At 38.8% G+C, this 144,179-nt stretch overlaps 5 protein-coding genes across 6 annotated transcripts; 2 read left to right on the forward strand and 3 right to left on the reverse strand.

The window, feature by feature from the left end:
- The first annotated feature begins 1,908 nt into the window (after positions 1–1,908).
- LOC310637924 (transmembrane protein 14C-like) lies at positions 1,909–6,409 on the forward strand. The gene is made up of 5 exons (XM_083358546.1): positions 1,909–2,060; positions 3,078–3,154; positions 3,886–3,987; positions 5,426–5,513; positions 5,885–6,409. The coding sequence occupies exons 1-5, from the start codon at positions 1,957–1,959 to the stop codon at positions 5,934–5,936; spliced, it is 423 nt and encodes a 140-aa protein (XP_083214672.1). The 5' UTR covers positions 1,909–1,956; the 3' UTR covers positions 5,937–6,409.
- Positions 6,410–9,297: 2,888 nt separating this feature from the next.
- MAK (male germ cell associated kinase) lies at positions 9,298–46,474 on the reverse strand. Of its 2 annotated transcripts, XM_083357680.1 has the most exons (14): positions 46,345–46,474; positions 40,627–40,915; positions 39,326–39,380; positions 38,074–38,195; positions 37,133–37,212; positions 35,574–35,706; positions 35,318–35,489; positions 33,717–33,884; positions 32,035–32,355; positions 31,157–31,347; positions 28,066–28,193; positions 23,424–23,552; positions 14,394–14,525; positions 9,298–9,876 (listed from the first exon to the last, which is right to left on the reverse strand). In XM_083357680.1, exons 2-14 carry the CDS (start codon positions 40,725–40,727, stop codon positions 9,722–9,724), a joined length of 1,887 nt encoding a protein of 628 aa, XP_083213806.1. In that variant the 5' UTR covers positions 40,728–40,915; positions 46,345–46,474; the 3' UTR covers positions 9,298–9,721. The 2 variants fall into 2 exon arrangements, with proteins under 2 accessions (XP_083213806.1, XP_083213807.1); XM_083357681.1 differs by lacking the exon at positions 23,424–23,552.
- A 7,459-nt stretch (positions 46,475–53,933) lies between these two features.
- GCM2 (glial cells missing transcription factor 2) lies at positions 53,934–60,110 on the reverse strand (the record flags this gene model as incomplete). The annotated part of the gene is made up of 5 exons (XM_083360305.1): positions 53,934–54,800; positions 56,022–56,144; positions 57,091–57,203; positions 57,773–58,025; positions 60,012–60,110. 5 exons carry the CDS (start codon positions 60,108–60,110, stop codon positions 53,934–53,936), a joined length of 1,455 nt encoding a protein of 484 aa, XP_083216431.1.
- A 9,915-nt stretch (positions 60,111–70,025) lies between these two features.
- SYCP2L (synaptonemal complex protein 2 like) lies at positions 70,026–105,907 on the forward strand (the record flags this gene model as incomplete). Its single annotated transcript, XM_083360306.1, has 24 exons — positions 70,026–70,034; positions 70,243–70,380; positions 70,462–70,585; positions 71,876–71,976; positions 72,967–72,991; positions 73,617–73,702; positions 73,867–73,955; positions 74,516–74,550; positions 75,393–75,535; positions 76,199–76,251; positions 77,670–77,715; positions 78,644–78,736; positions 89,461–89,522; positions 93,218–93,266; positions 95,722–95,863; positions 96,196–96,245; positions 101,446–101,515; positions 101,823–101,951; positions 103,070–103,194; positions 103,443–103,537; positions 104,442–104,541; positions 104,627–104,697; positions 105,475–105,541; positions 105,851–105,907. 24 exons carry the CDS (start codon positions 70,026–70,028, stop codon positions 105,905–105,907), a joined length of 1,959 nt encoding a protein of 652 aa, XP_083216432.1.
- A 4,293-nt stretch (positions 105,908–110,200) lies between these two features.
- ELOVL2 (ELOVL fatty acid elongase 2) lies at positions 110,201–124,215 on the reverse strand (the record flags this gene model as incomplete). Its single annotated transcript, XM_083360392.1, has 7 exons — positions 124,158–124,215; positions 121,364–121,551; positions 116,514–116,591; positions 113,307–113,478; positions 112,647–112,771; positions 111,837–111,971; positions 110,201–110,326 (listed from the first exon to the last, which is right to left on the reverse strand). The coding sequence occupies exons 1-7, from the start codon at positions 124,171–124,173 to the stop codon at positions 110,201–110,203; spliced, it is 840 nt and encodes a 279-aa protein (XP_083216518.1). The 5' UTR covers positions 124,174–124,215.
- Between the last annotated feature and the right edge of the window lie 19,964 nt (positions 124,216–144,179).

The following is a 144,179-nucleotide window of genomic DNA, read 5'->3' on the forward strand; positions in this document are numbered from 1 at the left end:
AATTCTGACCAAGAACAGGATGCTATAGAGAAGAGTATATACTTCACATATACTTCACATACTTCACATGCCTAAAGCAGGGGTCCCAGCCCCCAGTCCATGGACCGGTACTGGGCCACGGCATGCCAGCAACCGGTCTGCACAGACAAGCAAAGCCCCATCCGTGGGATGCAGGCAACATACAAAACCATGCACCCTCTGGTCCACGGAAAAACCTCTTTACACGGAAGCAGTCCGTGATGCCCAAAAGGTTGGGGACCTCTGGCCTAGAGCAATGTTTCTCAACCTTGGCAACTTTAAGATGGATGGACATGACTGGGGAATTCTGGGAGTTGAAGTCCAACTATCTTAAATTTGCCAAGACTGAAAGACACCAAACTGGAGACTTCAAGAGGCTGCATTTTCAGCTACAATTAGTTTTGAGAAAACAAATGCAAGGGGAATACTATGCTGTAATGTCCACCGTATGACATTATATAAGCTAGCTACCAGTAGTTGTGAATAAAAGCATGAAGTCAGAAACCAGAAGACCCTGAGTTCTAAGGCCCTGCCTTAGGAATGAATGGAAGCCAGCTAGATGACTCTGGGCCAGTCACTCTGTTGTATCAATCCAAAGAAAAATGGAAGGACAAACGCTTCTGAAAAAAAATCGTTGCCAAGAAAACCATAGGAGCACGCCAAGAGTGACTCAAAGGCACAAAGGATTTTCATCTCCCTAGATTTTGTCTATGGAGTCTCAGTCATCCAAGCCATGGTTGCCTCAAAGGTGCTTTTTCAAAAGGCAACTGGGCTTTGTTTTTCCTTGAAGATGTTTTGCTCCTCATCCAAGAAGCTTCTTCAAGAATTGAAGAATTCAAGAACTGAGGAAGCTTCTTGGATGAGAAGTGAAACGCCTTCAAGGGGAAAAAAACAACCAGGAAAGTCCAATTGCCTTTCGAAAAAAGCACCTTTGGGACACAAAGGAATTTGAGCAGGTGAGATATAACCATATAGTCCTCTTAGCAACAATCCAGCAGAAGTGATTTCTCACTGCCTTCCTTGGCGAGGTTTTCCCCACTTCCCAAATCTAATCGACAACCCCAGGATTTTCTAGCACAGGGGTCCTCAACCTTGGCAACTTTTAAGACTTGTGGACTTCAACTCCCAGAATTCCTCAGCCAGCTTTGCTGTGTAATTATAGGTAAAGGTTCCCCCGCACATGCGTGCTAGTCGTTTCTGACTCTAGGGGCCGGTGCTCCTCTCCGTTTCAAAGCCGAAGAGCCAGCGCTTGTACAGGACGTCTCCGTGGTCATGTGGCCGGCATGACTAGACGCCAAAGGCGCACGGAACGCTGTTACCTTCCCACCGTAGTGGTCCCTATTTTTCTACTTGCATTTTTACGTGCTTTCAAACTACTAGGTTGGCAGAAGCTGGGACGAGTAACAGACGCTCACTGTTACGCGGCACTTGGGATTCAACCCGCCAAACTGCCGACCTTCTGATCGACAAGCTCAGCGTCCTAACCCACTGAGCCACTGCGTCCCTTGTGTAATTATAGTACAATGTAATTCTGGGAGTTGAAGTCCACAAGTCTTCAAAGTTGTCAAGGCTGAGGACCCCTGTTCTAGCGCTCTGCCCACTACTCCAGGGCGCTTCTACTGTCTTTTAAGTCTTTCCGATCAGCCAAGGACGGTCAAGTGCTGCCACCTAGGGTGGCTCAATTCCTATTACACACATATCGCCTGCGCGATTATCGCGCAAGCCTTTTCGCCAGATTCGCATTCAGATGTAGCTGTAACGTAACCTGTCCCTTTTCCAAACAAACAAGGTTGGGCTGAGGGGCGGGTAGACTCCCGGCGGTAGCAGAGATCACACCTCGTTGCATTCCAGACCAAAAGCTCCGAGCTCCGCTCCCTTTGCCTTTTTCACTCGGGGTTGGGGAAGGGCGGGGGCGTTGCTGCTCGCCCTGCTCTGAGCATGCCTCGACGCGACTTACCGCGAGAGGAGCCTGTGGGCGGGCACCGCAACGTTGCATTCTTCCGTCCCGGTATCGTTCCTTGCACGCGCGACCTTTGCGGAAGGTTAGTCCGGACGGCCCCTCGCATCTAACGAGTTTGGAGTAGCCCCATCGAGCCCAGATTTGGTTTTAGGAGAAGCGGAGGAGAATTTCAGGAGGAAAATCGGAGTAGTAGCGATTTTTCCGATTTGCAGACTTTAAACCTGCATGGGGCAAGTTGTACAATTGGTCCGACGCAGGCACAGAAAAGTGATAGGTTTGGGGCAGGGGTAGGCAACCTCGGCTCTTTTATGACTCATGGACTTCAACTCCCAGAATTCCTGAGTCAGCAGAGCTGACTCAGGAATTCTGGGAGTTGAAGTCCATGAGTCATAAAAGAGCCGAGGTTGCCTACCCCTGGTTTGGGGGGTTGTTTTTTTTTTGTTGTTGTTGTCTCTCTTTCTCCAACTTGGAATACGCCCCCTACCGTATCTGTGGACTTCTGCCTTTACCTGGCTGAGCCTGATGGGAGGTGGCGACGAATAGGCGAAGCCGCGGAGTTACGCCAACCCCGTTCTTGCGCCTTGTGATGGTGCCTTTTTCTGTGTCTGAAATTGGGAGTTCGAGCGTCGCGAGGAAGTATATAAACCGGTATCAAAGATGGGTTTGTACAACCCATTCGGCTAAAATGTTATGTGTCCGATGCTCCGCGACCCAAGCCATTATTAATTCGCAAGGTAGTTCTCAAGATGTGCAAACCAGATTGGCACGTCGCTTGTCCAGACGACTAAAGCAACGGAGAAAGAATTCTCGAGTCCAACACATCTGGACCTGGGTCAGCTGCTTTTGAAGAACTACGTGTCTTCCCCTGGCTTGCTAAATTTTGTGGGACTTTGTCCCGAGATTCGGTATTTTATTTATTTATTTAACGGAAAGCGAACACCCTTTTTTCAGCATATAGGTAAACATTGTTCCGTCTTTTTTTTTAAAAGTCGGTGGTATGAAATTTTTATAATCGGTTCACCGGAAAAGAAAATTTAAATACTTTTTTTAAAAAAAATCTGGATCTGGATTTTGGTATTTATTTATATTTACGTTACAGCATGAGTGTGGATTGGATTGGCTATGGTTATGCTGCGTTGGTTGCCTCCGGTGGAATAGCTGGCTATGTAAAAGCAGGTATAGTATCTATCCCCTTGTGTTTTCTCCAGCTTTCCTCTACTGTCAGTTTGTTGGCTCAATAAAAATGTATTTTGGAATGACCTACTTTACTACAGCTTAAGGTAACAAAACCAATTACTAGATTTTTCATTTTGCCAAAAGCTTGGGGTGGATTTTAAAAGTAGAAACAGTGTATACTCCATTTTACCACAACACAAAGCCATCAAGTTCTGGAAGTTATCTTTTTGTTTTGTTTTGTTTCTAAGAACATGCAGCCCATAACTCCAATTTAAAATACCTTAATTCCCAACCTTTAATATAAACTGCCAGAATGCTAGGAACCAGGACAAAATTCTTGGGCCTGAACGCAAGATTTACTTTTCAAAGCTTGCCATCATAGAGAATTACACTTGTTGCAGATTTCTTCTTGCAACAAGTTTTGTAAATGAAGTTTTGCAAACCCTATGTAGCATTTTCCCTTATTCCTCCTGTGTCCCTCCCCCAAAGTTCTCTTTTTTCCCCCCAAAAGGATGGCTAACTTGTAGCTTTGATAAGGGAATTCCTTCCTGCCAGAGCTTATTGCAAGGCTTGCTATAATTATGTGGTGGACAAAATGGAAAGCAGCTCTCTGCAGTAAGCCCTTTTATGACCTCTTCTACTAGGGTAGAGCTGGGAGAAATACAGCTGCAGTTCATTGGGTTGACACATTTCATCATCTAACCAAGTTTTCTGTTATCTGCTTAAACTAGGTAGTGTCCCTTCTTTAGCTGCTGGTCTCCTCTGTGGTGGGTTAGCAGGATTGGGTGCTTATCAGCAGTCAACGGATCCAAAGAATATTTGGCTTTCTCTGTGTAAGTATTTTTCTTGCATCACTATTCCACACACAGGGTCATGTTTATATCTTGCACCCACACTTTGAGATTACTTTCAATGCATGTATTCCTTTTCCTTTTAGCCTGTCGAGATTCAGAGTACTTGGAGTGTACTTAATCCAAGATTAAATTAATGGCAAAAACATAGCATTATGAAGTATTCAACTATCTCACTATGTATTCAAGTTTTCACCTGTGATTTGTCATCTTTTTTGTTCACCTTGTAATTTATGTGCATTTTAAGCTATGGCATTATAAAGGCATGCACTATTTCTACATTTATGCATACAGGTAATCCCTGAGTTATGAGCGTTCACTTAACGCTCGAAGTTACGTGACAAGTGCCCCCTAGTGTTTACGAGCAAGTCCCCAAATCATGAATATTGCAGCACCCTTACGAACAACATTCACCCTATTCCCCCCCACTCCCCACAACTGTTTCCCCCTCCCCCTTCCTGCCACGCCGGATACTCACCTTGCAAAACCGGTCTCCTCTCTGCCACGGTTTCCCTTTGAGAGAGAGGAGAGTTGGTTTGGAAATACTTTTCACGCCGAGAATGGAAGCTCCTAGGTGCCGTAATATTGCACGAGTTCAAACACAAATCCTCTGCAAAAGACAGCATGGCCCCCAGAAGCTTCCATTCTCGGGGGGGGGGAGAAGGGGGATTGTTTGCTTTGGTTGCATGCCTATGGGGCAAAGCGTGGAGTCGACCAGGCACAGGAACCAATGCCGTCCGTTGCCCAGGTGTGCTGCTCACTCGTGTGCGCCGGCCATAAGAGGGCAGAAACAAAGCCTTCAACTGAGTGGGGAAGCATCGTGGTGCCAGGCCCCTTGCACCTGCATCCAAGCCATTGTTGATGGCGGCTGCAGCCACCTGAGTGACCATGATCCCCCTCCCCAGCCAGCCACCCCCCCCCACCTACTCATTGCCTAACCGGCTGGCTGGCACAAATCCTGATCGATTTTCTCCTTGTCGTCCTCCCCACTCAAGTAGCAGCAACGGCTTGAAACTCTTGGCTCCATCTGAAACGAAGAAAGCAGACGTAGCAGCAGCAAGACTGCTCTCAAGACCTGGGGCGCTGCTCGCTCGCGTGCACCGGCCTTACTGAGAGCAGTCCCGCTGCTTTTTCCCACTTGTGTAATTTGCAGTCCAAATTAGTTTTATCGGAGCAGCACAATGAAGGCTAAGCAATTGAAGAACTAAGAGATTAAGTAAGAATTCCAGATTTGTGATTCTGAAAACAGTCGATGAAGGCAGGAAGTAGCAAATTTCAGTGTGATTCATACCCACATAACAGGTGGTTTCTTATAGCATCAACCCTTTCCTGACACCATGGTTGTCTTTGGTTGCACATAGTCTCCATTAAATGCCATAATTAAAACACCTGATTTGGGTCATTATATTTTTTTTTCTAGCTGCATCTGGAACCCTGACTGTCCTGATGGGAATGAGATACTATAACTCTAGAAAATTTATACCTGCGGGGTTAATTGCTGGTGCCAGGTACAATTCCTATTTTCCCATTGTTCTGGAATTATTATTTTTTATTATTATTTATTTTAATTCCATTTATATCCCGCCCTTCTCCGAAGACTCAGGGCGGCTTACAAGCTTAGCAGTAGCCTTCATTCTATGTATATGCCTGCTTATTAGGGCTTTCACACACACACCCCAAGTGGCATTATTACAAAGTCAGCTTAATTGCCCCCAACAATCTTGGAGACAGCAGAAAATGAGAGAATGGGGGTTTTCTATGGATAAACAGACATTGCCAAGAACGTATTTAACATGTAAGCATTTAGCAGCAAAATTTACTGACACGTTAATTTATTAAGTGGTATATTAATAGTGGATTTCTGTTTTTATTTAAACAGTCTATTAATGGTAGGCAAACTTGGACTACAGATGTTGGAAAAACCTCTTTAGCCATAATTGTGCAACAAGAAGCAGAAAGGCCTACAGAGACTGCCCTCGCAATGCCTATGCAGAACAAAAGTGAAGACAAAATGCTTTTTAAAATTGTACAATTTGCAAAGTTTTTAAACTTCAAAATCTGCTCAGTTTTGTAAAGAGTCAGTCATTACATGTATTCATTTCTTGTCACAACCCCAAACGTTTTATGATGATGAACATGAGAAACAGTGCTGCTAATACCTTGTAGGAAATACACTTAATTTGGTGTTAACATATTTCCAAGTTGAAGTTCATCTCTGTGTATATCTGCATGTAAGTTGTTCCAGCTCAAAACAAAAAGTTTAAAAGTTCCCTTTAAAATCCACTAAAAATTATTAAATGTCTAAAAACCTTTTGAATTGTGAGTCTTATTTTCTAATTTTAAACAAATGTGAATTCCATAATTTTAAGTTGCAATCTTTTAGGGTTCAAGGCTAATTTTATGGGTACATGAAAACACAGACTGGTATTTTTATCAACATTTTTCAATGAGTAGCTGTCTTCAAATATATTACTGAATTAATTGAGAACATACTGATGCATGTACAACAGTGGTATCTGTATCCACAGATCTGATCATTCTTCACATTTTATACAATTGAAAATAGACACAAACAAGCTTAGAGTAGTCCCATTGAAATAAAAAGACCAAGTTAATTATGTTTAGTGGTTTTACTTTAGATATAATTAAACCAAGAGTCCAAGCTACTGCTTCTACAAAGCTTGAGAACATTTCACATGATAGTCTTCATATGGCCAGATGAGTCTCTATGAGAAATGGGCATCTCATTTGAAATTACTAACTGCTGTATATGTTTAATGTAGGATTAGGCTTCCCACACCCAGCAGTTCACTCAAATGTCATCTGATTTGTTCATATTAATAATGTATATGAAATATAAACCATTATCAACAGGTCACTTCTAAAGAAATCTCCTTTCCCCAATATTTAGAAAATAATGGTTTGAGTTTGAAAATGTAGACTTCTACTTTTCTCATGTACCCAGAAATAAAACCATTCTTGTACAAAAGGAACTTTCTTAGTTTCAACCGTAAACACTGAGGTAATAATACAAGATTCATCGCTGTATGTCTGATGACATGATAACGTCCTTCTGTGAGGTGTTTAAAAGCATTTTTAAACCAGAATTCAGTATTGCAAAGGCATCAGGACTAATTTACATGTCTACCTGTTAGTGCAAAAGGCAGAAGGTTAACCTGCTGATCATGATACCAGGATTACTCTTGGGTGTACTGAAAAAATGCACTGATTAATTATTTTCCAGGTGCCATTCTAAGGGCATTTTTAACTTAATATGTTTTAGGCTTGATAATCTGAGAGATTACCTCTCTCTGGGCCTTAAAAATCAACAGAGAAGACCTCACAAAATGTCCGACTTCCAAAATCCATTTATCAAGCACATAGGAGATGCTATTCCATCAGTTCCAGGCTGTGGAACATTACTGCAGATTTTACATTTGACTTTTTTTCTGCTTATAAGAAAGGAATCAAGTTTTTCCTCTTCAGTCAGCCTTTTAAGCTGGCTAGAAATTACTTTAGTTTCTATTTGTATAAACATATTTTATATGAATAAATTGTTGGTTGTATTTTTTTATTTATTTAGTCTACCAATCAGCTTCAAAATACCAGGATAGAAAATCAGGCTGTACAAACAAATATTAAGGTATAAATAAATACATCGTATTTTCTGATGGAAGACTTCTATAATATACGGTGTTCCTGAGAAGTTCACTTTAAATAAAACAAATTGTTTCCAGTTGAAAACCAGCCCAGTTGTGGATTTTTTATATGAAAGTTTTAGGTAGATTCCTTTAAGACAGCATTTGTAACAGTGAATTATGTAATTTTTGAGAGACTGAAATAAATCAGTTTAATATTCCTGCTATTCTGCATTGGGATAAAATATTGTACACGTAACTATCTTTCAAAATTATTCAAAATTAATTGGCCTTTATATTATTAATTCGAGGATTCATTGTGTAAATACACTTGGCAGTAAATCCTACTGAAATTGAGACATCATATTTATGTGCATTCTACTTTAAGTCTTAATTCAAATCAAACATGTCCTCCACAACAAAAATAATGTACAATTTTTAAAAATAAAACACATACAAAATAAGTTTCTGTATGCAAATATTTTACAATTGAATAATAATATATAAGTGCTATTTTAACAAGTATAGATTGTCAATTTCAATATAACAAATGTATTTAGCAGTTTGAAAAGCATTGTTTTAAAGTGACTTCTGTTAGATAAAGCAAGAGTTCTTGTATATTAGAGAAATCACTAAAAATATGAACTTGAAATACCACAAAAAAATTGGGCCATTGTGTACTTGTATTCAAAATATTTCTTTAGGCCAGATAATGCTATCAATGCTATACTACAGAATTAGGTTTGAAGAATAAATTCTGGCAGATATTACCAGATTTTAAGCAATTCCTTTAGGAATTAAGAGAGAATTCTGGAGTTATTCAGCTCTAGTTATCAAGTGAAGGCACTAAGTTGACTAATTCTGTGATCAAATTCAACTAAAAAAATTAAGGGAAAAAGCAAAGTTACTCAGACTTCCTGGAAATTATTTCAGAAATACTACCAGAATGCCTTCTTAGTGAGCCACAAGTAATAATTATTTAAATGCTTATTTTCTGATTAAATAATGCTATCTAGCCTTCCCAGGAAACGATCCTTCCTAAATATCATTCACTCATATTTCCCAATTGTAAGGCCAAATCTGCATATAATGCCCTAGAAAACTATAACCTCAAGTAAATGACTCCACAGATACATTAACTTTCTGTTTTCCAAACACTTCTGCAAAGAAAAGTTTCTCTCATTTCAGAATCAATTGTAACAGCTAATATATGTATATAACTATGTCTATGCAATACATGATAGCCTGTAAGCCAATGCATAGCATATGATATCTTTCTTTCCCACCTATAAGTCCCGTAGTCATAACCAGAGACAAGTTGTTCACTGATCAAAGGAAAACAGTTTAACACCTTCACATATACGTTCACAAGGATAAACCTATTCCTGCAAAATCTAAGAGAACTGAACCTTAGGGGTGCACCACTTTTGTAAATACTAGTAATAGTTGGCTCAGTGACTATGTCTTCATTCTCTGCAATCAAAAGAAATAAAGGTATAAGTCAAGCAACTAAGGTATATGTCAACCCAAACCAAAGACAAATTAGTTCAGCTTTAGTTTCTCTGATTATAGTTGGGCAATACAGTGGGAAATTATTACTAATTTTTTGCTTTTATTGCTTAACTCGGAGTTATATAGAAGTATCATATGTTGAAAGTCACTCTTTATAATTTACTGCCTATTCAAATTAGCCATGATTGTCCAATGGCTAATATCTTTACATGCCTTCATATTTTTGACATTTTTCCAGAAGAAATGATCGAAGGGATTGCAAACCATTTGCTGTTCATTTAAGTAAGAATATACAAATTTTTAGCTTTGGCAAGGTAACTTTATAGAGAATACTTCATAATGTAAGCAAAACAAAACCTGCCTTAGAGGCACTAATTTGAAGAATATTTTCTAAATAAATGTATTTATTTTCTATATTTTCCCCTTAGAGATAATAAACTACAGGCTCTCGTGTGTTTCCAGAATTGTTATTCTATTAGTTGAAATATGACTTAAAGTGTCCCAGAGGCAAAGAAATAAAGGATGTAAATAGTCATAGTATGCATACGTGATGCAGGAAAGTACTTCTACCGATGCGCTCCATACTTGGCTATCCAGTCAGTTCTTCCATGCACAGGTTGTGCTGCTGGTGGGTGAGTTAAAATGTTCATGCCTTTTGTGGCGGGGCTGTAAGTAGGCCCTGGCAACTGGGCACGAGAAGCTTTGGTTTTCCAAGCATATTCTGAAAACAAAATTGCAAAACCAATATAAGCAAATCCACTAATTGTAGATCCCGCTAATACTTCTTTCACTATTAAACAGAATCCTGCTAAAATTGATAGCATATTCTTCCAAGTAAGTTTCTTTATGCAACGGATAAAACTATATTCCAAAAAGGTTAGATCATCATCATCATAATAAGGGAAAGAAATACATTTATTGTTGAAGAATATTATTGTCTCTGCAGTCATAGTAAGCTTTCATTATTATAGCTATAGTAGATTATGAAGCTCAGAAAGTCAGCCAAACAGAAACAGACTGACAAGGGACAAAAAAAGTGCCCAAAGCATCTGTGATCCTACACACTAAGCACTGGCAAAAACTTCAGAAATGGCAGCATGATCAGGAACTAAAGATATGCTTTCGAATATAGATGTGTGACGGAAAAAGTGGTAAAACTGTCATCTATTAATCATCCAAATGACAGAGTCCAGAGAACTACTATATGTTTGAAAAAGAGTTTGAACTGTGTTCTGATTTACAACTCCCACCAAAATAATCTTAGAAATGATTTTCAAACTACGGTCAGATATGGTCAGAGTGAACACGGCCCATTCTTACTGGTAGTTACATCTGTTCTTTTGCAGTCCATTCAGAACTGGGTGAGTGCATGTGAGTTGCCTGTGTGTGTGCCTGCTGCTCACACAAATGGTGCTGCACAAGCACTTGTTCACTGATCAAAGGAAAACAGTTTAACACCTTCACATATGCATTCACAGGAATCACCTACAAGGATAAACCTATTCCTGAAAAATCTAGAACAGAACTGAACCTTAGGGGTGCACCACTTTTGTAAATACTAGTAATAGTTGGCTCAGTGACTATGTCTTCATTCTCTGCAATCAAAAGACATAAAGGTATAAGTCAAGCAACTAAGGTATAAGTCAACCCAAACCCTTTTCCTCCCCACCAGTCTGCAAAGGCATAAAGATTGGGAACTACTGTTTTAGATGATTCCTAGACATGACTAGGGCATTGTCTGTGTAAGGAGCTATGTCATGTTTCCTACATTACACACACATGCTGATCATACAATGGCTATTTATCAAGACAGTGTTCTGCAGACACTGCTTCCCACTGTTGATCAACATTTTAATGAGTTATCAATTTCTACTTTAGCTTCATAACTGCACTGTTGTCTCACAAATGGCAGAAAGCTTTGACAAGTAAATAAGAAAAGTTGAAAACAAAAATAAGCTAGCTCTGAAAAGCTAAAGAAATGACACAATGAACTAGAAGGTGGCACAAGGGAAGACCTATTTTCCAGTGAAAAAGATGACCTTTCTAAAAAAGGTTTTGAGACAATTGAACTGGGGGTGAGCACAAATGTGGTGAATGAAGCTCTTCTATACCAGAGACATGCAATGATGGGCAAGCTGTCCCTGTTCACTGGGTAACTTATAAAGTAACTATTTTTTTTCTTTCCTTCAAAAAAGTTAACCATCCCATCTACAAGGCAAGACATCCCACTGTTAACTGCATTTCTGAAGATCAGACTTAAGAATTCAAATTCATTTTGTATTTCAAAATGATGATCGTTAGTACACTATGGAGACTATTGCAGTGCTGAGCCACTAATGTGTTTATTTATGAATTGAACAGTACAGAAATGGGCCTTCTTTGCACATAACTAATTCACTTGGAATGGGGAAATTCAGTTCTATTAAATTTCCCTCAATATGCATAGTAATCTTAATGTGTTTTTCCCATTGACTCTTAAAAAAAAAGACCAAGCACAGTAAAATAGTCAGGTCTTGTCACTTCATATTGCTGTTCCGAGGTTCCCTACCTCAAGACTGCTCTGCCTACACCCTGGGTCCATGATCTCTTGCTAAAAATCCACTTCCACAGCCCTTATATCCAGGTGGAGATAACGAACCACCTGCAACAGCGAGTCAGTAAAAGACACATTTTCCAACAAAATTGTCACTTCCTCCTTCCATTATGTATTCAAGATGGACAGTGATTAATATTTATGTGTTACTTATATATAAGGGTGTAGGTCTATACATATGTTGTATGTAGTATGTTTAAATGTGTGTTATGTATGTGTACACTTTGAGAGCAAGCAACTAAATTTCATTTTGAATGTGTGCCATTGTGCCCACAGTAAAAATGACAATAAAGGTCTGTCTGTCTGTCTATCTGTCTATCTATCTATCTATCATGGGACTTCAGCTTAGTTGTTGTTGTTGTTAGCTGCGAAGTCGTGTCCGACTCATCGCGACCCTATGGACAACGTTCCTCCAGGCCTTCCTGTCTTCCACCATCTTCTGGAGTCCATTTAAGCTCACGCCTACTGCTTCAGTGACTCCATCCAGCCACCTCATTCTCTGTCGTCCCCTTCTTCTATTGCCCTCGATCTTTCCCAGCATTAGGCTCTTCTCCAGTGAGTCCTTCCTTCTCATTAGGTGGCCAAAGTATTTGAGTTTTAGCTTCAGGATCTGGCCTTCTAAAGAGCAGTCAGGATTGATCTCCTCTAGGACTGACCGGTTTGATCGCCTTGCAGTCCAAGGGACTCGCAGGAGTCTTCTCCAGTACCACAGTTCAAAGGCCTCAATTCTTTGGCGCTCAGCCTTTCTTATGGTCCAACTTTCACTGCCATACATTGCAACTGGGAAGACCATAGCCTTGACTATACGCACTTTTGTTGACAGGGTGATGTCTCTGCTTTTTAGTGTGCTGTCTAGATTTGCCATGGCTTTCCTCCCCAGGAGCAAGCGTCTTTTAATTTCTTGGCTACAGTCCCCATCTGCAGTGATCTTGGAGCCTAGGAAAACAAAATCTGTCACTACCTCCATTTCTTCCCCATCTATTTGCCAGGAATTGAGAGGGCCAGATGCCATGATCTTGGTTTTCTTAATGTTAAGTTTCAACCCAAGTTTTGCACTCTCCTTCTTCACCCGCAACAAGAGGCTCTTTAGTTCTTCTTCACTTTCTGCCATTAGAGTGGTATCATCTACGTATCTTAGGTTGTTTATATTTCTTCCAGCAATCTTAATTCCAACTTTTGATTCATCTAGCCCTGCCTTTCTCATGATGTGCTCTGCATACGTATAAGTTAAATAGGCAGGGCGACAGTATACAGCCTTGCCGGACTCCTTTCCCAATTTTGAACCAATCAGTGGTTCCGTGTCCAGTTCTCACTGTTGCTTCTTGACCCGCATATAGGTTTCTCAAGAGACAAATAAGATGGTCTGGTACTCCCATCTCTTTAAGAACTTGCCACAGTTTGTTATGATCCACACAATCAAAGGCTTTAGCATAGTCAATGAAGCAGAAGTAGATGTTTTTCTGGAACTCCCTAGCTTTCTCCATGATCCAGCGTATGTTGGCAATTTGATCTCTAGTTCCTCTGCCTCTTCGAAATCCTGCCTGTACTTCTGGTAGTTCTCGATCCACATACTGCTGAAGTCTAGCTTGTAGGATTTTAATATCTGTCTATCTATCTATCTATCATGGGACTTCAGCTTAGGCTTTGCCACAAATCCTTTGCCCTTTGACATGTAAATGTTTTTCAAGATAAAAAAAATCCAACTAAATTTATACCATCTTGAACAGAAGAACATAAAATAGTCTAGGAATGAAATGGCGGAGGCACTACAACAAATAGGCAAGACTATAGTGAGAATGCCAGTCTTGTTTGTGGACTCTGACTGCACTGCTATGTCTACCCATCTAATAAGGGTCAATTAACCGTCCTGCAATTCTAAACCAAATATTGTATTACTCATGAATCATAGAATAACAACTTAATACACTGCAATGTATATATCTGCTGTATTAACATTTGGGATATATTTAACAGGAAGCATTGGAAGTATTTTGGAATTTTGGAACTTGCCAATAGCAAAACAAATGAGTATATTTATCCAAAAGTAAAATGAGGCCTCCCAATGAAGAGCAGTCAGGAAAAAAAACCTTAGAATACAGACAAAAGTTGTACAATGTCCACTTTCCACATCTCGTTAATCCTAGCTAAAATCCATCCTTAATATTTTCCTTCCAGAATAAATGCATGCATGTGACACACTACTGTATGTGTGTATTGCTAAATGTGCGCATTTTTATTTTCTAAGGGGCCATATTAAAAAGGAAAATAAAACTGACCTCCAAACTTAACAAAATAGTTCCCAGCCAGCGGACGTTTGTTCACAGATGTATTTTAAATGAATGCTAAAGACAGGTCAAAATGAAGTTTTTTCTATGGATTTGGAAAGAAACAAATTTTGTTCTGGAAAGGGAAGGTTAATTAACTTTTGGATGATGATGATGATGATGATTAATGATAGGATAGTAGCCTCCAATTAAATCTTGCTTAACATAAATTTAATTTAATACATTATATTCTGAGTACAACTCAGCAAATCTACCTATCTAAGTACCAACCCAAATCATTTTTAAAAAGCACAACAGATGAAGAAATTAAATTACTATGTAACTTTTTTTCAGCACAATGTAAGTAAGATCATTTTGTACCTGTAACTGATGGACCAAGAGGTGCTAATTGTATCCTTTGACCTGCTGAACCAACCTCTTTTTTGTGAAATGAAGGGATGTATCCTCCAGGAGCATTGAAAGCAGCACCAATAAAGCCAGCATTTCCTACAGCTAGATAAAACAAAATTAAAATTCAGGAGAGGGCTAGACAGAAAAAAACATTCTTAACAAATATCTTGAATAATGAGTCAATCAAACAGTCAATCAATATTATAATGGTCATCATAAAGAAGAATCCCTAATTGTACTCATTATTCATATATAATTTTACTGTGTAATATATACACCATTTTATTAATTGTGTAGTATATAATTTTCTCAAGAAAGCTTCCCAACAAGAAAGTATGTGCAGATTGTCATTTTTTGCATGGAGATAGTCTCCTGCTTTCTAGACTGGTGCTTTAACCGCTAGACCAAACTGGCCATCAAAAACTTGTGCTATTGTACAAAAAGGGCGGAATATCAATTAATCAATGAAACAAGGAAGAGTCCTTGTCATAAAACGTAAGGTTCAAAATTCCTCCCCCTGAGTTAAATTTTCCTCCTACCAAAGGTGGAACATTGATAGGGTAGAACCAATTATAGCATAGTTTTAAAAAAATTCTCCCTCCATTGTGTTGGCTCTCATTACTACATCTTACCATACATTGTTAGCCTATTAAGATAGGCTTTTGCCAGATTCCTGCAAAGAGGATTGTTTGTGTGTGTGTGCTAATCCACTCAAACTGATTTAATAATATACAGGTAGTTCTCAACTTGCATCATTTGTTTAGTGACCGTTCAAATTATGACAGAGCTGGGAAAAAGTCCAGTCCTCACATTTATGATGGTCTTCACGCTTATGACCTCTGCACCACCCCTATGGTCACATGATCACAATTCAGATGCTTAGCAACCAGCTTGTACTTACAACCAATTATAGTGCCTTGCAGTCATGCAGTCACAATTTGCAACCTTCCCAGCTGGCTTCCAACAAGTAAAGTCAATGGGGAAAGCAACATTTGCTTAATGACTGTGTGATCCACTTAAAAACCATGGTGATTTTTTTTAACGTAACCAAAAAAAATGATCGTCAAATTGGGCACGACTCATTTAATGACCACCTCACTTAGGTGTGGAATTTCTGATCCCAAATGTGGTCGTAAGTCGAGCACTACGTGTATTCTCAGAATGCATTCCATAAACAACAGTAATAGAATAAGATGATAGAATTTGGGTTAGCAGTGACAACAGAAAAAAATATAAAGTGAAAATAAGCAGTTTTTGTATTTTAGAGTAGGGGTCCCCAACCCCTGGTCCGTGGACCGGTACTGGGCTGCAACATGCCAGCAACCGTTTGGCACAAACAAACGAAGCCCCATCCGTGGGATGCAGGCAGCACACAAAACCATGCACTCTTTGGTCCGCAGAAAAACTTTTTTCCACAGAACCGATCCCTGATGCCCAAAACTTCGGGGACCTCTGTTTTAGAGGCATTCCTCAAGGGTACAAGACAGCTACTTTTTCATAAATTATACAGAACAATGGTGAAATAGATAAAAGTAAAAAAAAAACTTTATTGCTGTATATATAATACACAAATCAACAAAGCAGTTATTTTGTTGTTGTTTTTGTTTGTTTCAGTAGAGAAGTGGCAAATTTTTCTGCGTAAGGAAACTAAAGATCAAACAGTTCAAAATGAATGTTAAGAGATGTAGATTAAAACAAATATGTCATTTATATACTGATGGGATTTAAGCAGAAGTTGAACAAATAGAAGAAAGATAATAAGGTTGAGACTGCTCAGACAAAAAAAATGTCACGGATCATCTAAAAAGAACTGAATGTTCTTACAGCCAGTACTGTGATTATTTTATACAAGAACAATATATGATATAGGCATTTGGAAAACTGGATGCTTCTTTGGTTATCCCACTGCAAAAAAATTGCCACATAGCTGAATAGGTAAGCATAAAACAGTAGGTAAAATGATAGGGAGATTTGTGAGCTTGCCACAGAAGGATACTCGAAAGCCAAAAGAATTTGATGTGATAGCATTTACAAATTAATACTGAACAAAAATGGACAGATCAAAGATTTCCTATTGTATACTAGAACCTGGGGCATCCCAATGTAATTAATAGCAGTAAATCCAGGACAAACGAAACGAAACATTTCCTTCACACAACTGATATGTGACAGTTTCGCTATCAAGTATAACTGCTGACAGAAATATGCTGAACAAAATAGATTTTTGATTTGATGCAGCAGGGTGAAATCATTCACCAATATATTAAATGAATCTGAGACAGTTTAAAAAAACAGATTGTGGAACTTTGCTTATTATGGTTTACAAAAATGGAATGGAAACAGCAGAAATATATTTCACAGGAGTCAGCTTCAGAAACCTTAAAGACAGTAACCTTAATGTTTCATTCAAATTGTCCACAAGTGTAAAGTGTAACCAGGTAATTATAGAATAGCATATCTGTAAAGGTATGCATTTAATAAAGCACCCATTCATTACATATCTCTAACTGGTTATGCGTTTATTTATATGCTGCTTCAATCATGAAGTAATTCTAGGCAGTAAGTAGGCAACCTTACTTACTAGGATTAAGAAAACATAAAAGCAACGTATAATGTATTCTATATTCATTAGAATAGATTATCAGGGAATAAATTATTATTATTATCTTGCCTGCTACAAGAGCTAGGTTTTTACAGCTATACAACAGCGCCAGGGCCGTTCAAGGAGGGAGTGGAGATGCTTCCCGGGATAGATGAACCTACAGAGAAAGTATGCCACAAGGTGACAATATTTTACAGCCTGGGCCCTGAACTCTTTCTTCCAATCCCTAGACTCTAATTTCAAAACCAAACCTTCCTGAATTATTGTTGTCTATATCGTTATCACCAGGACAGAATACCTTTTCTCCCGTACCAAACACAGTACATTCTTGGGGTAAATAGGAATAAATAGTTGGACAGCATCTCCCTCAGATCTCAGTGAAAAAGGGAGGCAGGCAAGCAAACAAACAATTTACTGGAACCAAGCCTTAAGCTAGCTCTTTTTAAGAATATTTTAAAAGAGCAATATCAAATTAATTGAACCCCACCCAATATTCATCTCAGATCCTAATGACCTCTCCCGAATTCTTAGTGTAAAAGGCAAATCGTGGAGACCCAAGGAAAACAACCGAATCTCTACAAGAAATATACAGTAGTGGCCAAAATTGTGGAAGCCTTTTGGGGAAAGTGTATTTTTGAGGTTTGATGGCTAATAGCACCACTTTTTTTCAGAGTAGTACCATAAAATTATGTACCAATGGAAAGATAATTTAATCAAGAATGTAATGCAACAAAATTTGTTCAATTATCTGTACTGTATTCTATGAAAAGTTATAGCCAAATAACCAGAAAAAAGTAAGCACAACTTGCTTAGGTTGATATCAGGAAGCTTTCCTTCATCTGATTGTAGCCAATGAGCATGAGTGTTTAGAGAGCCAATCAGGTGTCATCTTGTTTTGGCAATGAGCCAATCAGATCACAGTAGGATTCAGTTATTGATGTCATGTATTGAAGCTGAGAGGAGGACATCTGTCAGTGTGTTATGTGATCGTTATCAAGTTGGTTGGTTTTTTTTTCTTTCATTTTTTTTAAATTCCATTTATATCCCGCCCTTCTCCGAAGACTCAGGGCGGCTTACAAGCTTAGCAGTAGCCTTCATTCTATGTATATGCCTGCTTATTAGGGCTTTCACCCCCCCCAAGCGGCATTATTACAAAGTCAGCTTAATGGCCCCCAACAATCTGGGTCCTCATTTTACCTACCTCGGAAGGATGGAAGGCTGAGTCAACCTTGAGCCTGGTGGGATGCGAACCTGCACTAATTGCAGGCAGCTGGTGTTACTTAAGGAGGCATTAGCCCACTGCTCCACCAAGGCTCAATATTTGGTGAGCTTGAAAAACGTAATAAAATTAAAGTAATGGTGCAAAGAGTTGACTGGTTGCCCAGAAAGCGATGTAAAATAATATTATTAAGTGAACAAGGCTACAGTTATAAAGAAATTAGAAGAAAAATTGGTGGAAACTTAACCAAAGAAGGCATTTCTAGTGTACACTTTTCCCAAAAGGTTTCCACAATTTTGGCCACTACTATAGAAGACTATTCCATTGAGAAACAAAGGTTGCTTCTGCTTCTGAATTCCAAACAAGCACAGTAAAGTAACAATGTGTCAATCCAGGTAGATTGGGGGAGGGGAGGGGAGCTAAAGAAATTAGAATCTATGTATGACTTATACTCCAATTCACATTTAATTATTTAATGACTACACAGTGTCATCCAAGGAAACCCTTTTTTTAAATACTGATATGATGTCCAGGCAGAAGAACTGCTTATTCTTTGCAAGGATGTCAATAAAAGTTAAAAATGCTGCCTTTCCCAAGAAAATCAAATTAAGACCTAAAAGGATGAAATGGAACAGTAAATAATCAGCAACCACACACAGTATTGCCAGCACAGGTTTCTTTACAAATAACAGCATGTCAAGTACTCTTACGGACACAATACATAAAAAAATACACACGCGTTATGTATGTAACATTCGACAGCAATTGTTTTGGCAAACAGAATGGTGAGTATATTATTTTGCATTTAGTAAGTGGTATAGGGAAATTTGTATAAACATACAAATCTCTTCCATCCTTGTGTGTTTTCTATTTTGTACATTTAGAGAAGGAAGATCATAAGAATATGGATACATTCGAACCATAATCTAGAAAGTATCAGGCATTGTAAAGAAATAAATGATTACTATATCAAATGATGTGAAATCATATATCCATAGTTGTTGGGTAGCACAAAGCATGTTACCATTTGTGACATTGGAAGAATCCCCAAGATTACCTCATTTAAATTTGGTGGCAAAATTTTAACAAAATGTCAATGATGCGAGTTAGGCTTAAGAAGAGTAAAATAAATGTGAGAGGTATGCAAATCTACTGGAAAATGCAAATCCCTTTGCCTTACATTCTGAAAACTGGAACAAAACAAGTAACCAGAAGGCTTCTTATGACTTGCCAACCAATTAAGTCTATCGACTACATCCCCTTTGGTCAAAAAATATTTCAAATACAGGTAGGCCTTGACTTACGACCCCAACTGAGCCCAAAATATCTGTGGTTAAGTGAGATATTTGTTAAGTGAGTTTTGCCCCATTTTACGACCATTCTTGCCACAGCTGTCAAGTGAATCACTGCAGTTGATAAGTTCCCCACTGACTTTGTCAGAAGGTAGTAAAAAGTGATCACATGACCCTGGCACACAGCAATGGTCATAAATATGAACCAGTTGACAAGTATCTGAATTTTAATTACATGATCATGGGGATGGTGCCAAGGTCGTTTAACTGTGAAAAACAGTCATTAGGTCACATTTTTCAGTGCCGCTGTAACTTTGAACGGTCATTAAATGAACTGCTGTAAGTTGAGGTCTACCTGTATCTTCTTCTCTGCATAACACATGAAAGCAAACCAGCCAGAAACAAATGTCTTCATTAAAAGCTTACATATTTAAGAAGTCTTTCTTTACAATTAAATCCAAATGTCCTGTACATTACTCATAGCGATATGATCTACTGTACCATTCACAAGTTCAACGCAATTCATCTTTCAAAGTCGCAAATGTTACCAGAATGTAGCAGCCCAGATGGAAGAACTAAAATTCTCCATAATTAAAACATGTTGCAGATATGCAGGAAATGGACACTTGAGTTTTCATCAAATCACAATAACAACTCTACCTGATATATTGTAATTGATGCAAAACAGTACAATTTAATTTTTATTTTATTTTAATCCCATTTATATCCCACCCTTCTCCGAAGACTCAGGGCGGCTTACAATTTAAGCACAAACCAATGTATCATAATGCTTATGTAAAAGAAACCTTTTTCACAAGGAAGATTTTCCATACACATAAAACTGCTAAAATATTATAGATTTTATAGCCTACTGAAAAGTTAATTGTAATTATGTTTAGTTAAAAACAACAAATCTAAAAGGGAATAAATCATGTTATATGTAATTGCCATTTGTTACCTTTGGGATCCTCTAATTTTTCATTCACACTTTCTTTGCATGAGAGTTTTTCAATTGGTTTAATTAAGTTTTCTTCTTCAGAGAAGGCAATAAAACAGATGAAAGAAAAGGATGAAAATAAACGCTTTAGAAAAACAGAAAAACTAGATGAAATGAATGGAAGAAACAATAAGAATAAGAAATAATAAAAAAGGAACAAATCTGAAAATAAAGTGTAAGCAAGCTTTGCAAATTAGTTTCCTAATTACAGACAAGATCAATTTTAAAAACAGCAACGCTAGACCCATGTTTTATTATAATTCCAAATAAGATAAATGCATTTTAGATTAGTAGAAATGGAAATATAGTATGAGCAGGTATTACTTTCAATGATTCACAAAAAGACTATTTTAGAATTTTGAAATAGGTGCTTCAGATTTTGGAAGAATGTGAACACAGAACCCATCCATGCCTGTGTAATCCAAGAAGCTTCTGCTATAATTGCGTGATCCTAGAAACGACTTGTTTAAATGATTAACAGGCAGGTGCTCTGTTCACATTATTTGCTGCTACCCGAAAGGTGACAATTTCTGACTCCCAAATTCTTGAAATAACCAAATTTTAATTTTATGCAAAGACTATGAATTCAATTTTTGCACTGTACAGTAGTGGCCAAAATTGTAGAAACCTTTTGGGAAAAGTGGATTTTTGAGGTTTGATGGCTAATAGCACCACTTTCTTTCAGAGTAGTACCATAAAATTAGATACCAATGGAAAGGTAATTTAATCAAGAATGTAATGCAACAAAATTTGTTCAATTATCTGTACTGTATTCTATGAAAAGTTATAGCCAAATAACCAGGAAAAGGAAGCACAACTTGCTTAGGTTGATATCAGGAAGCTTTCCTTCATCTGATTGTAGTCAATGAGCATGAGTGTTTAGAGAGCCAATCAGGTGTCATCTTGTTTTGGCAATGAGCCAATCAGATCACAGTAGGATTCAGTTATTGATGTCATGTATTGAAGCTGAGAGGAGGACATTAGTCAGTGTTATGTGATCGCTATCAAGTTGATTTTTTTTCCATTTGGTGAGCTTGTAAAACGTAATAAAATTAAAGTAATGATGCAAAGAATTGACTGGTTGCCCAGAAAGCGATGTAAAATAGTATTATTAAGTGAACAAGGCAAGTGTTATAAAGAAATTAGAAGAAAAATTGGTGGAAACTTAACCAAAGGTTGCATTTCTACCGTACACTTTCCCCAAAAGGTTTCCACAATTTTGGCTACTACTGTACAATTTTTGAATGCAGAATTCCTCCAGCCTTTGCCTTTCATTTTAAGTCATCCAGATATGGATGGGCATCAGCTTAGCCTCTATGAGCATTCATAAAAATTATAAATATTAGGTGGTATTATCCAATACCTCATTTTGAAGCATTCCCAGCATTTCGGGAATGAAGAGAAAGAAAACAACAACAAAAAAAAAACAGGCAAACTAGGAGATGAGATGGCGTATCAAGAAGACAGCGAGAAATGGAAGGAAACCTGGGTGAGAATGTTGTCTGAGCTCTTTACACATGTTGTTGTTCTATGGGTGTGACGATGATATGTAGGAGATTTGTTTTAATGAGATATTGATAGTCTCTGGTCAATTTTAAGCAGCAACTAGAGGGGTCTAATAAACTAATTAAGGCCACAAAGCCTTGCCCTTAGCATCTTTTAGGTAAGTACTCTGCTGGGGAGAAGAACAGTTCAGGAAGAGGATGGCTTCTTTAAGCCATCTCTCTGCCTTACCAGGGGGAACAAACATGGGCCAAGCACAAGAAACGATACCGCAGGACTTTATCTGAATGCAACAGCAGCAACCAGTGAACTTCACAGCATCTCCCTCTTTCTGTCTTGCTTAAAGGCTATGTCACTTAGTGAGCATTTCACCAGAACCAATTGCATTTAGTCACAAGGACTGCCTGTATATGTGTGGCGTGTTTTAATTTGGAAATGTCTACTTTTTTCTCCGACCTGGTTTCAAACCACTGAAAGAATGATGGAAATGAATTTGTTACATGAACACGGTATAGCGGTAGTTTTCATTGGCTACAAAAGAAAAGCCCTTCCAGACGATGTTCAACATTACATTTAATATATACTCCTCTTGCATGCAATAAAATGAAATCGGTAACGTGGGGGGATAACAATGTCACAACTGTGACTTAAATTCAATTAATCTATTTATGCCATCTAGCAAGAACATTACACATCCTAAGGGTGCCACCGTTCGGAGAATGCCGTTTGGTGGCTCCCAGGGGGAGAGCGTTCTCTGTAGGCGCGCCTGACCTATGGAACCATTTACCGGTTGAGCTCCGGATGGCTCCCGACCTTCACTCCTTCCGACGCGATCTAAAAACATATCTATTTAAGCAATCTGGTCTGGTCTGACGGGTTTAATTTTAATTGTGGTTTTAACTTATCTTCTACATTTGGGCAGTAGGGCTTAATTTATTTTCAATTTTCTGTATTTGTGCATTTTGACATTTATGTCACTGTTCACCGCCCTGAGTCCTTAGGGAGAAGGGCGGTATACAAATCAAATAAATAAGTAAATAATAAATAATTATCTAAACATATAAGCACACACACACACACACACTCTTACTTTATCCATCTGGACACATCACTTATACACATTCAAGCAAGAGGAATCATCTCTTGCGAACCTCAGTATATATTTTTCATGACCGAAAAAAGGAAATGTCATCAAGTATAGAAACAACGTCTGGTTGCATGTATGTTGTGATCATCTCTATGTGAATCCAAACCACTATTCAAAACTATGCATATTAAGCTGGGAAAGGGCAATGTGCTTGAAAATAATTGTGGGGGAAATAATAACATTTTATAAAATATATTAAAAACAAGATAGGACATGTTAATACTGTATTACATTAATTACCTGCATTGACTTGATTGAAAGACAGACCTCCAATTGGTGCTATTGATTTTGAGAACAAAGGATTGTTGCAAGTACCATGGATTCTTTCTTTAGCGATTGCTCCTGAGGAAACATTCTTAGGATTTACACCTTTAAGAAATTATCACATTAAAGGTTAATGTCTATCAATGGCTCAGGCAGTCACAGTATATTCTTTGCTAGGTGGCCACTTCATGAATAGAGGAAGTATTACAAAGAGCCATTACTTCCTATGGAAACTAACTTTAGATCCATATTTGAAAAAATAAATAAATCCTTAAAGAAACTCATAAACAATTTATGTTACAGGCAGTCCTTGCTTAATGACCCTAAGTCATTAGGAAAAACACATGACCACACTGCTTAGCAACAGCAATTCTGGTAGTTTCAGTTGTGATCACTAGACAAGGACTATACCGGTTGTTAGATGAGGCCCTCATGCTTCTCTTATACTGTGTGAACTGCCAGCTTCATCTCCCTGCCTTCTCCCCAGCCAGGCCTGGTGAGTTCCCTTCAGCAGATGAGGTTCTACCACCCTGCCACGCTCCGCTTCAAATCTCCCCTCTGACTTGTGCTATTTTCTTCTTCCCGCTGCTGACAAGGCATAGCCAGCCAAGGTCAGGCCACAGGCCTGGATTTTGATCAGGAGCACTGAATCAATCATAACTTTTGAGGACCAGTCATAACTATCATTTGTTTAGTGAGGTCATAAGGGTTGCTGAATGAATGGCTGTTAGGCAAGGACTACCTGTAGTGCTTCATAGATATGGGAAGTTTATGAGTCTACTAATATTTATTTAACAAATCACAGTTTGTTTACTTAACAAACCACACTGGACTGTATCACAGATTAGTCTAAGGTGTGAATCTCACCTAAAGATAGGTCACTAGTACACCTAGGTTAAATAGCACGTCTCCCCATGTTTTCTTTCAGTTTGCTGTCCATGTTCCATTACAAATAAGATGCAATTAGAGATATCAAAAACCAAATTCACATGAAATGCTGTGCAACTGAATTATGGTCTAGAAGAACAGCAAGCATACTAGTCTTCCACCTTGGATTATCAAATTATTGTATCATGTCACAAATTCTTTGTCATACTTCTAACTGAACCAATGGAATTTGAATTTGAATTTTATTGAATTTATATACCGCCCTTTTCTGTAGGACTCAGGGCAGTTTACAGGGTATATAAAACATCGATACAAAAATTAAGAACAATTTAAAAAGATTAAATTAAATCCCTAAAAAATTGTTGTTAGTTGCGAAGTCGTGTCCGACCCATCGCGACCCTATGGACAATGTTCCTCCAGGCCTTCCTGTCCTCTACCATAAAAAATATAAAACCCCAATTAAAACCCCAATTGAAACTCAGCCTGGGCCGGAAAGCTCGAAGAGCCAGGTCTTCAGGTCTCGGCGAAATGATCGAAGGTCGGGGGCAGTCCTAAGCTCCACGGGCAGCTGGTTCCAAACGGCAGGCGCCCCCACAGAGAAGGCCCTCCCCCTGGGTGTTATCCGCCGGCATTCTTTTACCGGTGGCACCCTGAGAAGGCCCTCCCTGTGGGAGCGCACAGGACGAAGGGAACTTGATGCCGGCAGCAGGTGTTCCCTCAGATATCCTGGACCCAAGCCATTTAGGGCTTTATAGGTCATCACCAGCACCTTGAATCTCACCCAGAAGCCAATGCAGCTCACGGTGGAATAGAATGGGATCACCATTAGCAGAGACTGCAATACAGCACTCAGGAACTATAGTACTCCCACACATAAAACCAAAAATATGGATCAGGTATGTAAGTGACAACTTTGCCATAATAAAAAAAAGGAGCAACTAGAGAAAACATATGAAAGAATCAGCATTTTCAAAAGGATAAAATTCACAAAGGAGGGGGGAAAAACAATACATTATCCTTCATGGATATCCTCATCAGCAGAGAAAATGACAGCAAATTAGAAACATAAGTCTCTCAAAAAACCACTCACACTAACAATCCAAAGTAATAAAGTAATTACCCAACCTCCAACAAGAGTTCTATAAGAATACTATTCAGATGAACACAAATGCACTGCAGCGACCCAGAACACCAGAAAAAGGAAACAGGCCACCCATACAACATCTTCCAACAAAATGGATATCCGCACAAATTTATCAGAAAGGGCCTGACCATTCAACCGATTCCAGCACAATCAGTCCCAAACTATGAAACTCTACCATACCTCAGAAACATTTCAGAAACAATGAACAAACTATTACAACCACATAGCATCACCATAGCACACAAACCAACTTCCAAAATACCTAAGGTAAACCAAAAGACCCAGTAGCCCAAGGAAAAACAGGAGTCATCTATAATATACAGGATAAAGACTGTAACAACCCTTATGTTGGATAGACAGGCAGAAGACTAATAGAGTGTATCTATGAACTTCAGCCAGCAGTCAAAAGAAACAATGAAAACTTACTTTCACAACACATTGACAGACTCATAGTTTCAACTGGGAAACTGTAAGCATCTTAAGTAAAGGTAAAGGTTCCCCCGCACATGTGTGCTAGTCGTTTCCGACTCTAGGGGCCGGTGCTCATCTCCGTTTCAAAGCCGAAGAGCCAGCGCTTGTCCGAGGACGTCTCTGTGGTCATGTGGCTGGCATGACTAGACGCCAAAGGCGCACGGAACGCTGTTACCTTCCCACCGTAGTGGTCCCTATTTTTCTACTTGCATTTTTACGTGCTTTCGAACTGCTAGGTTGGCAGAAGCTGGGATGAGTAACAGGCGCTCACTCTGTTACGCGGCACTCGGGATTCGACCCGCCAAACTGCCAACCTTCTGATCAACAAGCTCAGCATCCTAACCCACTGAGCCACCGCGTCCCTTATGTAAGCATCTTAGATCAAGCTAAATTCAAGAAACGCTAGGGAAGCCTGGCACTCAGCCATCAATAAACACATAGAGATAAACCACATTTAAAGGAGACAATACAAAAGCTGAGAGGGAAACAAAAAGACCAAAACACATTCTCTCCAGCAGCCCAGATAAGCAGGGATTAGCATCAGACAAACAACCAAGCAGAAAATTCCATAATCAGGGAATTACCAAGGTGAAAATCACTTCCCCACTCACGCTGGCAAGGCAAGCTACTGTCTGGAGGGCGCGCTCTCTACATTTGGTTTCTTGCAGACCTTTCATTACCCAAACTAGGTAACGTTGCCACTACGTTGCATTGGCTACCAGTTGTCTTCCGGGCGAGATTTAAGGTGCTGGTACTTACCTTTAAAGCCCTACATGGTTTAGGCCTGGGATATTTGCAGGACCGTCTGCTACCGGGGACGACTTCCCATCGCCCAGTGCGCTCACACAGAGAGGGCCTCCTCAGGGTGCCGTCGGCCAGACAATGTCGGCTGGCGACCCCCAGGGGGAGGGCCTTCTCTGTGGGAGCACCAGCCCTGTGGAACCAACTCCCCCTTGAGCTTCGGATGGCCCCGGACCTCCAGTCCTTTCGCCGCGACCTCAAAACTTTTTTCTTCCATCAGGCTGACCTGGATTGATGATGGGTTTTTAAATGTGTTTTAATTTTTAATTTTTTAACTGTGTAGTTAATTTATTTTGGGGCTGTTATTTAATTCTTTTTAAATTTTTGCATTATTGTTTTTTATTGTTGTTAGCCGCCCTGAGTCCTTCGGGAGATAGGGCAGCATATAAGTCCCAAAAATAAATAAATAAATAAATAAATAAATACTGATTCAAGAAAACAAGCAAGCTCAGAGACCACCAAGGACCCCCACCCATTTCAACTCTGAGGTACAAATATTGCCCTTTATTGGAAGCTACTGTATATAAACAGGGAGCAAACACCACCAACAAACATCTGCTAGTAAGCCACCAAGCTCAGAGATCACTCAGCACTCCACTTCTAACTGTGAAGGAATGCACGCGTATGGGCCGAGGAGGCTTGGACCTCTGCTGATTCTTATGAAAAGTCTTCAAACTTTTCAATGAAAGTTAAAAAGAAAATGGAGGACAAACCACCTCCTGAAGAGACTGATCTCAGTTACTACCAGTTCAGGGACTAGCTGCTTCCTCGGGCCCCAGATCTCCCATGAATAAAAAACATACCAGGACAGGTTCACACAGCTCAGACCTCAGTCCAAAAAATAAACGAGGAGATAGCTTCACAGACCCTAAATTGCAGCTGAAATTATGAGACTCTAGGCCAGTTACTACTGGCTTAGGACTTTGTTCTTACCCTGCTTCACCCAGCTCTTGAAAGAGAAAATACAAAGAAGCAAAGGCAAAATGGCAGCTATTAAAGCTTACCTGAGGAGAAAACTACTCTCCTGATGGGCTCCAGGACACTTGATTTTCTTGGGCTTTGTTATTTTTGACCATTACTTCTCTGGTCAGAGCAGCTAACTGTTCTCTCATTATTTCAGTGTCCAGACACCTTAAAGTAGATTTTTGTTTTTCATATTTGCTACAGCAGTGTATATTACATGGAATACTGAATAAAAAACACTTTTAAGTTGAAAAAGGCAGCAAAATGAAACAAACAAACACATATGCATATCCACGCATACACACATTTTGTGAACTGAGTCTGATAATGTGTTAAATAATTGCCGCTTACCAGGAATATATCTTGATTGCTTCAAATAGTACTGTTTTGCCGAAGTAGTTGATATTCCAGAGTCGTTTCTCTTCAGAACTTTGTTTTCTCCTGACCTGCCAGAGGTAGGAGACTTAGACTCAGGAACGCTGAAAATAAAGATTATGCAACATCACAAATTAATTCTTAGTCTAGAAGAACAAAGTTTTCTTACGGTCTTAGGACGGTTAAGCTAAGAGTTGAATACCACTTAGCAAGAAATTACATGGGATAGGAAAATATATGAAAGCAATTTTCCAAATGAACTCATCCTGATTTAAAAACACAACATTTTTACTGGGCCATACAACGCAGATCCTTTCCAATCCTGTGGAGAATTATTGTGATGTGAATATCACTATAAGTAAGTCCTCCACTTATATCCATGACTCAGCCTGGAATCTCAAGTCGCTGAGCAAAGTGATGGTTAAGAAAGATGCCACAGGACTGCTTCATTCAACAACCATAATTCAAGTTGTCCCTGTTGCAGTCATTAAACAGAACACCAGGGAGAGGGCTTGGGCCTCTCAATCATAGCAGAACAAGAAGAGGATATAGATTTCCCAATACACCAGGGAGTCCAGGCCTTTTCTTCACCCCACCAGGGAGAAGGATCACGAGAACAATGGTATTTGCTAGTGTTTTTGCCAGATTTGAGGTCTGTTCCTCCGCTGAAGGGGGTCTTCAAACTTGGCCCTTTTATGACTTGTGGACTTTTATGACTTGTGGCTGGCTGAGGAATTCTGGGAGTTGAAGTCCACAAGTCATATAAGGGCCACGTTTGAAGATCCCTGCTCCAGTGCATGGAGGGATTTCCTCTCATTTTAAGTCTGTCATAACTTTAAATAGTTGTCAAACAACTGGTGTAAATCGAGGGGTATCTATATTTATATGTCCTTGGACTTTCCTGTTTTCTGTTTAAGGTACTGTCTTATTAAAAAGGCTAATCATGTCACTGATCCAGTTCCAATTCCCTATTCCAGGAGTTAGCAGGGATTTCCGGCCACAACCATGCAGTTATGCCTTTTATAGTGTTTATTTGTATTAAAAAATACAGGCCATTACACAATGTGGTTACATGAAACTGTATTATGCATGTGTTAGTTTGCAGCTGCACTGCCCTGGGGGAAAAGCTGTTGGATATGCTTGTAATTAAACTATAGTTGACAATAGTTTTCTTAAAGTCAGCACTATAAATATTTAGTCTTTAAGATGTCATAATAGGTTTTTCCGTTTCCCCTGGAAACTCAAAGCATTAATTACTGAAGATCTACTTACAAATCTGTTGAGTTATCTTTGGATATGCCTAAAAAATCCGGTCACTTCAGTGCTATGTACTTTTCCAGATACAGTTATATATAATTTAAGCATTAAGTATAATGATAAATAATGTAAAACTTCTCCAAATACAAGCATGGAGAATTTTACTTTATTTTATTTGCAGCTAAAGGAGTAACATTAAATGCCTTTCTTATTTTTGTTTGCTTTGCTTATGAAATAAGGCAAAGATATTAAGACTTCTCTCTAAGAAAATCCACTCGTGCCATGCCTTAATATAAAATACTGCAATATTTAAAGCAACGATTGACATTATAACTGTATAAAATTCATTTGTTATTGTGTTCAATAGTTGCAGTCTTCTCAGTAATGTACAGATAAATCAAAACACTATTTTAGAGATGTAAAATAATACAGAAAACAATATACGAGTCAGGACTACAATCAAGCAGCATCAATAACAATGACAATAAATACCTCATAAAACAATAATAATTAAAAAAAGCAGTAAAATAGCAACATTCTTAAAGCATTCACCAAAAATATTGTCCAGGGGAAAAACAAAAGATTTTCACCTGGAAATGACCATAGTGTTGGTCCTGGACAAGCCTCTCTAGACCAGGGTCCCCAACCTTAGCAACTTTAAGACTTGTGGACTTCAACTCCCAGAATTCCCCAACCAGCCATGCTGGCTGGGGAATTCTGGGATTTGAAGTCCACAGGTCTTAAAGTTGCCAAGGTTGGAGACCTCTGGTCTAGACAGTGAAATCCAAAAAGAGCAACCACAAAAAGCCATTTCTCTTGTCACCACTCACCTTACTTTGAGTCTTAACATGCAATCTTTAATATCTGGATAGGTAAATAAAGGAGGAGATGCCCTTTCAAGTATCCTGGCTGAAGCTATTTAGAACTGCATATTAAAACCAGTACTTTGAATCAATCCCAAGAACAAGCAAGCACTTTGTTGCTTAAAGTGACTGGATTAGCTACTTGTACTTAGCACTGTAGCTATCCTGTTCTGAATTAAATGAAGATTCCATACTATTTGGGAAAATAAATTCATGTATAAAACATGGTATTAGTCCAAAAGACAAAAAGGAGTTACCAAAGTATAAATGATTGTTGCAAGTGAGTTGCAAATCAGATAATCCATTCAATTACAGTTACCTTTGAGCTGATAATTAACTATTTGTCCAGGTACCTAGCAAGTGGTCTGTAACTATTTTCATATTTCAGATTAAGTCTGTTTCTTTAAAGGTAAAAATGCGTGCTAGTCATTTCCAACTCTAGGGGCTGGTGCTCATCTCAAAGCCGAAGAGCCAGCGCTTGTCCGAGGACGTCTCCGTGGTCATGTGGCTGGCATGACTAGACGCCAAAGGAGCATGGAACACCTTCCCACCGTAGTGTTCCCTATTTTTCTACTTGCATTTTTTACGTGGTTTCAAACTGCTAGGTTGGCAGAGGCTGGGACGAGTAACAGGCGCTCACTCTGCTACGCGGCACTCGGGATTCGACCCGCCAAACTGCCATCCTTCTGATCAACAAGCTCAGCATCCTAACCCACTGAGCCACCGTGTCCCTTAGAAGGGATGTTCTTTAGAAGTAGCCTAACCACACCCTCTTTAAGAGACTGGCATCATATCCACATTCCAAAAGGAGATCACAGTTAATCCTACATGTTGGTAAAATATAAGCTGCATATAAGATAGTATACATACAGTACGTTTAACTTTTATCAAGGCCAGATGGAGAGACTATATGTTAATCACAAATAACAAAAAATGTAATACCTTACCTAAAAAGTGATTCTTTTGTTTTCTTTTCATTTAACACCATAATGCTAGGCTTCTTAAAATAAGACATTCCAAATTCTGCATCATCAAAATCATCCAAACTATCCACTGTCTTTAACATTGTTTGACCCCACCGGCGACGATTGTTTTTCATACCCATTGTACCATTTGAGGGTCCTATGGCTATGTGTTTCTGTTTGATTACAAAAAAATTAGAAGTTACTTCCAATATATTTTAGAATGTTACATTACTATGTTTAACTGGAAAAACTGCAATATCGGGGGAGGGGGTGGTTGAAGGAGCTCTGAATACAGAAATGAAGTAAATCTTGCCTTCTTCTCACAGTAAAAAAATATAAAATACAATATTCTACAAAGATTGTAAGAGAGAGTTATAATGATCCACTATAATCATACATTCCTGTGAAAGAAGAGAAATGCCAGGAGCATTACTGCTGCTAAATTAACCTAGGATTGGATATGGAATGTATAGAAAAAAGAGCACAGCCACAAAAAAGAGGATTAACCATAGAAAAAAGTATATAGCAGAGATAAAAAGATATAGTTAGACGGGGGAAAAATAGCGCAAACTACAGATGGAGAAGAATTTTTTTTTAAAAAAATGGGAAAAACTAAGGAAATTTTGTAATAGTTCATGGAGGGGAATGTTAAAGAGTGCAGAAAAACTGATTTATGAAGACAGGGTTTTTAAAAAATGCTAAGAAACAGTAACCCAAAATGTACTTGTACATTAACATGTGATGAAATGCTTTTGAATTCACAAGAATATATTGTAAAACTACCTCTCAAAGTGGTTTGAACTGAGCACTTCTGGAGCAATTACAGACTTGTTCATAAGTCGTTTCTGAGTGCAACTTACTGATGTTGAGTTTTTACTGATGGCTGGAAGGAACGACTGAGGCTGTTGCTGTACTGATGGTTGCTGACTCACTGCATTCTGTGGCAGTTGGATTGACTGGAGGGGATGTTGGTTATTCTTGGGTAGACACTGTGGCTTATCAGTTAAATTTAGTGAAGTCTGAGATTCTGGCACAGATACGACTTCTAATTTCGATGTATGTTCAAGTTTGGGCAGAGATGGTTTCCGTTCTGTTATCTTGGAATATGGCTGTTTCTGACTCATGCATTGTGGAGGTGGTCCTAAAACCTGACCCACTTGAAAGTAAGGAAACCTCAGTGCCTAAGGAAAAAGACAACACTAGTTAAGTATAAGGTCGCTAAAGGTCTGCAACTAAAGGTCTTGCCAAATAAAGCGTAGAAAAGAAGTATATGAAAGGCCATACAAAATGGAACAAACCAGAATTTGTTTCATGGAAAACAAGACTTACTGCAGTTTAGTGACTAAGAATGTAAGCTTGGATGTTCAAATCTCCCATTAACCATAAACTATAAACCACTTAAGTCATGCCCAACTCACTACGGTAGTAATTTTCCAAAAACATTCTAATAATTTCTGTGAACCATTATGGTCTTCCCCTTCTACTTCCGGACTGCCCCCGACCTTCGTTCATTTCGCCAGGACCTAAAAACCTGGCTCTTTGAGCTATCTGGTCTGGACTGAGGGGTTTAATATTTTTAAATTGTGATTTAATTTTTGCGGTTAGACTTAATTTATTTTAATTTTATATTGGATTGTTTTTAAATTTTGCCTTGTAAACCGCCCTGAGTCCTTTGGGAATAGGGCGGTATATAAACCAAATAAATAAATAAATAAATAAATAAATAAATAAATAAATAAATAAATAAATAAATAAACCTTGTCAAATATAATTATTTTCTAGTTCATCATTCCTGCCCCAATCTGGCTGCCTGCTGATCTAAACCACAGATGTTAAACTCTCTGTGTCAAGTGACACGTTGTGATGTATCGTGACTTTTTTTGCATTACCGGAGCTGGGGTGGGCGCGGCCTCTGTACGATGCACCTGGCCCACAGGCCAGCATTTTGACACCCCTGATCTAAAGGGTATGTAATTAATAATATCATTTAAAATCTATTTTTGTTCATCTTTCTCAAATGCTTAGTGTACAGCAGCCAGTAACTATGCAGTAGGCAATTTTTTCTCTTTGTTTATCTAAAGCTTTGATAAACAAATTGAAGTTGTTGTTGAAGATCAACAAGGAAAGACATACACATAATTTTTGAGAAGTATCAATTCATAAAGTCATTTCAAGCACATTTCCCGATTTCCCTAAAGCAGGGTAGAAAACACGTAGCCTTCTAGATTTTGTTGGATTCCAACTACAGTCATAGACTTGTACATCTTCCACGTTGTTATATTTAATAAAACTTCAAATACATAGCAATACATTATATAGTTAATCTTATGAAGTGATAGGTTTTCCTTCCTTTTGATACTTGGTTAAAGAAAATTACAAAATTATTCTGTATGTTGTGCAAGTGTTTCTAACAAAACCATTTCTGATTTCGATGAAGTGCTTGTAAATGAGTTTGGTGGTTTTTGTTTTTTTTTTTTGCAATAGCTTAAACTCACTGTATAAGCAAAATTGCCATATTGCTAATACAACAGGCCTGCAATACCTGACTTGCTGTTGGTCGTTTCTTTGGGTCCCAATTCAACATTGCATTCATGAGAAACAATGCCCCACTGCTGGCATTTGGAATGAGCGTCTTTAGATTTATTGAAACACACTGAGGGAATCGAAAATTCATTGCAGCAGCAAGCTGGTATCCTTCTGGCCAATCACTCTGTAAAGTAGAATAGCAAGAGTAGTCTTTAAAACTAAAATAGGTCATTTTTATTATTTATTGTTGAGTGCCTGCAATTATTATTTTTGGTTAATTTGTTTAACCAAAAAACAAACTTGTTCACAGGTAGTCCTCAAGTACTAACCTCAATTGCTACTGGGAACTCCATCTCTTAAGTTACATAATCACAAAATGTAATGGTATGTGAGAATGACTTTGAGGGACGAGGGGAAGATATGTTGCCTTGGAAACTATCAGACAAAACACAGGGAAGCCCCAGTGCCTTAGCAGTTAGAGGAAGAAACTCAGGAAGGATTCACCCTAATTGATCTGATGATTAAAAGTGATGACAGGAGATCTGTACCTTCAGACTTAAAAAATTCTATTAATGTAGCCTAACAATAAAGTAGAATTAGTTCATCTAGTTGTGTTTCCTTTCTGGTTTACTTGAAAGGGCTGAGATCAATCTTACAAGTCTCAGGGTACACATTTCCCATGACTTGTGACTTCCTGCTGGCTTCCCCATTGACTTTGCTTGTTGGAAACTGGCTGTGAAGGTCACAAATGGTAATCACAAGATTGCGGAATACTGTAACCATCATACATGCTAAGAGCAACCACTTAACTGCAGAAACACTATGATACCCTCAACTTCAAGGACCAGTTGTAAATCTTTTCCTATGATGTCATTAACACTGAATAGTCTCTGAACATACAATCGGTGAGGATTACCTGTGTTATATACTGGAAAGTTAATTATAAAGAGTGATGATGTCAATCCCCACAATGGAAGAATGGGTGGACAAGGGACTAAGCTAGCAGAGATGACCAAATTGATTTAGAGAAAAGAATACATCCTGTTTGGTTTTTCTCTGAAATTGCTTCTGAACCTGATTTGGAGTGGCTTTGCTGGAAGGAGGGTGCTCAAGGGTGTGTGACTGGTGGAAGGGCACGGCATGAGCTCAGAGGGACTTGGGGTGGTTGCTGTGAGAGAGGGTATGCGAGTGGCGGGGAAGGTATGGCATGAGCAAAGTGGGGCTCCGGGTGTGCATGGAGGTGGAAGACTTACCTGAGCAGCTTACCACTTTCCCTGCTGGTTTCCCCATTGACTTTGCTTTTGAGAACCCAAAAGGGAACGTTTGCAAATTGCAAATGCAAGAGCATGGGATGCTGCAACTTTATAAATAAAAGCTGGGCACCAAGTGTTCAGATCATTTATTTTATTTTATTTTATTTATTATTTATTCACATGACCAGGGAGTGCTGGGACAGCGAGAACTTTGATGATCGGTCTTAGCCACCACTCATTCAGAACCATCATAACTTCAAATGGTTTGTGAATGAGCGGTCGTCGGTCGTTAAACCAAGAGCTACCTGCCGTTTTAATTGTATTCCCACCAACTGTAGTAATATGCACTTTCAAAATACTTTACCTTCCTTGGTGTTCCTAACACCTGGCAAATTTTGAAAATTTCATCAACTTCACTTGTTCCTGGAAAAAGTGGTCTTAGTGTATATAGTTCAGCCATTATGCTACCAACAGCCCAAATGTCAATCGGAGAACTATAAACAGAAGATTTCAATAAAACTTCAGGTGCCCGATACCTGAAAAGGGTGAAGAGAAATAATTGATAACTTGTCAAGAGGCTTGTAAAATAAGTGAAATCCACCATTAAAACTCACACTTACCATCTGGTGGAAACATAATCTGTGTATGGAGGTTGAGATCTTAGTTCTCTAGCCAATCCAAAATCAGCAATTTTAACAAGTTCTGGGCCCATACAAAGAAGGTTTTCAGGTTTCATATCTCGATGAAAAAATCCTGTAAACATGAATGTAGAATAAACACATAACAATGGTGTAGACTTCAAATTCTACTAATAATAGGATTCTTTATTTTGAACAACATGGATTGCCATAAAAATCTGCTTTTAAATTTTGTTTTCAAACAAAATACAGGCTTAAATACAGGCTTCAAAAATTTATCAATCGGGTAGAACTTGGAGCTAACCTATTTCAGAGATCTGTTACTAACTGAATCAAAATATGCTTAAGTCACTGGGTCAACTACATTTGATTCAGTGATCAAAATTTTAAGAGATTTTTTTTGAGAAATAGAATGAAATTAAGAAAAGTATATGTTTAAGGAAGAAAAACAAATAACTAGGTCAGATTTTTTCATGATTAAATAAATTTAGCCTAAGCATTGTTCACCGTACATTTAACGTAAACTTCTTCATACCCTTTACTGCCAAAACTGTTTCTTTTAAAAGCATATCATTCACAGCAATAATAATCTTTGAAATTTGTTCTCCTCCCTACAGAATCAATTAAATCTTGCAATAATATCACAACTGGTATTAGAAACCAGGAATCTGATTCTGTGAAATAGGTAACAGGAAGACCAATGTAGGACTAGGCACAGATGTGATGACAAAAGGATCGTAAAATATTACAATATAAAGAATAAAATTGAGAGAGAGAGAAATGTCAGGTAACTAACAATTTAAGATGTAACAAATTAAATGTTTGTGTTTTTCATAATATAGACTATTCCAAATTCATACACTCCACTACTAAAGGAGTGTCTTCTATAGATTTCTATAATACTGCACCTAGCCCTACAATTTCTAGTAGTGCAGAACACTGTAAAATGTACTGCCTGCATTCTAATAACAACAAATGGATAGGAAAATGTGTACCCTTCAATAAAAATTAGGCAGCCAAACATGATATATACAAAGGCACAGAACTACTTTATTCAACTTAATACCATCTCTTAGAGACTACACACTATGAAATATGACAGCCCATTACAGTAATTACAAATGTGAACAAAGTGAATTAGGATTTAGAGTGGGATTGGAATAAGTGCTGGTCATCAAAAACCTGATGAACTTACAAAAAAGTGTCCCCTGAAAGATATCAAAGGATTAAACCTAATCCATACTTCCCTTTGGAGTAGCTTTTTGTGCCCAAATATAGCACTGCTCTGGATGGAACCCTATGCCAAGAAACTGTAACATCGACTACCAACAATCAACTAATGTAGTTACTGGGATTTAGGTTCTGAAACATTTGATTCTCAAAATAATCTGATTTTTCTCTAAAATAATTTATTTAGCAATTATTTTAAACACTTTATCACTGAAATATTGGTACCATACATCACATGTCTACGTCTCCTGTTTGATAAGGCGTACATTAACATACTCTAATACACAGTAGCAGCAATACACTGTACTCACCATGTTTATGGATAAAAGCTAACCCTTGCAATATTTGATACAAAATGTTCCTGATGACAGACTCAGGAAACAGTTTATTTCTGTAATGCAACAAATTAACAAGGTGAAAAAAAGGATTTTTTTTCAGATAAAAACAAACATACTTTACTATTTATCCAATGCCTTAACCACTTTTTAAAACCAAAAATCACTGTAACAGATAAGTGACCTTAAAGAATTCAATTTTCATCAAAAACAGGTCTTCTATTAATAAAAACCAGGAAAACCTCTTAGTTGGAAAAAGGTGAAAAGCGCATTATTTCCTCTTTCAAAATCCTACATAGCCTGTCATAACTTTAGTACACTAGAAAAATGTTTCAGTCTTTGGATCTTATTATTCTTATGGCTTATGATGAAGTAGCAATCCAGCGTGTGGCTTATTTGGGGAGAAATAATAAAGAGGTTTAGGGGTAAAAATTTGACCTTTATTTTAGAAAAAATATATACCATTTGAAATGCAATATTTTGCTACCAAATACCAATAATATAATCTGAGAGTAGCATAAGTGCCAGGGATTTTCCACCTCTGGCTTACTGTATAATATGAATTCATTATGGTTTTTCACCATTCTATCTAACACGGAGAGCCAGTGTGATGTAATAGTTAAGGTGCTGGTCTAGAAACCAGGAAAGTAATCCTGCCTTAAGAATGAAAAACTGGTTGGATAACTTTGAGCCAGTCACTATTTCTAAGGACAACTCACTCATAGGTTGTTGCTGTGATTCAAATAGGAAAGAAAGGAATATTACCTATGTTTGCTACCTTATTAATAAAAAATGCAGGTGGGATTTATAAACAATCTAATAAACATCAAAAATTATATTTTATTAAACTATCAGCGTGATTTGTGATGCACAACTATTAAAGAATGTGAAAAACAGCAAATTGGTTCTAAACATACCTGTCTTTCATTAGCTGATACAGATTTTCCTTCATATATTCAAACACAAAATACAGATGGTCATTTTCTCGAATAACTTCTTTCAGCTTTATTATGTTGGCATGATTAAGTTTCTTCAGAGACTACAAGAAAACAAATAGTTTTAATGGGAGAGGTTAGTTCAAAGTCGAATAGAAATATTTACCAATTATAAAGGCACACAGATTTCATTTCCATTGTGATTTAGGATGCAAACTGAACCTAATGTGTAGATCTTTAAAATTTACAAAGTATATTGCCATAAAATCTATGTGTGAGTTAAATTGGTCTGGGTGCCTTTTCTTTCTTGTCTATCTAGCCCAGGGGTGTCAAACTCAATTGCCGCCTCAGCATTACGGGTGCCTTCAAAGGTCCAGCTGTCTCCTTTTTTCCCTCAGGCTTGCCCCACCAACACGTCTCCTCTCTTTCCTATCGCCTTCTCTCCCCCCCCCACTGCTCCTCCTTCCCGCCAAAACCCCTTTTATATTCTCTCCTCTCTCATGCGTTCACTCACTGCCTGGCTGGCCTTTTCACGCAGCGCTCATCAGCTGCAGCTGTGTGCGATGATTCTAGAGTCCCCGCAAGCCTCGGCAGTTTGACGGTTCCAGCTGACTCTTCCCCCAAAGACTGCGAGTGGCTGCTGGCCACCAGGTAGCCCCAATCAGCTGGAGCCGCATGCGCAGATCCCGGGGCCTCAGTAGAGGCCCAGCAACATTGCAACTCCAGCTGACCCTCCCTCAGACCTCTCTGGCGCTGCTCACACCCCCTCACCACATAGTCAATAACCTCCTCCTACTAGTCTGCTTGCAGGCCAGATCTGAACACATCACAGGCCCATGGGCCTTGAGTTTAACATGTCTGATCTAGTCTATGCAATCCAGATGAAATTATTGCTTACAAAAAGCTACACTAGAGAAGGCTGAAAAGGGGAGAGGAGGTTGCATTTTAGCACAGACAAATCCAATTGCTTAAATTATTCTCGCATAAAGCAAACCAAACAGAACGGAAAAGCACAAATTATTAGCCTTTAGTCAGCAAACAGCTTTAAGAAGTCTTCAATCTATAGATGACTTTTACCAATACCAATTAGCCAAGATCTTAACAATTCTTTTTCTTTCTAGGTATTGATTATAGAAAAGAATGGTAATTAGAACAGCAAATCTGGAGTATTTACACTGAATGTAATTTATCAGGTCTAACTATATTATTAAAACTATCATACTGCTCTAATTACCTTAATTTCCCTTAGACTCATACATTCCTCCCAAGAATAGAATTTCCTTTTCATTCTGAAATAAAAGTTAAAAGAAATCTTTGAAATAAGAGAATCATACCCTACCACCACCCCACCCCACCCCGCTCAAATTTTGTAAAACTGTTAAAATATACTGAGTTTCAAAATATTATTACACAGCCTTTTACTTTAAGGAAAGTCCAGCAGGAGAAATACCCCTCTGTTTTGAGAGGTTACTGCTTTTAAAAATCCAAAGTTGAATTAAAAGATTTACTAGGGACCATTTTGACAGTTACTGTTTGTAATACTCAAAATTCCTCCCAATTCACCAACCTGGTCCCAAATTTGTATAGCATCTAAATAAATTCAACAGCTAGTGGAGGTTTATGATCTTCTATTCACAAGGGGGGAATTCATTTTTTTTTCAAATGGGGGAAGGACAGAATAACAAAAACTACTTCTCTCTTATTTCTATCCTGCTACCCAAAACAAGGTGCTGGTGATGACCTATAAAGCCCTAAATGGCATGGGTCTGGGTTATTTACGGGAGCACCTCTTGCCGGCGTTAATTTCCCATCGCCCTGTGTGCTCCCACAGAGAGGGCCTCCTCAGGGTGCCATCGGTCAAAGAATGTCGACTGGTGACCCCCAGGGGGAGAGCATTCTCTGTGGGCGCGCCTGCCCTCTGGAATCAGCTTCCGGTTGAGCTCCGGATGGCTCCCGACCTTCGCTCGTTTCGCCGCGACCTGAAGACTTGGTTGTTTGAACAGGCCGGCCTGGACTGAGGGATTGGATTTTAGTCTTTAAATTTTTTAAAAAAATTTAAATTTTAGATTGTATTTATTACTTAGGGCTATTGATTTAATCTTATTTTAATTTTTATACCTTGTGTGTTGTTACTGTTTTAATTGCCCTGTACACCGCCCCAAGTCCTTGGAGAGGGGCGGTATATAAATCTAATAAAATAAATAAAATAAATAAAAACCAAGTAAAACAACAACCTGAAATTTTCAATGTCAAAATGCTTTAAGATAACAGGTTGAAGGTAAAGTGTCTTTGAGTTAAGTTCAACTTTTGTTGACCTTATGAGGAAATGCTACCATAAATTAACAAGACTAGTCTGCCCAAGCAGCATATGTAAGAAAGTGTAATACAGCAAAGAAAGGCATATGCAGCAAAGTGGAAAAAAAAAGTTATGACAGCACAGTCATACAATTTGATCTCCCAGAGATCTCAGAAGCTGACATGTAGAGGACTCTGCTGTTAAGCATTAAACGAACGTGAGGATATGGTGGCACATACCTTTTGATGGCCACAAGCTCCCCTGATTCTTTGCTCTTCCCCATCAGAACACTGCCATAGGTTCCATCCCCAAGTTGCTTCAGAGTTGTGTAACGATTCATTTTGTAAAGTAAGGTAGCCAAATGCTCAAAAATCTTGAGTGATTCTTTTTCAGAATGGTGCTGTTATAGGAGTAGGTAGCCTGTCATAGTAGTTGCTTAAGTCATCAGTCTTCTTTCAATATTATAACCACTCTATCCAGAAATAATATAGTAGCAGATGGAGAAAAGCTGCCATCCTTACATGGATCCTTGATAACAAAACATATTATATGGGAAATATTAGACATGAGGGATTGCAGTGGTATAATATACAATGCTAAATTAATATTCTTAATATAAAATTATGCATTCAATGAAGATTGGACCTAAAACAAAAACATTCTGGCAAGTTACAACAGTTCGACTTACAACAGCTCATTTAGTGACCGGTCAAAGTTACAGCGCTGAAAAAAGTGACTTATGGCCATTTTTTTACAGTTACAACCTTTGTAGCATCTCTGTGATCAAAATTCAGATGTTGGGCACTGGTTCATTCTTATGACCATTGCTGTGTCCCTGGGTCATGTGACCACCTTTTGCAACTTTTTGACTAGCAAAGTCAATGTGGAAGTCAGATTCACTTAACCACCAGGTTACTAACTTATTAACTGTGGTGATTCACTTAAGAACTGTGGCAAGAAAGGCCATAAAATGGGGGGAAACTCACTTAACAAATGTCTCATTTAACAGCAAAAAATTTCTGGCTCAATTGTGATTTTAAGTCGAGGACTACCAGAATCCTTTTTTACCTCTATAGTTGCACAGGACTCCATCTGTATTCTGAATCTATTAATATTGGTTAAGGCACCAGGCCAGAAATTGTAGGACTGTGAGTTCTAGTCTTGCCGTAGCCATGAAAAACAGCTGGCTGACCTTGGACTCGTCACTTTCTCTCAACCCGACCCACCTCACAGGGTTGTTGTTGTGGTCAAAATATAGGAGGGAGGGGTGTTGGATATGCCTGCTGCTTTGACTTATTTGTAATAATAATGAAGACAGGATATAAACAGATAATAAATATATAAAAAAGCAAGCAAGCAAGAACACTATATTTTGTGTATGGAATATATCCAACGTACCGGTAATTATTACATACATTAGAATTATACATTTACCCATGTCTGGGAGAAGAGGCTAGGCAACATATGCTTTTTATCATTTGATTTGTTTTAAAGAAGGGAAAAATGCAATAAAGATGTTTAGTCGTATTTCTTTGACTTATTTTATTCATAATCATATTTTTATGTAAAGTCTTTTTTTAACATATTACACCTCTTGTGTAGTATTATTATCTTGCAGATTTAGATTTCCAGGCTGGTTGTATTTAAAAATATGGGAACAAATACTTCTACTTCCTTTATTTTTATTCTTGAATTTAATAAAGAAAATAAAGAAAACAAAGAAATCCATCAATGGGCTGAATTATGAAACGTATATTTCTGGAATACTCTTACATGTTTTATATATTATAGTGATAAAATGAAATACTGACACTGCCATTAATCTATACCTGAAATCCACAAAGGAAACTTATATCAGGGCTTTTCAACCAGTGGTACAGATACCACCTGTGGTACTTTGGCACCTGGCAGGTGGTACATGACCATCCTAGAAAAGTGGTAGTTGGGGAGGGGAATGAGCTGAACCAGTAGCAGCACCACACAAGCCTGAGTGAGAAATGGCTGGAGCTGCAGGGCTGTCAGGGCTCAGCGGAAGTGCCAGGATCAGCACTTCTTCGGGGCTGTCAGGGCTCAGTGGAAGCACCAGGATCAGCGCCAGGCTCCAGCTGGAGCTCGGCACTGATCCTGGCGCTTCTGAGCCCAGAAGAAGTGCAGATCAGCTGGAATGTTGGTCTTGTGATATACATTCAGATACTTGGCAACTGATTTATATTTATGATGGTCACAGTGTCCCAGGGTCATGTAAAGTGACCAAAACCTGCTGCAACCACCCTGCACAGGGGTGGGGGAACAAAAACCAAACACACCCCACACCCCCGCTGCCAATCCTCAACAGAAATGCTCACAACAGTGAAAACCTCGGAGAGGAGGAAGAGCGCCGCTAGGCAGGCAGGCAGGTGTCTTGCTCGGCTGTGGCATGGGGGGGGTACTTTTTTCAGTGCCACTGTAACTTCAAACAGTCACTAAGCCAACTGTTGAAAGTCGAGGACTACCTGTACTTCATTTTTTTTGGTCATCAAGTTTTTGACACCTTGCTAGGTGACTGGTGGTACTCGGATGTTGCCATATCCTAAAAATGGTACAATGGGCGAAAAGGTTGAAAAGCCCTGATTTATATGCTGTAAGAATTAACTGGGTACAGAAGGTGCAAGAGAAAGTGAAACAAATATTGGAACATATACAGGGTTTTCTTTTAGAGGTTAGAACCGGAAATTTAATTTAAATTTGTTTTAAAAAATTAATGCATTTCACTGCAGGTAATGCTATTGTCTTTGTCTAAAGACATAACAGAGGAAGTATAGAAGAGGGTATACAGCCTGAAAAAGGGAGCAAGGAGCAAAACGTAACTGTCCATTTATTATTTATTCTATACCTGATTCTCAATACTTTCACACTCTTAAATACTCTATAAGTATTTACTATTCCATCAGGTAACTTCCATACAGGCCCACAGAGTATTCTACAATCTCATCTGACTCAGATGCAGAACTGACATATTCCCAAGGCAACATCTTGGAGAAAGAGGAAAGATCCTACTGTAAACAACAGATTGTTCCTTATTGATGAGAACATGCTACTAATAATCTACTCAAGCAGCATTAAGAAAGGATTACAGGAGAGGGCAGACAGAGGACATATTTACACAACTCAGCAATTCTTAGCAGTATGAGAAAAAAATCAGGGGGAAAAATTGCACAACATATTATTGTCAAAGATGGAGAAAGATATAACTATATTCCAAAACTGGATTTTATCACTATTTGAGAAATTATTTGTTTGCTGAGCATAGGGTCCACTAAAACAGATTATTTCTAGATTCTGGTTTTCTGTTGGTACAATGCAAATGCTGATTAATATCATTCTACCGGTATGTCAATATGTTATGGCATGTTTTTAAAAATTGGGCTGAATGACTGTTTCTATGCATAAAATACATTTCCATATTTCTGACTTTGGTGTGGCTTTTTAATATTAAAATAATAATAAAAACAGCATAACAAGGTCTTTGGAGATCATGCTTATAAAGATGCTTTAAGATATGTCAAGCATTTCACATAAAACTCATGCTGGACCCCTAATACTAAATCCTATAAATAACTGCACCAGCAGATCACTGGTTAATTAAGATCACTCTTAATTATTCTAGGTTAATACTTGATGGGCCTTACTCATAGAAACTTTATTTTTAAAGGCTATACTCTATGAATGCTCAATTTTACTTTTATTTTTTATGTTTTCTCATTGAAACAGTAAAACAAAATAACTTTTAATTAACAAAATAAGTTTTAATTCTCACAATCAGAAATCAAAAGCAGACTTCATATATATATTATGCAAGTAAAAACCCAGTTATTCTCATATTTGCTTCTGACTTCAAGAATATTCATAACAATAGCTACACAATATTCATTATTCTTATATTTAGTTTTTAATCTGGAAATAACTTTAAATCTTTTTTCAAATGCTAGTACTGATGGAAGGTGGCCACAAATGTAAATTCATAAAATGTACTTTTTTAAAAAATAAAAGAGACCAGAAAATCTGTTTCTTCATATACAAGTATACAATAAAATGCCTTGAAAAGGTAGTTAGATGCTACCCCCTCAAAACTTTGTTATTAACAATTGTAAATTGAAGGTATTTTGATTATGAAAAAAAGAGAAATGTATCTGAAATCAGCAGGGTTTCTTCAGTCTTCTTCCTTGTTTACTTTTACAGGATAAATTGTTGTTGTTGCTAAACACTGACAAGGTGTTACCAAGGTAGTAAAACATATATTGCACATCCACACTGTCCTATGAAAACTAAAGCCTTCTTTAGACTTGACATGAATTAAACTTTATTTTGTGTCTGTACATCTGTCATCATTTCTATATTTTCTGAAATTTTGTTCAACTCACTGCAAAATTAAGTTTCTAAGAGCATTCCACCATTTATTGCACAATATTTTCTTCACTTCCTTAAAACTATTTTACTAATTTAATGGAAGATACTTCTAACACTTCAACCCTCTGAAGAATTGGGTATACCCATCAAATACTATTGTAGAGTTTATTTTTTATTTATTTATTTATTTAATTTTATTCCCATTTATATCCTGCCCTTCTCCGAAGACTCAGGGCGGCTTACAATCTAAAGCACAAATCAACGTGCTTAGCAATATATATATCTGCTTGTGCAAAATGAAGTCAAATAATAAAAATACACTTTCTGTAAACCCAAAAACTTTGCGCTACTGAACAAAATTCAGTTTATATCAGATTACTTCCATTAAGCTTCTCAGCAAATTAGAGGAAGAAATATTTAACTTCACAGTAATAAATCTTAACAGTAGAATGTTTAAATGTACCATTTTGTTACATATAAAAGATTAGCGCCATGTAACTAACTGTGCTTCATTCTGATCAAATTACCGTATATAAATGTACAAAGGAAAGAAATATCTCTCCTACTGTTGAATCATTGCTTCATCTATGCACGCTAATGCTAAGATCAAAATTCTCCAACTCCACACTTTATAGTATGATTACAAATAATTTTGCAACAATGTTAATAGTTCAAATGTACTAATTAGACCCACATAGTTCATCTATGAAAATGTTTTCATTGTAAAAAGCATGGGCAAAATCTAGACTATTTCATACATAGTCCTCACACCTATTTTATACTTACAAAATAAAAACTACAGAGTGCAGATGACTCTAAAGGACTAGAGACCTCTCTCACAAAAGAACAAACATGTTGTCAGCAGAAGTATGTCATTAGCTTATCAACTAAACCCCCATATTCCAATTGTTACTCCAAGCCAGGACAGTTGTTGGGTAACTTTGTCATTATCGTATTTTCCTAGTTCCAAGAGATTGTTGGGAAAACAAAATATGTAAAATACGCTGCCTTGAATTTTTGAAGTACAATGAGTAATGAATACATAAAATTGGACCCGCTGCCCATTGAAACTTAAGTTTTAGAAGGTTTAACTTTTGCCACTCAACCCAAACAATTCCATATCCATCTTACGCCGAGGGGCTTATTCTCAACTTAATAATGGGTTGAGTGGCAAAATTGAAAATAAATGTCCGAGTCATTCTTTTGAGCAGAAGCGAGCAAAATCAAATTGTAAATGCAACAGTACTTACACCTGGGGGGGGGGGAAGCCCGGAGGGGAAAAAAAAACAAACCCCGACCTATAAGTTTGCTACAGATGCTTTGGGACTTCAGTTCCCATCAGCCCCAGCCCATGCAGCCAACTGCGGAAACTGAAGTCCAAAACAGCTGAGGGGGACCCACGAGTCCGGTTCTGCTCCGGACGAGTTCCGCAGGAAAACCTATCCCTGTTTCTTCTACCCGCCGTGACCGCCCAAGCCTTCCTCTTCCTCCTCCTCCTCCTCCCACCATCGCCCCATCTTCTCTTCGCCTAGTAGTCACTACTACTCCGTCCTCCCTCGCCGCACACTCACTGCTGAACTCTTGGCCGCCCAGGGAGGGTCCAGGGCCTCCTCCGGAGCCGCCTTTCCTTAGCTGCCTCATCCCACCTCCGAACCGTCCCCAGCGCCCTCCACACTACCGAGGCCGGGCTCTGCACCGACTTGTCACCTTGGCAACAGCCCTTCTCAGCGAATCCCCAAGCTAACTTGCCGACGCGAGCGAGCTACGGACGGAGTGGGCGGGACTTAAGAGAAAGAGAAGAAGAAGAAGGCGGCGAACGCAAGGCGTGGAGCGGGGGGGGGGGGGAAAGACGTATGGAATCAGAGGGGGCGCTCGCGCTCGCAATTGCTTGGGGTTTCTGATTGGCTGGGCTCGGAGACGATTCCTGACCGGCCCGCCGCCGAGATGACGCGCTGCGCAGAACGTGATTGATTCCTCATTTCACGCAGAGGGACCGTTTGGAACAGCGCGGGGAAGAAAATTGAAAGCCCATAGGAATCGCTGGCTGATGGTTATCACCGGCTCTCTTATTTGCTCAAATGCCTTTTACCTCCAACTTTCTAGAGCAGGGGTAGGCAACCTCGGCTCTTTTATGACTCGTGGACTTCAACTCCCAGAATTCCTGAGCCAGCATGGCTGGCTCAGGAATTCTGGGAGTTGAAGTCCACGAGTCATAAAAGAGCCGAGGTTGCCTACCCCTGCTCTAGAGCATTGTTTCTCAACTTGGCAACTTCCCCAGCACGCTGGCTGGAGTCCACACAACTCAAAAGTTGCCAAGGTTAAGCCACACCGTTCCTAGGTCATAAAATAAACCATATTAAAGACAGTAATAGGGATCTCCGAACACACTGAGCTAGGAACTGCAGTACTGGGTGCTTGTTACTGGTGGTTTTTAATAAGAGATTGGACAACTATCTGAAATACTATAGGGTCTCCTGCTTGACTGGAGGTTGGACTAGAGGTCCCCCAAGGTCCCTTCCAACTCAGTCTGCTGCCATAATCACTTTTAATTTGGCACGTTGTGCAAAATTACAAAAAAAAGGTTGATTAAATTCACCATCGGCTATGGTTATTCATGGATAACCAAGTCATACAAGCCCAGCTAAAAAGACTTGTAACTTAATAGTAACCAGTTACAGACACTAAGCCACTTTGTACTGCTTGAATAAAGGATTACCGGTAGCTTATTCTGGGAAATCAGAAGCACTCTGGACGAAGGCATTGGCAAACCATTTCTGTACTACTGTAAAAACAAAGGGGAACAAAAGCACAACTGTATGAAGTCACCAGCATCTCGGCTTGACTGAAGAATGCATATGAAATGGCAATGTCACTCATGTCCCATGGAGCCCAGTACATTTTTGGGAGAGCCTGGTCTAGCACAATCTGCTGCCAGCCTGAAACACCACTGTATGAAAGAAAGTTGAAAGGCTCTAGAGATGCACCGTTCCTTCTGACATAGCAGCTATACTTGCAGCACAAGAGAGGAATATTTGCATTTGACAGATTGAGATCCTACATCTAAGAGAATAAGAATATTTCTTTATATATGGAAGAACATTATAAACTGGATTAGAATAGCATACTAGCCCAGACTAAAAGGACATGAGTAATTTATGGTTCTTTATATTGTGGGAATTTAGCCATTGTTTTAGCCTGTTGTAGGAACTAGCCCATCAAATAAACTGTATTAAAATATGGCTTATTAGCTTAGGCATAGCATCCTGTGTAGATACAGGCAAATCTACACAGAATACCCTAAAGTTTTCTTGACTGCGCTATTGTAAAATGTCTGCAGAGTTGTTTATGTTCCTTACCACAGATTTCAACTTGTGTTGACAGATAAATTGATTCCACTGCAAGTCAACTGTGTAAAAAAAACAGGCTCCATTCTCTAAAGTCTAAAGGATAAACTGTTGAAAACATCGAATCTTCTCAGGTTAAAGAAAGTTCAAAAGAAACTTTATAACTAATGCCATAAGTTAAATTAAGTGTGAAACATTCCTGCTATTGTTTACAGAACATGCTTCTAGATTTAAGTCCTAGCTTAATGAAGAAGGAAAAAAAAGGCTACATTTGCATTCAAATAATAAAGAAGAAATACACTACCAGTTCTAACATATCAGGTAAGCTACATGTAAGTGCAACTTGTTTGCAAAATAGTTATATGCAAAACTTTCTTCAGGGAATTTCAGAAGGTTCAATTCCCCATCCAGTCACCTGAATCTCAAATAGACTGGGCCTTTTGTGGCAGTTCTGTAAATTCTGAAAATTGGAAATTCCGTGTTCGGAACTGAAAGTGATTCAAAGTGTTCCAGACTCCAAACAGAACTGTTTCATTTGGCATGCCATGTCTAAGTTTCCTTGAATCACCTCCAGTTGAAAGGATTTAATTTTGGAAAGGATTTACTTTTAGAAACCACAGGACTTGCCCTTCAATGGCATGGTCCAGAGTGGGAAATACAACAGTCTAAAAATCTTTGTTTGATTTTGTTTGTTTGTTCAATTTCTGTGGCTGCCCATCTCAGTCAATAACTCTGGGCAGCTTACAATTCAGAAAATATATTATGATTAAAAAAATACTTTAAAACAGTAAAACCAGTAAAACATCCAATTCAAGATACACAAGAGCAAGATATTTGGCTTTTAGCAATATAGCAAGAAAATGGGGTCCTTAGTACATTCAGTGCCCCAGGTTGGAAAACATAGCCCAGTTGTTAAGGCCTTATAAAAAAAAACCCTAAGAGAGTTGGGGCCATTCTGAAATCTGAAGGGAGGATGTTCCATAGAGCAGGGCCCTTCTGGTTCCTGCCACTCGACATTCTTTGGCTGACGGGATCTGCAGCATTCCCATTCTGCTTGACCTAGTTGGACAAGTAGCAACTCTTGAAGAAAAGTGATCCCTCAGATACCCCGATCCCAATCCATGTAGGGCTTTATACCACCAGCACCTTGAACTGTACCTGGAAACACATCAGTAACCACTGCAGCTCATGCAGGATTAATGTTGTTCTCCAAATGGTGGATTTTGTATAGCTAATACCATTAGGATTTCCATGAGAAATTTGATTGAAGCAGCAGTGAGAAATTATACACTACTTATATGCTGCTTATAAAATTTGGAGAGAGCAGCATGTGGCTAACAACATAACTCGATATTATCTAGTATCTGAGATATTAGATAGTCTCAGAACCTTTTCCCACTTGCCCCAAACCATGGCCAAACATAAATCTGCACAATATTGCCTTCTGCTTTTCCCCAGCCCATAAATATGAATGTCATAAGTTGTCAGTAGCAATATTAGTCTTAGGATTAGTGTTTTCAACAGCCAACAGAATACAACAACTGAAAAATGTGTAAAATCTCTTCTGATTATCAACCCATTACACGGGAGCTGTAATCAATGAGTAGGAATGGGTAGGATTAGAGATGTGTTTTATTGACTATTTCAGGGTAAATATGGACACATATCCCTCCCCTTCAATCCCTAATTACCTTTGTTTCCTTGTAGAACTGAACTTTACAGGGGTTGTACTGGTGGTTATTTTGATTTGTGAAAGAGCTATCATTTAGCTTCTTTTTGCTGTTTTCTCACAGCTTACTCTAAATTCCTGCACAAACACAAGTGTATCCATTTCACAATGTTTCACCCAAAATGGCAGAAGCAGCCGATAGCCAGTAAATGTAAATGGTAGGTAGTTTGCTAGTCTGTTCAAGTAGCAGTGCTGTAAGTGTGCAAGGTGGTGGTTGAAAGACCAACACATACACACCTGTACAGATACACATCCTACCCACTGCCTCCTGAACAATAGATACCCGTAAGCACATATGTACAATGCCTTCTGAACAAAGAAGCAGATTTGGAAGTCAACATTTACTGTCAGAAGGAAGGAAGGAAGGAAGGAAGGAAGGAAGGAAGGAAGGAAGGAAGGAAGGAAGGAAGGGAGGGAGGGAGGGAGGGAGGGAGGGAGGGAGGGAGGGATACCCTAAATAAAAGTGCTTTGTGACTCAGATCCTTCCATGACTCCATTTTTGTTGTTTTGCTTTATTTGTCTTGGTTTATAACAGAAGGAGGTATAGTGGAAGAAGCCTATAGATGTTGGCAGGGCTTTTTTTGTCATAGAACGCTCACCATCTGCAGCTGGTAAGGCTGTGGATTATGAGAGTTGTGGTCCAATATTCTGGTTATAATTACACTGTATTGTTTTATGGCTCTCCTAGATTTCAGAATGAGCATACCAAGAAACATGATAGTATCCCAGTATGCTTTAGAATTGAAGACTAAAAGGGATATATATTTGGAGTGATCTTGTACAAGTCTGCAAAACAAGCTCTGCTGAATTTAATTGGGTTTATTTTCAGGTAGATGTGTAAAGATTTGTTGCCTCGGTCTAGACAAAAAAAGGATGTTTACTTCAGCTTAATACTAATTATTAATTGGATTTTAAGCATTCCTGACTCCAAGAAGAAGTATGAGTGGTTTACGATATTTAAAATATAAAATATATAATTAAAAAACAATTAAAGTACCTACAAAGACAAAACGACAGCGGGGGTTCCACAACCCCTAGGAAAGAAGAACAAGTATTAAGCAGAAAATCTGCAGAAGGTTTAGAAGTAAGAATCAATCAATATAATGCTGATAAATGTAACTTTATGCCTCTGTGTTTATTTATATGTTGTTCTTTACAGATGATCTGTTTGTCTCCTTTCCTCCCTATCAAGTTTCTTTTCATTTTTTTCCCTATTTGTTACCAGTTCTTAAGTTTCATAGACCTTAGAAGGAGCCTCTGGTTGTTTGCTGGAAAAGTGCAATTTTTCTCAACATGACCAACATGTCCTGATCAGTTAGCACATCTTTCACCTTTATAGCCATAACAATAGCAGTGGACCTTGCTCTTGCTGTGAACCAGGAAACAGAATGAAAGATAATAGACAAGAGCTAAAAGATCCATGAGCAGCAGTGCAATTTGTTAGAAAAGAACAAACACTCCCCCCACACACAAACCCTCAATATAATGACAACTCAATACAATTTTTCTGTAATTCATCTGATACTTTGACACACCCACAGGCCAGCTGCAGGCTGATTCCACTTAAATATATTGCCTTCTCTAATCCAATAATCATTTCCCTGAGAACATCACTTTTTCCTTATTGGCCTTAGAATGTTGCATCGCATCTTGTCCCCAGTTCATGAGGAAAACTGACTTGTTATTAAAGGGTATCTTTTTCCCCTAAGTGACATCTTACTGCAGCTTCAGGCTATATAAAATCTGTAATGTTTTGCCTTCCATTATCTTAGGGGTAAGGTCAGTTGACTGGGATGATCAGTAGTGTGTAAAGGAAATCTTAGGAGCTCAGGCACTATTACTTATTATGTTCTGCTATATTTTCCCTTTCCTTCAGCACTTTGTTTCCTGAGTTCCTTTATTACCTGTCACCATCTTCTTTCCAGTCTTCCAACAAGTATGAATAGAGGAGAGTACATAAGTATGCAAAGAAATGCACCATCAGTCAAGCTAAACTTGTGGCAGACTTTATTTATCTGTTTACATTTCACATTTCTGAACTTCGCTTCTCCCTCAAAGTGGGACTTTGGGTGGTACACAATAAAACCATCAAAATATAAAATAGTATATAAAAAGTGAAATTTTAATGTTAATAATTTGAGTTAAAAATTACAAAAGGTTTTAAGGGGGCAAAAAATAATGGTCACTAACTAACCCCACGTCTGGGTGCTCCTTTTGGCTCCCCATGCAAGGCCACAGAGCAATGTTTTGACCCCTTATCGGAAGGCCAGGAGAGTGAGGGCCCACTCCATGTTCGGGGGAAGGTGCTTTACTCTCAGTTTCATGGGTTGAAAATTGCAGCATTCTGAATTATATAACTGATATTTACCTTCAGTCAATTATGTATTAATATTATTCTCCAGACATATAAATCTTTGCACAAAACCAATAATGACATCTCACAATAAAATATTCACCTAATAAAGCATATTCAAATGTATTTTTAATGTCTCTCTTTTACTTGAAAAATGGCATTTGAATTACTAACTCCAAAAAATCACACTTTTATTAAGACTGCAAAATACACTTTTAAAAGTTTAATTTTGTCTTAGGATGCTGTTTGGACGTCTGAGTCACTGAAGATTAATTTCCACAGCACGATTTTATGCTGGTCGTACAAATAGAAAAAACATTTTTAAAACAGGCTCACAGCATCTTTATCTAACAAGAACACACATGTTTTGCTGTACAAAAACATTCGTTCTGATGAGTTTTGGCTGTGTGTTTTCATTTTCCATATATTTTAATAAAATATGTGCAACTGATACCCTAGTATCTAGAACAGTTTAAAGTAAAAGTGAAAGATAGTACAAAACGTACTTAAGATAAATTAAAATTGAATCTTTTCCAGTTTGCTGTATGCACTATATACTAGATTTTTTTCAATTCTTCTTTTCCAGTATTTTAATTTTACAGTACCTTCATTTGTTTATACATTCTCTGGCCATTCTTATCAGAAGACTTTGAACAGCTTACAATCTGTTTACAGTAACTATTAAAAATCAAAGAAACTTATAAGAAACATATTACTTTCACCACATCATAATAGATGTCCATATTCAGGGATAGTTCAACATTCCAGCTCATCCTCAAACGTTTTCCAGAAAAGCCAGGTCTTCAAGGGTCTTTCAGTGAAAAGGCAGCTTTTATACTTAGGGGAAGCTTACTCCATAGGAGGGAGACCATCAGTGAGAAAACATAGGAAGGGCATTTCTGAAAGAGACATTTCCTCAGTCGGAAACCCTTAATGTGCCGTGTTCTCATCAGATGGGCAGATTCTACCCAGAGCATGTGGCCTCAGAGAAATCGAGGACCTAAGCCAGAGGTAGGCAACCTTGGCTCTTTTATGACTCATGGACTTCAACTCCCAGAATTCTTGAGCCAGCTGGCTCAGGAATCCTGGGAGTTGAAGTCCATGAGTCATAAAAGAGCCAAGGTTGCCTACCCCTGACCTAAGCTATGAAGGGATAACTAGAACCTTCAGTTATTCTTGGAAGAACTTCCAATCAATGCATCTGCTGCAGTAGAGGTGTTACATCAGCAAGTCTGCCCATAATAACCTATGTCTCCTTATGCTGAACCAACTACAGCTTGTGAACAGTCTCCAAGAGCAGCTCCATATATTCCAAATTGTAATAATCCAGATGCAGGATGACCAAGGCATAAATAATTGTCAACCAGATGTAATTATACAAAAGCCTGGTGACCTCAGCTTCTACCTGATGTTTTAGCAGGAATCATAAATCCAGGATGCCAAATTCTGAGCCAAATGTATCTGAAAAAGAACTACACATCCAGAGCTGAACATACACTATCTCTGGAATTGGTCAATTTTTGAACCTACAAGGACTCTGTCTGCTAGGATTAAGCTTAAGTTTTTACTGCTCTGTTATGACATTACATTTGATTTAGAATGAATCACTTAGTCAGTACAGCTAAGTCAATACATAGCTGACCAAGTCAATTGCATTTCCAGGAAAAAAAAATTGAATGACTATTGGTAAATGCTATGCTTTATATTTACCTCTAATGATACTGCACTTTGGCTTCAGTATTCAGTATTGTCAAATGAGAATGCTGGTCCTTCATAGCCAATATAGTTTCTTTCAATATCAGGACTATTCTCACAAGTGTCCACTGCTACTACATGTTCTGCTTTATTAGGAGTCATCAAATGCTCACCAGTCAAAGTTGGTTTGCTCATTGCCCAATCTTCTTCCTGAATGCTGATTTCTGAGCAAAAATTCCCTGATATGTCTGTCACTAGGGGACAACTAAGCATATCCTTTGTATCACAGAAATTGTCACCATATTTCATAGCAGGAGATTTGTAGGCTTCGAGAGACATCTTTGCAGTTGCAGTTATAACAGTTTGCATAGTTGGAACATTCAGAGAGGAATGACTACTATATTTATAAGCATATTCTTCACTATAATGAGGATAGTTAGCATTGGCTTGACATAGCCCATAGCTAATTCTTTCTCCATAACTAGTTTCTCCTAAGGACTGTTTCATCCCCTGATGCTCATGGACACTGAGTGAAGTTGCATGACACTGAAGTCCACTCAGCAAGAGATGATCAGTGTCCATTGGAATATCCATTACATCTTTGTGAAATGTAGGACATAAACTGGAATTGACATAACCAGGAAATGCACACTCATAACCACAACTTGATTTAGATGTGTAGATTTGGGAGGTTGGATAGTTGTGGAGTGGTGATGCTATATCCCCTTGAAAATTGGTTGCATCGTAAGTAATGTGGTATGTCTCTGAATTTGGAAATAAATGAGACTGAGCAAGGAATGGTATGCTGGCATCTGTGAAAATGCTGAATTTTTCTGGTCCTTCTTCATATGTTAGAGGATGGATGTAGGGAAAGTGATTACCATTCTCACTGTATGCTGTTCCTGTCTAAAGAGAATATTAACACAAGCAATTAGTGGACATACACACACACATGCAACTTTTTACGAAATAGAATTGTTGTCTATTGTTTAAATTATTTTTCCAGTATTTTTATCGGGATGTTTAGATTAATATATCAGTCTTTAAGTCAAACTGATGATGGTGGTGTTCCTGGAACATCCACAATACATGTCAATTTTTTTAATTGCAAGAAAAGAGCTACAAAAGTAGCTCTTTATCTCTATTCAAAGAACTATCAGAGAACAATGTCTAATGATGCCCTCCATTTAAAGGACTCCAGTCAAGACAGGAGGGTTAAATTTAGTTATGAGTAATTAACATTTACAAGCAGACTCAGCAAACATTTCAGTCACTTTGTCAATCTCTTCCATAACAATGATATATATTGTATTTCTATTCGAATCACAGAAATTATTTTTAAATTTATATTGATATTAATTCCACCCCATTCTGAGGGGCAAAATGTCACTATATTAAGTCCTGACTTTTGATGAATAATGTGGACTATGAAGAAATCCACATTTGTCAGAACTGAGATACAGAAATTAACAAATTATTGTATTGTACAAGTGAGGACTCCATTGAGAAATGCATGTGTGACTATAAATTTAGTTGTCACAATGATCTGATAACGCTTTTAATTTCATTCAGGGTCAGAAATACTGACTACTCAATTTCATATATATTACAGCAGCCTAAGCCTTAATAACCTCACCTGCTGACCTTACCATTTGCTCTGCCACAATATTTGATACTGTTTGTTATATAGGTTGTATTTAAGTCTGCCAATAATTGTAAAGTATTCATAAAGCCTGACCTATCTGAAAAATGACATCATATAGGTGTGATATGGCTATTATGGATGCTGTTGTATAATTAATAGTACAATAAAATATAGTCAATTAATTCCATAATACCCTCTCCACACAGGCACAAGTACTTAGGATGTAGTCTACATTCTCAGTTCCATAAACTATGGTAAATATTAGGATACAGCTCATTTATATTACTTATTTTTAGTGGAGCAAGAAGAAACGCAAATCTCAGCCTGCTTTTGCCAAATGATTTTATATTAATCCATGTTATGGGTCGTATCTGAAGAACTAAAATTCTGAATTCATTATGGCTCAATAAACATAAATGAATGTTCACATTAGTTATGGTATTTCACACCAACATTTCTGATGATATTGCAGACCCAGTTACCTTAAATTCAAGAAACCGTTTCTTTGGGGACGTGTGAGATGATGTTTGCTTTTTAAGAGCACTTCTTCTGACCTCAGTTTCTGATTTACTTTCTGGTTTAGGGTGGTCATGAATTCCCTTCGCCTGAAATAATATGGACACAGGAACAGAACAGAGCATTCAAAAGCTGAGGTATGTTAATTATCTATATTAATAGACAGCAGGTTTCCTGGGGTTACTGCAAGAATGGTTCCTGACTTCAACTGTAAAGATTGGAAACCTGAACCTGAATCTTTGGCATGGTCCTAGTCTTCAGTGCACGTATGAACATTTTTCTTTTATAGAGAATATATACTGCTCAAAAAAATAAAGGGAACACTTAAACAACACAATGTACTGTATTTAATAGTAGGATGTCTTATTTTCTGTTCCCTTTTTTTTGAGCAGTATATATAACATATGGAAGCCTCCCAGAAATTTCATGCACTAGTGAAATCTAAAACTTGGGCATGAGTCAGAAAAAGTCCAATATAATTGATTTCAGGACCCAGTGATTTTTTAAATTTGTACAACATGGTCCACTGCAAAACGGTCCACTGCATTCTATCCTAGTGCACTGTAAGTACCTGGTCCATGTCTTTAGTCGTTCACTTTTTTGTGTGAACCATTGGTGTAAGCACCAATGTTAAGGTTTTTCATGAAAACACATCTATAGTCTTGTTTGGATTGCCTAGGAAGCATGACTTTTAAGTGTAACTCCTTAAGCAAAAACTCATTTTTTTGGTTAAAAGATGGCACAAGTAGAACTCTCCTTCATTGTTTTAAAACCTTGAAGCAATGGCTTAAAAACAAGTCTGATATGCAATATATTGAACAGCCAGTTAAGTATCTAGGTCTGCAGGCTAACAAAAGTTGTGTGCGTCACTGACTGCAATACATTTATTTTATTCATATAGAAATAAATATTATCAAATAAGGGAAATAAGTGTCTTTCCAGTTTCCGTTAAGTTATACAGCGTAAAATTGTTTTGTTTTGTTTTTAATTATAAGAAATCTACAGAGATAGCCTACTTGACATTTGTATTTTTACCTGGAAAAATATTGCCTTGCCTTCATGTCTCCAAAAGTTAGTTACTGGATAGCCACTATGTCCTCGGCAAGCAGTTAGTTCAAGAGCTGAGCTGCAGTTAGGACAATGCTTTTCTGCAAGATAGATAACTACATTGGAAATATGTAAGATTGAAGACATCTATATACTGAGATAGACGTACTGCATAAAAAAATTATGTGCAATATAAATTTGAATTTTGCAACCATGGGAATTACAAACCGACACCTTTTCAGAGGTTTTTCCATGGGGAAACAATGTGGTTTCATGTGTACTTTTTTCACCTGCAGTAGAATCTTCAGTTACAGGAATGACATTGATAAACTATTCCAGGAATGTCAAACACATTGCTTTGTAAAAGCCCTTCAGGTACCGTAAGGCTCACTTCTTGCAAAAAGTTTCACCTCTCCAGAGTTATAGGTGGCATACAAATACCTGTTGCAAATAAGTATCTGGCATATATGCATATGTATAAATAGATAAATGAATGACTTGGAGATTCTATTTTTAAGCAGTAAGAGCTGAGTGAAACAATACTAAATTTTGAAATCTGGGGAGGGAGAAAGATTTCTCTTTTCTTGAACTTTTCGCTAGAGCGGAAGGTCCCCAACAGCTACAAGGATGGTTGTTGCGTGGCTCACTTGCCCCACCACCTGATTCTCACTTTGTTGCTTTTGTCGAGCCTTATCACAAATAGCAGGTCGAAGTTGCAGCTTTGTCCCATCAGGCAAGATGCAGTTTCTGGCACACACCACCACTCCAAGGCAGGATTTCTTGAGGATCTGGCAATTGTGGTTGTTGGTGTTTCGCATGGCCCAACCGCTAAGATGCCTTTGTGCATTTTTATCCTCAATGGCATAGATAAATCGCAAATACCCATCAGGCCACTCCTGGAAAGAATCAAAGTGTTTGGGCTCCTGCATAGGAGACAGATACATGAGATAAAGGGGGGAAAAAGAAGAAAAAGATGTAGAATTTATCTGTACACTAGTAAAACTCTTGTTCCCATAAACTTTAACTGGACAGGCAACAATTTTTGAACCAAATATTTCAAATGGGCTAAAAAGCTCAAAATCTGCGAGGCATGATTCCTGTGGAATTGAAATTTAGCAAATTTTATAAAACATTATATGACATCATACAAAATGTCATAAAACATTTCCTTTTATTTTACTGGGCTAAACAGTTCAACATGGGCTATTTCCAAGGCAGATGCATCTCTGAATGTATCCAAACTTTTCCAGTGAAGGCAGTACATTAGAAGTTCTGTCATTGTTTTTTTTTATTGAAAAGTTTTCAATACATTTTATCTTTAACAAAACCCCTCCCCACCCCCACCTCCCCTTCCCAACCCAACCCAACCCTCCCACCCTCCCCTTCCCGACTTCCCAGAGCTAAATACAAGGTATAAAAGTAAAAAACAAACATAAACTACCATATGCTAATAACAATAAAACTATTAAGTCTATCGCACTTTAGCTCTTATAAAATGACTACAAGCAATATAAATATTACATCAGTACTTATTCAAATGCTAAATGAAACTTTTTAGTCCCATATTTATTCTGGATGTAATCAATCCATTTTTTCCACTCCAAAATATATCGTTGTTGCGAATGGTCTTTCAAATACGCCGAGATCTTTGCCATTTCCGCCAGGTTGGAAACTTTTAAAGTCCATTCCTCTATAGTCGGCAGTTCTTCCTTCTTCCAATATTGCCCTACTAAAAGTCTTGCTGCCGTAATTAAATTCAACATCAACTTAATGTCCACAACAGTAGTGTCAGTAATAATACCCAATAAAAACAATTGCAGACAAAACTTTATCCTAGAAGTTCTGTCATTGTTGAAGGCATTAAGAAACGTGATAAAGAAATAGCTCTGAGAGGCTGACCCAATGGGTCTAGTGTATTATAAGAGCAGGATTGAAAGTAGCCAATTCTCCTTTTTTAAAACAAACAAACAAACAAACAAACAAACAGGAATTATAGAAACCAGCTTTTGTGTGTGTGTGTGTGTGTGTGTGTGTGTGTGTGTGTGCATATCAATACATGCAGTGCATTAATTTACTACACATTCTGATTCCATTTGAAAAAAAATGCTAAAAACTAACTCTCATTAATAAATACAACTCCTATATTTAATTGATAACATGCTACAGTATGTCCAAACAAATAAACCCTGCTATGAATCTGGTAAGACAATGGTCAGGTATCAGTAACATTCTGACTCCAAACTCAATCCTATTTTTGCTTACTCTCATATGTTGTAGTAGTCCTACTCACAATGCATTAATAACAAATACAGTGGCTGGGTTCCCTGCTTTAGTGTGGTGCTAAACACATCCAAAAGCCTCTTCTATGCCATTCCTCTTTAGAAACTCCTCTGATGTTGAGTTGAAGCACTCGCCATCCCCCTCCCCCTTAAATGAATACAAAACAATAAGGTACAACGGCGAGATACAGAGAGTATGTAACTTTGTCCTCCTTATTTCTAATCTTTGATCTGCCTTTGTTGTGTCTGTCCAAAAACACCACCAAATGTTGGGACCTGATTTGTGAGTCTGTCAATCAGCGTAGGTTCTGTCAGCTCCCCTGGCTTTGCGGCTGTCCCTTTTCAGCAGATTAGATGTTTTCCTAATGAGAAGAACACTCTACCTGGCCATCTCCTAGGTTAAAGAAATGCGGACTAAAGAAAATAGAGGAACAGCTCAGAGAAGCAAGAGTCCTAGGCTCATCAGCATACCCTCGTTGCCAAATTCCTGCTTCTCTTGCCTCGAAGAAAGTTTACTACAGTTGGGAGGCATGCGGTGTTTCACTGTGCAGAAAGGACTTTGCAATTCATTCACAAAGCCAATCTAACGGCTCCACACCTTCCTTCCAAACTTCCCTCTGCCCTTTTTACCTGTGGTAGCTTGGGATCGTTGATGTCCCAGGTTAACTTCATTCCAAAGGAACAGATGTAGTTAGCTTCATCAAAAGGTGCCTTTGACATTTTCACCATGAATCTAGAAGAACCTACTTATTAAAAACAAAAAAGACATTAGGTACTTCTCTTGTTCCATCATTTGGAGATAAGGTTTCATTTCAGATTGTTAAAAAGCTCAGTAATATTCTTTCTCGTCATTTTTCCTGAATCATACTGTTATGACTGTTTAAAAACACTGAACAAGTTCTTTGCACTAACAAATAACATTTTGTACCGGTCATATAAATCTATAGAAATGAAAATGATCACATAGTTTTTCCTTAAGCACAAGTGCACAACAGTTGCTCATGAACATAGTTTAGTGCTGCACATCAAGTTGGTGTTCACTCATACATCCAGTTTATAATGTAAACTCATATAGAGAGTATCATATATAACAGTAATTTATGCATATATTTTAATGTATATACATACTGGAAGTTATGGCAACACATGTGCGCACACATACATACACATGCACAGTTTCATGCATGGTCAGGTGTAATGTGTGAAACTGTCCTGCAGGCTATAATGTTACAGTTCATAAGAATGAATTCATGTGTCAAATATATGCACACATTATATATTGTCTGGAACAATGGCTGAAAAAATTAGTGGCTAATTTGCCTTGAGGCCACAATTACATTATATATATATAGGATTGAACAATTGTTCATTTATTTTAATATATATAGTAAATGGATTATGACTGAACAATTGTTCATTTCTTTTAAAACCTACCTGAGCAAACATAGGCCCCTTTCCCTCGGTAATAGTTATCAGTCAGATAGGAAAGAATTGCTATCATCTGCATATATAACTAAAGGTACAGCATAGGCAATGAAATCTGAGAGAACAGTAGTTTTCTTAAATATAGGTAGTGAATTCATGACTAATGCGAAATTTGAACTGGCTTCCATTTTTGCACTACAGCAGTTTCTCTGAAATACAGATTAGTATGAGGACATAGGATTCAGGCGAGTCAGACTCAAATCTGTACTCAGTCAACACTTTACAATTTCTCAGCCAAATCTATGCTAGAACTATGAGGATAAAACAGAGGGAGGAACAAGGAAGAGAAATGAAGGCCTGTGCAGGCCAACCACCTTCAAAACTTTAAAAGGAAGACAGGAAGAAAACATAACTAGCCAGTTTGGTCTAGTGGTTAAAGCACCAGGCTAGAAACAGGAGAATCAGAGTTCTAGTCCTGCTTTAGGCATGAAAGCCAGCTGGGTGACTTTGGGCAGTCACGCTCTCTCAATCCCACTCACCTCTTCTGCTTGTTGTGGAGAAAATAGGAGAATGAAAGAGTAAGAGATATGTTCACCACCTTAAGTTATTTATAAAAAATAGTGAAAGCAGGATAAATAAAAAATAAATAGCAGCTCAGTTTCTACATTATGTGTAGAAAGGAGCAATAAAAGGAGCAATAAAATATTTAGAAAAAAACTTTTCCAAAAGAGCTGTTAGTACCTATAAATGCCTCTTGGGAATAACTGACATAATAGAATTTCTTCTTAATAAGCATGCATAGATTTTCCCAGTAAGGTCTAACTTGGTGAACTTGCCTTGAAGTTCTGCACATTTTCATAAACGCCTTGCCTCTGTCCGCTGCCAGCAGTGCTGAAATCAACCGGAGACTGCACTTTCCTTCCGAGCTTGGCTTCAAATCTGTTCATACTAGCAAGGGCAAATTTTTTGTCCTCAACTTTCACCCTCCCACATACCTTTCTCTGCTGTGTTGAAAGCACGTCAGTGGCCGCTCCTCCCTGATTTATTCCACAAGTTTTCAAGCACTAAGTACTGCTGATCCACCAACCAGTCAGCTAGAGCTATGTCATCTGAGAGGGAAGCCATGATCCTGAGACGCAGTGCATTTCTTTTTCATAGCTAATTCATGTATTTAGGGTGTGAAGGCCCCAAAAGGAACATAAAGCATTTTCATTGTGATCCACAAACAGTTTGACCCTTTCTACTTGGGCTAAATTATTGATTGTTCCAGACCTCCTTTACAGCTTGAAAACTTGAAGACATCCCACAACTGCTTACCACTGAACGTCTCAGATGTGTTGGGTTATCATTATCTCCAATGAGCAAAGTCATTAGAAAGCAAGGCAAGTTGAGTATGGATAATACAACATATGGCTCTATAATTTAAGGGTGCTTGACTGGGAAAACAACAAGGAAATGGCCTGCAAGAACTTAAATATATTCCTAATTCCAGTGTGTGTGTGTGTATGTAAAAATAAGAGTCATATTGACTTTAATGGGACTTAACTCACAATCCTTTATAATAGTTTTGGGGCCTACCTGTTTTTTAAAAAACAACTTCCCAAGAAATATAAAATGTTTATAGATCCTCAAATACAGCATCTGCTTAATGACATGGTAGAGAGGGACTTTAAAGAACAAGTTCCTCCAAAACGTGTCCCCCCCCTCTCTCTCTCACACACACACCACAAATACATAGGGTGTATATAAATTAATATGTGGAGATTTTAAAATTTTTTATAAGAAGCATTCGGAAAACTTCAGAAATATAAATACAGACTTGGATAACTTGATAAGAGGTAGATTATCTTCTTAATCTTTAATCATTACCGACTTTCCCGGGAGTGTCAAAACACTGGAAAGTGTTGGATGCAAAGTATTAACCTCTTAAGTAAACCGCACTGACTGTATTACATTGTCTGTTTGGTAAGCCTGGCAATTTTAGAACGGGATTAAGAGCATTGCAATCTTTAAATTTGAGGTAACCAATAAAACAGCAGATACCGAATTGTACCCTCCTCAGGAAGAAGAAATTGCCAGTTCTAAAAATAAGGGTGGGATATCTAAATTATATTAGATCAAATTATGTAAAGCATTTTAGGCAAATTAACTAGAATTATGAGAAGCAGTTTGGTGTAGTGGTTAAGACAACTGGCTAGAAACCAGGAGACTGATTTCTACTCCCTCCTTAGGCATAAAGTGAGCTGGGCAACCTTGTTACCAGTCACTTTCTCTCAACCTTAGGAAAGAGGCAATAACAAACCACCTCAAAAAACTTGCTAAGAAAAATGCAGGAACTTATCCAGGCAGTCTCTGAGAATTTGACATGACTGAATGGAAGGGGAAAAAAAAGAATCTTAAACCTTCAGGTCTAGCTAGCATTCTTTACAGGAGCCAGAGCTGAGGTCTTCAACAGTCTGAAGGAAATAAGATGAGGGTAATATTCCTATGCAATTAATGGCATGGAAGATTTGTAGCCTTGGCTGCTATACAATTTTAATGGTGCTTTTGTTTGAGTCAATTTAAAAGTTTGAGTCATCTAAAAATCCTCTCCCTCCCTCCCTCCTACATACCTTAAATCTGAGAGTCCAATGTTCAAAATCCAGTTCCAACTAATACATTTGGACATGATCAGATGGTAGCTTTAGACAATCATAATCCTGTAAAACTGGACAGAATTCCTAAAAAGATAGGGGGGAGGGAGCAATCACAAATGCAATACAAAACACCAAGGCGCTCCTAATGAATTGAACATGGTGCTTCCTCACTTGCAGTTTTCATCAGACCAGATCATCTTGGCAATCCCATTGTTCCCCTTTGATCACACAATGCTGGCCTTATCTCAGATATTTTTGCTCCTTCTGTTCCCCAAAAGAATGACTTTTCCTGGTTTAAGTCCAAAGGATTTCACTGCAATCAGAAACTACTATGCACTTCTGGGCAGATGAGGACAGGCGATCTGTTGAAGAGGCATGAATTGACCTGTGACAGTCACAGGCAGAGGAGGGAGAATACCAGTCATGGCAGTGGCCAAACAATGACTAATTATTGTCCTGAAAATATTAGCCTCCAGCCTATGAGGACAATGTGTTTGCTTCCAAAATATTACTAACACAGGCCACAAGCCATACTGCACAATCCAGCTAATGGCACTTATTCTTTTACTCAGAGCCTATTTGGTGCAGTGGTTAAAGGCATCAAGTTAGAAACCAGGAGACTGCGAGTTCTAGTCCTGCCTTAGGCACAAAACCAGCTTGGGTGTCTTTGGACTTGTCATTCTTTCTCAGCCTTAAGAGAGGCAATGGCAAACGCCTTCTGAAAATTGTTATCGTGAATGAAGATAAAGGTACCCAAAACAAAACAAAATTCACTGCTAGTGTGTGTTGGGTGGCATCTGTAACTCTACTGAGAAAAGGCCACAAAGTGTGAGTGTAGCTTCCTAGTAGCCAGCCAATGAGCAGTAGAGGCATTAGTGCTTCTGAATCTGAAGTCCAGATTCAAATTGCCACTATGTTGTAAGGCTTAATTAGTGAAGGGTTCCAACTGGCCCCTTCTCCTAAGCTATGACATGTGTTCTGTAAACAAAACAGGCACATGCACAGCTTCTTTCAAAGGCAGCAGTAAATATAAGCAATAAATAAGAATACCAGACTGGGAGACCTAAAGACAATTCATATCATTTTTATATGCAAAAGCTGTCCCAAAAATGGAAGTGTGGCAATAAATGGAAGTGTGGCAATATTATTGTTTTTTTTATTTTTTTTATTTTAATTCCATTTATATCCCGCCCTTCTCCGAAGACTCAGGGCGGCTTACAAGCTTAGCAGTAGCCTTCATTCTATGTATATGCCTGCTTATTAGGGCTTTCACACACCCCCAAGTGGCATTATTACAAAGTCAGCTTAATTGCCCCCAACAATCTGGGTCCTCATTTTACCTACCTCGGAAGGATGGAAGGCTGAGTCAACCTTGAGCCTGGTGGGATGTGAAGGAGGCATTAGCCCACTGCTCCACCAAGGCTCATTTAATTTGCAATAAATCTTCTTTAAATCTGCACCAAACTATTCTGTTAATACCACCATCACACTAAGAGCCTTGGTGGAACAGTGGGCTAATGCCTCCTTAAGTAACACCAGCTGCCTGCAATTAGTGCAGGTTCACATCCCACCAGGCTCAAGGTTGACTCAGCCTTCCATCCTTCCGAGGTAGGTAAAATGAGGACCCAGATTGTTGGGGGCAATTAAGCTGACTTTTTAATAATGCCGCTTGGGGTGTGTGTGAAAGCCCTAATAAGCAGGCATATACATAGAATGAAGGCTACTGCTAAGCTTGTAAGCCGCCCTGAGTCTTCGGAGAAGGGCGGGATATAAATGGAATTTAAAAAAAATTATGGGCAATACCCCTCTTAATAATGAAACAAAAGGATCTTAAAATATTGGGAGAACGTTTGGTTGAGAAGCCAGGCTTATTTGACTGAATCAGCATCTGTGATTTATCTGTGATTCAAGAGCGTTTTTACTTTTGGATACGTCATATATTTTTTCCTGCAGTATTTTTCTTGCCGATTTGCACGCCCGTGTTCCATCATCCAATGGCTTCCTAAGCACACCTGAAGAAGCCATGGCTTTCAAATCCAAAGCTACCACGTTTTCCTAGGTACGTGTGCAATTGCATTTTAATTCGAGAGTAACTTGGCTGAATTTATTGAATTGCTTTATTATAGTTATGCCCTTTCTCGCCCTTTCTCTCCCCCCCCCTTCTCCCTATGGCCTTCTCGCTTCTTCGTTTTCCTCCCTTTCCCGCCAAAACCTCCTCCCCTTTATATGCTCTCCTCGCTTCCGGGCCCGCCACTCTCTGGGGCTCAGGGAGAGCTCCGGCGTCGGTTGCTGCCCCATTCTCAACCCTCCCCACCCCCTCCATGCGGTTCTCCACTGCTCGGCTGGCCATTGCACGCAGCGCTGACCCCGGGGTCTCGGCCGAGCAAGCCCCGCAGCTCCAAGGCCTACGTGCCGCTCCCGGCTTTAGCTGAGACTTCCAGCAAGCGCCGGTCAGCTGGAGCCCCGCGCGGGCCGAACCCCGGGCCTGACCAAGAGCGCCGGCAGCACGGCAGCTCCAGCTGGCTTGCCCGCCAGGCCTGTGCGGCGCCGCCGCCCCTTCAGTTCACCCTCCCGCTACATTTCTAAGCCCGTATGGTTACTTCGCAGAGGCGGCAGCCTTCTCCTGCGCCTGAATAAACGGAGTTGCGCGGCAAGCGCTGCACTTCAGGGTAAGTTCGGGCAAGGAGAACGGTGATTTACTCGCTCGCTTGCAAATCCCAACCTACACTTTTGTCATTGAGGCGGCCTTAGACGGCGGCCTTGGCCGTGCTACCCAACCGGCCAAATTCCCCAGGTGACAAACAAGACCGGTTTTACGCGTTGGAGCTACAATCCAGGATTCCTTGCTGGCTAGGAAATAACGCGTCTCAACGCCTTTGGGGCTGGAGAAGTAGGAAGGTATTTTTGCACTTGCGTGCAGCGTTTCGTCTTCGGTGGTACTAACTGGTATTTTGGGGCCCGGGATGCTAAAGGAGTCATTAGTTACGAGAGCGTTTTTCTGTTTAAAATGGGAGCCATTCGAGGATTAAAGACGACTTTCTTACCTCTATTTAAGTGCTGTTTTTAGAGGAGCCGGTTAGGAACACTTTGGCCGTAGTAGAGTATTCATATGACACGCCAAGAGCCTAGCACAACTTAAGGGTTCTTTGGTGTGGATTGGGTGTTTCTTGGAGGCCCAGTCACAACAGCTTTTTTAGTTGATTATGCTTATGCAGGCAAAGTAACAGAACAGTCAAAAATTTTCCCTGCAGAAATCTGGAAAGAGTCATTATAGTACTGCAAACTTAAATATCGTGATGTATAGAATACGGTACTGGTAGTCCTCGAGTTACAACCGCAATTGGGCCCAAAGTTTACCTTGCTAAGTGAAATATTTGTTAAGTGAGTTTGCCCCATTTTGCAACTTTTCTTGCCACCATTGCTAAGTGGATTATTGCATTTGTTGAAGTTACTAACATGGTTGCTAAGGGAATCTGGCTTTCCCCATTGACTTTGCTTGTCAGAAGGTTGCAAAAGCTGACCACATGACCCCGGGACACTGCAACCGTCATAAATACGAATCACTTGCCAAGCGTCTGAATTTTGATCATGTGAGCATGGGGGATGCTTCAGTGGTCATAAGTGTGAAAAACCATCCTAAGTCGCTTTTTCCAGTGCTGTTGTAACCTTGAATGATCATTAAATGAACTGTTGAAAGTAGAGGACTACTTTTAATATAGAATTATTGTAAGTAAGTAGTATGTCTATTTCTTGCCTAGCTTTACTTTCAATGGAATCAGCATTTTTTATTCTTGGAGGGAAAAATTTGCACAGTCATTTATCATTTTAAGGTGCTATGGTGCAGCCAGATTTGAGAACTCTTGCCCTAAAAGCAGTCTATTTCAAAGTTGGCTCATTGGAATCCTGGAATTTCAGAAAAAGGTCCTGAGTGTCAAAAAAGAAGCAGCCTTTTTTGACTGCCCAACCCTAGTGCTTGCAGTGGTGGATATACTTATGTTGCTGGCCTGCCACAATTTTACAAAACATTATAAAATTGTGGCTTGTGTGGGTTAGAGGTAAATTATTTTGAAGTTTTGGTTTTCACTTCTCTTGTTTAGGTATTATGCCATTTTGTTTTATATAGAAGTGCTTGTAGAGTAGAATTTTGTGATAAGACTTTCAGTCCTACTGGATAAGGTGAACAAAAGGTAGGATTTTTATTAAAAGGAAAAAGAAAAGGTTTCTCTACTACTCTACTGATTTACATTACAGCTGGTAACTTTTGTGGACGAGAGAGAATCGGAATAAAATGAGTAGGCTAACAAGTTGACCAACGTAAACAGATCTACTGAAAAATATCAGTCTCTGTTCAAAAGAGTTGACAATTATGATTGTATCACTTTTTTCTGCAATTTACTGATCATGTTAACATGTTGAGTTCTAGATATAATACATTTTATGCAGGGGTTCCCCAAGAGCTGAAAATTATTTCAAGTTATTCCTAAGGAAAATGTTTGAGAAAGTCTGGCATAAAGTTTTCTGAAACCAGTCCAGTTAATAGATTGTGTGAACAGAGAAAACTGGCTGGGGTAAGCCATGGTTAAGCATGGATAAGTAAGTACCTTACCTTAATGTAATCAGTTTGAATCAGTTTATTATTTTGGAGTGAGTTTGGTAAATTCAGGAAGGACTCTTCTCCCATCTCTTCCTAAATTAATTTACTAAGCATTGGCTGGATATTGCTAATTTTTACATGCATAGAAGTAAAAAAAAATTCTACTTTTGTAATCTAAAGGAGGAAGATATCAGAGAGGAAGAGGAAGAAATGGCAGACGGAACTGAGTATTATGTAAATATAATTTAATTTTCACTAAATTGTTAAATCATTTTAAATATAAAAGTATAAACTGTTTTAGAATCTTTTTAGGATAACTGTTTTAATATGGTCAGAATTATATTGACACAGATTTAAGAATTCAAAAACAATTTGATTCAATTGAGCTAACATCACAAGACAGAGCCTCTTCTGCTATTCAGTGAAAAAACTTTACACATTTCTTTTTTTCTGCAAAAAAGAATGATAAAACTATGATGGCAAAAACACAAGGGTTACAAAAAAATTTCTCATCCTCTAATCACTTGCTAAAATTCTATGAATGTCAATTGTTAAACATTTCAGAGAAGTCTAGTTTTTCTATAATTTTATCTTTGTGTTCGTGTTACTTTGAATAAAACCACTTTCATTATTGAATCTTAGTGGAAGATTTTGGTGATATTTTTACATGTTACCAGGATTGTGCATGTAAATTTTTCTTTTGGCTTTCTTGTTTTAATTGTAGAATCCTACTTGAAAGAGTCCTCCAAAGTAATTTAATCCTACCTTTTGAGTCTGTTACTTTCTCCTAGAAATATGGCCACCCAGTCTGGATTGATAAAGTTCTACTGAAAGTGAGGTATCCCTCTCATTAAGTCACATGTCCTCTGTATTCTGCTCTGGCAGAATGATCTTGAGATGATCTGGGAACTACCAAAATGAGGCTTTAGGCCTGTGGGATTCCCACCATTGCTATTAAATGTTGGTTTCCATCTTTGAATTAAGATACCTTGTGCATGAGTCTCTCCTATTTATGTATATTATGCCAGGCTTGCGATTAAGATAGTAGGCTAAGCTTGGGGAAATCCCAGTTCTAATCCATAATTAGCCATGGAAAGTCACTGGATTAACTTGGTTAATTGCCCTTTTTCAGCCCAGCCTACTGTACAGAGTTGCTATATGATAAAATGAACAGAGTCTCCAAAATTGAGGCTTTGAAGGCTTGAAGAAAAGATGCAGTTTAAAATCTAATAGTAATAAAAGTATAAAATTTTACCATAGCATATCATGCTGCTGGAGTGAAGCAGATGTTATATAAATTTGTCATACTTTTCATACATTTTCTAAGTAACATTGTAACTGCCCAGAGTCACTCTGGATATTGAGATGGATGGCATATAAATTTAATAAATAAAATAGCAATGATAGTGGTATGCTTAGTGGATGTGTATAGCAGAAACAACTTTCAAAAATAAAATTCTGTGGAAAATATTTTTAGAGGTTAAACAGGAATACATTCATACATTTTTTGTTTTTTATGAGATAAATGAGATTTAATTCCAAGGGGGTATTGAAGTAGATCTGATACATGCAAATTAAATAATTGAAACTGACTTTTGTGGGCCTAGCCCAGTGTTTCTCGACCTCGGCAATTTTAAGCTTTGAGGACCAATTCCATCATGCTGGCTGGGGAATTCTGGAAGCTTAAAGTTTGTAAGACTGAGAAACAATGACCTAGCCTAACCATGTCTAAGGCTTTTTCCAGATATATGAAACAACCATTCTCATTAGTCTCAAAATTATCAGACTTATAATCCAACCCAATTAGAAGGAGTTGGTTTGCAGAAGCTTGATACACTGAATTGGTAAGAGACATTTTGAATAAAAATCAATAAAATTTAAAACTTGCATGTTTTGATCCAGGCAGGTTCATGGCCTAGAACAGACGTCAAATTCGTGACATCACGTGATGTCGCACAACGTATCGGAACTTTTTTGCCATTGCCGGCAATGGGGTGGGTATGGCTTCCTGATGAATCATCCGGCCCGTGGGCCGGCATTTTGACACCCCTGGCCTAGAGGCTAGAGGTCTTTGTATTCTTCACATTATTGTTTCAGGTGTAGTGAGAAAATTTAAAGCAAATTTGTGATAGATACATATACTAAAGATTATTTATTAATAATTAAAGGCTCATATTGAAGTTTGCTTTTATCTATTTTGTTCTAGCTAGAATCATTGTTAAGTGATGCCTTCAAAGGGAAAGGATTTCAGAAAATAAGTGAAATGATACAAGAAAAAGAAAAATATGTTCCTCAGAAGTGTAAGAAACAATTATTAAATCAACTTGACAAAGCTCTAAAAAGGGTATGTAGAAAATTCTTAATTGCTGAACATTAAATCTGTTCAGCTATTAGGCAGTCACAAATGTGAAATTATCTGCTTTAGGAATTGGACAAAAATGAATTTTCGAATGTTTCCCTACTGTTGAAATGCATTCAGTGGTACTGTGGAAGTGATCTTCAGGAAAGTATAAATCTGCTTCTTCAGCAAGGATTGATACCAAAGATAAGTAACCTAGTTCATTAATATCTTTGTTACTAATCAGTAATATTATCATATTCTAAAATATACTTGCCTGGCTAGAAGTGTCTGTGAAGTTGTTATCTGAAAGGTAAACATATTTTCTTCAACATTTCTTGTTGCAGCTAAAATTTTATTCTCATTCACTTTTTTATTGTTTAAATTTCACTTTACGTCGCTTTGCTGATTATGAGCAAGAATTACAAACTTCCTATTCACTGTATATGTTATAGGCTGAGTCCAGTTTATCTGAATCCGTTTAAAGTATGTTGTCCAAAGCTAACTATGGTTCTCAAACTTGATCAGTGCAGAATACAATACAACTCATTGATTCACACGAGTTGGAAATGGAACTTCTCTTGAAGCAGCCCAAATGCAATGACATTGATTCATATGTATCCTATAAACAATTACAATTCCATATTCCTTTTCATAATGCCCCCTCCCCCCTTTTTGGGGAGAGAAACAAATTTAACCAGATCTCTTAGGGAATGCATTGTGTAGCTGTGTGTTTCTTGACTGGGGCATAGAAAAAGTGCAAGGTGTGTACTTCCCAGTTCAGATGGAGGAACTTCATTAATGGTCTATAGAACCTCTGTAGAACTTGAAAATATAATTAGGGCTGTCTCAAGATACTTTGCAGATTGAGAAGCATCAGAGGGGACTCTCCTTCCACCAACTCAAACTGCAGACTAGGCGAGTTATTTGTTGGGGGCAAAAGATTTGAGAGAGATCTTCTAGTGATAAAAGTACAACAGCAATAAATTAAATAACTTCCTGTCCTTTTAGGACATCCAACTTTTATATTGCCCAGTGGTAGAGTAGACCTTGTAAGTGGTGTGATTGAAATGTTTGCTTGCTTTCGTGCCCAACCTCCAGCAAGTAGTAGTACTGAACCATACATTTTTGTCATGGTTTGTTGACCGAACCATAATGAGCAGAAGATTTGTAGCACTAAGCCATGATAGTAAAGGCAAGGCACACAAATCACATTGCTGCTTAATGTGGTGGGCAAAGCCAGCAAATGAATGTGCAAATGGATGAGTGTCGTTGCAGTAAATCTATCTCCCCATGCATTTCAGCAAAGAACACCAACAGGAACTATATATGTTTTGCTGGAGAAAATTATCATTTTATTTATTGTTGAGCAAGCAAACAGTAATGTTCACTGGTTCCAGTAAATATAATTCCTCTTCATAATTGTATGTTAAAATTTGGTGTGGAATTGGCTTTAGGTGCTCATTTGATTTTGCTTTCATGTGTCTTCCTTTTTACATGGTTACTTGGTTTGGAAGGACGAGAGAATTTCTGAGCCTGATAGAAGTCAAAGAAAGCAAATACTTGGTAAATCTTTTTGAGGACCTATGTGATACAACCTTGGTAAGCACATAGAAAGAACAACAAAACGGTTCCTCATTAATACTTGTCATGATGAAATGACTGACTTACAGATCTCTTTTTTCCCCTGACCTTGCCTTGCCAAACTTTGGGGTTGAAAAGACTTTTGGGGTTCATTGATTTCTTATGTGGTTCACTTAGGCAGCACGACACAAATTCATCTTCCACTATCACAGATGTAGCATGCTCAATACTCATTACTTGCTATATATATTATATATGCCATCTTTCTATTATGGCAAGTACTCTGGGAGAACTTACTAGAACATTGGGAGCTGTTGTCATTGATAAATATGTTGTCATAATGATGTAGGAACTGATTTCTCATGTTTTATCATGCACTGAAGTCTCATTTTCACAGACTAATAGGGTAAAGGAGTATCAGTTGTCGCCCCAAACTTCTGAATTGAAGAGTGCATTATTGCAGCAACACAAATTGAATTATTTACATGATTATATACTGATAATAAAAGGGACGCGGTGGCTCAGTGGGTTGGGACGCTGAGCTTGTCGATCAGAAGGTCGGCAGTTTGGCGGGTCGAATCCCGAGTGCCGCGTAACAGAGTGAGCGCCTGTTACTCGTCCCAGCTTCTGCCCACCTAGCAGTTCGAAAGCACGTAAAAATGCAAGTAGAAAAATAGGGACCACTACGGTGGGAAGGTAACAGCGTTCCGTGCGCCTTTGGCGTCTAGTCATGCCGGCCACATGACCACGGAGGCGTCCTCGGACAAGCGCTGGCTCTTCGGCTTTGAAACGGAGATGAGCACCGGCCCCTAGAGTCGGAAACGACTAGCACGCCTGTGCGGGGGAACCTTTACCTTTACCTTTATACTGATAATATTGGTATACAGATTGCATAAAGTAACACAAGTGTTTGAAACTTCTGTACTCTTGCTAAATATCTTATATTGGCTTTTAATATCTCCATTCTATCTCTTGTTCCTTCCCTTCTCCTCAACATCTTGCTTTTAGATTATTAGCAAAAGCAGCCCTGAAGGTCAGTTACTAAATACTGTTATAATTACTGAACAGTCAAAGTGACATTCAGATTTTGTGACTGTAGTACATGCATATTGAGTTAAGTAGAATGTACCTTTGAGTAAATATAGGAAGAGTATTTGTATATTTTATTGTTGGGTCTGCGTGAAAAGGTATTATGAGACTTTTTGAGGGGAAAAAACCATAAATAAGGCTGCAAACTTTATTTAGCTTAATCATTAAAATACCCTGCTCTAGCTAATCAGTTAGATTATGAGGAGTCATGGGGCAATTTGTTGTTCCATATTATAATACTACATTATTTTATTAATTCCATTACATTAGACAGAAAATATCTTCAAGAATTCAACCATGAATTTTTATTTTTTATAGCTTTACTTGTTTCAATATCCCAAAAGCTTCACTTCTGAATTAAGCAGCAACAACGCAGTTACAAGTTAAAAGAAGATGATTGTCTAGAATTTGACCTGTCCTCATAGCTGTAGATGCAAATACTATTTAAAATGAAGGACTAAAAAGTAAATCTCATAAAACTCTTAGGAATATTAAAAATCAATAAGAGAGATAGTGTGTGATTGCTAATACTGTCAATCCTGTCATCTTTCCTTCCTCAACCTACCTAGGAAGAATGCAGTTGCTTGACTGCTTCATACACCACCTGGGACATTTAGCCACAGAATCTAATGTGAATTGTGCCCTTCGACAGGAGGTTAGTTGAAAAGCCAGCTAGCACATTTTTAAGGCATGAAATCGTAGCAATTTTTATCAGCTTGCAAATTTCTATTAAGTAGGAGAGCACCTTTGATCAGGTTGGGGTAACTGAGCTTTGTATCCTGTCTTTTTTCTTTATTTCTTTCAATCACTGAAACCAAGGCTCTGAGAACATTAAATACGCTGCTGGCTAATGTCACCCGTGAGGAGAAGAAGGCATTTGCTGCCTCTGAAGAGATCTGCTTGCTTGTGTAAGTCAACTTTTCATTTCAGGATTATATTTTTTCCTTTATCGCCTATCTCCCTTAAAAATATTTGAAGGATGTCCCTTTTATCTTTGACTTCATTTTCTGCACTAGTGGTTAAGAGAGAGTATTTCTTAACCATCAACACGAGTTATATGTAAAATTAAGAATAGCAGGGTATATAAATAAAAACCTTACTTTCTGTCTTAATTGGTTGAATTTATCAGTTTCCCAGGGTTTTTTTTCCCCTGACCTGCAAAAGAAGGATGCAAATCAGAGTCTTTAACCATGATTACATCTGGAACTGACTCATTTGTCTTGCTTCTCTGCTTCCATTATTGGATAAGCAGTTAAATAATTAATATAGATCCAACTGGTCCCAGTTGTTTTTGTTTTCTTCAAAAGAATACGAGCAATTTTGCAATAAATCCTGTGCAGTCCATTGGGTTACATATAGTTTGTTTTCAGTTTTGATCTGTTTGTATTTTACTTCCAAAAATGTAATCTCAAATTACTGCTTTACTCTTCCAAGAAATCAGTGTTATTAATGGGCTATATTATTTCAGGAAGGAACTTGTGAAAACTATTCAGGAAGTTGGTGGTAAGAAATGTTTGATATCTTGATCAGAGCTGGGGAAATTCTGAATTGAAAATATGGAGCTGGAATTTAAGAAGTTGAACAGAGAGGGAGAGAATTGCACGAGAGTCAGGAACTTACTTGTCCCTTACCATGCCTTGCCTAAGAATTGGAAATACAAATTTAACCTTTAATTTTAATTTTATTCTTTTTGGTGCACTGTACATTTAGTAGATTGACATTTGCCCAAAAGGTCATAAAGACAGCATTGGGAATCGGTATGGAGCAATAGGGAAGGTGCTAGGCTAGAAACCAAGAGGTTTAGTTGCAGCCAGGGCTTTTTTTGTCATAGAACGCCCAGAACGGAGTTCTGGCACCTTTTTTGGATGGAACCTTGTAGGGTAGGCAAGGCGGGTTGTATGACATGGGTGAGTTCCGGCACCTTTTTCAAAAAAAGCACTGGTTGCAGCAGTATTACGCTCACCACCTTGAGTTAGGCTGACACCCTGTTTGATGTACTGATCAAAGCACCAAGGTAGAAACTGGGAAATTGGGAGTTCTAGTTCTGTCTTGGACACAAAACCAGTTATGTGACCTTGGCCAGTCACTTTCTCTTAGCCGTAGGAAGAAAGCAAATCCTTGAAAAACCTTGCCAGGCAGTTTCTGAGAATTGGATTTGACTGGATGGAATAAAAATATAATTTGGGCAAAATGTAAATAATGCAGAAAAGTTTTCAATTTAAACTTGTGACGCTATGATAGAAATGAGTTTCTTACTGCTTTGAAAAGATGATGGGCGGCCTGGGGTGAAGGTACAGTAGCTAAGCTTGCTATTTTGAAAAAAAAAATCCTTTTTTTTCCTGCAGACTATGATATTCAGATTGCTCTTGTTGAAGCCCTGTTTAGGCTGATGTTGAAAAAGCGGCGAGATGATCTGGTGCACAGTTGGTTTGAAGATCAATATGTTACTAAGGCTTTCAAAGAAATCAAGGATAGAGACTTTGAAACCGTAAGGGTCTTTGTGATTCATATCAGAAATAAACTCATGGTTTTCTCAATTGGGGAAGGGGAAAAAGGAATCAAATATCAGTGGTATCTTTTAAATTTATAGGTCAGTAATATAGAATGTACAATGGTACCTTGATACTCATCATTAATTGGTTCTAGGAGGCACAATGAGTACCAAAAATGATGAGTTCCAGGCAAATTTTCAGTGAGTCACAAGGCAACCAGCATCAACAAATTCTAGCTTGTGCATCGAATACCAAACAAACGATGAGTACTGGGACAAAATTTTCACAGCAAATGCGTTGAGTACCAAATTTGATGAGTTTCAAAGCAGTTGAATACCAAGGTACTTCTGTATACAATCCAGATTTGAATTTCAGCTTTGGGTATTTTTCACCTTTAAACTGGGTGAAGTTTATTATTAATATATATTTGTTCATTCCTGCAAAAGGCAATTCATAATTCAGTTTTGGGATAATTTGTGCTAGCTAGTGAAACTAAGCCAAGTAATAATAGTCCATTATAATTATGACAAGAATATTTTGCATGTTGTCTTGAATATCACTGGAGAGAACATGTACTTTCTATAATATTCCCTCCTCCTCAACTTAGCAGGAGAGCACTTTTTAAAAATAAATGTAACATTCTGTTTTTTGCCTTTAAGGATAGCAGAAAGTTTCTTAATGAACTAAATGAAAAACTTGGTGATAAAAGAAGGTAAGTGTTCGCTGTGAACCTTCACCAGATGGGCATAATGGTACACAGCTTATTCTACCAATGGGAATTTTTTTAAAGAAAGAGGGATGCTAGCTGACAATTTGGTATTGACTATTATTTCAAACTATTGGAAAGATTTTTTTATTTCAGTATTGACCATTTGAGATAGTAAGGGTAAGTAATGCAAGATATTCAATATCAACTGCGTTTTTATACAGAATAGTGCAACTGATGTTCTTGAAACAAATGATTCCTGTAGTTCTGTAATATTTAAGGCCATAGATACAATATGAATTATTCTTTAATGCCATTAATATCCTCTTGAATTTTTAAAAAAACCTTGAAAGCACAAACTTTTGAAAAGGTGGGGGCTGGCTTATTCATGCAGGATCAGGAAAAACACTCCTTTAAAAATGTGTGCATATCAAATTTTGAATCACATTAATACCTACGCTGATATTATCTGGTGGTATGAGATGCAGTAATGTCAGAAGTTGATTGTCAGGTAGATTTGCCCATTTTCCATGCCAGTTTCATTGCCCCCTGCCATACCAGTGCAGAAAACAACCATATTGGCAAACTATCTTACTTAATTTGGAGTTCTGATATTACCTTAGGAGTGCGGAAAGGGAAGTACCTCTCTTAATGAAGTGTGAATTGCTGATGAAGCATGGAATTAGATGTGGGCTTGCTTTATTTTCCACGACATGTTGACATAAGATAGTGCTGACCTACCCTAAAAATCTCCAAACAGGTTTGCTAGCCCAGGATAAATCACTCTTTCTCATGTTGTGTCTTGCTAAGATAGATATTTTGCTAAGCAACACTTCACATAGATTTGCTTCTTTAAGTCATGAAAAACCTTCATGGATAACATGGTGTTGTGTTTGTTAGTAATGTGTTTCTTCATTTGTAGGCTTGAATCATACCTGCCAGCACCATTTCTATGAATTATTTAGGATTTAAAAAAAATCTATTTAGGCCATATTCAGTGCAATAGGGCAAAAGATAAATGTTCTCTAGTTCACTTGTAAAACCACCTAGATGTAGGATGCTTTGAAGAGCCTTATTGTCTTAGTAAATACTCTGATTAATATCGTTTTTTTAAAAACCCTCTAGATCCAGTGTTACTTTGTGATGAATATAGATTTGATGCATTTTTGAAAGTTCAAGATGAAGTATGTCTTAACAGGGGGACAACACATTACTGTACAGATCCAGATTGACTTCAGTTGATAGTTTAGATAAGCTTGATCTTCTTCGGTCTGATTTTTGCTTATCATTCAGGCTTTTACAACCTGAAAACCTCTAGATGAATTAGGCCTGACTTCCAAGCCACACCCACTATATCTATTCTAGAAGCAGATTGGAATAGAGATTGTGTTTCAGGATCAATGAGAATTTTTCTTATTTTTCAGGATCTATTCAATTCCATGTAAAGCTGCTTATGCTGACCTGATTGAGGTAATTAAGCTAGCAATTACATTGTGGTGTTATGAAATATTGAAAGTATAGAGATTTTAATAGGGTTACAGTGTTTAGTGTATTATCTATTCTTTCTAGTTCAATAATGGGAGAGTATTATTTGGGGGAAATTAATTATTTCTGTTACTACCTTTAGGAAGAGAGAGCTAATGAAAGTCAAACAAAATGTGAAAATATGTTTATGTAACTTTGAGAAATAAAAGTTCTTCTATTCCCATCCCATAATTATATTGTGATTCTTTTTGTTGCTCTTCCTGATTTCTTGGGTATATGAACTTTTCAGCTGTTGAATAAAAATATTGAAAACAGTTCTCAGGAAAAATTGATGCAGATAATTCCACCCTTTCTTGAATACTAGCAAAATAAAATTAGGAAATTTCTTATTTTATAGCCACTGAAGGAAAAAGTACTTGGGACTTTGTGGGACGTGTCCATCTTTCTAAACTGAGATACTCTTTTATTATACCTTTTAGAATTACGTTTTGTTCAGGTCTGAAGTATTTCTTGTAGCCACAATTTCAGAAATTGTTTCCAAAATTGCATATATTCTGCTACTACTAAATACTAAAGCAAATCACTTTTAATTCATTATGCAACAAAGAGTCAGGTAACTTATATTTTGCTAAACAGTGGCTTCATTGGAAATTATTTGTTTTGAAGAAGGAAAAACTTTCAGAAGTTTTACTATCCCTTCAGCTGATGCTTAAAACCTCAGGACACTAAAGCAGTGGAGATTCTCTTGAGGACTCTGTGCAGAAGAAGGGGAACAGCTGAGGCTCTCTTAACATGTAGCATTGTACATATACGGTAGCTTGTTTCTTGGGTTTCCAAAAGGCAAAGTTACATTGTACTGAATTTCTGTGGGAGGTAGAAATCAAATTGAGACTGTTTTCTTTTTATATCCAAGTTGAAGAAACCTGCAGATAACAAACTAAAAGAGTTTTGGATTGACTTCAATTACGGAAGTGAGAGCATTACATTCTATTTAGAGAGCCTAGAGGTAAAATGATTATAATTTTTTTAAATGGGCCTTTATTTATTTACTTACTTACCTACTTAGCTGCCATCAACATGACTTTTACCTCAAATACTGTTTTTCAGGGTACATTTTGGGAGTCAGTAAGATTGCCAAAGCAAGACCTCAGCAGTTATTACCTACAGGGTAAGTCCATCAGAGATTACTCTCAGTAGAAATATTGATGCTTAAATTGAGCTTTTGAAAGTGTGTGTCGTTTTTGGTTGCACATATGAAATATCATGAAAACATGGCAGAACTACATACCTCCACTGCTTCAGGTGCCTAAGCCTTGAGCGTGATTTCCATTCTTCTCCAGGTTTATCTGGTGATTTCCATTCTTCTCCAGGTTTATCTGGAACACTGTTGAATGTGTGTATAACCTCCACCACCTCTAGGTTTAGGAGCTGGGTAGATGCCATATGCAGAGTCACCTGGGAATAAAGCTTCCTTCCCCCAGAGTCAAGAATTCTAATTTCTCTCACAGGTTGCAATGGAAATTACCTTAAAAGTGCAGAGCACAGCAATTGGAGGGGTCAGTGGTAAACCAGAAGACTGTTGATCTCTGAAGGCTTCTCCATATGCAATAGAACATTTGTATTGCATTAAGAGGAGGCATAATACTTGCATGCCAGAACACTTAAAGTCATCCTGGGCTTTCCTTAACAGTGGGTCCATCTTGGGGATTTGTTCTCAGCAAACGACTAACACCATTTCAATCCATCTGGAGCTAGCCATGTATAGGTTGGAAACTAACAGAGACAAGGAAAGGCAGATAAGTTCCTTCCTTTCTTTCACCTTTTTAAACAATTCATATGTAAGGTGAAATAGTTTCTTTTGTATATGTACTATATGGATAGATTGGCTGGTTGGTTCTAAGGTGTCACATAATTCTTTGAGCTAATTGACAGAAGAATATCTGAGAGACGGAAGAACATTTTGATTTCTGCGAAAAGTTCCTTGATCTTTGAAAGCTCATTTTGGCATGGATTGAAGATGAATTCTGTTTGATGGTAGAATGAACAATGTTGCATTGTGCTCCAAGTTGTATCTGTCCCCAAGGTTAGGTGTATATATGTATAACTGAAGCAGCTGCTTTGGAAGCTGTGGAGATCACTATTTGGTCTTTTGTTTCAAACAGCAGAATATGTCACACAGATCCTAATGATAAGTATTATGGGATGCTTCACTGAAGCTATTCCAAGAAAGTTGCCGATTGTGGGAATGACTACAAAATGCATGTGTTCTTTTTCTTTTCCATGAAGAGGAACAAGAAGAAAAGATTCTTAAAATCATCATGAGAAGGTCTGTTGTGATCAACAAAGTGGAAACCACCAAGATCAGAATTCACTTTGATAGCTGCTTTGATATTTTAGCACCACTCCTTAAAGCTATTGGAAAAGATAAAATGGTAAGGAGGTTTTTTTTGGTGGGGGTGTGTGAATTGCCCGTCACCTTTTGTCTAGTAAGAACTCTATAGGTCTTTTACAGTTTTGTATCAAACTAAGCTGTTATTTTTATTTGAATATTGTTAGAAATTTCTCTCAAAAGTATTCATATGAATTTTTTTAATGGGTTGTTGTTGTTAGTTGCGAAGTCGTGTCCGACCCGTCGCGACCCTATGGACAATGTTCCTCCAGGCCTTCCTGTCCTCTACCATCTTCTGGAGTCCATCTAGGCTCACGCCTACTGCTTCAGTGACTCCATCCAGCCACCTCATTCTCTGTCGTCCCCTTCTTCTCTTGCCCTCAATCTTTCCCAGCATTAGGCTCTTCTCCAGTGAGTCCTTCCTTCTCAGGTGGTCAAAGTATTTGAATTTCAACTTCAGGATCTGGCCTTTTAAAGAGCAGTCAGGGTTGATCTCCTCTAGGACTGACCGGTTTGATCGCCTTGCAGTCCAAGGGACTCGTAGGAGTCTTCTCCAGCACCATAGTTCAAAGGTCTCAGTTCTTTGGTGCTCAGCCTTTCTTATGGTCCAATGTTAATGGGTAGTTGACTGTAATGTTATAAATAATATTTACAAGTATTTTTAAAAGTTATACTGTAGTAGTCAGTAGTCTTTGCATTGTTTTTAATTGTAATCTATAATGCTAAGTTTCTCTAGAGAGCAAGACATGCTTGATGAGAAGAGACATTTTAAAGCATGCATAAGAGAATATAAACACAACAGCTTTATATACACACACACACATATATATATAATGTATAAAATTAGAAATCGATTATAAAATAATGTCCTGATTAAAGCATGTATAAGAGAATACATACACAACAGTTTTTTTATTAATATATATATAGAACAAAAGCTTCCCCCCCTTATCTTAAAAGAAATTATTAGTCCATCTTCAAACTGAGTCCATGAATAGCAAAAGAGTCTGTCTCTGAAAATGCTTCTAAAAACTGATCTAAGCTGATCAAAAACCTAGTTTTTGTCAACAGAACCTCAACATATGAGCACATATGAGTCAGACAAGGTTTCTGGTGGAGATCCTGGAGGCTGAAATCTTCAATGAAGAATATGTGCAGTGCACATGCCTGGTGAAGCTTCTTTTTACTGATGGAGTTGGCCAACCAAAACGTTTGAGAAGAAACAGCCCCAAAGTTTCCCAAATCCTTGCTTGATTTCTTAAGTTGTGAATCAACTCTGTTGCATTCTAGCATTAGAAGGTAGTAGAAAATTTCACTCACCCTTCCATCTAATGAAACAGCTGCCCTCTGAATTGAACCAAGAGAAATTGTGCCTATTAATTGAGAAGAATATTTTTATTTCAGGGATCCTAATTTGGCAACCAAGTTTGGCAAAAATGTTTACTAGACAATTACCTAATGGATATTATTCTGTTCATTGATAAAACTCAAGGATTACTATAGACTTTTATAGGATTGGTTGAATCTGTTTTTTTTTCTGAGAGAGATTTCTTTCTCCGGATTAAACTTTTCTTTCCCAATAACTTAATTGGATAGATAATACTGAATGAAGAGGAGAATGCCAACCTTGGGGATTACCAAGAGCAAACTGCAACAGGTGAGTGGGAATTAATGCCAATAGAATCCTCTTTCAGGTTGTCTTTTTGCCTGACCATAAGCAAAAAGAGGCAAAGTCTGAGCATTCTTTATAGTGGCAACTTGCAGGCTTCTTCCTGGACAGAAATACCTATTAGCTTTTACCTATTATGTCAGTGGATGGGTGGGTGGGTGGATGGATGGAAGGAATCTCCTATGTTTTTCTAATTTTCTTGGATCTTGACTGTTTAGAGAGAGAGTGCATTTCTCAAATTTTCAATTTGAATCCTGAATCTCAACATTTTTTCACTTCCACTACTTATTTCCAGGTTGCCCACAAAGGAGAAGTTTATATAATATAGTAAGGATTTGAAGGAGCTAAAAAGAGATTAAAAGATATATAATAGTGTAATAGCGTGCTAATAGTAGTAGAAGAAGCAGCAGCAATTGTAATAGTAGTAATAGTGATGCTGATGTATTTCATTAAGTAAATGTGTCTGTCATAAACATTGTTGGGTTTTTGTGATAATACTTTTGTGCTCTGCCTTTTCACCCTTTTTATAAATAGCTGCCTCAACGATTTTTAGGACCCTGGGTAGGTGGTAAAGTTATTCTCAAACAAGTAGGATCCTCATGCTTACTCTAGGGCACAGGTCTGCAACCCGCAGCTCCGGAGCCACATGCAGCTCTTTCAGCCGTCTCCTGCGGCTCCCAGTCCTCTGCCATGTGCAGTCCAAAAAAAAAAATCCCTGGGACTAAAAAAGTTCAACCAATCAATTTAAATATGCAGGGTAGGTGTATATCTCGCCTTGTGTCCACTCTTCAGTCAAACCGTGTTCTGCACATATGCGCATGTGCACGCATTTTTTGCGGCTCCCGGTTTTTCCTTTTGTGAGGGAACCGGTTCCGAGTGGCTCTTTCACTGTTTCAGGATGCAGACTCCTGCTCTAGGGCATATCCATTCATTTTTATGGACAACACTGTGGCCGTGATTTTCCACTGTCAAGTTGTGGAATTTTTTTCTGACTTCCTTGCCTAGCTTACTGCCTTATTCTTTGCGGTTGCCCATCCAACTACTAAAACAGCCTGACTTCCATGCCCAGAACATTCAGGTAGATCCTGTCATCTGTAGAAAATATAAATTAGGTAAACCGATTGAAAGACATACAGTAAATTGATTTCAACAATCACTGTTGTCATCCCTGGTCATATTCTTCTGACGTTCCATACATGTGAATTCCCATCAGTCCCAGTCAGGCAGTTTCATTTTGCGGTTGTATTGAACTTCTCTCATCCTTTTGACATCAGCATTTTAAAAGAGTGGGGGCATCCACTTTCCATTCCTTGTTTATGGAGATCAAGAAGGGGACACAGTCTTATAGTCACTTTATGTTTCTGGTTAGAAATAGTTTGCGTTCTTTTGCTCTCTTGCTCCTCTATCTTAAATAGAAGGAATGCAAAGTTAAAATGAAATTTGGTCAGGGTTTGTGGCCATGCTTCAGTTCCCCCTGAGATCCGTCTCTCTTTCATATGTCCTGAGTCAGTAGCCTTTTAAAAGTGTTGCCTGCACTAATGTGTTTGATGATAGAAACACCATGTTTGTGCTTAGAACTGAGAATGAAACAGCCAAGAGCCCATCCCCCACGGAAACATTTTCCTCAGTAGAGATACAACTAACAAGCGAAGATGAGTCATGGCAAAGAGGTGGGGGTCAAAGGGGGGGGTGAGAACTGAGAATGAGAAAGTGTGGGAGATTTGAAATGCGAATCTTGTTATAAGATTTACTCCTGAACTTAAGGAAGAAGAAAAAAAAACATAGGAAAGCTTAGCCCTCCTGAGGTAATAATTCCCTGTGTTGAAAAACTCTTGTCATTAGAAACTTACTTCTGATGTTTAACTGTGTTCTCCTTTTGATGTCTATCTGCTGGTTCAGGTCCCGGTGTCGGGGCAACAAAAGATAATTCTGTTCTGTCTCTGATATGACAGATGTTTAGAAAGTCTCCATGAACAGAGGAGACCCCTGTGTGCAAGGGTGATGAAAACGGTGAAGTGTATATCACTTATTTGTATCTGCGTTAGTAGAGATATATATATTTTTTTAATCCCATTTATATCCCTCCCGCCCTTCTCCGAAGACTCAGGGCGGCTTACAATCTAAGAAGCACAAATCAATGTGCTTAGCAATAGCCTTCATTCTATGTATATGCCTGCTTATTAGGGCTTTTGCCTCCCCCCAAGCGGCATTATTACAAAGTCAGCTTATTGCCCCCAACAATCTGGGTCCTCATTTTACCTACCTCGGAAGGATGGAAGGCTGAGTCAACCTTGAGCCTGGTGGGACTCGAACCTGCACTAATTGCAGGCAGCTGGTGTTACTTAAGGAGGCATTAGCCCACTGCTCCACCAAGGCACTTAGTGGTCAGGTCTACCTTTCTGAGAGAATTAGGGAACCCCTGATAAAAATGTCAAAGGATTCAGTAGAAACTACTGCCCTGGAAGACGTGTGGGCTGTGAAGACAATGAGTTGCAGTTCCAAAAATCTAGACAGCAGCAGATTGGAGAAGGCTGGTTTATATTAAGTGATTTGGGTAAACTTTAATGTTGATCACTTTGCTGTACACTGTTTTCTTACCCTTGAATGTTTTTATGCTATGGCAATAATAAATAATATTGCTTTACCACAGTAAGCATTCAGCTGGAGAGGAAAGAAGATCTTACAGAAACAAATTCCTTATCAGACATTCTGACATCACACCAAAGCAATGAGTCTGTTAGTCCTGAAACAGTAAGTATATTTGCAGCTTAGGAAAACTTGAATGAATTAACGATTGCCCAGCTCTGTCTTCTGGGTTCTTGCAAATTATGGAATTCATGGGGGGGGAAGCAATTCTCCAAAATCTTCAACCTCCTCAGCTTGCTATCAAAAAAAACAACAATCACCGTAAGGCTGCCAAGTTGACAGTCAAGTGTAATGATAGGAGGTAATATAGGAATAAAATAAGAGGAAATGAGAAGAACTGGAATAGATATATTGCATTGCAATAGCAGATAGACATAAATTTTGAAGCGCTTTAATATTGATAATGCATTCCAAAATTTCTCATTAACTCACACACCTAGGGACAGACTAACAAACATAAAATGTAGCCAATCAGTTTCACTTATCTTGGATTGAATTGTCCAAGAAATTCAGAATGAATATTAGCCCACAATATGTTTAGCGGATAGCCAACTTACAAATTACCTTTTGGGGACAGCCCAAAAGGAGAAAAAGACCAAGCTATAAAGCATTTAAGGAGTTGCTTACTGGATAGTTGTTTATATTGGACAATTATTTATTTCCAACTAAGCAGAAAAACAATGGGTTGGTTATTCTGTTATCTGTTGAACACCTGCACTTTCTGGTTTTTAAGAACTGTTTCTCCCCAATTAAGATTTATAAAAACTGCAAAAGTTAATGGCATTAATAATATGAATGTTATTGTTTATCCCTTTATCTAGAACAAAATAATTATTCCTGCAGCAACTGTGACAGATGGGGAGAAAGAGACCCAACAGCTTGAAAACAAAGATGGCGGTCAAGGTCAGAGCGGCTTTCCTGTTCTTTCCTGTGATTCTTAGTCACAAGGCTTACCTTCTTGATCACATTAAAGTCAAAGATATTTGTTTTAAAATTATGTGAGGAAGCCTGTTGAGTCGTATTTGTCATAAAAATAAATGCTCGTAAAATCTCTGGTTATTTTTACCTGGAAAGAAGCAGCTGTGTCTTTTTTTATTACTTTAAAGCTTCCAGCAGTAGACCTTCAGTTTCTCCATCATGTTCAGCAAATATATTGGCTACTCCTCCGTCCTCACAGAAGTTGAAGGCTTCTTGGCTACAACCAAAGGACAAGGCTGAGTAAGTGTTCTAGCGGCACAGACCTCTTGAACAGAGAATTATGAAGAAATGTAGCATTTGTAAATATCATTATGGTTTTATGTATGCCAATGGCCTATTTATTTGAGACCACCTCTCCTTTTGGAAAGTTTCCCTGTAGTAGATGTAATTAGCATTTTAAATTAACACTGGGCAATTTGTGGGTTTAAGTGACTACATTTTCCACTAATTTCTACCAAGCGTGACAGTGATTAGGAAAGTTGTACTCCAGCATACTGTGGAGGGCCACATATTAACTGCTTTACAGATTGATCTTTACACCTGAATGTATTTCTCATTACATAGATACTGTGAACACTGGAGGATATCCATAAAGATTTTCACCGCCCTTGATTAGAATGGCTTACTAGAGGAGAAACGCTTAAACGTGTCCATTGTGTGTTTCCCGATATCCTAGAATAGACTGTCCAATGACACACCTGGTGCTCCAGGGGCTTTTAGAGCAAGGAATGTTTTTCCTACAGTTTCTCTCCCTGCCTTTTATAATCACATGTTAATGGAACTGCTGTAATAGTTATGCATATTAGTTGACCGATATTGAGAACTGGCTTGAATTCCTGCTCAAATATACAGTATATAAATCCTCAATCAATCAATCCATCTTAGTGCCATACATTGCTTTGGATTTGGAGACATAAAGATGCTTCAAGTGCAGAGGGGTATGAATACACAATAGCAGAGTTGGAAGGGACCTTGTAGGTCATCTAGTCTAACCCCCTGCTCAAGCCGGAGGCCCTATACCATTTCTGACCAGTGGCTGTTTAGTCTCTTCCTGAAAGCCTCCAGTGATGAAGCACCCACAACTTCCATTGGTTGATTATTCTCACTGTCAGAAAATTTCTCCTTATTTATAGGTTGACTCTCTCCTTGATCAGTTTCCACCCATTGTTCCTCATCAGGCCTTTGGGTGCTTTAGAAAATAGGTTGTCCCCTTCCTCTCTGCAGCAGCCCCTCAAATATTAGAATATTAGACTGCTGTCATGTCACCCCTGGTCCTTCTCTTCACTAGACTAGCCATGCCCAGTTCTTGCAACTGTTCTTCTTATGTTTTAGGCTCCAGGCCCTTAATAATCTTTGCTCTTCTCTGCACTCTTTCTTGACAGTTGTCTGCTACTCCTTATACCAGCTGCTTTATGGTGTTGGTCATAGGTGCTGTTTGTCCCTCCACAGATTCCAAAGCAATGCTCAGTCCCAGTAAATTTATTTCTTGGTATCTGCTAATTAAATACTGACTTATAATAAAATGTAGTACAAAAGGTAGCTTATAATGTATTAATTACAAGGAAGTCCTTCTATGCCAGACAAATCCAGAATGCAAATTTGTTTTTTGGACACCTGAAATTATTACGGCTAGTCCTCAACTTATCACCAGTCATTTAGCAACTGTGCAAAGTTCTGATGGACCTGCCTGCAGGAGTTACCATATATGACCCAAATTTGAAGTTCTGATAATCGGCACGCATCCCTCTGCAGTTATGTGAACATGTTTTATGACAGTTTTGCCATAAATCAGCATTTATTCTCTTTTTCGGCAAAACAGTACCCATAGTGAACTATTGGTTAGCTTAAGGACTGCAATGTTTGCTTAATGACTGCTGCAACAAAGGTTTTGCAGTGGTTACGGCTCCTATAATTTTTAATTAAAATAGTAATAGGCAGGCTCCGTTAGGGTTTTAACTGGAGAACTGCCTATATTTCAGTGAGATTTGCCAATGTGCATAATTAAATGTCACCCTTTTCATCCTGCTAAAATGTCTCAATCAGAATGATACATTATTTGAAATAGCGTCAAATATTCTCTGCAGTTTTACTTTCTAGAAAATGCAGTTGGAAACGGTAGAATTTGTTTTGGTAGTGGATGCATTTTTAAATTGATAATATAAACAATTTTAACACTTTAAACTGATGTAGTTGTAGAGGGACGCGGTGGCTCAGTGGGTTAGGACGCTGAGCTTGTCGATCAGATGGTCGGCAGTTTGGCGGGTTTAATCCCGAGTGCCGCGTAACAGAGTGAGCGCCTGTTATTCGTCCCAGCTTCTGCCAACCTAGCAGTTGGAAAGCACGTAAAAATGCAAGTAGAAAAATAGGGACCACTACGGTGGGAAGTTCGGCCCCTAGAGTCGGAAACGACTAGCACACATGTGCAGGGAAATCTTTACCTTTACTAGTTGTTGTAGAGTCTTGACGCTAAAGCATTTCTTCTATTCCTTTCTATGGCTTGTAGTGAACCAGATGTGGAAGGAGAAGCTGATATCCACATTAGAGAAACCCACCCTTTAGAGGTACGTTTTAGGTAGCAGCAATACCCTTTTGATCCTTTCCTGACATGCTGGAAGTCAGCTCCTGTAATTTTCAATTAACCGTTGTAGGAATTCATACCCAATACATGAAGAGGTCATAAAGTTGGGCAAGGGTGAATTCAGCATGGTTGCTTTGGAGAAAGTAATTTGCTCTCTTTGCTTTTTGTTTTTATTACTGATTTATATAATCACTTAATGGAAAATAAGATTGATTAAAACAGTGAGGACTTCGGCTTTGTAGGTGGCTGGCTAACAGTAATCCTTGTCTGGTAAATCATCAACATTTATAGATAGCTGAACCCCATTACTACCAAACTGACATGGCAAAGGGAACAGCAAGAATGGAGGTGGAAATTTGCAACAAATGAAGGATTGTTGCAAACTGGATGACAGAGTAGGTAGTTCCAGTAGAAGAGAAATATATTGTAGCTCCACAATGTAGGAATTGTGGAGTCCTTGGTGTTCTCTGAGATGTGTTGTTTGCTTGTAGATGTTTCATTACCCAAGTAGGTAACCTCATCAGTTTTAGTGAATGTCAGGTTTGCCATCAATAAAAACATCCTCCCCAGCAGCCAACTCCCAAATAAGCAGGAGTTAACATAAGGTGAAAAAGGGACGCGGTGGCTCAGTGGGTTAGGACGCTGAGCTTGTCGATCAGAAGGTCGGCAGTTTGGCGGGTCGAATCCCGAGTGCCGCGTAGCAGAGTGAGCGCCTGTTACTCGTCCCAGCTTCTGCCAACCTAGCAGTTCAAAAGCACGTAAAAATGCAAGTAGAAAAATAGGGACCACTACGGTGGGAAGGTAACAGCGTTCCGTGCGCCTTTGGCCTCTAGTCATGCCGGCCACATGACCACGGAGACGTCCTCAGACAAGCGCTGGCTCTTCGGCTTTGAAACGGAGATGAGCACCGGCCCCTAGAGTCGGAAACGACTGGCACACATGTGCGGGGGAACCTTTACCTTTTAACATAAGGCAAACAAGCAGAAAACAATACCTAATCAAGAGACTACCAAGGAGAAAACCCAAAATTGGCAGGACACAAGCTGTAGGATAGAAACAGGGAAGAAGCCCAACACTCACTTGCACCGATGATGTTACTTAGTTGGGTAATTAAAGGCCTCCAAGCAAACAAGCTCAGAGACACCAGGGATTCCACAGATTAGGTAGTAAAATAAGCAGGAGATGATACTGCCAATGAAAAGAGATCACAGAGTTAGATCCTGGCAATTTGGTTCCCCCCCCCCCTTTTCAATCAGTTGAACTGATTCTATAAGAACTGCTTTTGCTGCTAAGATATAAACAGGGATTTATTGGTATCTCCAGGGCCTGTTTTTGTTTTGTTTTGTTCCCTTCTTCCTAGCATTTTCCAGCAAGTACATGGACTGCTTATTTTTGTCCAAAATTTTTTGAAGCAAAATGAATTAAACGTTCTGGAAATTGTAAACATCTGACTTGGTGTTTTTGTTCCAGGATGACACCCTACAGAAGAAAAAGCGAGCAAGAGGTTCAAGTAAGCAAATGGTGGAATCAAAGTAAGGAACTGTTTTTAAAGTTCTTTTAAATGGATGTGTGTGTGTGTGTGTGTGTGTGTATAAATATAAATATAAAAAGTCACAGTATGAAGTTCTTATGTTAAACTTGACATTTTAAGCACAGTAGTACAAAAAAAAGTATTATAATTTGGGGAGGGTGAACTTTCATTTCTGTTAAAAACACACAGAACTGATATGTAAGATGCTTTTATTGTCATTAGTGTCTTAAGAACACATTTATTTATTTATTTATTTATTTATTTATTTATTATTATTTTTATTATTACATTTATATCCCGCCCTTCTCCGAAGACTTAGGGCGGCTTACAAGCTTAGCAGTAGCCTTCATTCTATGTATATGCCTGCTTGTTAGGGCTTTCAAACACACCCCAAGTGGCATTATTACAAAGTCAGCTTAATTGCCCCCAACAATCTGGGTCCTCATTTTACCTACCTTGGAAGGATGGAAGGCTGAGTCATTAGTTGAGTCAGTATCGTAATGCAGATGTGGAATAATCAGATGGAAAGCTTTTGTATAGCAGTCCTAACTTTTACAGCCTCCAAATATTTTCAGAATGGCCACAGGTACAATTTTTAATCTGACAAAGGAAGGAAGTATGAAATATATGGGTATTAACTGTATCAAATCTAATTTTATTAAAAATGCATTTTGTTTTTGTGCTACCCTATTGACTGTATTTATCATGGCTCAGTCTATTCTTTAATGGAGCTTCTATAAGTCTGAAAAAGGTTGATGCACTCCAGACATCGAGGCATGGGCAGTTTTCCTATGCACCTCTTGGAGCATTTTGTTTTGTTTTTGGGAAAGCCTGATCCCATATATCCATAGTGCCCTTTATATAGCAAAAAATATAATCCATTGGCTTTGAACTTACATTTGAAAATAATCAGTAACTAACACAATGCATTTATTTTTAGGATGGATGAATATGATTTTCATTTTTCGTCTGATCCAAGCACACATGAGATGGTAAAACCATAATTAAACAATTATTTCAGTGTTTACAGGCAAATTGCTTTTCTTAACAACTGTTTGCAGGCAAATTGATGGATTTGTTATTTACATTCTGTCAGGTTGGTGTGGACTCTTCAACAATCCCATAGATAAAATTTCTTCAGAAGAATACATTAGTTGTGTCCATCATCTCCATTTTTCTAGTAATTGTTAATGGTTTTAGTCATCTTAAATTCCGTTCTTTTTTATTTGTTTTCCCAGCATGGCATGAATAATACATTATCAGTGGTAAATTAGAGAATAGTTCATAATCAAGTTCCGTCATAGCTTAGTAAATATCTCATTCTCTGCAGGATCCAGGATTGCCTAAGACTGTATCAAGATCTACATACATGCCTAATTTCATACCTATTTAACAATATATTTGCAATCAGGTTCAAAATGTTGTGATTCACCAGCATTATTTCCATAGTTTTGTAAAATGTTAATTTACTATTAATTTATTTGTGACAAGCCTTGGAGTATATCTTGGTAAGAATACCCTTGGAATTGTTGAAAACAAATCTCACCAACTTAGATATATCAGAAACAGGCATGATTTATTTGTTAATTTGTCTGGTTTGAAATCCAGTTTAGCTAGCTATTTCTAAAGAACAAAGACTTAGTATTTAAGGAACAATAGTATTCCTATTTTGCCTTAAAATCATTATCCCATTCTTCTGTTTCCTCTTTTTTTTAAAAAAAAATCATTTTTTTTGTTTTCAGGTGTCTGAAATGAAGCAAAAAATATTTGTCCAGAACACTTTGCACAAGTATGGAAATTTTTTGGCACGCTATTGGTGTAGAATTATAACATGCCCTAGGTGGCCAATAAAAGGGACGTGGTGGCTCAGTGGGTTAGGATGCTGAGCTTGTCGGCAGTTTGGCGGGTCGAATCCCGAGTGCCGCATAGCAGAGTGAGCACCTGTTACTTGTCCCAGCTTCTGCCAACCTAGCAGTTCAAAAGGACGTAAAAATGCAAGTAGAAAAATAGGGACCACTACGGTGGGAAGGTAACAGCATTCCGTGCACCTCTGGCGTCTAGTCATGCCGGCCACATGACCACAGAGACGTCCTCGGACAAGCGCTGGCTCTTCAACTTTGAAATGGAGATGAGCACCGGCCCCTAGAGTTGGAAATGACTAGCACGCACGTGCGGGGGAACCTTTACCTTTTTTTAGGTGGCCAATGTGAAAAAGTAAAAAAAAAAAAGTGGTTCATGTAGTCCTTGTTTAGTGACCACAACTGAGATTGCAATTCAGTTAAGCAAAGCAATTGCTAAGCGAAACGGCAACTGAGCTTAACTGAACTTAATTCAGCTTTCCTTTGCTTTACTGACCCGCAAAGGTTTTAAATAAGAGGATTGGTTATGCAGTTACCTTTTCATGAGGGTCATAACGCTGAATGGTCACTGCCCAAAACAGTCATTAAATGAGGATTAACTGTGTCCTTAAAAAAGCAAAATGAATTCCCTCTCTTATGCATCCCAAAGTTTGTTTCAAAAACATTAATAATTCCAGAATAGAGTTTATAAGGGACTTGAAAGAAGAAAATAGATAGGGGAAGTTTGTAAGTTTAAATTGAGAAGTTTGAATTGTGAGCCGCCCAAAGTTGTTTGCTGAACAAAGCAGCATATTTGGAAGTCAACATTTATTGCAGGCAGGAAGGGAAAGGGAAGGAAGGAAGGAAGGAAGGAAGGAAGGGAGGAAGGAAGGGAGGAAGGAAGGAAGGAAAGGTTATCTGTTATGAAAATATTGGGCATTCTTTTTAGTACATTTGGATAATTCTGCCTCCTGGAGATTCATATGGCTCCCACCCTGTTAGAATTTATAGGGTCTCTTAAGACCTCATTGTTCCTAGGATTAGGGTGTCTGTGGAGACCGTGTTGCTCTTCCTTGCCCAGTGGGGGAAGTGTTTATGACGGTCGGAGAGAATAACCTTGGGAGATAAGAGGAGGAGGAGCCACAGCCTAGGCTACAAAGAAAAACTCAGAAGGAATAGGGGTGTGGGAAATACCTCGGAATGGATGCTCCATTGTTCTCTGGAAAATTAAGACGAGGAAGGGGAGAAGGGCTTTCAGACTTGCCAGATTCTGTTACTATAACATTACAATAAAGATAGTATTTGTACTTTTGGGCTTTTGAGTCCTACTTGGATAGATTATGTTGAAGTAGGACATTTTAATCCCACCACAAATCACATATGGGGCAGTGTAGTGGCTCAGGGGTTAAGACCCTGAGCTTGTTGGCTGGAAAGCCAGCAGCCCAGGTTTGAGACTTGAGCTCCATGTGACAGGGTGAGCTCCTGTCCTTGCCTCGGTTCTTGCCAACCTAGCAGTTTGAAAGCATACAAACGCAAGTAGATAAATAGGTACTACGTCAGTGGGAAGATAACAGTGCTCTGATGTCATGCTGGTCTCATGACTGGAAATGTCTTCGGATAGCGCTGGCTCAATGGCCTTGAAATGGAGATGAGCTCCGTTCCTTATAATTGGCAACAACTAACAAGTAAAATCCGCAGGTACTCCTTTAGAAACCACATTTAGCAGAAAAGTACAGGTGGAAAATACAACCAGAGGAGTTTAGGAGTTTACTGGGAGCACTGACCTATAGGACTTTGCATTCTAAAAAAATTTCTGCAGACACTGACTCCTTAATTCATAGTCTTTTATTGCATGCAGGAGTCTGGAAAAGAGAAATGTGAAGCTGAACAAGTTTGAGAGAAGTCTGGTAAAGTCCAATTTTCGTGTTTATTATAGTGTATATTACAGTTTATTATAGGTACTTCAGACACCCAGATGTTTGTGGTTTCAGGGCTATTACTGCTAAATGCATTCTGTTTGGATTTTTAAGACATTTGATTAGTTCTGCCTAATATATTACCTGCTACTTGAGCAGTGCATGAAATGAGAGAACAGTTTTCTCTCACCATCTGTGAACTCCTCCTAATACTCTCTGTCTGGGTCAGTTTAAGTGCTTTGTTTTGTTTTGTTTTTAAAGAATGGCCACTACTTAACTGAAACTGGAATGAAACTAATCCTTTGAAGGAGAGGTGCCAAGGATGGACTTGGGAAGGAAGTCTCCCCCAGTCTAGTCTTCCAGATGAATTGGAAGTGACCCGCATTCTGTTCCTTAAATTGGAAGTGAAAATGGTTGCTAAATAAGCCATGTGTGTGTGTGTACGTGTGTGTGTGTGTGTGTGTGTGTGTGTGTGTGTGTGAGAGAGAGAGAGAGAGAGAGAGAGAGAGAGAGAGAGAGAGAGAGAGAGACTGCAAAGAACCCTGGTTGCTGTCAATAACACTCAGATAAAGTTCTCTTGTGCAGCTATGCCAATGTTACTTTCACCCTTGTTGCCAGGCGCATGAAATTTGATTGTAAGTGAGCACATTGGCCAAAAAAATATTATTATTTTTTTAAAAAAATACTGTCGTATTTGCAAACAGTCACTAAACAAGATAGCCACTAAATAGGAATGGCTGTACAGCTTTCAGAATTTCGATGTAGCTACTTTCATAACCGGTCCAAACAGATCTAGAGGCTTCCGGAATAGGGAAGATTCTGTAGTTCCTTCATCATTCTGTATTACCTACCGTATCTGTGCTAGAATATAGAATCACTCTAGGAATGGATTTGAGAATAGACGTGAAAGCCGTTCTATAATTCCCGCCCTGTCTCCATCCCTTTCCTGAAATGAGACTCAAGCCTGAAGATTTCTGAAATCACAAGGGAGCTTCCAGATCTGTTATCTGATCAAATTAAAGCTTGTGGGCATTTAATTCTACCATAAAGGATGTCACAGCACTTTCTTCACCCAGAGATAAAAGCTTCAGCACGTAGCCTCCTCTGCCTGTCTTTTGGTCTTAACTGTCTTCATCACATCAGACCAACCTTGTACCTGCCAGATGAATCATACTGCAACACCCATTATCCCAAGATGCACAGGGTTAGAGTGTAACATACTTTCATTTTATTATAATTAACTGATCAATAGAAGAAAAATACAGACGCATACAATATCATTAAAAGAACCAATACAAGCTCAGGATTGGTAAGCAGTAGCTATGAAAAGAAGGGATTTGACACTTATTTCCGGAAGAACTCTGAAAATGTGGAACATGTTACTTGAAAGACTGTTTCGTTTCTTCTTTCTTGGGGAAAAATATTCAGATCAAACAACATATACCAAAACTCTATAGTTACAAATCAGGTGGTTTTTTTTTCTTACTCTTAATATTTTTTTCATAATTCTTTTTAGTTGGCCCCCCATGCCCCCCCCAAATCTATGAGTTATGATATCTCAGTAGATTCCAACTTCTGAGAATTATAACCAGGATAATACCTGGGAGGTCCTGTGCCCAAGAAGGCTGACGTAAGTCTGATGTAAGGAATTCAAGGAACGAAAACAAGGAACGCAAAGACCCTTTAGTTCAATTTCATGGAGGGCCACATCAGCATTGCGGTTGCCCTCAAGGGGCCGGGTGGGCGTGGCCTACTGGGTGGGCGTGGCTAGAGTGCGTATGGCCTACTGGGTGGGCATGGCCAGCTCTACATCGTTCGCATCAAGGGTGCCTATGGGGGCCTGGGCAGGAGTGGGACAGATCTGAGGGTCTCTGGCAGGAGGGTCTCTGGGCCAGGGCCAAGGCAATGGGGGCCGTTCCCTCACTGTTTCCAGAATGGCTTCACGGGCCGCGTGAAACCACTTCGCAGGCCGGATCCGGCCCCCAGGCCTTGTGTTTGACATGTCTGCTTTAGTTCATTAAAGTCCTGCTTCTCTCAGTGTTGTTTGGGATTCAAGCAAAGGGCTTTTCGTCTGAAGCTGTGGTGTGATCAAAGGACTTCATTGACATCCTTGCTTTGCCCTGTGATATCTGCTGATTTTTTCCTATTTGTAAGGCCAGGGCAGAGTAGCTTAGGAGTGCTGTGTTTGTTCTATTTGTTTTGATGCCTTGAACATTCAGTTTCTATACAACATTGAAAAAAAGGGGATTCCTAAACATTTTTACACTTTTTCCCCTAATGGGGTAAAATGTGATTCCAAAAGAAAATAGGTCGACCCTTAAGGGGTTAGCTCAGTAATTGAGCTTGTACAATTGATTTTAATCAACATTTAAATGCTTCTGGAATGAAATGTTGTAATGTCAGTACCCTTCAGGTGGCGCTGACTCCTGCCTGCATGTTTTCCCAGCCTTCTAACTACAAGATCCATCTCTTTTCTGAAAGCAACCCAGAGAGTGAAAAAAGCTGGATTTGTAACTCTCAGAACCACACGTTGCCCAAAGTGGCAGACTACACTCGGAAAAAAACAAGAGTCAGAAGCAAGTTGAAAGGTAAAAACAACAATGGGAGACTAGTTATTGGTTTAGAATGTTGCTAGAAGTAATTAGCTCAGTGGAACCTGTTTTCATGTAAACTGTACATAAAATTAAACCAGAGCTTCTAAAGCAAGCCCTAGGGCTCATAATTCTTTTTAGCCCGGACTTAAGGCTTCCAGCACTGTGTTTAAGCAGGTGTGCAGGTGTATTTACTTGGAAATATTACAGCATCATGTATTAAAGGTTTCAAATGTGTATTACTTCCGACTTGTTCCATCAATAGGTAGTTTTATCTATATTATCTCTGCTCCTAATTGCAAATGTTTGTTTAATCTTTCCTCTCACAGTATTGCCGTTGTCTTCTCCAAGTAGTGGCAGTGATTATCGTGCAAAGAAAGTAAGGAAAACTGAAACTCTGATCTTTTCTTTTCTGATAGATATGGCTGCCAGATGTATAGAACATGTAGAATTTTGTTTGCTCTTTTTTTTAATTGTTAGATATTTTTGTGCCAGCCATGGCAGTTCCCCAAAAAGGTCATCAGATGGGAGCAAAGAGGCATCCATCTTTGCTCCCACTGGTGGGTCAGGGGTCTCCGGCCCCTGCAGCCCCATTGGAGAGAGTTAATGGCCCTCCAGCCCCCTCACTCTCATTGGTAAGGGAGGGGCTGGGGACCCCCATAAAAACCTCTGCTCAGGGGCTGCTCTCTCTTGTTGCTTTTCTTGTTCAAGCTCCCTCTGGGAATGATCCATGAGCTCAATCCAGGCATGGATGCCTCCATGCCAGGGAACTCTTTCTCTTTACTCTATCTTTAAATAAAGCTTCATCTGATTGCATCCCTGCGTGCTGCCTTTTTCTTGGAAGCACCTTAACGAACCATCGGTCTCGTGAGGCCATCTCACATTAATGTTGCCCTTACGCTCTGCTTGTATGATGTTAGAATTTCTGTGAACGTAAAGGATCGGTCCAACTGCATTATTGTGGATATCTTCAGAGAATTTTTTTTTTGTTAAATCATGAAACTGCTTTAAGATTTGCATGAGTCAGAAGTCAATGCTTTTTGTTTCTTCCCCTCCCTTTCTTCACACTGTTTTTTTGTTTTCCCTTTTTCTACCGTTGTCCCCTACTTTTTGTTTTTGTATTTTCACACTTTATTTTTATAAATGAATAAAACTAAAAAAAAAATACTGCATGATGCTTTGGTTAAGTGAGAAGAGCCAAGTGTAAAGAAACTATTTTGGTGTTCTGTGTACCTTATTTCTCCTACTGAATTAACATTCCAGTAGGCCGCCATTTGCTTCAGGAATTTAGCTGCACTGCCAACAAGCACTAGACCTTTTAATGTATATATACATAGGAAGTAATGGAGGAAACAGAGATAATTGATATGTCATTATAATAACCGCCCTGAGTCCTCAGGGAAAGGGCGGTATATAAATGCAATAAAATAAATAAAATAAAATAAATAATAAAGATACTCCTTTCTTTCTGGCAATCTTGACCTGTAATGAAGATTGGAAACAGATCAGAAAATGTAAGTTTATATTTCTGATTGAAAGGGCCTTTAGATTTGTGATCATTTATACCTGTCAGTTTGTGAAGCCAGAAGGCAAAAATGTCCACATCCATCAAGCGAGTTTAGTGTTGGGATCCTTGCACTTATGGATATATCTGGAATCAAACAAGCTGTGAATGAGATACAGCCATTCTAGTAGATCTTTTGGAGAGGTATCTTTATTTGATTCTACATGTCCTTTCATAGCAGGATTGGACTGAAAATTTGCCGTGCTTTTCCCCCCCCCCTAGCTTTTTTTAAGGTCTTTTATATCAGTATTGGGGGGGGTTGTTCCTAGCTTTTACATTGCCAATATCTCTTGAGGATAGAACTTTGTAGTGTTTCTACATTTAATTTGGTATATTTGATGCTCTTAACTTCCAATCTTCATTCCAGACAATATTAAAAAAAACCATAGTAATTCATCCATCTTTATTTCAATTTTATTCTTCAGCCTATTCGGGCAAATCCAATACTTTCGACCTTAGCTATGTTTTTTTACCAGACTTTGTTATAAACAGGGGGGATTAGACTTCCTGTCCCTTAGAACTCCTAGCAACAGCAAACTTAGATAACCTGTGCTTTCATCGGAGTAGTAGTACCATCCATGCATGACATTAAAAGTTACTAAATGAAAGATTATTAAAATTCTACTGCAGATTAAATTAACTAGAACTTTTTTCAGGTTGTTGAACTTTTTCATCAGTGCAGGTAGACGTCGGGTTAGGACAACAAATGGGACTGGGAACTGTTGCTAAACAACACAATTGTAAAGAGTGGTATCTTGTGACCACATCACTTAATGATGGCAATTCTAGCAGTTCTAATTGCCGTCATTAAGCAAGGACCTCACTTAATCGTGAGTTCCAACTTCTTGCTAGCTTCCCTATTGATTTTGTTTGTGGGAAACTGGTAGGGAATATAGGAAATCATGGTTATTTGGATGCCACATGCCCAGATTATGATTAAGTGACTACAGGGACGTTGCAATTGCTGGAACTCTGAGGACCATCATAAGTTCCCCTTGTTTCGCACTATTATAACTTTGAACAGTTGAATGAATGGTTGTAACCTAAAGACTACATGTATAGAGCTGCAGTAAGTGAAACAACTTGTATGCAGCAGTCTGTTGCTAGGTGTTTGATTTGATGATTTCAGTTTCTTCTCTAGATGGAAAATTCAGCAGTTCCTAGGGAAAAGATACAGAGAAGAACAAAGCCAGTATCAGAGATGCATCACTGTACAAGCTATAGTCCAATTCATGTTTGTTCAACACCTTATTCACATATTAGACAAAGTATGTGCCTCCTTTCAATGTCATTTGAACTCTGTTTGAATTTAAAACTTTGTATCATATTCTAGTGGTGTGGGCTTAATCATATTGTAATTGCCAATTCAGAACTTTGATTCCTTCACTATTGTCTCAGTAGTGTGTGTGAACTTGTAATTTTATTATTTAGAAACCTATGCTATGTAATGGGATTTGGAATGCTCTTCATTATCTCTTTGTGAAGACTTGGAACAACTTTTGTAGCAGACCATTGCCATCTTGTGGCCTTCCTGGAGTATGACATTTTCTTTTAAAGTTTTAAGTTGTCTCCACAATCTGAACTGTTTGAAACATCTTCAATTTTGAATGTCTGCATTGTAACATTTAAAATTGAAAGGAGTGTTTACATTTTTAAAAAATAAAGCTCGATTTTGATTGTCACTTGTGAGAATGATATGTCTGTAAAGGAAATTTCTCTAGTCATAATCCTACATACTCTGTGGTCCACAGTTGCCGTTATAGAAATTATTTTAAACCATTATATTTAACCCTTTAATTATCTAAACTGCAACATAGGGTGTGAGGATCCTTCTTTTTTTAACACATTAAAGTTAAGAGATGAGGTGGCCCTTGAATGGTAGGTGGTAGTAGCAGGAATGACTAAGCCACTAGTCCAAAATAGGAGAGAGCCAATGAATGAAGATGTAGAAGGCATCTGGAAGATGAAATTTGAGAACTCCAGATTTCCACCTTATGGACTCAGGCATTTAATACATTTAGTCCTCGACTTACAACACTTTATTTAGTGACCACTGGAAGTTACAATAGCAATGAAACAAACGATTTATGTTTCCACACTTATGACCACTGCAGCATCTCTGTAGTCACGTGATCAAAATTTAGACGCTTGGCAACTGACTCATATTTATGACAGTTGCAATGTCCTGGGGTCATGTGATCACCTTTTGTGAAATTCTGACAAGCAAAGTTAATGGGGAAACCTGATTCACTGTAACAACTGTGTTACTCAACAACAACTGCATTGATTAACTTAACTGTGGCAAGAAAGGTTGTAAAATGGGGCAAAATTCACTTAACAAATGTCTGACTTAGCGATATAAATTTTGGGCTTAATTGTGATCACAAGTCGAGGACTACCTGTATAGCTTCAAGTGTGTAACCACATCTCAGGTTGAGGATGCAGCTAAGGGTGTCTTCTTGACATGATGCTCTGTTTAGGAGGTAGGATGAGTAGCTGCCTGGTTGTTCTTGATACCCTAGCCCAGTGGCCTTCAAGCTTTTGGGTGCTAGGGACTGGTTCTGTGCAGGATAGTTTTTCCCTGGATCCCATGCTTGTGCAGATGCCAGTTTGCACACTGAGGGGTCCCCAGGCACAACAGCCCACTACCATGCTGTGGTCTATTTGCAACCGGGCCATGTGAGCGGTGCGCCAGGCATGCACGCAGCTCATCTTGCATGAGCGGCAGGCCAGTGTATGTGTACACGCACACGCAACTCAACTTGTGCAAGTTGAACTGTGCAGGCGTGTGTGTGCGCCGCCCTGTCCCTCACCTAAGTTGAGTAAGCCGGTCCGCTGCTCACATAGCCTAGTTCTCCTCTGTCCCCTCGCCCCCCAGGCTACCAAGCCACAAAGTTTAAGGACCACTGCCCTAGCCAATATCAGGGACTTGATTGCTTGGACCTTCAGTTCTCTATATAATAAAAAGGTCTGAATTATTTCTCCAAAAGGATCATGAAATAAAATTGGTCTGCATTTTGGGATGGGGTGTTGAGGGAGAATTTGCATTAGCAAATTAATTAGACAAAGTTAGTATAGTGGTAGATATAGTGAAAAATGGAATCTTTGCTATTATCCCTCTATGGAGTTTGGCACCAGCTAGTAGTCTGCTGGAACCTGTTGCCACCCATCAGGTGCTAACACTGCAAAACAAATCTGGCTTTCAGGAGTTGTTCTATTTCTCAGAATGCTCCTATTGCCACATTCCAGATAATGATACTGAACAAGGTGTACTCAGCACCCACTCCACCCACAACCCATGACACGGAAAATAGTATTTTCATCTTCTTCCTCAAAGCTGAATTTAGATTAGGTTTAGTATTTAAAGAGATGGGTGTGGAACATTAAATGCTAAATTTAGATTACATTTGGTAAGAGATGCATACTTGGGGACCCCCGTCATATACATTTAAACCCAGTTCCTAGACATTCAGAATGTCATACAATCCTTAATTTGTATCATACCTCTTGACAGACTTAACATAAAATGTGGAGGCAAGATGAAATTGAATTTTCCTTCAAGATCTTCAGTATGATTGTTTTAAGCATACGTATTATGATTGTTAGTATGGCTTTTGCACACATATTTTAATCATTAGCTGCCAAAAAGTAAGATATAAAATAAATAAGGCGGGATACAAAGAAGCAGGCATTTTAAAGTAGTATTACTATCTTGTTTTTTAGATGGTGTAGAAATTATGGATGCCACTTTTGCATTAAGCAGCAGCTCTTCACCCAATGCGTCAGATGCTAAAACAAGCAAGGTATAGGTTTTGGTAACACATGTAAACATGTATATACATGCTTACCATGCATGAAATGTGTATTGCATTTTGTTTATTTGTGTTTATGTAACCATAAGACACCATATTATTCCTATTTCATTCTTCCATTATAATGCTAGAATCTGTTTGAAAAGTATTGCAGTTTGGATATATATTTTTCTCTCTCTCTCTCTCTCTTTAACGCTTTCTAGAAATATGAAGCTGCAGCTAGTACTCTACTCCTGGAAGATAAAATCTCCAACTCGAAGAGGAAATTTTCAGGTAAAATAAATGCTAGCAAAGGAAAGTTGGATAAATCTGAAAGAAAAATAACAATTTTGTCACCAGTGTTCTAGTTTTTAAGGAGAAGGATGGTGTCTGTCCTCTACTTTCTCTCCCACTGTGCTTTTGTGGCTTGGACAATTTCATTATCAACATTTAAAAAGGCAAGCTGTATGGGTCCAAGTGATGTGGACAAGGCTTGGTTTGAATTGCAAGTCCCATCAAAATTTCAGTGGCACCTAATATGGTGAAAGTGTAAAGTGGTGAAACTTCCCACTAACTACTGGGTATGGGTTTCTTTTTCTAGAATGGTCATCCGATTTCAATAGAAAACGCTCCAAGCACACTGAAAGGCTGCCTTGTCATGAATCCAGCATAATCTTTGAACCAAGAAAACTCTTTTCCTCCATAGAAATGGTAGATGAAACACCAGAAGGTAATCACACTAGAACTCTAGTAACAACATTCCGTAAAATTTGGAGCAAAAAATGTGTGATCTGAATCAAATTTGCCTTCAGATAATGATGCTAATGATGTTGTTATCCATTCAGTTGTGACTGACTCCTGGCAATTCTATGGGCCAGATCTCTCCACATCTTCCAATCTTGCACTACTTCTTTGAGTTTTTCTGTGCTTTGGCTGGTGTTGGCTTTGCCTTCAAGAATGGATACAGTAATGAGTAATACACCTTTTTCACCTGTGACGTCTCAAAAGCAAAGGGGGCATTCTGAGGACAGGTTTTTGATCCATTTTTAGCAGCTCCCGTTTTTGCTAACGCTCTCTTTAACATAGTCTGCATTTGGATTTCATCTGTTCTGTCATTGTTGATCTCCTTGAGTATTCCCTGAAAAGGTAGCTTAAGAGACAAAATACATGGTTCATAATCTTTATAATTGATAGCCTGATTCTAAAAAAGAAAAAAAGGCCTGTGTGTGATTTTAAGAGTTAGAACATGGAAGTGTTCAACCTTTTCCCTGTGCTTCAATCTTTATAAACATCTCCGCTCTATAACCTGTTATACTACCCCAGAATCAAAGCATTTTAGAAGGTAAGACTGCATCCTATTAATTTCCTTATGTTAATATTTATATAGCCAATTCACCTCTCTGAACAGTTCGTAAGCTGTTGCAATTTAATTATTGTTTTAAATATTAAAACAAATTAAAATACCATGAATGAACAGATTATATACTGAAATTCCCAGATGGTGGTGATTTAAAAAAAACTTTAAATGGCCTTTATGAGTAAGTTCTCCAGAATGCTAAAATAAGCATCAAGATGAATTATTGTACAGCTACTGTAAATTAAGGGGAGGAGACAGTGATCCTCACACCAAGGTTTACAACAAAAATTTAAACTTTTGTTAAGTATGGATGAGAGATACTGTGTTTCAGATAAACTGGCAATGTTTATTTGTAGAGGTTTCCCATCTTGTACATCATGTCTACAAAGTTAAAGAGTTTTCCTATTTGTTCAATTAAACACAGATTTGTATTTTTGTGGGCTGGTTATTGTTGCAAATGCCTTACTAGGAGAGCTGTGCTTTTTTTGCAGGCCAACCTTTAAATGAATTTGAGAACCAGGTATTTGCCTCTAAAATACTTGAAGAAGAAATCGGTGACTCGGGGGTTATTGCTGCTTTTGAGAATTTTACAAATGAATTGAAGAAAACATTTTGGGTAATTCTTTTTCCCTACAGTTAGCTGACAGTCATTTTTGTACTGCGAATAACTTCCAGATAAGCTCACAAATATGTAAACAGATTTTTTTTCCTGTAGCAAATTCCCTTATATGCAACCAGTTCATTCTCCTTCTCTTTTCTATATCTCTTCTTTATACTGCGTAGTCCTTGCAGATAATTTAGATCAGGGTTGTTCTTGTTACTACAAATAATTTGTGATTCTAATCTCCCAGTTCTATGACTTAGTTTAGATACAAGAGGATGGAGATTTATACACGCAGAGTCTTGAAGGCACCTGAACAGAATATATCAGCCTTGTTGCATCGGATCCATGAGAAGCGGTAGGTGGTACCCATCTTGTCTAGTATAAGCACAGTGATCACTTTTCCTGGTAGACATTCCTGGAGACCGGACTGCTTATGCATTTGGCAAAATAACTCATTGTTCATAAGATGAAGCTTTGATGCTGCTCTGTTCATGTAGGAAAAACGCTTGTTTTGTTTGGCTAAGGAGTATTTAAAGCATGGTCAAAACAGGATAATGTATACTCTGCTTGATTTTCGTATTTCAGCCCATGACTATTCTTCCTTTATGTGTCTTACATTGGAAGTGCTTCCATAAACAATTAATTAAACCAATTACCATGGTATGTTAGACATTGGTTAGGCTTATTTGTGTCTTGCTGTTGCTTTGTGTGAATTGAGCATCAAGGTAGAATGCGTACAACAATGCTTTTATATTGTAGGCTGTAAAGAAGTATAATAATATAATAAATAAAAGCAATAGCTGGGGGAAACCTGTGCACAGTGGTTAGTTTTAACAAGGCTTCCACAATAAAAAGCTTTGAAGGAAACCAAATCTACCAAAAATATGATTCGCAAACAACTTACAGGTAGTCCTCGACTTACGACCACAATTGAGCCCAAAGTTTTTGTTGCTAAGTGAGACATTTGTTAAGCGAATTTTGCTCCATTTTACAACCTTTCCTGCCACAGTTGTTAAAGTGAATCACTGCAGTTCTTAGTGACACAATTATTAAGTGAACCTGGCTTCCGTTGACGTTGCTTGTCAGACGTTCGCAAAAAGTGATCATATGGCCCTGGGACACTGCAACCGTCATAAATATGAGTCAGTTGCACAGAAACTGATGAAATGGATAATGGCGTTTATATTTTGCCCTAGTATATAGCAATACCAAGATTCATTTTGCTAACGGAATACGTATCTTCGATATATCCACTACAGACTGCATGAATTGGAAATCTTCCACAAGAGTGTTCTTAAAGAACTTGCCAACCTTGAGAAGAAAACGGAGTTCCTCTCAAGCCTTGAAAAGGATACCATGGTATGTGTGATTATTCTCTCTCCATTGTTGGTTAACTGATTTTAGTTGTTTGTCATCTGACTCACATTAAGAAAATTTGTTACAGGAATTTTGGACAAAACAATCCAATAAACTGAACTGTAAGCTGAATGCATTTTGCATTCATCAGATACAGAGGTATTTTATTTTTTTCCTGTCTGTCCAAAAAGCACCATTAATGTTTCCTTTGCACATCTTTTCTCTTGGATGTGGGTTCAAACATCTCTACCTCACCGTTGTTAGAATGCTTTATACTATAAATTAAAAGTGACAAACATCAAGGAATGGATGGTACTTTCTTCTCCAGTGCTATTTGCAGTTTTCCAGAGCAGTTTGAGTAAGGCGGTGGTTCTTTTTTTAGGTATATAGCAATAGCACTTAGACTGTTTTACAGTGCTTTACAGCTCTCTCTGAATAGTTTACAATGTCAGCCTATTTCCCCCAACAATCCTGATCCTCATTTTACTGACCTCGGAAGGATAGAAAGCTGAGTCAACCTTGAGCTGGTCAGGATCGAACTCCTGGCTGTGGGCAGAGTTAGCCCGCAATACTTGCATTCCAAATACTGCGCCACCCACTGCGCCAATAGATCGTTCACATGCACAGTATGATTTTCCAGTTATGCACAATCCATCATGTTGTACCCTGAACAGCAAATCCTATTTTGGGCAGAGACCTCCAATTATATTACCTCTGATATTTTACCTGACACATTCAGTTTTTTTATATAAGAGGTGAAAGACCCTATCATATATTGCACAAGTAACAATGAAATTTAGATTGCAGTCTTTTGTTTTAGGGAAAGCAGTCATAGTCCAGGTCTGTTGTACGAGTGAAGTGGGAACTAGATATATAAACTTCAGGTTTTTTCCACTTTGCACATCTCAGTTGCTTCTGCTTTGCCTTTAATTGCAGGATACAGTCCATGGATACACTGCTGGAAGACGTAAGGGGACTGGATGAAATAATTCACAATGAAAATGTGCGTATAATTCAGTATACATTTCAACAGTGAAATTTGAGATACATAAGGATTAACAGATTTCAGCTGAGTATGAAGATACACTTTTGCTAAACATTTCATGTAGAGATTAAGTATCTGGTCTCTAGTTACCTACATGAGCAATGTTCTCCAGTTTGACACCCACCAGATAGACATATTGTGGCTTTTTCTATATGATGGGTTGGTATAAAAACTGATAAAAATTGTATTTTAACTCGTGGTTAGTTTCAGTTTCTGTTGAAAAATGTCAGCATAAATGATGAAACGGTTTTCTTCCTTTTCCCACAGGATGGAAAAGCCACTGACCACATGGAAGAGCAGAGCAAAAGTGGGGCTGTTGTCTAATTTAAGTTTATCTTAACTGTAAGCTTAAGCAACACTCATCAAATATATCAAGTCACTTGAAAATACACTACATGAATATATTCAGTAGTAATTGTCTCATTATTCAGCGCAATCATAACATTTTCAGTCATTTCTTGGCCACAAGGGGGTAATACTGATTAGTTTTTTGTGGAAGAAAACCCTTCAAATTCTGTTTTGAACCACAGCAATCAGCTACATTAGAATATATATATATATATATATATATATATATATATATATATATATATATATATATATATAACACAAGATAAGACATCCTACTATTAAATACAGTACATTGAGTTGTTTAAGTTTATTTTTTCAGCTATATATATATATATATGTCTTATTTCAACCTGTTGTAGTATTGCAAACAAAATTAAATACTGATGCCTGTTTCTAACTAGAAACAATTGCTTGACTATTTTTCCCCCATTTTTATGGTGGAGATTGTCGCCAACTTTCACAGATGAAAAACTAGGTACTGTAAACCTCAACGTACAATTGGTCACTTAGCAACAGCCGTTTTCCCCCCCGCCATGCTGCTTATGATGCACTTCTTAAGTTCTGATGGCCGCATTTTGTGCACTCAGGAACTGGACCACATTTATGGCTATTTGTAGCACCCCGGGGTCAAGTGAAGTTTTTAATGTTTTTTCCAGAAACCAGTGGTTTTTTCCAGTTTCCGGGAAAAAATGAGCCAAAGCAAATAATGGACTTGCTTAACTAGTACAGTGTTTGCTTTACAACTGCTGCATTCTCTTAATGACCACTGCAGAACAAAGTAAAATCGGGTCGGTAACTTGATGTCCTGTTTTACAACCATCATGACTTATCATAATTATGAGGGCCAATCAGGGTCATAAGCCAAGGACTATCTATATACAATATCTGGGGTGAAACAGTCTGGATGACTACTAGACTACTACTGCTACCAGACAAATGACAAGTTTACTATATCTTGTTTTGGCATCCTTTTAGGAATTGTGAAAGACCCACTACACCCCGTTTTGAGTACCTTAGAAAAGAATCTTCTAAATCAGGGGTCTCCAACCTGTGGGCCATGGCCTGGTACTGGGCTGTGACCTACTGGCCACTGGGCTGCATGACAAGTTAGCCAGTGCACACGCACACCCTTACGGTGGCGCCGTGGCTGTGAAAATAGGATGCAACTCTGAAGGGCGCAAAAACAGGCCCCGCCACGAGTGCGAAAATGGGATGCCATTGTGCCATGGGGCGCAAAAACAGGATGCCGCCACACAGGGCGCAAAAACGGGCACTACGCAGTGCGGAAACAGCGCTGTTCTGTGCAAGAACAGGGTGGGGCTACAAGTATCACGCAAGCACTAGCCCCGCCCACGTACATCACCCACATGCTCACGACCCTACGCATGCGCATGTAAAATGCTTCCCCCTCTGTTTCCCTCCGGTCCGCCAACTGAGAAAGGTTGGTGACCTCTGTTCTAAATCATTCCTCCATGAGCTTTAAACATAACTGCATTTCACTTTATAAGAGTGTGAATCCTTTCTGTGTCCACTTGCTCACCATAATCCATGGAAAAACAACTTGCCAAATGTTTTGCAAATCTTGAAAATCAATGTGGTATCCCTGTAGTAGGTTGGTGAGCCAAACAGCAAAGAAAGAAACTAATGATAAAATTGTATCTAAAGAAAACTCACAGTGGGTACAAAGATTATTTTCTACATCTGCTTGAAAGGGAAAGGCTGTTAAAATAAAATACGATATAGGTTTTTATAGGGTTGAAGAAAGTAACTGAAAGTTAACAATGAACGATTTGCCAGCTAATGTGTTTGAAGCTATTTCAGTGCCAGACGGACAAAAAGAGAAGACTTTAAAATATGTTGCTGTAAAACATCATTTATTTTCAATGGTCCATGTTTACAAGAAAATCATTTTAAAAGCCGTAATCTTGGTTGTGTTCAAAATAGCAGCATTTTGATTGGTTTTTCTGCATTCAGTGAATACCTGAATGTAGCTTATTCAAACGGTTTTAAATGTTAACAGGATAACATTTTTTTCAGCCCTTTAAAAGCTTGATTAAGCTTAATCATTAAGGCAATGTTAGGGGCTTTTTTTTTTGAAACCATCAAGGTGAGTGAGACAATCCTTGTATAATTTACTATCTCTAATATTCACTGACCTGTGGAAAGGTTTCTAAGAGAATCCCTTCAGTGATGCATGAATATTGTTCATTATGGGTCCTCCCCATTACAGAGGTTTTCTGACTTACTTCGATTAAACCAGACATGTCAAACACAAGGCCCGGGGGCTGGATCCGGCCCGTGAAGTGGTTTCATGCGGCCCACGAAGCCATCCTGGAAACAGTGAGGGAACGGCCCCCACTGCCTTGGCCCTGGCCCAGAGACCCTCCTTCTGCCAGAGACCCTCAGATCTGTCCCACTCCTGCCCAGGCTCCCATAGGCACCCTTGATGTGAACGATGTAGAGCTGGCCATGCCCACACAGTAGGCCATACGCACTTTAGCCACGCCTGCCCAGGCCACACCCACCCAGCCCCCTGAGGGCAACCACAATGCTGATGCGGCCCTCAGTGAAATTGAGTTTGACACCCCTGGATTAAACTCTCTTCCTCAGTTGTTACCCTCAGTAAACCTTTCAGTTCTCAGCACTCCCAATCAGTCAGATCAGAACTTCGCAACTTTAAGACTTGTGGACTTCAGCTTTTTTTACTTCCTGAAGTCCACAAGCCTTAAAGTTGCCAACTTTGGAGACTCTTCGTCTAATGCAGCTGATGGAATGAAGTTTTTCTAGGGTTTTTAGTGTTGACTTTCAGTAGAGAGTTATGGGAAATTAAACTTCTTTTAGGAATTATAATACAGAAATCCTCAATTATACTATTGAACCTTTCAGAGAAATACTTAAGCTGAATTGGTGAAAAAATGTTTTCAGTGAATATCTACTCTGTTTTCGTGTCTTCCTCCCTCTGCTATAGGAATGATAATAACGTACTCTTCCAAATTGGTTATGAAGTCAGACACTAAAAATATAGAAATGGTGTGCAAAATAAAATGTAAAATGATCAGTCAAATACCAACTGTCCCCTATCATCATTTTACTTTTAGAATTGATCATGTCTCTTGTCTTGAGTATGTGGAATTACTAGCTGTGCAAAGGCTTTTGTCCACCTGTTACCTACAGTATTTCTATAACAATAGAAAAGGTATCAAACTGGATAAATGGATTTAGCTCTATCTAGGGTGATTTGGGTAGCCCTATCTTCAGTATTTGAATTCTAAGGATATATAGCTTTTCACATCTCATGTGAATAGAATTGTACTTGGTACCCAAAATGCCAAGTTTGCATACATGGGCAAACTTGCTTTTAGGAAGGCTGAGTTATCTTGTTGCGTTGCTAGTCTCAATTATAATGTTAATGTTAACGTACACTCAACCAGTCATTTGATTTGCTGAATCGGATTTAGTTGTCTGTAGTGTGGCATAATGAGAATAGATAGTGTCTCTATTGAATTTCAAAGCAACTATGGACATTTGGGAACAAAACCAAAATTGTTGGACTTCAACCTCCAAAGTTAATAACTTTCTGGCCATTGTGTGATTGTCAAGGTGTTTAAGGTATATAGCTATGGATATAATTATTTAAGGAGAGGTTTATGGAGCTTTTCCTGTTCAGTTTTAAAACAGTGCATTTTGAAAAGATGGCATACAGACACACTAATGTTCCGATGGTTTCACTGTAGCTAAATGTGAATTTGTAATTAATCCCATTGCACTATATATTCCATCCTGTTTCTAGAATGGGTGATAAGAGCAATCTGTAGCACCATCAAGGTAACAACCAAGATTTTGAGCACACAAGATTTTTCCCCCTATTATAAATCAAGTAAAACTAAGAGAACACAAAAAAGGAGTGAGCTGTATCACTGAACAAATAATACACATTGTTTTCTCATAGACTGCAGTGTGCTGCTAGCTTAACTTTTTAGATTCCATTCAAGAATATCCAAATCTTTGTTATTAAAGGGAAAGTTCTCAAGGCATATTCTCTATATTAAGAATTACAGAATGCCACTTGCCTTCAGCCCAATAAAAGAGGTAAGTGCCTTCACCATTTACAAGTCTATTAAAAAGAAGTCAGTTAAATGGGGAGTAGAAGAATCAGTTACCACCGAGTTTAAAATTGTACTAAAGTCATTTATAATAGCTTTGCTTTGTTTTAGAAAAGTGTTGTGAGAGGTATTTGTATTCTACAATGTAATAGTAAAAATACGGTTATTGTACTTTTTTCTTTAGAGCACCATTAATTTCCTTTAGGTAGTCTTTATGGAACCCATTCTTAATTTCTGTCACCAGAAATTTCTCTTTCACATTAGCTTTTGAAGATGCTTTCCGATATGTCTGAAAAGAAAAGTTAAAGTGGTGATTATACGTGGATATAAAGAAGCATGCAAATATGATTTGTCTAATGTTTAAACAGCATGCAGCCTCATATCAATGCAATACTTTCGTAGTAGGTAATGCCCACGTTTTAATATTTTCATATCTTGCTATTGCAAGTTAATTTGTAGAACTATCCCTTCTGACTTTGTGGAACAGTTAAAACAGGCAGCTAAAATTGCACCTTTGCTTTGCCCCTTCCTTCTTACACACACCCCACCCCATCCTGGACGTAGATCCAACAATCTTCTGTTTGTGGGTAGCAGAATTTTGCAGAAAAGTTCTTTCAGCTCATCTTTTGCCCATTATGCAATCATACTTATCCTGATAATTGCATTATTTCTTGTTATAAGACAACATAATGAAAAGAAGGGTGACAGTATATTTTTCCTACCTTTCTTTCCCACTTTAAAAAAAACTCACAGGCACTAGATTTGCAAAACTGAGATATGAGGGGCCTAGCTCTTATAACAGCACTGAGTAAACCATTTCCGAAAGACAACAGTTTCTCAGATAACGAAACAACATAGCTTTGGGTACCAAGAGAATGCAATATAAACGTAACAGAAGAAGCAAGATGTGAACCAACTAGAAACAACATACAGGTTGTGCTTTAGATTGTAAGCCGCCCTGAGTCTTCGGAGAAGGGCGGGATATAAATGGGATTAAAAAAAAAGCAATACAGAAGGACTTTCAAATTTCCACAAGGGTTTCTATGGGAAGATTTAAGTTAGCCCAACATAGCATATGAGGAGCAGAAGCTGGATAAAGTTCACATGAGGAATAACTTGCCCCTATTTGTATAGCCTCTACCTAAAAAGGAGAGGCTATATAACCATCTATCAGGTATACTTCACTTTGAATTCACACAGTGAGCAGGAGGTTGTATCCAATGGCCTAAATTAACTTACTATTGATTTGCAGTTAGAACTAGACTGATTATCCCTCTATCCATCAATCCTTAGCAAGTAAGGCTGTGCAGTGCTTTGAAGTAAAGGACAAAAAGGCACTTCAGAGCATGCAGGAATATGCATGTAGTAACTGTTTAAGCAAAGGTGCTTAGGGCCCCATTCCCAACTGCAAAAGGTGATCCTGGAAAAACATGGCTGTGAGTTGCAGCCAAGTGTTCTTGCAAACTGAGATGTGTTTTTTGGTTTTCTGAACTGAAGTGCAGCAACGTTATGCCAGATATATCTTTGTAGGTTTTAAAATATTTATTTTCTTTGTCCCCCTTATTAGTAGCTATAGAAATCTGATCTGGTTATTAATTTGCCTTCACCTTTCATGGGGGAAAGAAGCGTGTCAAGAGAGAGCAACAAAGTCTCTCACCAATCTAGGTTGGACAATCAATCAGAAGCAACTTATTACTTAAACCCCAAAAGCAGAGGTGCTTGTGTTTCAAGCTTCAACTTTCATTCCTCAACAACAGACCTGTGCATGCACCTCTCCATTTTCTTGCTGCTTGGCTTACCTTGACATAAAAGTTAATGAACAGAACCACCAATGTGGCCATATAGGAGAACTGGAAGATGAGGCATCCAAAAGGAAAACCACAAGGTTTGACAACTGCACTGAGCGTATGTGTAATGGTGAGCAAAAACTGAATCTGTTAAAAGAAGAGAAAAGCATCACACCAGTTGCAGAATGAATTTGTCGGATTCAAATCAATCCTCATAATATGATCATTATATATGGTCTATTCTGCTAAGGCAGTGATCTATAGCCCTCCATAGTTGCTTGGGAAGGGACCTTGTTCAAGATTCTGGCATTTGGGGAGAAGGCTAGAGCAGAATAAGGGAAAACTGGAATACATCTCCATTTACCAACAAGTGCTATGATGCACATTTATCTTCTAATTTAACATAACTGCTCAAATATCAGCCACTTCGTGTTTCTTGATTTACAGCTGCTCTGCTCATCAAACCTATTTTCTTTCTGTGATACTTCAGGGGATAGTGTGGTCTTTCAGATCCATCATTTCTGATCATGAAGATTAAAGCAAATGGGAGCAAAGCTCAACATATAAAGGTCCTATTTTGCCCATCACTGCATTACAGAAATAGTTGGATTCAAATGTGCATAACGTTAACTTCCATGTGTAATAAAAAGCTTGCCGTGGAAGTTTCGTAAAGCTGAATAATATACCACCCAAACTGATTTTATCCTCAGTTCTATCTTCATTTCAAAGCGGTTTGTCCCTATAATTCCATCTTGCTTCAACATGTAGGATTTTTACTCTTTAAACTGTGATTACTAAGATCAAATAAGAACATAATTGTACCAGTTGTGCTTGAGTGAGGTATTTCTTCCACCAAAGGTATTTACGCATGGATGGAACGACAGACAACCCATAGTAGGAGTACATGAGGATGTGGATAAAGCTATTCAAAGTGGGTCCAAAGAAACCTGTGTAAACATAATTAAATAGGTTGTCATATATTCATTATAAAATAGTTTCTGTGAAGCAGCATTATATTTAAGTAACAATCTATGACACTTAACATATTGCAGTTTTCTTAGTATTGAATGCAACTTGATTTTTATGGCACAAATGGTTTATCTAAATATGGTTAAGTTTTTTTTTCTGCCCTTACTATATTCTGGCTGCAAAATCTGGATGGCAAAATATTTTCTGCCATTTACTGATCATTTGGAGTACGCCAATGCTATTGTGAACTACAGGTATTTCCTTACATCTACAGCAATGATTCTTTGCAGTGTAACCTGCTGCAGCCTTCCCACATTCACCTATTTACCTATCGCTGAATGTTTATTCAGATTCAGAGCCATCTTTTGCTCATGTTTACTAAAGGTATTGTTACATCCACCCGCTATTTTTTTTAAAAAAAATGATGCAGATTGGCAATCAGACAAATTCTACGGGAAAGTTAACCAAGTATGTTGTTTTGCAGTATCTTAATTGACATCTCTAAATACTCACTTTGTCCACAAGGTATCCAGTTCATGACGCACCACCAGATGTTAAACATGGTGGCATGATGATAAACATGAAGGAAAGTTATTTGATTATTTTTCTTTCGCAAAACAAAGAAAAGAGTGTCAGCAAATTCAATGACTTTGGAAAAGTAATACCACCACAACACCCGGGCCACCTGCAAGAAAGAATCTGAAAAATTAATAATGTCATCTTAAAGCAAATATTCAGTTGATTTAAAGAAACCATAGAACAAAATACTAACTCATTTTGAAGATATTCTACAGTAGCTAAAAATGAAGATTAATGTTGCTGAGAGCATATTTGTATTTTAATTATGAAGAAGGTACACAATGGTTTTTAGCCTCAGTTTCTAGGAGTTATACATCCTGATAATAACCATATATGTCCTTGGAATTAAACTCAAGTTGATTTTATTGGGAATTCGGTGCCTTAGAAATGACTCCACTTAAAATGCCATGCAGCTTTTCCAAGCCATTGTTGTTTTAAAACACTCTTTTCTATGTATTTCCTCACACAGACTTTTAAGTTACGCTTCAGCTGGAAAATTAAGCTCTACAGAGGAAAGTACCTTTACTAATCTACTATTTACAGCAAATAAAAAAACTATCTACCTGTCAATGCCAGTTACTGATGTTCAAACTGGCATCGGAATCTAAAACTTTCTTTTAACAGAAGGGTATAACTGACTTCAGAATCAATGAATGTGGAATTTATTCCAGTCTAGGTAAAACTAAGGGACGCGGTTGCTCAGTAGGTTAGGACGCTGAGCTTGTCGATCAGAAGATTGGCAGTTTGGCGGGTCGAATCCCGAGTGCCGCGTAACAGAGTGAGCGCCTGTTACTCGTCCCAGCTTCTGCCAACCTAGCAGTTCGAAAGCATGTAAAAAATGCAAATAGAAAAATAGGGACTGCTACGGTGGGAAGGTAACAGCGTTCCATGCGCCTTTGGCGTCTAGTCATGCCGGCCACATGACCACGGAGACGTCCTCGGACAAGCACTGGCTCTTCGGCTTTGAAACGGAGATGAGCACCGGCCCCTAGAGTTGGAAACGACTAGCACGCATGTGTGGGGGAACATTTACCTTTACCTTTTAGGTAAATCTACAATTGGGCAGTGTACAGTCTAAAAGATCCAGAGAAAAGAGTCAATACAAGAAATTTTGATGGCAATGGGGGGGGGTATAGCAGCTGTTCCATTTAGTAAGTGCAGTAGGGTTAACCACTAATAAAGCTGAGAAAGACAAAAATGCAGGTAGTCTTGACTTATGGCCACAATTGAGCCCAAAATTTCTCTTGCTAAGTGAGACGTGTTAAGTGAGTTTTGCCCTATGTTATGACCTTTCTTGCCACAATTGTTAAGCAAATCAACGCTAAGCTTGTTAAGTCAGTAACACGGCTGTTAAGTGAATCTGGCTTCCCAATTGTCTTTGCTTGTCAGAAGGTTGCCTAAAGTGATCACATGGCCCCCAGGACACCATAACCGTCATAAATATGAGTCAGTTGCCGAGCCTCTGAATTTTGACCGTGTGACCATGGGGATGTTGGAACGGTCACAAGTGTGAAAAACTGTCATACGTCACTTTTTTTTGTTGTTACTTTGAATGGTCACTAAACATTCAGTACAGTACAGGTCTACCTGTACTGAATCCTCAAACACAGGGGTCCCCAGCCCCCAGTCCGTGGACCAGTACCGGGCTGTGGCACACCAGCATCTGGTCCACGCAAACAAACAAAGCCCCATCTGCGAAATGCAGGCAGCACACAAAACCACGCCCCCTCCAGTCCACGGAAAAAACCTCTCTCCACATAACCGGTCCCTGATAAGGTTGGAGGCCTCTGCTCAAATACAAAACCAAAACTGAAGCTGAATGGTAAGGAAATGACAAAGGTGCCATTTGGTTCCAGTCAAGTTATTTGATTTGCATTTTACCAGGGTTCAACTAATAAAAGCACCCCCTCAAGCATGTATGCTAATTACGTAACCTTTTGGGTCTTCCAGAATGTGTGGAAAGCCTCTGCACTGACTTCCTACTCAGGCACCTAAATGGATGTAGGAGAAGGAAGGTGCTGGACTACGGTGTCAAAGGCATAATCACTCATTCTCACCCTAGGTACAGGCAGTCCTCGACTTATGACCACAATCGAGCCTCAAATTTATGTTGCTAAGTGAGACAGTTAAGTGAATTTTGCCCCATTTTACGAGCTTTCTTGCCACAGTTGTTAATCGAATCACTGGAGTTGTTAACTTAGTAACACAGTTGTTAAGTGAATCTGGCTTCCCCATTGACTGCTTGTCAGAAGTTCATAAAAGGTGATGACATGATCCTGGGACATGGCAACCGTCATAAGTATGGACCAGTTGCCAAGCATCCAAATTTTGACCACATGACCATGGGGATGTTGTGACAGTTCTAAGTGTGAAAAATGGTCGTAAGTCACATTTTTCAGTGACGCTGTAACTTTGAAGGGTCACTAAATGAACTGTTGTAAGTCGAGGACTATCTGTACAGTGCTTCTTCACCCAGGCGAAGAAGGACATGGTGTTGTCCAAACATGTCTGTCACAACGGAGCATAGTAAACCCTTCTCTATTATTTTTAGGAAAATAATTTTGATGATGATTTTGCCAATAAAAAGCAAACAGCTGTACAAGAATTTTAGGAAAATGAATCTTGTGCATAAAAAGTAAGAAATAATAACAAAAATATAGCAAACAAAAATTCCAGTCACTGAAATTGAAGTACACAGAAGAGTGTTTTCCCAGGCTTTTGGACCAAGGGATTAGGTGAGTTCTACTGCTGATGCGATTTTTTTTTAATGATTGGGATTATTGATTTGATCTTGGGCATCTACTGTTTTAATCCATGTTATGTCACCCAGAGTCATTGCTGTAAAATGGGCAGTCATATAAATCAAGCATAGACAATGCAATCGCATATCTGTCCAAAGTAAGCTCAAAGAAATTCAATGAGACAATAGCTGCTAAGTCTCTCTCAGTCTGTACAAAACATTACATATAAAGTATTACAGGAGAAAATTTCAATGTAACACTCTCCAAATGCATTAAGGGTCTTTGTAAGAAATGTTAGGGTTTTCAGATCCCACACCTATGCAGATTGCATTGTTGGAATCAAATGCCTTAAACCATGCATGAACACATCAGTGTTCCCTGTTTATTAAATTTCTTTTACCCTGAGGTCAGCTTCTCCTGCGCTGGTCAAGTTCTGACATTGTAAGTTATAATTTCCTTCCCATGTAGCAAGAATTAGCTGAAAGAGAAAACATATTTATTATTTTGAATGGGAAACAACGTTTTTAACAGTTTTTATATTTTAAATATTTTTGTTCGTACGGTTTCTTTTTATTATTATTATTTGTGTTTTTAATTTTGTAAGCCTCTCAGAGTCACATATGTGAGATGGGTGCCTATATAAATAGAACAAACAAACACCTAAATAAAATCTTATATTAATTATGGCATGCACTTGGGATTTAAGTAAAAGAGATTTTCAGTTTTAAATATATTAATAAAATAAATCTTCATCCAAGTAGTTTCTTTTAGAGTTCTTGATTTCCCAAAGTCAGCTACACTCAATTCTCTGGTAATATTCCTTTGCATTTTTATGCAGATGACTGGAACTGTTCACCCAAATTTCCAAAACTTACAATTAAACTGAATTACCATAATACAGTGATCTTTGTCAAGAAATTTAATAAAAATTTGCAGCAAAACTGAAATAGTTTAAATTTACCTTAAACTTTGACAATTCAACTCCATTGTTATTTTGAATGTGAGGAAATAACGAAGCAGTGTTTTTCTAGCAAGCATTTGTTAATTATGTAAGACATATCATCTCCTATGACGGGACCCCAACCTGTGGGCCGCAGCCCGGTACTGGTCTGTGGTCTGCTGGAATGGCTGGCGAGTGTGCGCACGTGTGCACACACCCTCCCCACTCACACTAGTGCCACCATGGGGTGCTAGCGGCCCTGTTTATGTATGCGTGGGGGCGCGAGCGATGCCGCCACCAGCATCACACGGGCACTAGTGGCTGGTTTGTGCATGTGTGCAGGCATCAGCACCACCACCAGTGCTGCTTTGGGTATGCATGGCCCACTTGCGCATGCACGTGGGTGTTAGTGCTGCTGTGTGCACATGCCCATTTTGCGCATTTCCCTGCTCCTCCCCTTCCCTCCGGAAACCCAACCTGGAAAGGTTGGAGAGCTCTGTCCTATGAGGTGCCTAACCGTTGAAAGTATCATTGCTTATATGTGGTTGTTTGCCAGAGTTTGGATTAGATTTTTGTTAACAAAGGGATAAGGAAAGGAGTAAAAGGTTTTGGAGTTTTTAAGATACTATTTAGACCAGTTTTCTCTTTTTTAATTATTAATTTTTGAAGTAATTTTATGTATTTATGTATCTATTTATTTATATACCCTACTCACAGTGATTCCAGGTGGCTTACAAAAGTAAAATAATACAAAATACAAAAAAAAAATGCCTCTGGTGACAATAATCAGACAATTGCCTGATGGACTCCATATCTCCCTGATGTCCCAGGCTCGTTGGCAGAAATGTATTTTCAGGAATTTTCAAAAGACCATCAAAGTGGCGGGGTGTGCGTGTGGGGGGGATGTCAATCTTGTTTCTATAGGGATGATGTACTTCAGGGAGCGATCCACTATGGAGAAGTGGAGGGGACCTATAACATTCCTTGCCTCCCTGCTCTGATGGGTCAAGCAGATATGATTGGGAAACGCCAGTCCTTACTAATAGTTTGATGTATTTATATTTTTTATTTTGTTAACTAGTTAAACATGAAAATATTAATGAAGTAAGCATTAATATAAAAATCTGGAAATCACAAAACAGCAAACATTTAATAGCAAATGGCAGGCACATATAAAAAGATCAAATGCAATCTCACATAGAGGTATAAATCTGCTATGCTAGTGATCTGATGAAATGGCTCATTATTTGACAGTGCCCCTTGCTTTCTGAAATGAACCTGTTTGGTCTCAGAGGAATGCAAAGGAAGCAAATGGAAAGAGCAACATGATTTTTGCCTCCTGAGAGATATTTTTGCAGGAACCTAATGGAGTGCATATTTCTTAGTCATAAGAACAGCCTGGGTATCATTTGTCATCATGCTTACAAGTGGCACAAAGTTATGAAGGCAGACAAGAAACCTGAGAGTTTTTGTTTTGTGGATTCAGCTGGAAGGTTTAACTAAAAAGCTGATAAAGCTAAAACCCTAGAACCAAGTTTGCAAGGAACTTTCTCGCATGTTCCTTATATTCCTCTCTTTCTTTCACTGCTAGAATTAATTCTGTGGTTGTAAACAACAACTTCCATTTAACGTGTCCTTTGGAAGGATGTCAGAGACATAAATCAAGAATTCTTTCTTTCTAAATTATCTTTTTGCAATTATTTTGTATGAGTCAGCAATCTGTTTGCTACAAAATTTAGTCAAAAAGCAATTGTTTATTGCTTACTTATTGCCGTAACACATATTGCTTGCTTATTGCCATAACATATATTGCAACCATTAAAGAGAGTAGGCCAGTTACCATGAATAAAGATCAAATAAATATAGTCCACTTTGACTTATGAAGGAAGTGGCAAAAGATATAAGCACCTCGATGAGTCACTCAGATTTTTCCCCCCTAATATTCATTAGTGGTTAAGACAGAGACCTTCCTGTGTAAATTCTGCTCGTTGGTAGGTGCCTGGAGTTGCTATGATGCAGTGCTGCTTGAAGCAAATGATCCACAAATGATGCAAACTAAGGTCCTAGTTTCAAAATAGTCTGCATTTCAAAATATACTGCTCAAAAAAGTAAACGGAACACAAGATAAGACATCCTACTATTAAATACAGTACATTGTGTTGTTTAAGTGTTCCCTTTATTTTTTTTGAGCAGTATACATCTGGACTGGAATCTAAAACTCCAAACTTACTTATCATACTTATCATTTTATCCGTTTCTGTATTGCATGAATGTAAATAATATGAAACTTTTTTCTTTGTGGTGGTATTGTGATGAGGTAGGATAAGTCAAGTGTTTAAACCAAATCCAAGTTTAATTAATGCTGAAAGGAGATGTTTTGCTTCTTTTTAGATAGATTCAGAAGGAGAAAATCAGTGCAGAATCTAAAAAGCAAATCTAGGGCAGGAGAGGAGCTCCTGTATCACTGCTTTGTTCAAGGAGCAATCCAGATTTCCTGCTTTGCCGAAGCTCTGCTTTCTATGTAGGTTGCCTATTTTTAGATGCTTTTCAAATCCATGGTTTTACATGGGCTGCTGAGATATAAGGCAGGCAGTACTTAAAGACAACAGCGCCTCTATCCCAGAAAAATAAATTATTAGAATATAGTGTATGATATGAACTAAGCTGAATAATCAAAATGTGGTGAGTGTCATCCATAATGAGAGAACATCATTGCACCGAATGATGTCTGAAACTATGGTCTTTGCGATACTACTAGGCATTGTTGTGGTTTTTTAATAAATCAGCTATTAACATGTCTGTTTTCCAGGAATATCCCTGGAATATTCAAAATTCTGACATTTAAGCGTTCAACGGAAGACTAAAGAAAGGCATTTGCCTGCACTTTAGCTAGCAAAAGACTGTCCCTTCATACTCTGGCAGCAACAGTTACTGTTTAATTGGCTAGCGCAGGGGTAGGCAACCTCGGCTCTTTTATGGCTCATGGACTTCAACTCCCAGAATTCCTGAGTCAGCTGACTCAGGAATTCTGGGAGTTGAAGTCCATGAGTCATAAAAGAGCCGAGGTTGCCTACCCCTGGGCTAGGGGTTGACATCCAGATTTAGTTAAATAGGAACAGCTATATCCAACTATGTGTTATTGCATCAAATCAGAGATTGTAGAAAGATTATTTTTAAACAGAATTTCATTAGAAAAACAGCAGTGTGTTGGGAAAAGAGAAGTACCGGTATGAAATTTGAAGCACCCAAATGACCAAGAATAGAATCTATCTATTTTGATAGATAATGATAGATAGATAGATAGATAGATAGATAGATAGATAGATAGATAGATAGATAGATAGATAGATAGATAGATAGATAGATGATAGATAGATAGATAGAGATAGACAGATAGAGATAGACAGTAGATGATAGCGATAGATGATAGACAGATGACAGATAAGACAATTCTTTCTCCCCCTTATAGATGGGGCATCCTTCCTCAATCTCGCATCCTCTACCAGAGGATTGGGAGTTTGCGGGTTCTGTGCAGTATCTTAGCTGTTCCTAGTACTGCACTTTTGTTGACAGAGAGCTCCTGGGACCTGTTAGGAGTTACAGCCCTGGGTGTTTCTACCACCACTGGGTTTACTCTGGCCTTTACTTTCCGCATCTTCTCCATTTCCTCCTTCAGACCCTAGTACTTCTCCAGCTTCTCAGACTCCTTCTGCCTGATGTTGCTGTCATATAGCACTGCTACATCTATCCCCACTGTTCTCTTCTGTTCTTTTCCTAATACCAAAATTTCTATTATCGTGACCTGCCGTTTGTCTGGATCTGCCCTACCGAATCTTAGCCCTCTTAATTCTCCACCACTTGTGGAATCTCCCATCTGAACTTGGGAGGGTCTAGCCCACTGTGCAGATGTTCCTGCATACAACCTACCTGGTTGTATATGCCGTCCTGCCTGCTTCTTACACCCTTCCACTATGTATTGCACTGCCTCTGTATATTTTAAACAATGGGTCCTGTCTAGTGTGGTAGACCCCTGCTTTTATGGATCTAATGCTTAGTGCCTGTTTTTATGCTGCTATGTACAGTGCCTTGGTGGTGGTGTTTTTTTTTACCCCTGTTGAGTCATAGAGATCACAGAAATTAAAAGAATAGACGTTCCTGAATGTACAGCATAGATGCATTTAAAACATCACTCAATTCCACTTTGGGGAGGCTGAAGTCAATTTGACCCAAATAAATAATTCTTACCAAATCCCAATCAATTGAATTAAAAGAACAAGAAAAGAAAGTTGTGCTCAGTTAAGAAGGCATACCTCTATTAGCATGTAAAACGATAGCACTGTGACTCCAAAATTATACACAATAAGAGGACCCCTGAGTGACAGAGCAGGCCTGTTCTTCATAAGCATGGTGCCCAGACATATCAAGAGCAGATATAGCATGGTGAGAGCAAAAGTAGGTAAGTATGAATCCAGCATAAGCCACCCTCTGACCCTGGGATCTGAAGAAATGACAATAAAATATATCCCAATAAAAAAATTAATCACCACGATCAGTTCTTGCTTATTCTTTTAATACTCAATTAAATTGTTAGGTATTATAATCATATATTAAGGTTATTGACATACATACTCATACACACATGCAAACACATGTTTTCATTTGCACCTCAAAAAAACTTAAATTTATGGGAAGCAGCTATCATATCCTAGTCATACTACAGCAACTAAGCTGTCCACCACAGCATAGAGGGTTATTTGTAAAAAAAATATTGTGCTGGGGCAAATAACAATAATTATTTGATGCACTGTAAATGATTTGTTTAAACTACAGGTAATCCTCGACTTATGACCCCAAATGAGCTCAGAATAAAGTCCTTAAGTTGTTGCTGTCATTAAGGAAGGCATCCATGCAATCCCGGCTGTCCCCACTGTGGTCATTATGTGGAGCATGGAATGCCTTAAGGAGTTGGAGGGCCCTGAGTTGCTGAATGAATGATCACAAGTAGAGGATTACCTGTATAAAGTATGGCTGCCAAATGTACAATAATAAATGAAGTAGAAAATCTGTTGAAACTGTTGAAAATTTAAACATACTTTTACAGTGTAAATTCACGGAACTAAAAAAGCTTTTATTTATAAGCAAAATAAATGTAGGTTCCTGAGATCTGTTGGAGTCACAGCCCAGAGTGCTCCTACAAATTACTAGGGCCATTCGGCCTTGCCACATCTTCCTCCTTCAGACCCCGGTACTTCTCCAGCTTCTCATACTTAGCACTTAGAATTACATACCGCTTTACAGTGCTTTACAGCCCTCGCTAAGTGGTTTACAGAGTCAGCATATTGGCCCCCAATAATCTGGGTCCTCATTTTGCTAACCTCGGAAGGATGGAAGGCTGAGTCAATCTTGAGTAAGAATCGAACTGCTGGCAGTTGGCAGAATTAGTCTGCAATACTGCATTCTAATCACTGTGCCACCGTGGCTCATACTTCCACACATGGTTCATACTTAACACACACACACACACACACACAATATATGATACATAATAGAGAAATTATAAAGTTATTAATTTCAGGCTTGATTACTTTTCTTGCCAAATTCTGCAGCATGTAAGAATTTACATGAAAATTCCTAAAACTTGTCCTAATACAGGCTGCATGGTAAAAGATTTTCCTAGTCCTTATACCTGCTGCAAAATAGTTTCTTCAATATATTTGTATGAACGTATGCACTTTGCCCTAATACTTACTTTTTAATTGACTGACAAATTCTTAAAAAATGTGCCCCAATTGTTAAGAATGAGAAATCAACCGTCCCTTCAATTCAGTCTGTTTCCACATGTGTTTCACTAGCATCTACTTAATTGCAAAGGAAATCAAGTACTCCTCCATGTGTCATTGCTGCTATGTAAGCTGAATGGGTCACCAGCTGGCCTCAATTTAAGGCACTGTTTTCCATCACATGTGGGGCAGCTCGTGGCAAAGGGCCTGGTTATCGGAAGGGCCACGTATCTCCAAATTTTCTGCCCATTTGGTAAACATGATTGGAAGAGGTGTGCTCCAGGTCCCCTCCATTAAATGTTTTCATCTTGAGGGACTGAAGAACTATGGGCTTCTCTCCCAAGACCTCTGGAACAGCATCCCCCTGTGTGCTGAGCAGAGAGAATAGTCTTGAGAGACAGAAGGAAGATGAAGTAAGGTAGGGGGAAGAGCATCCAGACTTGCAGGATTATGTTACTATGTCTTTATAATAAAAGTAATACTGACCTGCATGACATTGATCTCCTAGCCTGTTCGACGTAGGAGGGTTGACACGTGGAGATTTATATAACTCCCACTCTTCAAGTGTTCTGGAGACCTAGTTCTGCTCCCCAACGTTAAGGTTAGGGTGCTTGTGGAATCCCGTTGATTATTATTATTATTTTTTTAAATTACTTATGAGGTTGAAAGTTCATTCTCTGAGCTTGTGGGTTGGTTTCTGAACATTTCATTACCAGGCTAGGTAACATATTCAGCAGAGTTTAGGGGTAACGAAACACGAGAACCCACGGAAAACAAACCTTCACCTCGTGCTACACCTGAACTACAGATATTCGCCACTATTGCAAACATTACTTATGCAGTTTTGTCCAGGTGGTCATGATTCTTAAATTATATACTTTTAAATGTTGTAAGGCATCCAGAGATTTTTTGAGGGATCAAGCAATATAAAAATCCAACACAAAATAAAAAGTAGGGAAGAGGTAAACATTCAGATTGGATCCACAAAATCTGCTTCCTGATCTCTGTCTAAGCGAGAGGGAAGAAAGAATTCCCTTTTCCACATACTCAAGTGGATTTCTTAGCTCTCTTGAACATTCCCAAATTACAAAGGAATGAAGAAAGAATTTTGAAGTCAATGAAATCTTGTCAAATTTCACATTTTAAATTATCATAATCATATTATTTATTGCTCAGCATTGGGGAAGTAAAAGAAAGGAATAGAATTTCTAAATCTTTCCATCACTTACTGTGCTCAGTCATTCGGATCAAATTTTCAGTTGTACATTATGTCTAAATACCTGCTAAATCATTGGGCAGCCAGAAAGCTCCAGAAAATGCATACCTCTATCTCCAAACATATAATCCACAAACTCATTTACTTCTTGATCAAAAGCCTTCAGCTGTTCCTAAAAGGTAAAAGAAAACAGGAATTGTTTATATAATGAATTATATTCATTATTTGTTCATATTCATATCAAAGATGATTGATGATTGATGAAGATGATCGATGATTGATGAAGATGATCGATAGATAGATGATAATCACAGCAAAAAGGCAAATGACCAAAGTATGAGAATGCAAACAATTTAATGATCCATTTTCAATATTTATATTAAAAAAACCCATTTGTGTGTATGAAGAATATATATTAAGAAAATAATAATAATCTAAAAATAGACATCAGATTTGAAAAACATTGTCTTTAATAATGAGGTTCCTCAAAGCTCTCCACTGTTGTTTTAAGTTTTAAAACAAGGCAAATCCCAGTTTTAAGTGTCAATGATATAAAGAAATAAATATTTTGGTTTTCCTGTGTTTTAACATCTGGAAGCTAACAACAGAAACAATTTCTTATATTTATACATCTTAATGAAAATGAGCAGTAATTTGAGAACACATTTAAACAAAAACTGTTGAGCGATTTCAAGATTTCTTTTAACCTAAAAGAATAGGCCATATGGCATTGGAATTAAAGGTGGCAACATTTGTCAATTTGAATACCTCCTTTTAAAGCAATCTAGGAAGAGTATAATTTGCATAATAACATTTTAGAAGAGATTGTGATACTTACAGAATATTTTAATGGCATTATTGGTTGAAAGGGATCCTTTGCCACAACAAGCATGATCTGAGTTGATCAAGTTCAGATTTTAAGTCATTCTGTCAAAGTTTATTGAGATTTTAAAGAGACTTCTTTTGCTTGATATAAGTGTTTTATGTAATATTGAAGACTGATAATGATTGCAGTTGATAACTTCTGGTAAATATGAAATCTTCTACCTGCTCATTTGAAACTGAGTTAGAATTTGCGACTAGTCATTTGCAAAATATATTCAGAAATAATATAGTCAATTATTACAAGGAAAAATCAACAGAAATGTAAGAGTAGAAGTATGGTAGAATCTCAAACACCAATTCTGTAATTAAGGAGGATTATTCTACCAATTTAGTAAATTAGAAATCAACTAAACAAGCACAGACTAAAATGGAGCTATCTGTTCTCAGTTTCTATTAGCAACCAAGCTGAATTTAGCTATATTATGTAACTTTTTTTAAAAGAAGGAACTAGATCTGATTATTGTCATTTCAAGGGGGGAAAAGGAATCATAAGTAGGACTAACAATAAATTTAAAGAACCTCTGTAAAGGATAGAACAATTATGACCACTGTCCCACAGTCACAAGGATATGGCGTTGCATATATGGAGTTTTCTTAAATGTGCCCTCCAAAACTGCTGTTGGGATGTTTCTATAACATTTTTTTTTATTTTTTTAATTCCATTTATATCCCGCCCTTCTCCGAAGACTCAGGGCGGCTTACAAGCTTAGCAATAGCCTTCATTCTATGTATATGCCTGCTTATTAGGGCTTTCACACCCCCCCAGCGGCATTATTACAAAGTCAGCTTAATTGCCCCCAACAATCTGGGTCCTCATTTTACCTACCTCGGAAGGATGGAAGGCTGAGTCAACCTTGAGCCTGGTGGGATGCGAACCTGCACTAATTGCAGGCAGCTGGTGTTACTTAAGGAGGCATTAGCCCACTGCTCCACCAAGGCTCCTTACTGTGGGAACAGTAAGCAAATCAGGATACATTGCTGCCTTGGAACACTATAACTGGCTCCCTAAAATTCATGGATATTTTGTTCATTTTATCATTCTCTACCTAAATAATTTCCTTAAGAACCAACCTAGGCCATTCACATCCATCCCAAAGACATAAAGTATTCAAGGGAATAATCCATGATGCCCTGCTGCAAAGTTAAAAGTTAAGCACAAGATGAGGGAGACATCTTACTGTATCTTAAATTGTCTCCAAATCTTCTCCATGAATTAACCCAATGTACTGTACCTGACACAAGTGTTAAGATATAACCTATAAATGAGAGTAAACAAATGCACATTTATCAGTCCTTATATTTAATATTTTTTTAACTAGATGGCATTATACCATGGTTTGTCCTTGTCCATGGTTTGATGAGTAGCTCTGAAATTGTTTGCTTCTCCCACTAGAATGTGTCTAGAATGCAGGCAATACAACAACGTCTAGAAGTTTTGAGGGTTTTGCTAATAATAGTTAAAATGCTAATTGGATTATAGTTGCCCAGATTGTTCAATCTAAAAATCACGCTCCCAACTTTTAGGGATACACGCCAACAGTTCAATACAGATAAGAAGACATGCCAAATTAGGACCCACCATTCTATATTATTTTTTTATTAGGTTCTAGTTCCTCCTAGTTTCTGTTGTTTCACTAACCTGCATATTTTAAAAACTGAATCTGAGGGTCATTTAGAGAGAGCCATTATCTAACTCAGCTAAAGACGAGTGGGAAAGACTCTCAGCCATAATACATTTTCAAACACTCAAATATTTATTCTGATAAATTTTTATTCTGATTCTTCCCATTCCGTGTACTGGATAGATTTGGCCCTATGGAGAAGACATGCACGGTCAACAGCGGAAAATTCAGGGGTCTTTTATTTTGTTCTTCTTTTGGACAATGGCAATTTTCTGTTACATGTTAGTAGCAGAATTGAACTGCAGTGTTTTATTTATTTATTTTATTTTATTTTAATTCCATTTTATATCCCGCCCTTCTCCGAAGACTCAGGGCGGCTTACAAGCTTAGCAGTAGCCTTCATTCTATGTATATGCCTGCTCATTAGGGCTTTCGCACACACACCCCAAGTGGCATTATTACAAAGTCAGCTTAATTGCCCCCAACAATCTGGGTCCTCATTTTACCTACCTCGGAAGGATGGAAGGCTGAGTCAACCTTGAGCCTGGTGGGACTCGAACCTGCACTAATTGCAGGCAGCTGGTGTTACTTAAGGAGGCATTTTAGTGGCATTTAAATATAGCGTTTCTGATGTCAGATAACATTGGTGGTGATTCTTTTCTACAGGACCCCAGATTATAGGCCAGTGATGGCTAACCTTTCAGAGACCAAGTGCCCAAACTGCAACCCAAAGCCCACTTATGTATCGTCAGGTGCCGGGTGGGCGTGGCCCATTGGGTGGGTGTGGCCCATTGGGTGGGCGTGGCTGCAGTGGTAACGGCAGACTGGGTGGGACTAAAAAGTTCAATCAATCCATTCCAACTTTGCGTGATCTTTTTTTTCCTCACGAGAAGTTGAAATTGATTGATCAACTGAACCTTTTCTTTTTTGCACATGGCAGCAGAGGCCTAAAGTGAAAAGGTTTTATAAAACCCAGCTGAAGGCCTAGGACTGGGGCGACAGCGCACGTGCCCACAGAGAGGGCTCTGTGTGCCACCTGTGCCACGCGTGCCATAGGTTCGCCACCACAGTTATAGGCTATTGCATTTCATTCAAGTGCATATTCTCTGGTAAAAAACAGAAAATTTTCTCTGAAAATCCGTGACTAGCCATTTAGAATAAGTTGACTCAAGACCCACGATTATTAAACTAGTCAGAATAGAAAATGGGTTGCTTTAATAACTTGGGAAATTACAATACAACAGAAAAATGGATAAAGGACTGAGGCTGGTAAGATAAGACAAGGCTGAATGTATCCGATAATCGTAGTAGATTCTTCAGTAAATGCAGATTTACTTCTATGAATACCTTCTCATGTTCCTGATATACAGGTACAGTAGTTCTTGTTAGGGATTGGCAACTCCACCATTAAGCAAAGTGATATTAAGTGAAACTGACTGTGCTTATTTCAGCTTTCTTTTGCTTTACGGACCTTATTCATTTTTTAGTGAACAGTTACTAAATGACTCAGTTGCTAAATAGACTATCTATACTACAATAGCATGTTGTTATACAAGAATGTTCTGTGAGCTTTGCCACTATAGATATTAACAAGGTCAGGACAGGATGCTCTTTAAATGATAAGGTGCCTAGGCAACATATGCTGCTGAAAGACAGGAAACCATGAAAGTATCTTTGAAAGATGTAGCAAATGCTACTATGTTATATTTTGAAACAACTGCAACTGCTTTGTTATTATAAACCACAAATTCTCAGGGCCTAAAGTAAAATTAAGCAGTAATCACCAAAACCTGGAAACTGCTGGTTGCAATAAAATTTTGGAGGGAAGAATTATGTGCCATGTGCACTCCCTTAACTTGTAGCCTTCAAGTATAATGGAGGATACTATTTCATTATCATGTTGAGGAAAAATTTAAGTGTCTATACAGACTTTAACACAGAATGAGTGATGGTGTCATCTTGTCCTGTCCCTTAAGATACAAAGTGTTTTAGGCTGTATACATGTTTGTTGTATAAGTTACATTGGAATGCTTTATTTTCCTGTGCTTCTTCATGTACATAGAAGATGTACTAAACAAAATATCACACATACATCCACACCAAAATTACAATAAATATTTTTTAAAAAGAACCTGTCTGTGATACCTGGAGGGTCACAAAATAAATTTAAACCCACCTTTGCTATTCCTGTTTACCAGTTATATGTGCACATGCTTTAATTTATAATTATATTATGAAAACAAATTTATACAGAATAGTCATAATGTAAATTATTAAACTGAAGTCTAGCATTGGGGACAAAATCTCTGCAAGCCCCCAGTTTGAAGGACTGTGATTTATTTTACTGCTGAGTGGAAGATGAGAAATGCAGAATTTTATTGGAGAGGGATATTTCTCAATCTAAGTGACTTTCCATAAATTGTTATTGTTATCAGTCATTGTACTGATAACTACATGAAATTGTTTTCCAGGGAGCTATTTCTTTTTATAAAATTTGACTGTTTATAGCTGCTCATTCTAGTTTCAGAAGATTCAGATATAGAATTTAAGACTAATTAAACATGAATAAATCAATAAATATTAATAAATACAATTGATTTCAATAGGCATAGTCCAGGAAATTCTCAATTTGGATTCATTCCCCTTGAATTTGATATAATTGTTTTGCCTGCAATACTAGGCTTGAGACGTTTTGGAGAGAAATGTATTGCAGTGAAGCTACAAGCAAATCTAATCTACAACAAAACTGTACAGTTAGTCCACCTTTAATGAGGACAATTGGGATGGGCAACTCTGTTCCTATGCAAAGGGGTTAAGGGAAATGTCATGTGATTGTGGCTGACTTACAACCTCACATCTACTGTGGTTGTTAAACAAATCACCCATGGTCATTAAGCAAACTATCATGTGATCACAGCTTGTAATTTTACTGCCAGCTTTTCCATTAACTCTGTTAGAAATCAGCTGTGAAGTAGACAAATGATGATCATCTGACCAGGGGATGTGGTGAGGGTCATAAAAAAACCACTGTTGCAAAGCATCCATATTTTGATCACATGACCACAGGAACACTGCAACAGTCATAGGTGCAAGGAACAGTCATAAAATTACTTTTTCGGTGCTGTTTTAATGTCAAAATATCCCTAAATAGGGCAGTCCTTAAGTGAGGACTATCTGTAATGCAGAGTCCTCTCCTCTTCACTTCTAAGCAGCACAGTGGTTGAACAGCCACTTACTTCGAAGTGAAGCCAATGAATTAGCCCTACCTCGGTACTTCACAAAATGACAAGTATTGTTATGACAAGTACTGACCATTCGTACATGCTTACATTCATACATTCATACATAATACCTCAGGGGCTGCCACAAAGAAGAGGGAGTCAAGCTATTCTCCAAAGCACCTGAAGGCAAGAAGGAATGGATGGAAACTAGTCAAGGAGAGAAGCAACCTAGAACTAAGGAGAAACTTCCTGACAGTTAGAACAACTAACCAGTGGAACAACCTGCCTCCAGAAGTGGTGAATGCTCCAACACTGGAAGTTTTTAAGAAAAGACTGGACAGCCATTTGTCTGAAATGGTAGGGTTTCCTGCGTGAGCAGGGGCTTGGACTAGATGACCTCCAAGGTCACTTCCATCATCATCATCATCATCATTATTTATTTATTATTATTTATTTATTATTTAAATTTATATACCGCCCTATTCCCGTAGGACTCAGGGTGGTTTACAGGGAAAATTAAAATACATAGTATACAAAATTAAAATCAATTAAAACTATTGATTAAATTACAATTATTATTATTATTATCCAATAAATGTTCAGTGAAACCTGCACTTCTGCTATGTATTGTTTAGTAGCCACTCCTTTCCTATTAGTGAACTCATAGTATTACTAATAACTTATGGGATTTTTGAGCCTTAATCCAAATTATCCAAATACTGTAACACGGTCATAGCAAGGCTACTTCACTTCCATCAGATATTTCAGACTCTTGATGTATTTGCTTGGAGCAGATACATACACACACACACACACACACACAAACAAACAAACAACTGTACAAATGGCTGATTGAGAGTCTCCTTAATGGTAGCCCTTGAGTTGTAAATACATTTTCCCATACTGAGTTTGTAATTTATTTTAATTCTTGCCTTTTGTTTACCTTTTCTACCATTTGCAAGGTAGGCAAAATGACTAATAAGTTATAAAAATAGAGCGTATCTTATTTTCAAGTAAATATGCATGGCATGTTAGCATTAATTGTTCCCATATTACCATGTCTTGGATTAGATTATTGGCTTTCCAGACCTAACATTGTTTCCTTTACTATTTCATATTATGATATAAAATCTAAACCCAATTTAATCCTGGGTAAAAACATAAAAAACTGAAGCGCTTGTTTGTTATTTTCTACTAGCATACACTTAGTTTTGCTGCTTCCCATTCCTACCCAGATGGTGTATTTTTTTTATAAATGCCTTAATAATAGATACCAAGCCAATGATTAACCATTAACCATTAATGATGAGAATACACTGAAATGGAAGAATATTAAAAAATATATATTCTGGCATTTCACAAAAGTGGGTAAAGATTAAAAGCAGAATTGTAAAAAAAAACATTTTTGCAATTGAAAATGATTATAGCCTCCAGCAATAATTTTACTGGATTGTTTTTTTAAAATGAAATATAGGTTGTCCTTGTTTCACAACCACTCATTCCATCACTGTTCGAACTTACCATAATGCTGAATGAGCAGTACTGAACGGTCTTCATAACTCTGTGGGTTGTAGTATATCTGCAGTTATGTAATTGTGATTCGAGAACTCCTCAGTTACAACCTCACAGCATCCCACATTCATGAAATCACCATATCATCGGTTTCACTACAAGAAAAGCCAATACGGAGACTGGCAGGAGGGCACAAATGGCTACCACCTGTTCTTCCTTAACAATCCAAGGTGATGCACTTTAATTGGCAGAGGTGGGAAGGAGGATGTACAATTTAGTGGGGCAGGATGGGAGAAAGATGGGATGGGGGTCATAGCAGCAACCAAGTGCCCGAATTTTGTTCAGGTGACTGTGACACAGCTTCAGGGGCTGGGTTTTTGCATATAAAAAAGGCTTATTTATTATCTATAGCCACAACTATTCATACAACCAGCAGGCACATTGTGAAAGCTTTTGAAAATGTCTAATGAGCTGTGAACATGCTCACGGAAGGAACTGAGCCTTAATTATCTTTTGGAAGCATCGGAGAGCATCTAATCCCTTCACTTGATCATGGTGAGACGGTACACAATTAAAGGTTATTATATTCCAGCTTTTTTCATAACCAATATGTGCCCAGAAGGGGTGTATGAATAGGCTGTACGGAACCAATCATCCTTCCTCATGGAAAATAATTACATTCTTGTTTCATTGTTTACTCAGCTCCCACATTCGACTTGGAAAGAGATGGGCAGGCATATTAAAATTGCAATTTCTGCATGCATATTAATACAATTGTAACCAAATGGCTATCCCTCGCCCCCCCCCCCCCCGTGGGCTAATTTAAATGGTGCTGCATAAAATGTTTTGAGCAAATATCTGATGTGACTGTTACATTAAGTGGCAAATGCAATTTGACAACTGCAAGTGTAATGTGATGCATACTGCAGGTAGGAATCCATGTTTCACTTATAAAATGATGAGGACTAGCTCTCAGTGGCCCAACCAAGAAAAAGACCTGGGGACTTTGTAGATTGTTTGAGGATACCATCTGCAATGTGGCAGCAAGAACATGGTGGTGGACAGTACTGGGGTGGGTGCATGCTCTTCCCGTGCCAGGCCAGCCCCTGCAGTCCCGGGGCAGCCTTGCTGGGGGCTGCCAGGTCGACCAAAGCAGCAGGTGGAGCACTGGAGGCTCAGGGAAGGAGGGTGATGAAGCGGGCGGGCGGGCAACTGGTGAGTGCAACGTGTCTTGGCCAAAAGTGGCCACGGAACAAGTGGGGCAGGTTCCCCTCTCACCTGCTCATTCTCTTCTCTGTCAGAGAAGAGAACTTTGCTGCTTTGCCTACAGAGCCACTAAAGTGGCAGATGGAGCGCTGGAGGCTGAGAGAGAGAGGGTGGTGAAGTGGGCAGGAGCCCTGCCATCAGCACACATGCCGGCTGCCCCTTCCCTGTGGAACCGGAGAACCTGGCACAGCACCGCCCAGGTGCCCTCGCTCCCTCCAGGAATTGCATTTCTTTCCTTACCCTGTGCTGTTTCTCCTTTGCGATCCGCTGCCGCCACATGCAGGGAAACAAAATAAGGGGGTTTTTTTTGAAGAAAAGTCTGTGACTGGATTGCTGACGGGAGAGCAAAGGCTTTGGTTGCGCGCAGGGCTGACATTCCAGCATTTGCGATTGCACTGGCACCACAACTGAAAACAACCCCAGAGCAATTCAAAGCATGGTTGGATGGCTGGCTGGCTGGCTTCCTTCAGCGGTATGAACTTTCTCTAAGGAGATCAACAACACTGACCAAGCTGCAGGATGCTGAACTTATTAAAAGTAGACTTTCATTCAAGTCCTTTGTTGATGGCATCGACTTTTCAAAGTACCAGCTGTCAAACATGATTGCCATGGATGAAACTGCAGTGTTTATGGGCCAAGCATCTCAAACAATAATTGATCGGAGGGGTGCCTCGTCAATCTACATTCCCTCCATTGGTTACAAAAGTGCACGTGTTACCTGCATTTTGGCAATTTGTCTGGATGGAACAAAAGTCCCACCTCTAAGGACAAGAGAGATAAAAATTGAACGGGTTTCAGGCATTTATGTTCTTGAAACTGAAAAAGCCTGGTGCACACAAGCAGTGATTAGGAAATGGGTTGTTTTAATGCTGCCACTTATTTTGCGAGGTGGACAAAGAGATCTGCTGGTCTGGGATTCAGCCAGCACTCACCGTGCAAAAGATATGATGTTCCTGGCACAGAGAAGAATAGATCAAATAATGATTCCTGCAGGAATGGCTGCCTGTCCCCAGACTCTGGATAGTGCCATAAACAAGCCACTCAAGGACCACTTGCACAGGGAGATCAGTGACAACACTGAACACAGAATGGACAGAAATAAGCGTGGGAACTTTGTGAATCCTCGCCTGTCAGAGGTCGTGACTTGGGTGAAGCATTTGTGGGACAAAATCACTGACAGCTGTGTTTCCAATGCACTATGAGCATGCTACATGGACAAGAAGTGCTCATTTAGGGAGACCCCTGTTGCTGCACATGAGAGATTGGGGCCAATGGTTCTACAGCAGGGGTGTCAAACTCAATTTCATTGAGGGCAATCAGCATTGCAGTTGCCCTCAGGGGGCTGGGTGGGTATGACCTGGGTGAGCGTGGCTTACTGGGTGGGCATGGCTAGAGTGCATATGGCCTACTGGGTGGGCGTGGCCAGCTCTACATCGTTCGCATCAAGGGTGCCTATGGGGGCCTGGGCAGGAGTGGGACAGATCTGAGGGTCTCTGGCAGAAGGAGGGTCTCTGGGCCAGGGCCAAGGCAGTGGGGGCCGTTCCCTCACTGTTTCCAGGATGGCTTCACGGGCCGCATGAAACCACTTTGCAGGCCGGATCTGGGCCCCGGGCCTTGTGTTTGACATGTCTGTTCTACAGAAACTGGAGTCGCAAGAGGCGAAGGCCAGAAATGGGGGTTTGGGAGAGTTGCCGTGTGAAGATGTTGCGGAAGAAGATGACATGACTGTTTTTGAATAAATTGGATATACCTGCCATATACCAGGTGGGCAGTAGATGGCAATAGTTGTCCCCATATATAAAAAAAGGAAATAAAAAGGATCCTAGGAATTATAGGCCCATCAGTTTGATTGACATTGCAGCCAAAAATATATGCTAGGTTCCTTTTAAATAGAATTGAAATCTAGGTAGGGGAAAATCATAGCCTTGCAGAAAGAACAAGCAGGTTTTAGACAAAGCCAATCCACTATTGATAACTGCATTATTATTTAGCTTATATATCAATGATTTGTCAGGGTTAATGAAGGATCCCATGGTACATACATACTGTACATACTGTAACAGCTTGCTCTATGCTGATGATATGATTTTATTATCATATTCACAAGCAGGATTACGTAGGCTATTAAGAAGATTCAGCGCTTATTGCCAGGATAACTCCCTAACCATTAGTAAATCTAAATCAAAAATCATGGTGTTTGGAAAACATCAACATTTCATTTCATTTCATTTCATTTATTGGATTTCTATACCGCCCTTCTCCCTAGGGACTCAGGGCGGTTCACAGGGCATATATAAATAGGTATACAAAAATTAAAAGAAAATTAAACCATGCCCAATTAAAATACAACAATAAAACCAATTTAAAAACCCATATTCCCCTTCAGGCCAGACCAGATAACTCAAACAAGTGGGTCTTCAACCCGTGACGGAAGGATCGGAGGTCCGATGCCATCCGGAGCTCAACCGGCAGTTGGTTCCATAGTGCCGGGGCACCCACAGAGAAGGCCCTCCCCCTGGGGGCCACCAGTCGACATTCCCTGACTGGAGGCACCCTGAGGAGGCCCTCTCTGTGGGCACGCACAGGGCGGAGGGGAGTTGACGACAGAGACATAGATGGCAATTGGATGGTGAACCAATTGAACAGGTTAACCCCTTTGTATATTTAGGCGTAACTTTTTCCAAGACTGGATCTTGGGCCTGCCATGATCAACGGAGTATACTTAGAGCAAAAGCTCATTTGAATTTACTGCTTAAACTAAAAGAATCATAGTTACCCAGGGTCTCTAGCCCCATTAATTAATGAATATAAAGCTAAGGTTACCCCTATGTTCTTGTATGGAGCAGAAGTTTGGGGTCTATAATCAACCACAGTCCTAGAACAAACACAGTCCCAGCATTTCAGATGTATTTTGGGTGTAGATTTAAGAACATCTGCTGCAGCAGTTAGAGCTGAATTGGGAATTCATACAAGTCATGCATTATCCAAAATTAGAGCATATAACTACTGGCATAAAGTCAATGAAATGGAGACCGATAGATTCCCCAAACTATGTCTACTAGAGCAAATAAAATTAGAATCACAAATCTCCTGGACCACCAAACTAACAAATTTTGTAAGAAGCTGTGGCCTTCCTGTCTCTTGCATGACAGGAGAATGATTTAAAAAAAGAGCCGCCCAAAGAATTAAGAATATAGAAACACAAAATGACATAGCTATCCTTAGTAAGGTGCGTAAATGGCTGAGCAAATACAAACATATTTTTCAAATAGACAAGTTACAACTGCCGAAACATCTAAGGGAGATATTTACATGAGCGAGATTTGAACACCTCAACACAATGGTTAGATATGGGAGATTCCATTCCATACCCTACAATGAATGTCTCTGCATTTGTGGAGCGCCAGAGGTAGAAGACCTGGCTCACATCCTATTTGATTGTTGCCTTTAAAAGAGGTGAGAGACAGGCACCTCGGTCTATATACCAAATGAATGACCCATTGGGATCCCCATATCAAAACAACTTACCTTATGTCCGGCCAGAATCTGAAAATAACATTTAACACAGCACAGTACTTAAGCAAAATGGTTCAGCTGAGATCTGCATATGTGGGACTGATTCAGGTAGATTGCAGGGGTGACACCAAAATATAATTTTATCATATTTTATCTATATTTTAAATTATTGTATTCTATTCCGATTTCATTTTAGATTGTATTTTATTCCAATTTCATTTTAAATTGTATTTTATCTAATTCCATTTAGATAAATTGCTTTTATCAAATTTTAGTTATAATTTGTTTCTGGAATTTTGCACTTTGATATGACTCAAGGGCTAATAAATAAATAAATAAATAGTTGCTGTACATCGCCATTGTGGTTGTGGTTGCCCTGGGTGGAGTGTGGGTTAGATTTGGGGTTAAGCATTGTGGGTTAGAGATGGGAAGGCCTGAAAAAATCCCGGAAAACGTGTGAAAAAACTGTTTTTTTCCCACCCAAGTTTTTCTGTTTTTCCCCAGGGCTTCCCATCTCCCATTAGGGTTGGGGGGCAGTGGGGGTTAATGTACCGTAGGGCTGGCAGTGGCATTGGGCGTGATGTGTGAGATGGCAAATGGGCACAGCCAGTGGTAAACAACTGCATAGCACTGAAACCCACCATTTGCCGCCTCCTGCCCAATGCCGTTGCCATGAGGCCATGGAACAAGCCGGGCAGTGGTAAGGAACCGATATAATGGCATGTGGGCCATAAGGGGGGAAGATCCGTCAGGCCTCATGGCAGCAGCATTGGGCGTGATGCGTGAGGTGGCGAACGGCCCCTTACCTTGTGTCTATGGTGAAACCAGACAGAATCGGCAGCAGGCTGTCCGTGCAGGCTCTTAAGTAGGGCTTACTTTTGGGGGGGAGGGCTTATATTAGGCCTACTCTCTGAAAATCAGTGAGGCTTACTTTCGGGGGCAGGTTTACTTTTGGGAAAACACAGTATTAACTGAGCACATGCAGACAATATAAATTCCAGAGAACAGAAAGCATTAATTTGCAATGGCAAAAACTCAACGTATTGCAGTTCTTAACTTCCTCCAAGAACTAATGAACTTGAATCAAATTGCCTTCAGATTTGTTATCCAGACAAATATTTCTACATGCAAATTCTAACTTTAATTAGATATGGGCGAGGAGGGGGGGGAAATCTTATCCTGTTTAATTGACCTTGGGATATTTTTGCTCCTTTTCTCTGATACTAAAAGAACAAAAGTTCTTCCAAGTAGAAAGGAGGAAATTTTCCTTGGGGAATCTCTTTTTGCTATGCTCAAAAGTATCTCTCCCTGCAAGGCATTGATTTCAAAATCTGAATTCGCAGCTTGCCAGTTGGCATAAGCGACTGGCAAGCAGGCTGAAAGAGGGAATGTGGAGGTAGGAGACTGTTGTATCTGCTTCTCCCCCCAACCCAAAACTATAGGATTACAAAGATCAGGTGAGAAATAGCAAATGTCAAATTGTACTGCAGCAGACATATTCTTGCTAAGAAATACGGCAAATCTTTATTTTTTTTCTTGACTCTTATGCACAATATGGGATCTGACAATCTTGAAGTGAGATTGCCATATAAAGGATTACAAGAAGGTGCATAAGATTAATAGAGCACATAAATATTCAAGCTTAGTTAATTAACTGCAATTAATAAAATAGGAACAAACCAGTCAAAGCTAGATGCAAGCTTTTTTGCGTCTTATTGACTGCAGACACAAGAATAAAACTAATTAATATATTCAGTTGGTAAGCGAATGTACTGTTGTTTATATATAATTTAGGATTTCTTAGATGAATGGTTACAACGTGAACAATATTCCGTCAAAAGAAGGTTCTTCCTCTCATCTTCTTTCATTTTAATCCATTCTATACAATCTGCACACAGGATACTTCTGAAGGTTCAGAAATGGACCTTTTAAAGATAAAGAAATGGAAAAGAAATTTCAACTTTTCAGTAATTCAGATCTGAAGCTTAGGACAAAGAAAGCTCTATGTTTAAGTAGGTTTCTCTGTTGCTATCCTGGTCGCCTGTGTGCGGCCCCATGTCTCAAAGATTAGGATTAATTGCCAGAAACTGCACTGCCTGTTCCTGCTGATGATTTTCTTTTCCACACTCCTCAGCTGAAGTTTTGCTGTGCCATAAAAGATCACAGCGTTAACACTCATTCTTTCTTTGATAACAAATGTAAACATACCTTTTTAGATACATGTTCCCAGTGCTTTTTTTGTAAAAGAAAAAGGTGCCGGAACTCACACATGTCATACAACCCGCCTTGCCTACCCTACAAGGTTCCATTCAAAAAAGGTGCCGGAACTCCATTCTGAGCATTCTATGACAAAAAAAGCCCTGCATGTTCCCAAGGTGGCTAATGATGTTGTGGTGAACACAGGTGCAGAGATGGTAGAGTCTGCTATTCCTAATATTTGGAAAATCTCAGATGTAACCGATGTAAGGCTATATGAAACGACTTCAGTAGCAATTATCTTATTATTTTTTTATCTATCTCGCTCAGAGAGTTATGAAATTTTGTAGTTTTTGAAAGATGCTTAAGTTGGAATATAGCATAACCATATGCTTATTATTGCATTGCAACGCTTTGGTAACCAGGTTACAATTTTATCTACATTAATGGAACAATGTTTTGTTCTAAGTTCCCCAAAGTCATTTAGAGTTGGGCAGCCAGTAAATTTAAATAAATAAAAAGTTTAACAATTATGGCTGGCACAGACTATTTTTGGAGGTTTACGTAGCTTCCCTATTAGAACATTATTTTGTTAGAAGAGAGAAATTCTCACCGAAAACAAGGTTTAACTTTACAGATAAAATGAGGGTCACAAGGATTGGAGAAAATGGTGTATTTAGACTACAATTTTCAGACTATATATCCACAGTGTTGCCCCCCCCCCCCCAATTAACTTCAAGAGACATATTAGTATAAAAAATTTATAACAAGAGTAGCTGTAAAAAGTTTAAATGCCAGTATTCCACATTTAAAACTTTATACACATATTCAAGAAATGTTCAGGACTTTCATTACTTACTTGTGAATTGTTGCCTGATATTACAGTTTGGGCTGCATATAAATCTTTAGATTTGGTGAATTTAGTTGGACTGAAATAGAGTAAATGTAGTCAGATGTCTGGGGGCATATAAATGTCTTTGCGGTCATATAGAATACGGTACTACCTTCCGCTGAAAGATAGAGCTAAATAAAACAACCTTTTGCACAAACAAATGCTCTCCAGAAAAAACAAACACAAATGTAATTCATTCAGTTAGCACATCTACCCTAATCCAGGGCTTTTCAACCAGTGGTACGGGTACCACCTGTGGTACATTGGCACCTGGCAGGTGGTACGTGACCATCCTAGAAAAGTAGTAGCGGGGGAGGGGAATGAGCTGAACCAGTGGCAGCACCGCACAAGCCTGAGTGAGAGATAGCTGGAGCTGCAGGGCTGTCAGGGCTCAGTGGAAGCACCAGGCTCAGCGCCAGGCTCCAGCTGGAGCTCGGCGCTGATCCTGGCGCGTATGCTGAGCCCAGAAGAAGCGCCAATCAGCTGGTCACAGTGTCCCAGGGTCATGTGAAGTGACCAAAACCTGCTGCAACCCACCCAGCAGAGGAGGGAGAATAAAAAACAAATACCCCATCCCACCCCACCCCCGCTGCCAATCCTCAACAGAAATGCTCACAACAATGAAAACCTTGGATAGGAGGAAGAGTGCTGCCGGGCGGGCGGGCAGGTGGGCGTCTTGCTCGGCTGTGGCTTGGGGGGCACTTTTTTTCAGTGCCATTGTAATTTCAGTCACTAAGCGAACTGTTGTAAGTCGAGGACTACCTGTACTTCATCACTCGGACGTTGCCATATCCTAAAAGTGTTACAGTGGGTGAGAAGGCTGAAAAGCCCTGCCCTAATCAATTCAGAAGCAAATCCAAGAACACTACTACCACTATTGAATTCCAAATTCTTGAAACAGCATTTTCCCCTCTCCTTTTTCAAATTGCGGCCAGTCCTTCAATTGCCACCACCAGATCACTCTTTAGAAAGTTTCTGTTCAGATTTCTAAAGCAGAGGTTGCAAGGAGCAAAGTAATTCTGCCTAAATAATGCTAGCCACGAGGAAAAAAAAAACTACAGGGGAAAGGCAGCAAATTGGCTATTGCTGCAATTTGAGCTGATGAAAGAAACACTGAAAAATAAATTATTTCTGCATTATTAAAAACTAAATGGGGCTGGACGGTATCCCTTCTAAGCTTGTAATTTGCAAGTAAAATTAAATGGACAATTTGATATTTGGGGAAAAAATGGTCCTGTGAAACTGTTGAAGAAGGTAAGAGTAGCAGGTTCAGGAGAAGAAACTGAAGGGGGAAAAATGTTATTTTGCTTTTATTTTGTTGTTGCGTGTATGTTGTTTAGCGCAATCTTTCCCAGTAGTAATAGTTTGGCTGCCTACGATCACTAGCCCTGTTTGGTTCATGCTCTCACGCTTTTCAAGGTGCGCCACAGGGGGTGAGCTAGCTCTGCACCAGAAAGATGAACAGCTTCCTGCAACGTCATCTGGGGTCTCTCCCTCTGCCGAAGCTCAGTGGCGTAGCGTGGGTTGTCAGCACCCGGGGCAAGGCAAGTAATTTGTGCCCCCTAACCCGTGGATTTTAGCACAGTGGGCGGCGATCCGGCGGCTCGGATCGGATTCGCACAGCCAGCACTGCAGTGAGAGAGAGTGAGTGAGCCAGGCAGGGGCAGAGAGCTGCGAGTGCGAGCGCGCCCCCCCAGATGTTGCGCCCGGTGCGGCCGGCCCCCCCTGCACCCCCCACGTTACGCCACTGCCGAAGCCACCTCACAAACAGGTGTCACAGGATTCCAACCGTATGCGTGAAGCACTGACCTGTCTTCCCATGGAAGTGATACTTGTTTGTCTACTTGCATGTAGCATGCTTTCGAACTGCCAGGTGAGCAGAAGCTAAAGCGAGCCCATCTCCAATGTCATTAAGCCACCACGCCTCTCAGTAATTGTGAATGCCAGATATTTCATCTTATTCAGATAAAAGTCTTAATTACTAGAACCAAAATTTCAAACTGTGCAAGCAGAGCTATCACATCATATATTAAATTTACACAATCATTAACGCTCTCTTGGGGAAGGTCACTTATTGTAACCACTAACATACGCAATCACACAGTGCTGTATTAAGAAAGGGAATAAAGGGAAAGCAGAATCTCTTTTCCCATGAATTTATTCATCAATAAATGTCCTGATTTGTTTGACCATCTTGCTAAAATGGTTCATGTGAAAACTACATATATGACATTTTCTTTTATAGTCTACTCTCACATATATTTTATGCTCTAAAGAGTTATGCAGGCTTTTTAATTATTATTTAAAAGCTATAAGGAAAAGAGAGGGAAGTGTTGAACAAAAAGATACATTTCTCAATAATGCAATGGCAATTATTAAAAAAAAACACCTGCCTACATAATAATTGACTCTAGGAGGTGAGTTCTCAAACCTGAAAAGGATTCAGATTGAGTGTTATTCTTCTCAAAGTAAACCAAGTATATATCCTCCAGGAGACTTGCAAGGACTAATCTCTTTTTTGTTTAATTTCATTTTAAGACATAAAATCAATTAGGAATAAATGTGTGGCTTGCCTTTCCTCCCTCTATTCTTATTACAGCTGTTCTATGATGTGACCGTTGATCCATTGCAATGCTCAGAATTTATACAGGCTGCAATCATAAGGCGCCTGTCTTTCACTCCCACCACCCATTGCTGATGTTGCATACAACCCTTGAGAGTGAATGGGTCACCTCCCACACAATTTAGATAAGTCAAAATTAGGTATTTCAAGTTTCCAAGTGTTTATTATTATTTTCCTCTGTATATTGATTCTTGCTCTTTTAAATGGCTAGGAAAGAAAGCCAATGCAAGTTTTTGGAGTCCTTGATGTACTGCTTATGTTACCTAGTCAGGTAAAGAAATTCTACAAGCAAATAACCAAGGTCAGAAGAACACTAAGAATGCCTGAGCTACCTATATTCTTCTCTGTTGCAATGCAAGTTTGCTACAAAGGGAACAACTAAAATAAGTGTCATTTAACTATGATACAGTTTTCTTCTTAGAACTGAGAAATTGTTTAATATGTTCAATTTTTCCCACGTGATTAATTTAAATGTTTATGATTAAGTTTCCATGCTGTGAATATTAAGTGCTAAGCATTTTATTCCCCCACCCCACATATTACTTTTTCATAGACCACTGACAATAAGGCTATTCTCCATAACACTCAAAGAACCTAATGCAGAGTTCACATGAGAATAATTTATAGTGATTCTGAAATACCAATTCTCAGCCATGGAACTGTTACATTAATTGTGCCCAAATTAGGAGTTAGATTCAAACCTGCAACATTTTAAATTGAGTGGATTTGCTGTTTTAAATTTTCTTTGGCAAGGGCATTAAAAAAAGGCTTTTTTTGTCTTGAATTGGCTAGCTAGATGTTGGAACTATCCTTTGAGCAGAATGATATGGACCTGAAAGAAGAAAGAAGTTGAATGGCTTCTTTTAAACTAACCTTTCTTCTCAAAACGTTTTGTTACAAAAGCAAATAGGGAGAACAATTTGGAAGTTGTACTGGCAAATCAGTGATTCCTCTGACAGTTCTTCAGTTTCTGTGTAAGCTTGTTTTAAGGCCAGTTTGTATTAGTGAAGCCATATTAATCAAATGTCTTCACACATGTCTCTATTGAGTATACCTTTTAAAGCTTCTTTTAATATGACTTCCTATAACAGAATGTCATTATTTTTTATTGCCTTGTTTTTAATAGTGTATATCTCAGGAAACATACATTGTAAAACAGTTCTGATGGGATGCCTTTAAAAGGAGTACGAGAAGGGAAGTACAAGCGAGTACTACTATAAAGTCAATAAGAGAATAATTGTTTTCCACTTGTAAAAGAGTGGACTCTGGTGTATTTCTTAACGTGTTTAAAAAAATATTTGCTGCCACAAAATCAGTCAGGAAAGGGAGAGAGGCACAGAGAAAGAGCATTTTTATAATAGTTTGTAGAGCAAGTGAAAAGATGACTGTATAGTACAAAGCTAAGCGAAGGGCAGCTTCTTTCAGCAGGCTGTATAAAACAACCTAGATAGTATTTGCATGTGTAAGAAAGGGAAGCAACATGCAGCACTGTGTGGAATATTAATAAGAAGAGTGTACACAATACTAGGCAGACCAAACTGTGTCTTGCATAGGTGTCAAACAGAGGCGACGTGCAGGGAATGGGCCAAAAGGGGATTACTACAGGAGGGAAACAATATTTGGCATTTATATGCCACTGAGATTGGCTGATTTGGAGATGGAAATGTGCGCAGTGAGCAAGTGAAAAGTTGGTATGAGACATAGCCCAGGGCTATGAAAAAGGAATACGATCTTTATGAGGGAAATGTGTGAGGAATGATTGAAAGAATAGAAGTATGAGTGGGGATGAGAGAGAAAATACAGTGTGTGTGTGCGCGTGTGTGCGCGCACAAAAGGGCAAGGAAACAGGCATGTCAAAAAAAGAATAGATGGTGCATGTGTACAAGGTTCAATAAAAGTAAGAGAATAAGATGACTGTATAAAGTCTCTGTGTGTGTGTGTGTGTGTGTGTGTGTGTGTGTGTGTGAGAGAGAGAGAGAGAGAGAGAGAGAGAGAGAGAGAGAGAGAGAGAGAGAGAGAGGGAGGGAGGGAGGGAGGGAGGTGGTGTAACTAGCATTGTAGGCATATCTGACAGGAATGAATGGAGAGTGTGTCTATGTCTGCAATGATACTGAGCAAATACGATCCAGGGACCTGCCGGAGCGAATGGGGTGGGAGGCGCGAGGTAGACGCTTCGCTGCCTGCCGGCGGCTCGCCATCCTTCAGAAAGGAAGGCAATCCAGATCTTAGGCCCGCTCTCCATCCCATCCCCTCCCCTCGCTCGGAAAGCGGCGGCGCTAGGAATAGGCCGGTCCCTTCACTCACCATCTTGGCCGCCGAGAAGGGAGGGGGTGGCTTTGTCGGTGGGCGACCAGGCACAGGTTGTTCTGACTGCCGCCGCCGCCGCCTCGAACGGGG

Source organism: Vipera ursinii (assembly GCF_947247035.1).
Source record: "Vipera ursinii genome assembly, chromosome: 3".
Classification (NCBI taxonomy): Eukaryota; Metazoa; Chordata; class Lepidosauria; order Squamata; family Viperidae; genus Vipera; species Vipera ursinii.

Bases quoted from the DNA above. Each gene is read 5' to 3' on its own strand.
- LOC310637924 (XM_083358546.1), top strand. From the start codon at position 1,957: ATGCCTCGACGCGACTTACCGCGAGAGGAGCCTGTGGGCGGGCACCGC. The intron at 3,155-3,885 runs GTATAGTATCTA...TGCTTAAACTAG, and splicing joins AGCTGGCTATGTAAAAGCAG to GTAGTGTCCCTTCTTTAGCT. The intron at 5,514-5,884 runs GTACAATTCCTA...TTATTTAAACAG, and splicing joins GGGTTAATTGCTGGTGCCAG to TCTATTAATGGTAGGCAAAC.
- MAK (XM_083357680.1), bottom strand. From the start codon at position 40,727: ATGAATCGTTACACAACTCTGAAGCAACTTGGGGATGGAACCTATGGC. The intron at 38,196-39,325 runs GTAATTAGAGCA...GTTTTCTTGTAG, and splicing joins TGAGTCTAAGGGAAATTAAG to TCTCTGAAGAAACTTAATCA. The intron at 32,356-33,716 runs GTATTGCAGGCC...CTTTTTCCTTAG, and splicing joins AACGACCAACAGCAAGTCAG to GCACTGAGGTTTCCTTACTT.